The following is a 143,379-nucleotide window of genomic DNA, read 5'->3' as shown; positions in this document are numbered from 1 at the left end:
TATTCCTAAAAAGTGGATTCCTTAAGCAGGTCCTTTGCCCTTACTTTGTCTGATGGCAAAACCAGCTTTAGCAGAATTCAGATATTTTCTTTCTCAAAAAATTCCTCTGCTGTGTTGTCCCATGCCATGACATCATCAATATACTGCAGGTGCTCTGGGGCTTCACCCTGCTCTAATGCAGACTGGATCAGTCCATGGCAGATGGTGGGGCTGTGTTTCCAGCCCTGGGGCAGTCAATCCCAGGTGTCCTGGATTCTCTTCCAACTGAAAGCAAACTGTGGCCTGTATTCTGCTGCCAAAGGAGTTGAGAAAACCACATTTGCAATGTCAGTTGTAGTGTAGCACTTGGCTGCTTTTGACTCCAGTTCATACTGGAGTTCCAGCAGGTCTGGCACTGCAGCACTCAGAGGCAGCGTGACCTCACTCTGGGCACGATAGTCCAGCACCAGCCTCCACTCTGCACTGGGCTTCCTCACTGGCCAGATTGCACTGTTGAAGTGTGAGCAGGTTCTACCAATCACTCCCTGACTCTCCAGTTGATGATCAGTTTCTGAATGGGAATCAGGGAGTCTCTGTTGGGTGTGGTATTGTTGCCTGTGCACCATCATGGTAGCAACTGGTACTCGCTGTTCTTCAACCTTTAGCAGCCCCACAACAGAAGGGTCTTCTGACAGCCCAGGCAGAAGAGACACTTGTTCAATGTCTTCTGTCTCTGCGGCAGCTATTCCAAAAGCCCACTGGTACCCTTTTGGGTCTTGGAAGTGCCCTCTCCAGAGGAAGTCTATGCCCAGTATGCACAGAGCTGCAGATCATCAGGATCACACTAAATCATCTCTCACATGCCTAATCCCCTCAGATAATGGATATCTCTCTCCATGGCCATCCACTGGTCTGGCCAATACACAGCATCTTCAATGAACTGGTACCTTGCCCTTACACTTGATAGAAGTCACCTCCAGAGGCTGAGGGCTTGAGCCTTCCTTCCAATTGCCTTGTTACTGCCTCCTCTCTGGACAGGGATCCCAGCTGCTTGGCCTCCCTGCCTTCTCCCTGCTGCGTGCCCCATTGTCCCAGCATGGCAGTAGCCAGGTGATGATGTGCTCCCCTGGAAGGCGGCTGAAGTCTTTTCTCATGTCTCTCAGCTCAAGGACAAGGATCGGGTTATAACCTCTGGTATTGCCTCTTCAGGGCCTTGCAATGGTCCCAGTTCATCAGCATCTCTCCCGATGAGGACTGATTTCTCCATGTATTTCTTCTTCTGGATAGAGGTGACTGACAGGCGTACTGGTTGGCTGTCTGGATCGGCTCTGGGGTTGGCCTCTGAGGTTTGAGCACCCATGGTGCTTGTTGGGGAGACTGGAGGAGCTGCACTCTCTGAGGCACGGGTAGCTCCAGTGCCTGTTGGAAGGGTTCTTTCTGGCTCAGCTGTGGTGTTGGTTTCTGAGGCCTGGGCAGCCACAGTGCCTCTGGATCTGTTTTTCTTGTCTAGGTATTTCTTCATGCCCTCCCACACCCCATGCCACCCCTGACCCTTCAGCCCAGGGAAGACCTCTTGGCAATATTCTTGGAACAGTTGTTGGTAACACAGAGGTCCAGACAGACATTCAGGAGAGAGAGCAAGACACGTATGCTGGTCTGAACATCCCAGGGATAGTCAACATTCTCAACAGATGCTGTAAAAAGCCTAAAGGGAAAAGGGGAGGAGAAAGCACCCCTCACCTCATCCTCTACCATTGTCACAAACCTTCAGGCTCCACCTTGGGCTCCAAAAAGGGCTGTGGTGGTTCAGCTCCAACCAGTGGCTGAGCAGCACATGCCATTCACTCACTCCCACAGGAGAAACAGACAGAGCCTCCATGGGCTGGCCTAAGGACAGTTTGCTGACCAAATCACCATGAAAGGAGAACAGCCCAGAGTGAATTTCACTTATACCCAGTTATGACCCAGTCACTGCACAACATGATGACCAACCCAATGACTCAGCTGCACTCCTTGCCCTGGAGGAACCAGGAGTGCCCCTCCCCAACAAGCCCCTTTTCTGGGGGAGTGATGTCAAGTGGTGTGGCAAACAGCCTGGGCTAACTCAGCTCACCTCTGCTGCCTGCCTGGGGAGGTTAACTCTTCCCTGGCAAGATCCAGGACAGTTGGGATAGGATGGGGATGGGATTGGGATGATGTAGTCAAGGCACCCATCGATCAGGTGGTGTGTCAGTTTGCCAGGGTTGTTTGCCTGTGCAGCTGTAAAGTCACAGGCTGTAGGAGGTGATAACTGCCCTACGACCTGGCCAAATCCTTCCACAAACTCTGCCAGCCAGGGACTGGCTGCTGAGGGAGGGGGAAATGTTAGAGAGACTGTAAGAATGATCATTAAACTGCTGCCCAGAGGAGCAGACCGGAAGATGCCCAGGAAGAGGCAGAAGTGCAGGAGCTGCAGCTCCCATGGGTTCTGTAAAGGCCAGGAGGAGGAACTGGCTGATGGAGCTGCTGTTGGACATGTGGTGCCTCTGGGTATGGATGGTCCTAACTGTGACCATCTGGTGTCTTGTTATTTGGCCAAAGGAATTCCCCACCAGGCTCAAAAATGCTCCTCATCCCAGGCAGCATTGCTCTATTGGACCTTGAACCGACTCATGTCTCTTGGACCACCTCTGGCCCTTCAGGTGACAACAGGGGTAGGTGTCTGAGCAACTCTCTCCTGGCCTCCACCGTCAGTAATTCCCATGGGCACTGGGACCAGCAGCTCCCAGGCAGCCATGCTCCTTAACCTTTGCAGGGGGTAAGAGACCCCTCCCTGTCCCTGCCTGGGGGTCCTGTCTCATGGGGAGACAAGGAAAGGTGATTGTCCCGCCCAGCTCTGTTTTGATCAGGAGAAAGGAATCTGCTGGACAGAAGGATTTCTCCGCAGCCAGGGGAGGGAAAGTCAGTGAGAACTTCAGTATCTTTCCAAGAAGGTTCCCTGGAGCTCTAGGGAGGAGTCCAGAGGGGATGGAAAATATGATGTCTTCACCTGCTCCTCTGCTGTGAGCTGGGCTGGGCTCCTGGGATGGAGAGTAGGAGCTCAGAAATATTGCAGCACTGCAGAGAGACAGCTCTGGTCAGGAGCAGCTCCTCTGCCAAGCACACAGGGCTGGGGACACTGCCTGTAGGCACCGAGGGGACACCTGTGAGGCTGAGAGAGCTGATGGATGCTGAGAGCTCAAAGGAGGAGAAATATCCTCAGCACTCTACCTGTGAGTATGTCCGTGGTATGTCTGTGGGTGCAGGGCAATGCAGGTTCTGTTCCTGGAGGGATCTCCTAAAGCTGGGACATGGGGCAGTGTGTGGGGTCTGTCAGGAGGACAGGTTCTCTCTAGGAGCAGAAAGTGCTGCCTGGAAGGGATGCCCTTGTGCCCCATCAGAGGGACAGGGCAGGACAGCTGTCTTCTCCTGGTCATGGCTGCAGAGATGTGAAGCAGCGTGTGCACCCAGGAGTGCCCAGTGCTGTCCTTGTGAGCAGGGTCCCTGTGCCCCCGGGGTCTGTGTGCTGGGGCAGGGACTCTGCTGCTGCCAGGGTCAGAACTCAGCCTGCCTGCTGGGCTTTCCACAGCAATAGAGACAGCAGCTGTGGGTTGAAGGAGTGACCCAGGGAAGGGCAGCACAGGTTCCTTCTTCTGTAAGAAAATGCAGGCCGGGTCAGCTTTGCTCCCAACTGCAGCTGATTCTTGACACATTCCAAAGTGACTTGGAAAAAAAAATCAAGGAAGCATTTTCCTGCAAGGCAGTGTCTGCTTTGACTTTTCTTCTCCTGTGGGCTGTGCTGTGGCAGATGAGAACTTATATCTCCCCAAAGAATATGCAATGAAAACTCAAATCTTCTTAAGACTCTGGAGCTTTGCCTGAGCCCTGTGCACACAGAGGTTCCCTGGGGCAGTGCCCTGATGCCAGGAGGGGTCTGCAGAGCAGAGCTGAGTGCAGGGCAGGTTGGATGAGGTCTGTGAGCACAGAGCAGGAGGTGACATGGGCAAAGAGAAGCAGCTGCAGGGAGAGCTGCAGGCAGCAGATACATTGGCAGGGAGGGAGAAGGAGCTGCTCCCATAATGCCCTGTTAGCGGGGTTTTGGTACCTCCCTGACATCACCCACCATGCTGATACTTTCCCACAGCAATACCCTGGTTTCTGCCACCCAACACAGACTCTGAGACAAGACTTGCATGTTTTCAGTCTGAGAAACCTGCGAGTACCTGTCTGTCTGTCCCTGTCCTTGCAGCCCTGGCTGGACTGTTTCTCACTGTTTCCCTTCCTGTCCTTGCTGCCTTTGTCCCACCATTACCAAAGCTCTGCTCTGCCCTAGGATGAAACTGGAGTGACAGTGCTGAAAAGCTCATTCCTATCCACAGGGGCTTTAATCTGAGATCCCACCATCCTTCTGTTTATTGACTGCTGCCAGGCAGGACTGAGTTCTGGAGAGACCACAGCTGACCCTCCTCCCAGCAGTGGCACACTCAAGCCAGCACAAAGCAGACCTCCCAAAAGGGACCTGGCAATGTCTTCCTGAATACAGAGAGTTAATCTGAGGGCATTCCCTAAGAATTAGAAGACGTTTTCCATCACTTCTCACTGTGTCTTTTCCTCTTTTCACAGGTCTCCATAACTGACACCAACAGATGTCCAACAGCAGTAGCTCCATCAGCCAGTTCCTCCTCCTGCCCTTTGCAGACACACAGGAGCTGCAGCTCCTGCACTTCTGCCTCTTCCTGGGCATCTACCTGGCTGCTCTCCTGGGCAATGGCCTCATCATCATCACCATAGCCTGTGACCACCACCTCCACACCCCCATGTACTTCTTCCTCCTCAATCTCTCTGTTACTGACCTTGGCTGCATCTCCACCACTGTTCCCAAATCCATGGCCAATTCCTTGTGGGACACCAGGGCCATTTCCTACACAGGACGTGTGGCTCAAATATTTTTCTTTGTATTTTTGATTGTCACAGAGTACTGTCTTCTCACTGTCATTGCCTATGACCGCTACGTTGCCATCTGCCACCCCCTGCACTACGGGACCCTCCTGGGCAGCAGAGCTTGTGTCCACATGGCAGCAGCTGCCTGGGCCAGTGGGTTTCTCCATGCTGTGCTGCACACAGCCAATACATTTTCAGTGCCCCTCTGCCATGGCAATGCTGTTGACCAGTTCTTCTGTGAAATCCCCCAGATCCTCAAGCTCTCCTGCTCAGATGCCTACCTCAGGGAAACTGGACTCATTGTGGTTGGTGCCTGTTTGGATCTTGGGTGTTTTGTGTTCATTGTGGTGTCCTATGTGCAGATCTTCAGGGCTGTGCTGAGGATCCCCTCGCAGCAGGGACGGCACAAATCCTTTTCCACCTGCCTCCCTCACCTGGCCGTGGTCTCCCTGTTTCTCAGCACTGCCTTCTTTGCCTACCTGAAGCCCCCCTCCATCTCCTCCCTATTTCTGGACCTGGTATTGTCATTTCTTTACTCAGTGTTTCCACCAGCAGTGAACCCCCTCATCTACAGCATGAGGAACCAGGAGTTGAAGGATGCTGTGTGGAAACTGAGCACTGGATGTTTCTAAGCAACAACGAACTGCTCATCTTCTTCTGCTTATCACTGACCATGAGGGCTGTGCTCTCTTTGCATCATGTCTGTCTGAAAAGTTGCACAAATTTTTCTTTCTTAAAATTTCTCCTGACATTTATTAAATATTTATAAGAACATTTTCATCAACTGAATCACTTGACTACTTGTCTGAAATGGCAATGCTTTCCCACCATGACAGAACAGGAATTTCCTTGAAGTGTAACAAACATAAAGTCACAGAATCTTTCACAAAGTCCAACCACAGCCTAACCCTGCCTTGTCCACCTCCACACCATGTCATCAAGCACAACATCTGCACACCTTTGTAATACTTCCAGGGATGGTTACTCCACCATGTCCCTGGGCAGCCTGTTCCAATAGCTGAATACCCTTTCCATAAAGAAATTCTTCCTGATGTCTAACCTAAATCTGCCCTGGTATAATTTCAAGCCATTCCCTGTCATCCTATCGCTTCTTATCTGAGATAAGAGGCCAACCTGCACCTCTCTATATCCTTCTTGCAGGTACTTGTAGAGAGTGATAAGGTCTCCCTCAGTATCCTGAAGACTAAAACGCCCCAGCTCCCTCAGTTGATCCTCACAGGACTTGTGCTGCAAACCTTTCACTGTCTACTCTGCCATTCTCTGGACACGATCCAGCATCTCAACGTCCTTCTTTTAGCAAGGGGCTCAAAACTGGACACAGTACTCAAGGTGTGGCCTCACCAGAGCTGAGTATAATGGAACAATCTCTTCCCTACTCCTGGCAGTCACACTATTCTAACCCAGCGCAGAGTATACCCATCTAATCCATGAACAGATGCTTCAGTAGGGTGCCCTGGGGGAAACTGATGAAGGCTTCACTGAAGTCCATGTAGATCACATCCACAGCCTTCCCCTCATCCACTAAGCAGGTCACCTGGTCATAGAAGGAGATCAGCAGCTTGAAGCACAATGTGCCTTTCCTAAACCCATGCTGACTGGGCCTGATGGCCTGAGTGTGGTGCATGTGTTGCATGATGGTGCTCAAGATGATTTGTTCCATCACCTACCCCAGGAGTGAGGACAGGCTGACAGGCCTGTAGTTCCACAGGACCTCCCTCTGTCCCTTCCTGTGGATGGGTGTCACATGTGCCAGCTTCCACTCAGGTGGAACCACCCCGGTCAGCCAGGACTGCTGGTAACTAAGGGAAAGTGGCTTGGGGAGGAAATCCACCAGCTCCCTCAGTACCTTGGGGTGTTTCCCATCCAGACCCATCAACTCGCATGGATCTAAGTGGCTGAGCAGGTCAGTAACCAGTTCCCCATGGATGGTGGGGACTTCAGTCCTCTTCCCATCCCCATCTTTCCACTCAGGGTCTGGGTATCAGGAGACCAATGGTGTTACTACTAAGGACTTAGGCAAAGTACATCAGCCTTTTCTTCATCCTCCATCACAGTGGTTCCCCCCCAATCCAGTGAAGGTGGGAGATTCTCCCTGGTAGTCCTTTTGGTATTAATTCTATAAATTCATTAATAACAAAAGGATTACCAGGGAGAATCTTCCACCGTTATTGTAGGTCGCAAACAAAAGTTGCAAGGGCTGAAAAAATTTCCTTTCTAGAAACCTCCCCAGGTAGCCCACTTGTAGCCCCAGTATCTTTGGGGGTCAGGGCTTTCCTAGCCAGGGGAACAGTCCTACCATTGCCCCACACAATTTTTGTGGCTCTACTAGGTTCTGCCTTTGAAAATTCTAAACATCAATAGCTCCCAAATACATCTGTGAAGGCTGAAAGATGTTCCTGGGCTGAAACCCTACCAGTTAGCCAACAATCAGCTCTTGTAAACTTTGGGCAAAGGGCATTCCTGGCTATGGGAATTGTCCTATTACACCAGACATCATTTTCCAGCTCTACCAGCGTCCACATTCAAAGACGCTAAATGCCCAGCAATAGATCCACAACAAAAGGTTTGAGGGCTGAAACATCTTGGGAGTCTGAAAACTCCCCAGGATGCCCAAAAGCAGCCCCAGTAACCTTGAGGCTCAGAGCTTTTGTAGCTGAGAGAACGATCTCAACAGTGCCTGATGTCATTTTCAGTCTCTACCAGCAACCAACTCCAAATGAGCTAAATGTCCACCAATAGCACCAAAACAAAAGGAGCGAGTGAGTAAAGTTGTTCCTGGCTTGAAACCTACTCAGATATCCCATTAGCAGCCCCAGTAATCTTGGAGCTCAGGACTGTCCTTGTCAAACGGAACAGTCCTTACAAGTGCCTGACATAATCTTCCGGCTCCAGCAGCGTCAAGTTTCAAGAATGCAAAATGTCCACCAACAGCACCTAAACCTCCCCAGGTTGTGCACTGGGAGCACCAGTAAAGCTGACCCCCTTCGCATGCTGCTTGGCCGTAGCAGCAGCTGAGGAGAGAGATTTCATGGTTATTAAACTGGATCATGTTGAACTGCTGTTTGTTGTCAGAGAAATCTGTCTGTGCCTGTGAGCACAGATGATGGGAAGAAAAGTGTTGGGAGTCCCAGGAGGCCAGTGAGGGACCTGCTGGGCTTGGGGAAGAGCAAGATTCTCCTTTCAGGGTTGGATCTCAAGAGACTGCTTTTCCTGCCTGTCCAGATCTCCTTAGCAGACCCATACCCATCACAGAATGCTGCTGTCACTTCTTCTATAGACTGAGCCATGCCAGAAAATACCTGTGACTGGAAAAAGGTCCTTCATGGGAAATTCCTTTGAAATCTTCATCACTAAGGACCTAACTGAAATCCAATTAGTTGTAGGAGTTTTGAGTTTTTTAAATGAAAGTGACTTGAAGAGCCATGCTTGTAAGGGCTTTCTGGATGTTAATGAGCCCCATGGTGTCTTTTCTTCTGAGTCCACAGACCTCAGATACCAAGTGGAGAATGATGAAATCTCTCAAGAAGTCCAAGTCAGAAGTAATGCCCAAAGTACCTTGAAACACTATCAGGCCCCACTGGGAGCCATTACTAAAAAAGCCTCCCCTAGGGGCTCGTTAGAGCAGACAACTGGAGGCCATGAGGACAAACACAGGCAAAGCGCAAGCAGCTCTGATGCTGAGGACACCCTGGCTTGGTCTGATGAAGCAGAAATGCCAAGTGCTCACCCCTATCCCCTGGGCAGGGAGATCCTGACCCTCACCTGTGTCTCAGGGCTCTTCCTTGGGCAGTGTGACAGGGGTATCACACATGGTGACCTCCCCTGGGGTGTGTGCAAGGAGTCAGCCATGCTCCATGGCCATGAGGACAATGTGTCTTCCCTGAGGCCTCTGTGGCAGGGACATCAGCCACAGCCAGGGGGGCAAATACCTCATTTCTATCAGGCCCTTTCAGCCGGGCTGGCACCCTTGGCCATCTGCACCACCGCCCATCCCACATGGCCTCACCACAGTACCTGGTTCTTTGTAGGCTGCAGGGATGCAACACTCTTTCCCACCTCATTGTCACCTAACAATGTCCCTGCCTGTACTGCTGTCTCTCCGTCCTCGCCAGCTGTTCCCACAAGCACAAAGCCACCAGCTCATCCACACTTCCTCCCAGTGACTGCTTGCACCACAGCACTATCCTCAGAATGACATTTCTTTATCCTCATGTCCACCCTGGCCTTTAGAGCCATCAGTTCACATGGACTTCCTTTCTTCTGTTCTTTTCACATAGCACAACGAGGGCTTCCCCCAGTCTCCCCTTCCCCAGGCTAAAGAAGCCCAGGTCTCTTGGCAGACTTTCCCTGACCACAAACATGTTCCTCCTCATTCCTCCAGACTGGGAAGCCCCACACTGGGACTGACTGCTCCAGAGGTGGCATCACCAGTGCTGAGGCCAGATGGACCAGAAAGGCCCTTGTCTGTGCAGCCACGCTCCTCCCAGTGCAGGCCAATGCGCTCATGGCCACATCCCTGTTCAGCACCTCTGACTGCTATGGCAGCCCCTGCAAGGCCCAAATTCTTCTCCTTGTGGCTGGTTCTCCACCCATCATGTCTGAGCTGCCTTGATGTGGGGGTGTTATGCTGGAACCTTTTCTCATGGTTTCACCCCAGCCCAGAGCCGAGCACCACGCAGCCGCTCTCTCTCTAAGAGGGGGTGTGTGTAGGGGGATTGGGGGTGGGGGGAAAGGATGGGAAAAGGAAACCAAAAAGCCCTAAACCTTGTGGGCTGGGATAAGGACAGTTTACTGGGACAGAAGAGAGAGAAACAACAACAACAGGACTTTGTAGCAAAATACACACAACAGGTGATGCACAGTGCAGTTTGTCACTGAACCCCACAGCTCTGGCCGCACAGCTCACAGCCATCCCGAAAACACGTGTGTCCTAGAACAGAGTTCTCCTGCCCCCACCACACTCCTTTATGCTGATCATGGTGCAATTTGAAAGGAATATGCTCTTTTGGGCAGTTTGGGTCACCTCTCCTGGCTGTGTCCCTTCCCAGCTCCCTGGGTCCCCCCCACCTTCTCATTAGTAGTGGAGTATGAACAACAGAAAAGTCTTTGATTGCTTGGACACAACTAAAGCCTCCCTGTTACCAGCACTGCTCTCATCCGAACACCCACACGTGACACCACACTGACTGCTAGAAAGAAAGTCAAATGTATTCCTCACAAATTTAGGCCACCTTTGTAGACAACAAGTGCAACACAATGGTGGGCTCACTCCTGTGCCCTTCCAGGCACTTGTGCACTCCCAGTTGACTCATTTCTGCAGCAGAACTAGAAAAAAGGCCTTAATGCTGTGCAAGCACTGCTCAGCAAGGAACAAACATATTTATTTAGACTTTATGGCTTACAAATCCAAACACCAGAACTATGGGGGCCACCAACATGAGAATTAATTCCAGCCGCAGAGAAAATATGGGCAGGAGGAGAAGATCTCTTCTGCTTGGAAATCTTCCTGATGTTCCTGTTCATCAAGGTCCATTTGAAGGGAAGGCCCATTTCACTAATGGTTCACATGTGCTTGCTGATGGCTCTCCAACTTATGGTGCTTCTAACAAAATGACAGCAATAGGTGCTAAAGAACCAGGGACTCTATTGCTGATTGTTCAGCATGTTTGAAAGTGAATGATGTTATAGCCTGAAAATGACATTGTTAGGACTGTTCCCATGGCTCGGAATGCCCTGAGCCCCAAGGTTACTGGGGCTGTTAGTGGGCTACCTGGGGAGGTTTCAGGCCAGAAACCTTTTTCTGCCCTCGCACCTTTTGCCATGGAGCTGGTGCTGGACATTGTGCAGTTTCAAAGGTGGACAGTGTTGAATCTGGAAAATTATGTTGAGCAGAGTTACATCCACTCCCATGGCTACAGAAGCCCTCACCCCCATATTTCTGGAGCTGCTATTGGGATACCTGGGGATATGTAAGGCCATGAACATCTTTCATCCCTCACACCTTTAGTTTGGGATGTATTGCTGGGCATTTAGCAGGTTCAAAGGTGGATGCTGGTATAGCCAGAAATGACATCAAGTAATGTTAGGACCCTTCTTTTGTCTCTGAACGCTCTGAGCCCTAAGGTACTGGAGCTGCCGGTGATCTACCTAGGCACGTTTCAGGCCAGGAGAATCTTTCATCTCTCACACTTTTGTAAGGGATCTCTTGCTGTTCATTAAGCAGTTTGACAGTGTATGCAGATATAGCTCCAAAATGGCATCACACTGTTCCCTTTGTAAAGAAAACCTTGAGCCCCAGGGTTACTGGGGCTGCTAGTGGGATACCCAGGCAGGTTGAAGGTCAGAAACATCTTTCACACCTCAAACTTTTTCTTTGGGACTTACAGCTGGACATTGAATGTTTTTGAAGGTGGACACTCTTAGAGCTGGAAAACGACAACAGGCAAATTTCATACCATTGCATTGTCTATGAAAACCCTGTGCCCCAAGGTTAATGGGGTTCTAGTGGGCTACAAGGGGAGTTTTTATAACCTCACATGTTATGTTTGAGGTTACTGCTTTACATTTAGTGTGTTCAATGTTGGATGCTGGGAGAGCCTGTCAGTGCCCACAGGCATGTTAGGATTGTTCCCTTGGAAAGGAAAGCCCTGAGCCCTAAGGTTACTTGGACTGCTACTGGGTACTTAGGAAGGTTTTAGGCCAGGAACATCTTTCAGCACTCAAATCTTTTGCTTTGGAGCCCTACCTGCACATTTAGCACTTCCTAAGGTGGACACTGGTTGAGCCTGAAAATGATAACAGGAGCTTTTAGGATCATTCCATTGTGCAGGTACCACAGAATCATAGAGCCACAGAATGGCCCTGTCCGGACTCTTTCAAAGAGCTCTCTGTCCTTCTTGAACTGAGAAGCCCAGAACTGGACACAACATTCCAGGTGTGGTATCACCAGGGCAAAGGGGAGAAAGACCTGTCTGACCTACTGAACACACCCCTTCTAATACACCCCAGGATGCCATTGGCCTTCTTAGCCAGGAGGGTACATTGCTGGCTCATGCTCATCCTGCAGCATATGAAGGGGTTCAGCTTTCAGAGGAGATTCTCTCCAAACCAACTTTTGTTCAGATAGATAGAAAGGTCACTTATCAACACACTGAACTTCTGAGAGAACCGTTTATTAGACATCTGAAAGACGGGATGTTTTCAAATGTTGTGAAGCTCAAAGAAGACACTGGAAAGATGAACAGCTCCTGAATGACCAAACAGCAAGAAGAGGTGGAAACCTGCTGAGCAAGTGAAGTCCATACATCCCTCTAGGCTAATGAAAATACAAAACAACAACCAAAACCCCTACTAAATACAGACTGGTCCTAATGACAGCTACATGGCCAGTGATATGCCGAAGATGATCAGTTCATGGCTAATTCAAAACATACAGGCCTCAGTTTCCACACGGCTTCCCTCAGCTCCTGGTTCCTCATGCTGTAGATGAGGGGGTTCACTGCTGGTGGAAACACTGAGTAAAGAAATGCTGCTACCAGGTCCAGAAATAGGGAGGAGATGGAGGGGGGCTTCAGGTAGGCAAAGATGGCAGTGCTGACAAAGAGGGAGACCACAGCCAGGTGAGGGAGGCAGGTGGAAAAGGCTTTGTGCCGTCCCTGCTGCGAGGGGATCCTCAGCACAGCCCTGAAGATCTGCACATAGGACACCACAATGAACACAAAACACCCGAAAGCTAAACAGGAACTGACCATAATTAGTCCAGTTTCCCTGAGGTAGGCATCTGAGCAGGAGAGCTTGAGGATCTGGGGGATTTCACAGAAGAACTGGTCAACAGCATTGCCATGGCAGAGGGGGAGGGAAAATGTATTGGCTGTGTGCAGCACAGCACTGAGAAACCCACTGGCCCAGGCAGCTGCTGCCATGTGGACACAAGCTCTGCTGCCCAGGAGGGTCCCGTAGTGCAGGGGGTGGCAGATGGCAACGTAGCGGTCATAGGCCATGATGGTGAGAATATAGTACTCCGTAGAGATAAAAATTAAAAAGAAAAAGAACTGAGCCACACATCCTGTGTAGGAAATGGCCCTGGTGTCCCTCGAGGAATTGGCCATGGATTTGGGAACAGTGGTGGAGATGCAGCCAAGGTCAAGAACAGAGAGGTTGAGGAGGAAGAAGTACATGGGAGTGTGGAGGTGGTGGTCACAGGCTATGGTGATGATGATGAGGCCATTGCCCAGGAGAGCAGCCAGGTAGATGCCCAGGAAGAGGCAGAAGTGCAGGAGCTGCAGCTCCCGTGTGTCTGCAAAGGGCAGGAGGAGGAACTGGCTGATGGAGCTGCTGCTGTTGGACATCTTCTGCTTTCTGTGAGCATGGAGACCTTTCCAATGATTAAAAGGCAAAATGAGAAGTTAGGGAACTCTTCTTTGAGGCAAACATCTTCCAGTTCTAACAGAATCATTTGAGATTGACTTAGTATTCAGGAGGACTTTTGTCAGGTCCCTTTTGGGAGGTCTGCTTTGTGCTGGCTTAAACGTGCCACTGCTGTGAGGAGGGTTGGATGTGGGCTCTGGAGAACTCAGTCCTGCCTGGCAGCAGTCAGTAAATAGAAGGATGGCCTGATCTCAGACTAAATCCCCTGTGAAATGAGCTGAGGACTGTTTCTTCCGTCAGAACTCCCTGACATTGCTGCTGCAGTGCCAGTGAAACCTTACCCTGAATGCAGAGTGGGGAGAGCTGCTCTGTCCATCAGCCCTGCTCTCAGCTGCCCTGTTCTGGACACTCTCTGATCACACCCTGCTGTTCCCTGCAAAAGAAACTGGACCCCAAAGAGAGCTGAGGAATCCAGTCTTGCAGGGGAGAGCTCCAAAGCCCTCCTGCGGTCTCATCCCACCCAATGAGGATCTCAGCTTCTCGCTCCCAGCCAGGGACACACAGGGCACAGTGCAGCTGTCCACACACAGGTGATGAGTGGCATTGCCACGGCCTCTGTGCCGAGATGTGTCCTGGATGGGGCTCCTCTTTGGGGGACAAGAGTCCCTGTGAGAGCGGTGCCATTGTGGGAGGCAGCTGCAGCCCAGCAGGAGCTGCCTGGAAAACCTCATTCCTACAGATGGGGGTCCTGAAGTGAGGGTCAGCTCAGTGCCAGCCCCACCAATGGACGTGCTCAAAGCCCCAGGTAATGGTGGGACAAAGGCAGCAAGGACAGGAGGGGATACAGCAGGAAATGCTGCAGCAAAATCTTTAGGGTCAGGAACAGACAGAAAGGCACTCAGGGGTTTCTCCTCACTGCTGTTTGGGCTGCCGCGAAGACTCAGCCTGAAACCCTGTAACTCTGGTTGCAGAGCCTGTGCTGGGTGGCAGAAACCAGGGGGTGGGTGTTGGAAAGTGTCAGGGAGGTCCCAAATCCCCAGTGCCAGAGCATTTCTGGGAGCAGCTCCTCCCTCCCTGACAGTGTCTCTGCTGCCTGGAGCTGTCCCTGCAGCTCTTTCTCTTTGCCCATCTCACCTCCTTTTCTGTGCTCACAGACCACATCCAACCTGCCCTATGCTCAGCTCTGCTCTGCAGACCCCTCCTGGCATCAGGGCACTGCCCCAGGGAACCTCTGTCTGTGCAGGGCTCAGCCCAGGCTCCAACATCTTCAGGAGAATCAAGTTTTCACTGCATATTCTCAAGGGGAGAAATCAGTTCTCATCTACCACACTCAGCACAGCCCACAGGAGAGGAAAAGTCAAAGCAAAGACTCTGCCTTTGCAGAAATATTCTCTTTGGCATTTCTCAAGGATCAGCTGTGGCTGGGAGCAAAGCTGACCCAGGCAGCACTTTCTTACAGCAGAAGGACCCTACATTGTCCTTCCCTGGGTCACTACTTTAACCCAGAGGTGCTGTCTATATCCCTGTAGAAAGCCCAGAGGGCAGGCTGAGTGCTGACCCTGGCAGAAGCAAAGTCCCTTTCCCAGCACACAGACCCCAGGGTCACAAGGACCCTGCTCACAAGGACAGCCCTGGGAACCCCTCAGCCATGCCCAGGAGAAGACAGCTGTCCTGCCCTGTCCCTCTGATGGGGCAGAAGAGCATCGCTTCCAGGCAGCACTTCCTGGTCCTATGGAGAACCTTTCCTCCTGACAGACCCCACACACTATGCCATGTCCCAGCTTTAGGAGATCCCTCCAGGAACAGAACCTGCATTGCCCTGCACCCACAGACATACCAGGAACATACTCACAGGTAGAGTGCTGATAATATTTCTGCACTAGTGAGCTCTCAGCATCTGTCAGCTCTCTCAGCCTCTCAGGTCTCCCCTTAATGCCTACAGGCAGTGTCCCCAGCCCTGTGTGCTTGGCAGAGGAGCTACTCTGTGGCAGAGCTGTCCCTCATCAGTGCTGTAATGTTGCATCAGCTCCCACTGTCCCAGGAGTCCAGCCCAGCTACAGCAGAGGAGCAGGTGAAGGCGTCACGTACTCCTCGGCTCCTCTGAGGTATTCCTGAAGCTCCAGGGAACCAACTTGGAAAGACACTGAAGTCCTCCCTGCCATCTGCTCTCTAGTCTAGGGAGAAATCCTTCTGTCCAGCGGAGTCCTTTCTCCTCATCAAACACGAGCTGGGCAGAAGAATCACTTTTTCTTGTCTCCACATGAGGCAGGACCCCCAGACAGGGACAGAAAGGGAACTCTTTCCCTTGGGGAGTGTAAAAAGTATGACAAGTGACTAGAGGCACCTCATCCTTCCTTTGCAGCCCTGGGGCTGAAAGGAGATGCAGCTCTGGCACATGGCTGCATCAATCCAACCAAAGCTGGGATTCCTCTTGCCACAGTTCCAGTGGGCACAAAAGAGGCACCTGCTTCCTGGGAGCTGCTGGTCCCAACTCCTATGGGAATTAATGGGGGGGTGGAGGTCAAGAAGGAGGTGTTAAAACACCAACACCTGATGAAACCTGAGGGGCCAGAGGTGCTCCAAGAGACGTGCAGGGAGATCCAAGGTCAAGGAATCACAGAATGTTAGGAGTTGGATGGGACCTCAAAAGGTCATCAAGTCCAACCCCCTGCCAGAGCAGGATCACCCAGACTAAACTGCACAGGAACACATCCAGGTGGGTTTGAATGTCTCCAGAGGAGAAGACTCCACAACCTTCCTGGGCAGTCTGTCCAGGGCTCTGTCACCCTCACAGTGAAAGAGTTTCTTCTGACATTCACATGGAACTTCCTCTGCTCCAGCTTTGACCCATTGACCTGAATAAGGCCACCCCTCAGTCTCCTCTTCTCCAAGGTAACGAGGCCCAGCTCCCTCAGCTCAGAGGAACTGGCCAGCATTGCCCCTCTGCAGAAAGAGGACCAGCTCAGAGGACATTGGGACAGGCTCCTGGAATGGCTGCATGTGAAACGTGGCCAGACAGGATCCAAGGATTCCCACAGGGAGGCACATGCCAGGGGGTGGCCTGTCACTGGGAAGCTTGCCCCACCTGGCTCTGGGCCTGTGAACAATGCTGCCTGCGGTTAGAGCGGCACCCCATGGAAGAGACCCCCCCTCCAGCTGAGAGAGAAAAAGACCCTTTGGGAGGCCTGGCACATCGACTCTATTGGAGCTCTTGGGAAGGTGGAGGGGAAACAAGAGTATTAGTGGGAGTGGAAATCATTTCTGGCCTAGTCCCAGCCCAGGCATTTCCAGGAGCAGCAGGAGAACATCCAGGGCGGGCCCTGACAAACTGGTTTCGCTTTCTGCCAACCCCCAGTCTGTTCAGTCAGCCCAGGGCAGTCATTTCACTGCTGCCAAGGGGCAGGAGTGTGCCAAGGAAGGAGGAGTGAGGAGGGGATTTCACAGCCCGTGTTACCCCCAAGCTAATGGGATAGTGGGGAGAACTAATGGGCTTTTGAAAGGGTTTTTAAAAGCTCACAAGCCACACTGGGCAGAACGACTCTGGGATGCAGTTCCCCAAGTCAGTGATTGCTGGGGAATAATTGGATGTCCCGACTCAATGCCTTTTGACCCAAACCCCAAACTTAATCCCCAAACCCCACACTCCCAGCACCCCAGAAAAGCCATTTTCTCTCCTGGTCTGCCAGTCTTGGTAGAAATGCCGACCATTGGGACCGTTCCCCTTGTACAGGCTGAGCCCCTCAACAAATACGCTTGGAAAGCAAAAGATGCCCATGGGAAGGAACACAAAGTCAATACAAGGTGGATTATTCCATCCTTCTAATAACAATCTATGACCAGTCCCTTAATACAAACTGAGTCTGGGTTTTTCTCTTTTCCATATGGAATCTCTGACACCTGCTTGAAGGAATAGATGAAGCTGTTAATTGTCTGTATAGTTTAGTTAATAACTGCTTTGTTAATATTTATAGGACGTTTATCAGAGTATCACAAACATTGTTTTGGTCAACCATTATCACCACCTTTAATATCTGGGGAAATGTTTGTGCCCCCCTCTTCAGCCTGGGGTGGCAAAATGGATTTATAACTTTAGGCCAGCAGGTGCCCAACGCTTTTAACCTGACAAATTGTTGGGGATGTGGGAGCCCTTCAGGATTTAAAGACTGGCCATGGACGTTGAAACAATATCCCCAAAATGGCTCCTGAGTGATCTAAGTGACATAACCATTGGTCATGATTCATTCTATTGGAATGAGGAAACAAAACCATGGAAAACCCCAGTTCCAGAAAAGGAGGAATATTGTCTGAATTGGAAGGACAACAATGGAGGTTTTGTTGGTCATGTTGTGTGAAATTGGACTTTCAGGTCTGGGAATCCTTGTATCTTCCCTGGGTGTCGACCCATTAATTGTTCAACTGTCCAGGATCTGGCCAGGCCAGGGTTAACCTCCCCAGTCGGCCATCACAGGTGATCTGAGTTAGCCCAGGTGAGCTGAGTTAGCCCAGGCTGTTTTCCACAGCCCCTGACACCACTTCCCCATAAATGCAGCTGGTTGTGGGGGAGCTGGCTGGCTGCCTCCAGGACAGTCTGAGTGTGGCTGGGATGGTGGCTCTGTTGTTCTGTCCTTGCTGTCAGGCAGCTTTCTGTTATCCTTGTGTCAGTAAGGTACTGTGTGTTAGCACTGGGTGTGAGTGTAACTAACCATTATTGTTCCACATTCATGGTGATTTTTGGCATTAAACTGTCCTTATCCCCACCCATGGGTGCCAGAGAGAGAGATTCCCCTGCAGCCCATGGTGAAGACCATGGTGGAGTGGATGTCCCCTCACAGCCCGTGGATAAGGACGAGGAGCAGAGACCATCTATGGCCTGTGCAGAGACTGACCCACCCTGCAGCAGGTTTGCCAGGGGAGTTGTGACTCTGTGGGGGACCAGGTCAGGGGAGTCTGGGCCCGAACATCAGCACCCATGGAAGGGAGTCCTTCTGAGAGGCCTGTGCTTCTCATTACCCGACTGGTTCACTCAGTGTGTAGTTGTAGTAGTAATAAATCACTTTTCTTTCTTTCTTTTATTCTGTCTTGAGTCTGTTTTGCTCAGGCTCTACCATAATCGACCTTTGAAGATGCTACATATCCAGCAATAGAGTCCCAGGTTCTTTGACACCTCTTGCTGTCATTTATTTTAATGCACCACAACTTTGAAGAGCCACCTGCAAGGAGATGTATACTGCTAAGAAAATGGCACTTCACTTCAAACAGACCTTGACAAACTCTGGGAATTTGATGAACAGGAATATTGAGAATGTATTAAACCAGGAAAGATCTTCTTCTCCTGACCATATTTTGGCTGGACTGGAATGAATTCTCATGCTGGCAGCCACTAGAGTTCTGTGGTTTGGATTTGTAAGCAAAAAAAGTCTGAATAAACCTGTTTGTTGCTTGCTGAGCAGGGCTTGCACAGCATCAAGGGCTTTTGTCTAATTCTGCCTCAGAAACGAGTCAACTGGGAGTGCACAAGTACCTGGAAGGGGACAGAACAGCCCCAGCTGACCATAACTGACCAACAGGCTTATCCATACTGTGTGACTACAGGAGTGACCCCACCATTGTGTTTCACTTGTTGTCTGCAAAGGTGGCCTGGTTCTGACCGAGATAAAGTTAATTTTCTTTGTAGGGGCCGGTGGAGTGCTGAGGGAAGCCATCTTTGTGCTATGTAGAAATAAGAAAGGAAGTCCATGTGAAACCACAGCTTTGGAGGTCAGAGAGTGGACATGAAGATAAAGAAATGTCATTCTGACCCTCTGGTAGTGCTGTGGTGCAAGAAATCCCTTGGAGGAAGCCTGGCTGAGCTGGTGGCTTTGTGTTTGTGAGAACAGCTGGCGGGAAGGGAGAGACAGCAGTACGGGCAGGGACATGGTGGGGTGAGAATGAGGTGAGGAAGAGCATTGGGTTCCTACAGCGTGCAGGGAAACAGGCACAGGTGTGGGGCAGGGTGGGATGGGCTGTGGTGAAGATGGCAAAGGGTGGTGGCCAGTTTGAAATGCCCCGATAGAAACCAGGTCTTTACCCATTGGTTATGGCTGATGTCCCTGACACAAAGGCTTCAGAGGAGACATATTGTCCTCACAGGCATGGAGAATCATTGCCTCCTTGCACCCACTGCAGGGGAGGCCACAGGTCTCATAGCCCTGTCCTTCCTTTGGCATCACACACCTAAGGAGGGTGACACAGGTGAGGGTCAGGATCTCTCTGCCCAGGGGCTGGGGTCAGCACTTGGCATTTCTGTTTCATCAGACCAAGCCAGGGTGTCCTCAGCATCAGAGCTGCCTGTGCTTTGCCTGTGTTTGTCTGTAGTTGTCTATTCTAATGAGCCCATGGGGAGGTTTTGTCAGCAATGGCTCCCAGTGAGGCCTCTTAATGTTTCAAGGCACTTTGGGCTTTACACCTGACTTCAACTTCTGGAGACCTTCCTTCACTCTCCTCTTGGTGTCTGAGGTCTGTGGACTCAGAAGAAAAGACACCATGGGGCTCATTAACATCCAGAAAGCCCTTACAAGCATGGCTCTTCAAGTCACTTTCATTAAAAAACTCAGGACTTATACAACTACTTGGATTTTTGTTGGGTCCTTAGTAATTCCTTAGATTTCAAAGGAATTTCCTCTGGAGGACCTTTTTTCAGCCTGTCCAAGTCACCCTGCAGAGCCTTCCTGCCTTCCAGCAGATCAACACTCACACACTTTTGTGCCATCTGCAAATTTACTGAGGGTCCAATTGATCCCCTCAGCCAGATCATTAATGAAGATACTAAAGAGAACTGGCCCCAGCACTGAGCCCTGGGGAAACCATGTGTGACCTGCTGCCAACTGGATTTAACTCCCTTCACCACAACTGTTTCAGTCTGGCTGTACAGCCAGTTTCTAACCCAGCACAGAGTATACACATCTAATCCATGGGCAGCTAGTTCTTCCAGCAGGATGCTGTGGGAGACAGTGATGAAGGTGTCACTGAAGTCCAGGTAGATCACATCCACAGCCTTCCCCACATCCAAAGAGCAGGTCACCTTGTCACAGAAAAACATCAGTTTGGTCAAGCACAATCTGCCTTTCCTAAACCCAGTCTGACTGGGCCTGATCCCCTGGGTGCCTGCATGTGCTGCATGATGGCACTCAAGATGATTTGTTCCATCACCTTCCCCAGCACCGAGGTCAGTCTGACAGGCATTTTGTTCCCTGGGAACCTCCTATCGGCCCTTCTTGCAGATGGGTGTCCCATGTGCAGCTTCCAGTCAGGCGGAACCACCCTGGTCAGCCAGGACAGCTGGTAAATAAGGGAAAGTGGCTTGGAGAGCACTTCTGCCAGCTCCCTCAGTACCCTCAGGTGTATCCCATCTGGAACCATTGACTTGTGCAGATCAAGGTGGCTGAGTAGGTCACTTACCAATTCCCCTGGGATTATGGGAGCTTTGGGCCAATTCACATCTCCATTTTTCCACACAGGGGTCTGGGTATCAGGACACAACTGGTCTTACTGCTAAAGACTGAGGCAAAAAAGGCACTAAGTTCCTCAGCCTTTTCTTCACCCTCTATTACATTGATCCCTCTGGGTCGAATAAACGTTGGAGATTCTCCCTGTCCCTCCCTTTGTCATTAATATATTTATATAATCATTATTAATTATCAAAAGCACAAAATATTAATATTACTCTTAATATTACTTAATATTTAAAGAACTATTATTTATACCAGTAACATTGTTATTAATATATTTATAGAATTATTAAGGAAAGGAGGGACAGGGAGAATCCAAAACCTTTACTGTTGGTCAAAAAAAAAAAATTTGCAAGGGCTGAAAATGTTTCCCATCCAGAAACTCTCCTAGGTATCCCACTAGCAGCCCCAGTAACCTTGGGGGTCAGGGCTTTCCTAACCACTGGAATGGTCTGAAGAGTCCCTGGTGTCATTTTGTGGCTCTACTAGTGTCCCCCTTTAAAAATTCTAAACATACAGCAATAGCTCCCAAATAAATCTATGAAGGATGAATGATGTTCCTGGGCTGAAACCTCCCCAGGTAGCCCACACGCAGCCCTGGTAGCCTTGGGGCAAAGAGCATTCGTAGCCAAGACAATGGTCCTATAATATCAGACATCATTTTCTGTCTCTACCCATGTCCCCAGTCAAAAATGCCAAATGTCCAGCAATAGGTCCCAAACAAAAGGTTTGAGAGCCTGAAAGCTCCCTGGGTAACCCAAAAGCAGTGCCAGTAACTTTGGGGCCTAGAGCTTTCATAGCTGAGGGAACGGTCCTATGGGTCCCTGATGTAATTTTCAGGCTCTACCAGAGTCCAACTTTGGAAATTCTAAATGTCCAGTAATAGCTCCCAAACAAAATGTGCATGGGCTGAGAGATGTTTCTGGCATGAAACCTCCCCAGGTAGCCCACTAGCAGCCCCAGTAACCTTGGGGCTCAGGGCTTTCCTAGGAGAGGGAGCAGTTCTAAGATTGCCTGACTTCATTTTTGAGCTCTAGAAGAGCCCACCTTTGAAACTGAGAAACATCCAGGAATAGCTCCCAAACCCATTGGTGTCAGGGCTGAGAAAGATTTGTGGCCTGAAGCCTCCCCAGGTAGTAGAGTAGCAGTACAGGAAACCTTGAGGCTCAGGGCATTCCTAGCCAAGGCAACAGCCTTTAGAGTGCCTGACGTCATTTTTCCATCTACCAGCAATCACCTTCGCAAGTGCTAAACCTCCAGCAACAGGTCTCTAACAAGAGGAGCGAGGGTTGAAAGATATTCTTGGCATGAACCCTCATCAGTGTTCAGACGTGAAGCACAAGGAACCTTGGTGCTCAGGTCGTTCCTTGCCAAGGGAACTCTCCTAATATTGCCTGATGCCTCCTCAGGCTCTACCAGCATCCATCTTTGAAATTTCTAAACTTCCAGCAACAGCTCCCAAACAAAAGAGCGAGAGTTTAAAGATATTATTGCCCTGACTGCTCCTCAGGGAGTGGACAAGCAGCCCCAGTAACCTTTAGGATCAGGGCATTCCTAACAAAGGGAGAGGTCCTAAGATTGCCTGATGTTGTTTTTGGGCTCTACCAGCATCCACAGTTGAAACTCCTAAATGCCCAGCAATAGTTCCTAAGGAAAAGGGGTGAGGGCTGAAAGATGTTCCTGGCTTGAAATCGCCGTGGTTAGCCCACTAGCAGCCCCAGAAATCTTGGGGCTCAGGTCTCTCCTTACCAAGACAATGTTCTAACAGTGCCTGACGTCATTTTCAGGCTCTCCCAGCTTCCAACTTTGAATCATAGAATCAAAGAATCATAGAATTGTAGGGGTTGGAAGGGACCTCAAGAGATCATCGGGTCCAACCCCCTTGTCAAAGCAGGTTCCCTAGGACATATCACTCAGATAGGCGTCCAGACGGGTCTTGAATATCTCCAGAGAAGGAGACTCCACCACCTCCCTGGGCAGCCTGTCCCAGGGCTCTGTCACCCTCACTGTGAAAAAGTTCTTCCGCTTGTTGGTGCGGAACTTCCAGTGCTCCAACTTGCAGCCATTGCCCCTTGTCCTATCCCCACAGACACTGAAAAGGGGCTGGCTGATTCCTCCTGCATCCCCTGCTTAAAATAATTATAAACTTTAATTAGGTCACCCCTTAGTCTTCTCTTCTCAAGGCTGAAGAGTCCCAACTTACTTAGCCTGTCCTCATAGGGAAGATCCTCCAGGCCATTAATCATTTTGTAGCCCTTCTCTGGATTGTCTCCAGGAGGTCCCTGTCCTTTTTGAACCGAGGAGCCCAGAATTGGACACAATACTCCAGGTGGGGCCTGACCAGGGCAGAGTAGAGGGGGAGGATCACCTCCTTTGACCTACTGGCTACACTCCTCCGGATGCACCCCAGGATCCCATTGGCTCTCTTAGCCACCAGGGCACACTGCTGGCTCATGGCCAACTTGTCATCCACTTGGACCCCCAGGTCCTTCTCCACTGAGCTCTTCTCCAGCAGGTACTGATACAAATGTTTGTTCCTTCCCAGGTGCAAGACTTTACACTTGCTTTGGTTGAACTTCATCTGTTTTCTCCCTGCCCAGCTCTCCAGCCTGTCTAGGTCTCTCTGGATGGCAGCACAGTGTTCCTGCATGTCAGCCACTCCTCCCAGCTTTGTATCATCGGGTACTTGCTGATGCTATTCCCTCATCAAGGTCGTCAATGAAGATATTAAACAAGACTGGACCCAACACCAAGCCCTGGGAAACACGGCTAGTCACAGGCCTCCAGTCTGATTCTGCTCCTCGAATCACAACCCTCTGCACTTGGTCTGACAGCCAATTCTCAACCCACCTCACTGTCCACTCATCTATCCCATGCTCTCTCAGATTTGCTATCAGGGTGTCATGGGAGACAGTATCAAAGGCCTTGCTGAAGTCAAGGTAGATGACATCCACTGCTCTCTCTCCATCTACCCAGCCGGTCATGAGATCATAGAAGGCTATGAGATTGGTCAAGCACGATTTCCCCTTGGTGAATCCATGCTGACTACTCCTTGTGACCTTCTCCTCTTCCTATTGGTTGGAGATGGCATCCAGAACAAGCTGTTCCATCACCTTTCCGGGGACAGAGGTGAGGCTGACTGGCCTGTAGTTACTAGGTTCCTCTTTCTTGCCCTTTTTAAAGACTGGAGTGACATTGGCTATCCTCCAGTCTTCAGGCACTTCTCCTGTCCTCCAAGACCTGTTGAAGATGATAGAGAGCGGCTCAGCAATCACCTCCGCCAGCTCCCTCAGCACACGTGGATGAAACCCATCAGGGCCCATGGATTTGTGTGCATTAATCCCTTTGAGCCACTCCTGGACCTCCCCTACCTCAACCAGAGGGAAGCTCTTCATTTCCCCAAACACTCCTACTTTCATCCAGGATCTGTGGGTCCTAAGGGGCCTTTGGAGTGAACACCAAGGCAAATAAGGCATTCAGTATCTCCACCTTCTCAGCATCCCCCATTACCAGGACACCCTCCTCATTCAGCAAGGGACCTACATTATCCCTGGTCATCCTCTTACTATTCACGTATCTAAAAAAACCCTTTTTATTACCCTTTATGTCCCTTGCCAGCTTCATTTCCAAGTGGCCTTTCGCCTTCCTAGTCACGTCCCTACAGGCCCTGACCACATTCCTGTATTCTCCCCAGGTGCTCAGACCCTGTTTCAACAGTTCATAATCCTTCTGCTTCCCTTTGAGTTTACTCATTAGCTCCCTGCTCATCCACACAGGTCTTCTGCCTCTCTTTCCTGATTTCTTACTCAAAGGGATGCACCTATCCTGAGCTTGGAAGAAGCTCTGTTTGGATGCTACCCAGTTCTCACAGGCTCCCTTCCCTTCTAACAGCATAGCCCACAGGACAGCTCATACTAGACTTTGGAGGAGATCAAAGTTAGCTCTTCCAAAATTCAGGGTAGCTATCCTACTTTTTGGCTTTCTTCTTCCACCCAGGATCTCGAACTCTCACATTTTGTGGTTGCTTTGTCCTAAACTGCCCCTGACCTTCACCTCCCTAACGAACAAGGTCCAGCACCCACCCTCCCTTTGTAGGTTCCTGCACCATCTGTAGCAGGAAATTGTCTTCAACATACTGCAGAAATTGTCTGGACTGCATACGACTGGCCGTGTTGCTAATGCATAACATTGACTGCCGTATTTTTGGGCTCAACCACAGACCATTTTCAAGACCGCTAATTGTCCACAATAGCACCCCCCAAAAAAGGTGCGAGTGCCAAAAGATGTTCCTGGCATCAAACCTCCTCAGGTATCCCACAAAACATCCCAAAACTAAACAGGTACGGAATACAAGAAGACCAGTCTCCCAGGGGTAGGCATCTGAGCATGTGAGGCTGAGGATCTAGGGGATTTCAGAGAAGAACTGGTCACCAGCATTGCCCTTGCAGAGGGGTAGGGAACATGTCTTGGTCGTGTGCAGCACAGCACTGAGAAACCCGCTGCAGCTCCTGTGTGTCTGCCAAGGGCAGGAGGAGGAAGTGGGGAATGAAGCTGCCCTTGGGCATTCTCTGCCTCTTTGCATGAATCCCTCTGCAAGGAGAACAAGGCAGTGAGAACATGGGACACTCTTCTCTGAGCAAAACATTCTCATTGCAGACCCAAGGTCTGCCTCTCCCTGTTCTATAAGATATTGGAAAGGTCCTTTCTGGGAAATCCATTTCCTGCCGTCTGAGGGTGCCTCTGGCTGTCTGGAGCTCTGATGTGGGCTCTCCAGGTGTCAGCTTGTCCTTGCAGAACATGGCACGAAACCATGACAAACACCCACACATCAAGTCAGGCTCCAACATGACGGGTGGAGAACCAGCTGCAAGGAGAATAATTTGGGCGTTGCAGGGGATGCCATAGCAGTCAGAGGTGCTGAACAGGAATCTGGCCATGAGCACATTGGGCTGCACTGGGAGGAATCTGACCACGCAGACAAGGGCCCTTCTTGTGCATGCGGACTCAGATCAGGTGAGGCCATGTCTGGAGTAGTCAGTCCCAGTGCTGGTATCCCCGGTCTGGAGGAATGGGCAGAAACTGTCACATAGGCAGAGAAAGTCTGCCAAGATACAGTTAGGGGTCTTGTGTGGAGAGGCTGAGAGACCTGGGGTGAGCCTGGTGAAGGAGATGCTGAGGGAATCCATCTTTGTGCTACAGGGAAAGAACATAAGAAAGGAAGTCAAACTGAAACTGCAGCTTTGAAGATCAGAGTGTACGTGAGGATAAAGAAATGCCATTCTGAGGGCAGTGCTGTGGTGCAAAAACTCAGAGGAAGTGTGGATGAGCTGGTGGCTTTGTGTCTGTGGGAAAAGCAGATGTGGAGGGAGAGACAGCAGAACAGGCAGGGATATCGTGGGCTGAGAACAAGGTGGGGAAGGGTGTTGGGTGCCTGCAGACTTCAGGGAAACAGGCACAGGTGTGGAGCAGTGTGGGATGATCTGTGATGCAGATGGCCAAGGGTACCAGCCAGGCTGAAACTGCCTGATAGAAACGAGGTCTGTGCCCACTTGGCTATTGCTGATGTCCCTGCCACAGAGGCCTCAGAGGTAACACATTGTCCTCATGGCCACAGAGCACTGTTGTCCCATTGTACCCACCCCAGGGAAGGCCTCTATGTTTCATGCCCCAGTGTCCTTCCCTTGGAAACACACTCCCCACTTCCCAAGGAAAAGCCATGAGACACAAGTGAGGGTCAGGATCTCCCTGCCCAGGGGCTGGGGCTCAGCGCTTGGCATTCCTGCTTCATCAGACCAAGCCAGGGTGTCCTCAGCATCAGAGCTGCCTGTGCTTTGCCTGTGTTTGTCCTTATGGCCTCTAGTTGTCTGCTCTAAGGAGCCCATGGGGAGGCTTTGTCAGTAAGGTTCACGTTCTTTGGTCATTATTCCTGACAACTTGTGGAGAGGTTTCTTCACTCTCCACTTGGAATCTGAGGTCTGTGGACTCAGAAGAAAACACACTATGGGGCTTATTAATATCCAGAAAGCCCTTACCACTATAGCTCTTCATGCAATTTTCTCTAAAAAAAAAAAAAAAAAATAAGCCATGCCAACTCCTTGGAGAGATTTTATTTGAGTGATGAAAATTTCAAAGGAGTTTGACAATGGAGGATTTTTTCATAGGAAAAAATGTTTCTGTCATATCTCAGATGATGGAAGAAATTTCAGCAGCATGCTGCAATGGGGGCTGGTCCAGAGGTCTCCTAAAGAGATCTGGACAGTCAGGAAAAGCAGTCTCTTGAGGTCCAACCCTGTTTGGAGAGTCTTGCTATCCAAAGCCCAGAAGGTCGCTTCCCTGGTCTCCTGGGACTCCCAACACTTTTCCTGGCATCATCTGTGCTCTCAGGCAGGGACAGATTTCTCTGACAAAAAAACAGCAGTTAAACATGACACAGTTTAATAACCATGAAATCTCTCTCCTCAGCTGCCTGCTATGGCCAAGCAGCGTGTGAAGGAGGTCAGCTTTCAGGGGAGATTCTCTCCCAGAACAGATTTAATCAGATGCATAGAAAGGTCACTTATCACCAGGTGAGCTGATGGGAGGTAAATAACCAAAGAGCAAACGCAGGTGGAAACCGTTGAGCAAAGTGAAGGCCATTGGTATGCAGACAAAGATAAGTATTTTGTTGCTACTTAGAAACATCCAGTCAACAGTTTCAATATGAAATCTTTGAGCTCCTGGTTCCTCATGCTGTAGATGAGGGGGTTCACTGCTGGTGGAATCACTGAGTAAAGAAATGCCAATACCAGGTTTAAAGACAGGGAGGAGATGGAGAGAGGCTTCAAGCTGGCAAACACAGCAGTGCTGACAAAAAGGGAGACAACGGCCAGGTGAGGGAGGCAGGTGGAAAAGGCTTTGTGCCGCCCCTGCTGCCAGGGGATCCTCAGCACAGCCCTGAAGATCTGCACATAGGACACCACGATGAACACAAAACAACCAAAAGTTAAACAGGCACTGACCACAATGACTCCAATTTCCCTGAGGTAGGTATCTGAGCAGGAGAGCTTGAGGATCCCGGGTATTTCACAGAAGAACTGGTCTATAGTATTGCCCTTGCAGAGGGGAAGTGAAAAGGTACTGGCTGTGTGCAGCACAGCATGGAGAAACCCACTGCCCCAGGCAGCTGCTGCCATGTGGACACAAGCTCTGCTGCCCAGCAGGGTCCCGTAGTGCAGGGGGTGGCAGATGGCAACGTAGCGGTCATAGGCCATGACAGTGAGGAGACAGTACTCTGATGAGAACAAAAAGAAAAAGAAAAAGATTTGAGCCAGACATCCCGTGTAGGAAATGGCCCTGGTGTCCCACAGGGAATTGGCCATGGATTTGGGAACAGTGGTGGAGATGCAGCCAAGGTCAGTAACAGAGAGATTGAGGAGGAAGAAGTACATGGGGGTGTGGAGGTGGTGGTCACAGGCTATGGTGATGATGATGAGGCCATTGCCCAGGAGAGCAGCCAGGTAGATGCCCAGGAAGAGGCAGAAGTGCAGGAGCTGCAGCTCCCGTGTGTCTGCAAAGGGCAGGAGGAGGAACTGGCTGATGGAGCTGCTGTTGGACATCTGCTACCATCAACTGTGGAGACCTGTCCAAGGAGGAAAAGGCACAGTGAGAATTCAGGGAACTCTTCTCTGAGGAAAACCTCTTCCAGTTCTTAGGGAATCAGATCGATTCTCTGCATTCAGGAAGACTTTTGTCATGCCCGTTATGGGAAGTCTGTTTTGTGCTGGCTTGATTGCACCACTGCTGGGAGGAGGGTCAGCTGTGGGCTCTTGAGAACTCAACCTGTTGGAGCTTTGCTCTCCTGACTGCAACTGGGGAGTGTTTCTTCTGTCAGGACTCCCTGACATTGCTGCTGCAGTGCCAGTGAAACCTTCCCCTGAGTGCAGAGTGGGGAGAGCTGCTCTGTCCATCAGCCCTGCTCTCAGCTGCCCTGTGCTGGACGCTCTCTGATCACAACCTCGTGTTCCCCATAGAAGATACTGGACCCCACAGAGAGCTGAGGAATCCAATCTCCCAGGGCAGAACTCCAAAGCCCTCCTGTGGTCTCATCTTACCCAAGGAGGATCTCAGCTCCCTGCTCCCAGCCAAGGACACACAGGGCTCAGTGCAGCTGCCCACACACAGGAGATAAAGGGCATTACAATTGCCTCAATCCTGAGATGTCTCCTGCATGGGACTCCTCTCTGGGGCACAAGAGTCCCTAGGACAGCGCTGCCATTGTGAGAGGCAGCCTGCAGCCCAGCAGGAGCCCCCACGAAGTCCTCAGTCCTACAGATGGGGGTACTGAAGTCAGGGTCAACTCAGTGCCTGTCCCAGTAATGGACATGATCAGAGTCCCAGGTAATGGTGGCACAAAGACAGGAAGGACAGGAGATGAAAAAAATGGTTCAGCTTAGGCGGGAAGGTAGGGACAGACAGACAGGAACTCACGGGTTTCTCCTCACTAGAGGGTTGTGCTGCCAAGGTGAAGACTCAGCCTGAAACCCTTGAACTCTGAATGCAGAATCTTAGCTGGTTGACAGAAACCAGGTGGTCACCGTGGGAGAAAGTCAGCACTCTGGGGGATGTCAAGGAGGTACCAAATCCCCACTGCCAGGGCATTTCTGGGAGCTGCTTCTCTTCAACCATGTGACCTCCTACTCTGTGCAGACCCCTCCTGGCATCAGGGCACTGCCCCAGGGAACCTCTGTGTGCACAGGGCTCAGGCAAAGCTCTGACGTCTTAATGAGAATTGAATTATCATTGCATATTACTGAGGGGAGAAATAAGTTCTAATATACCACAGTCAGCCCAGCCCACAAGAGAGGAAAAGTCAAAGCTAAGACTTAGCCTGGCAGGAAAATGCTTCCTTGATATTGTTCTTCAAAGATCCTTCGCAATTTCTCATAGATCAGATGGAACTGGGAGTAAACTTGACCCATGCAGCCATTTCTTGCAGCAGAAGGACCTTACGCAGCCCTTCCCTGGGTCTCTCCTACAACCCACAACTGCTGTCACTATCTCTGTCTAAAGCCCAACAAGCAGGCTGAGTGCTGACCCTGGCAGCAGCAAAGCCCCTGCCCCAACACACAGCCACAAGGTGTTGGGACCCTGCTCACAAGGACAGCCCTGGGCACCCATGGGTGCACACACTGCTTCACACCTCTGCAGCCATGACCAGGAGAAGACAGCTGTCCTGCCCTGTCCCTCTGCTGGGGCAGAAGGGCATCCCTGCCAGGCAGCACTTTCTGGTCCCATAGAGAACCTGTCCTTCTGACAGACCCCACACACTGCCCCATGTCCCAGCTTTAGGAGATCCCTCCAGGAACAGAACCTGCATTGCCCTGCACCCACAGACATACCAGGCAGAGTGCTGTGGAGATTTCTCGTCCAGTGAGCTCTCAGCATCCATCAGCTCTCTCAGCCTCACAGGTCTTCCCTCGGTGCCTACAGGCAGTGTCCCCAGCCCTGTGTGCTTGGCAGAGGAGCTGCTCCTGGGCAGAGCTGTCTCTCTGCAGTGCTCTTGGGTTTTCATGAGCTCCCACTGTCCCAGGGGCCCAGCCCAGCTCACAGCAGAGGAGCAGGTGAAGGCGTCACATACTCCATCCCCTCTGGGCTCCTTCAAAGCGTCTCTGGAGCTCCAGGGAACCAACTTGGAAAGACACTGAAGTCCTCACTAAAGTTACCTCCGTCATCTGTGGAGAAATCTTTCTGTCATTTCTCCTGATCAGAGCTGGGCAGGAGAATCACCTTTCCTTGTCTCTGCATGAGACAGAAGACACAGTCAGGGACAGTGAGGGGACTCTTTTCCCCTGTGGAAGGAAGGGAGTCAGGTGACTCTCTCCAGAGCCCTCATCCTTGCTCTCAGCCATGGGGCTGGAAGGACCTTGTAGTGTCATTACCTAGTGTTTCCACCAGCAGTGAACCCCCTCATCTACAGCATGAGGAACCAGGAGCTCAAGGATGCCCTGTGGAAACTGATGACTGGATGTTTTTAGCAGTAATAAACTGCTCATAATAATAATAATAAACACCAAAACTGTAACTCATGTTACGACCACTCCCTGTTTTTTTTAGATTATTCAGATCGGGTTTTTGGCTTTTACCTTCCAGTTTTTCTAAGCTGCAATAACATGCTCCACGTTCATCCTTTGCTAATACAGTATCTCCAGTTCCAGTCTCACCCACACACTGCGTAATGACGAGCTCTGCTCTCTTTGCATTAGGTCTGCAAGCCAAGGCCATTTTTTTCCTTCTTTTTACCTTTTCCCTTACATTTTTAAACATGTTTACAAGCTCTTTTTCAATAGCTGAATCTCTTGACTAGTCTGAAATGGCAATGCTTTCCCACCATGTCAGAATGGGAATTTCCAGCATCGGTATCAAAGGCAGACAAAGAAATGCTCTTCATCCCCTGTACCTGCATTACCAGAAAACCACAAACCCTGTGGTTTGGGATAAGGACAGTTTACTGGGACAGCAGAGAGACAGAGACAGAAACACCAACAATAGGACTTTGTAGCAGAATATACACAACTGGTAATGCACAATGCAGTTTCCCACTGAACTGCACAGCTCAGGCCGTACAGCTCAGAGCTGTCCTGAGGCTGGACACTCCACTAAGCTGCGCATCCTGGATCTGTATGATCCTCCCCAAACAACCCTCTATCTTCACATGAGCTCAGTGTAATTGAATGGAATATGCTCTTTGGCCAGTTTGGGTCACCTGTCTTGGCTGTGTCCCCTCCCAGCTCCTGGGTGCCCCCCGCCTTATAATGAACAAGGCTGTATGAACAATGGAAAAGTCCCTGACTGCTTGTACACAACTAAATCATCCTTGTGTTATCAGCACTGTTCTCATCCAAACTCCCAAATCCACATGCTGCTAGAAAGAAAATTAACCCTATCCTGGCCAAAACCAGGCCACCATTCTAGTTCAATATACAAGGGCTCAACCACTCCAGAAGGATTCTGGAGGATAGCAATGATATCAATAGAATCAACACAGACTATTAGGTATGATGGGATCATTTGGTCCACCTTTATTCAGCTAATGCTCAGTCTCAATAAAATCACCACATAGACCAGTGTCCCCACACCCCATCCCACTGAATGTTATAAACATCTGATGTTGGGGAATCCATCACTTCCCATGAGAGATTATGCCAAAGGCTGATTGTTCTCAGGATAAAAGGTTTTCCCTGTGTCCTCCTCTCCAGGGGGAACTTGCACCCATTATTCTTCAGCTATTTCATGTGATTCCTTCTAAAACCAGGAGTCTCTCCCTTCTTTGTAGACAGCTTTTCAGTACTGGGATCTGTTGGTGAGGTCTCCCCTAAGCCTTTTTGTTCTGCAGGCTGAAATAAACCAGCTCCCTCAGCCTTTCCTCAGATGGCAGGCTGCCCAGGCCTTGGGTCATCTTTGTAGCCCTTCTCTGGACCCTTCTCCAGCCTGGACATAACTTATTTATTTTAGAGCAGTGACCAAAACTGCACCCAGTATTCCAAGTATGGGCTGACAAGTGCTGAGTAGAGTGGGACAGTGACTTCCTTATGTCTGCTGGTGATCCCCATGCTGATGCCCCTTGGAGTTGTTTGCTGCAGCAGCACTCTGTTTATTCCTAGTGAGCTGCTTGTTCACAGGAACCCCCAGGTCCCTTTCCACAGAGCTCTTCTCCAGCCAGGTGGATCCCAGTCAGTGCTGCGCTCCTGGATTATGCTTTCCCAGCTCCTAGTCCCCACACTTGACCTTTCCCACTCTTCCAGCCTGTCCATATCTTCCTGCCAGATAACAATCCCTTCCCAAGTTCCTACATTCCCCACTGAGTTCTGTATAACCCACAAACTTCATCAGGGTTAACTTCATTTGGGTCAAAGTTCAGGAATCTTCTTCCAGCTCCCCAGTGCACCACAGCAGGCCAGGACTGTGATTGCCTCATGAATTTTTTGTATATTTGGAGTTGTTCTTGACACTACTACTTGCAGGGAGAAGTTTATGAGATTTGACAAGGGCAAGTGTAGGGTCTTGCAGCAGGGGAAGAAGATCCCCAAGAATATCCATTAGTATAGGTAGGGGACTGGCCTGTTAGAGAGATCCATAGGTGAGAGGGACCTGGGGGTCCTGGTGGACAGCAGGATGACCATGAGCCCTCAATGTGCCCTCCTGGCTAAGAAGGCCAGTGGCATCCTGGGGTGTATGAGAATGGATGTGGTTAGTAGGTCAAGAGATGTCCTTCTCCCTCTCTCCTCTGCCTTGGTGAGACTGCACCTGGTATGTTGGGTCCAGCTCTCAGCCCCTCAGTTCAATAAGGACAGAGAACCCCTTGAAAGAGCCCAGCTCAACGACCCCAAAAGTAGAAAACCTTCCTTATGAGGCAAGGCTGAGGGAGCTGGGCCTCTTTAGCTTGGAGAAGAGGAAACTGAGGGCTGACCTCGTTCAGGTTTATATATATATAAAGGGTGAGTGTCAGTAGGAGGAATCCAGGCTCTTCTCAGTGATGGTCAGCGATAGGACAAAGGACAAGAGGTGCAAGCTGGAGCGGAGGAAGTTGAATGTGAATGTAAGGAGAAACTATTTCACTGTAATGGTGACAGAGCCCTGGGACAGGCTGCCCAGAGAGGTTGGGGAGTCTCCTCCTCGGGAGACATTCAAACCTGTCTGGATGTGTTCCTGTGTGATTTAGTCTGGGTGATCCCGCTCTGGCAGGGGTTTGGACTAGATGATCTTTCAAGGTCCGTTCCAACTCTGGATATTCAGTGATTCTGTGATTCTGTGACAGTACTTCCTTCATCTGTTGCAAAGTCTTCATTACCTTCAGAAGTGCTATTCCCATTTCCTTGCTTTATTGGGGGGTGGGGCCGGTGTTGGGCTTTTTACAGTGTAGGACAAAAGCATTTTCTCCTCATCCCCTTTCCTCTGTGTGTGGCTGCTATTCCAAACACACCTGCTTTATGTCTATCCATGCCAGTCCCTTCCCTGTCTGCAGATACCCAGGCTCAGGAGCAACAGCTCATTTCCAGGAGCAAAACAAGTCGGTGTAAGAAGGATGAGGCAAAGCAAGACGGCCAATACGATTCTGAACAGGGCTGATCTCAGCCCTGACATTAAAGAGACCCTTCTCTCCCACTCACTTGCATACCCTCAGCACCATATTACCTCCCTCACTACAGTGGGATTTGGGGCGGGATAATATGGTGTTTAGGGGTATAAAAGCTTTTGGGGGGAGTTAAAAAGAGACTGGGGACAGAGTGGGATCACTTAATTGTTCTGGGGGGCTTGTAGGGGTTTTAGGGGTTGTTGTGGGTGGATATGTTGGGATTTGGGGGGTAAAAGGAGAGGGTTTGGGGGAGTAATATGGGGTATAGATGGTGCTGAGGAGTTAAGGTTTGGTTGAGGGGTCTTAAGTAGTTGTAGGGAAACCCTTTGTTTCTGGGGGGGCATGGGGGCATACAGGAATGATAGGGTGAGATATCGAGGGATTTGAGGGGTAAAGAGTAGGTTGTGGGGTTTATGAGGGTTGTTGGGGGCCACCAGGGAGTGCTGGGGTGCATAAAGGAGGGCTAGAGAGGGAGGGGTGGCACCTCCAGCATGGCACATAGCATTCCAGCATATGTGCTGCAATGGCATGGAGGTGGCGTAGGATGTGCTGGGGGGGTATGGTGAGATTTCTTAGGGGAAGGGGGGTTTGAAAAGGATACAGGGGAGTGGGGGGCCACCAAGGGTTCTGGGTGGGGTTAAGGGTAGGCTGACATGAGGGTCAAGGCATGGAGGGGTACCCGTGATTGATGAAGGAGGGGGGTGTATGGGAGCACTTGCATGAGATATGCAGGGATGTGGAAATGAAAAAGGGAGGGTTTAGGGAGGGTAATATGGTGCTGGGAGGTATAAAAGATGGGCTAGGTGAGTTAACGTGGGGATGAGGAGGGGAGGAACCACTTGGTGCTGAGATGGCATGTGGGGTTTGTAGGGGGGTGCTGGGGGGATTTGGGGACTTTTTGGGGGTGAAAAATGGGGAGGTTGGGGGACAATGGGGTGCTGGGGGACTACCAGGAGTTTGGGGGGAGGTGTGCTGAGGGAGCTGGACTTGCATTTAAGGGGTGACAGGGGAACTCATGGGTGCTGGGAGGGGGTGTGGGGATGTTTTAGTGGGTTCTGGGACTGGATATGGGGGCATTTGGGGAGGGAAAGGGGAGGTTTAGGGCAGTAATATGGTGCTGCACTTTCCGGCTACACCAGCGACCACCTTTCAACCTGTTAAATGTCCAGCAGTACATCCCAAGCAAAAGGTATGAGGGATGAAGGATATTCTTGCCCTGAAGCCTTCCCAGGGAGGGGACAGGAAGCTGCAGATTCCTGTTGGGAAAAGGACAGTTTACTGGGACAGCAGCGAGAGAGAAACATCAATAGGACTTTGTAACAAAATGTACAAATCTGGTGATACACAGTATGGTTTCTCACCCAACTGGAAAGCTCAGAACATACAGCTCAGTGCCAGCCCAAAAATGGACTGTCCCCAAAACTGTACATCCTGGAGCTGCGTTCTCCTTCCCCCACCAATTTCCCATTTATGCTGAGCATGACACAACTGAATGGAATCCCCTCTTTGGCCAGTTTGTGTCACCTGTCCTGCTGTGTCCACTCCCTTGTCATTAGCAAGGAAATAGGAACAGCTGAAAATTCCTTGATTGCCTGGCAATAACCAGAAACATCAGAGTGCTATAAGCACGGCTCTCATCCCAACTCCCAAACACTGCATTCCACTGGCTGCTAGAGAGAAAGTTAACTCTATCCTGGCCAAAACCAGGACATAACAGAGCACTTCATAAGACTTCTGAAAGATGTAAAGTTTTCTAACTCTCTGAAGGTTAAAGCAGAAATCAGGCAGCTGAGCGGCATCTGAATGACAACAGAGCAAACAGAGGTAGAAAGCTGTGAGGAATTGAGGTTCATACATCCAGCCAGTCTTCTGAAAAGATGTCCTTAGGCATGGACATCTTAGGAGAGGTGGAAACACCTGAATGATGAGGGAGATGAAAGAGACAGACTGGCAGTAATGCAGGTACAGGGCAAGGTGAGTATTTCTTCTGCTACCATCAGTACCAATCCTAGAAAATCCAAAGTAGTCAAGTGATTCAAGTAGTCAAGTGATTCAGCTTAAGTAAACTGTTTTCAAATATAAGTACAAAATAAATGAATAAATGTGCCCCTTGCAGGCAGACATGATGGAAAGCAAGCACAGCTCATCGTTAGGCAGTATCTGGGTCACACAAGACCAGATGTTATTTAATTCGGAATGGGGTGGATGTTGATCATGTTATTATAGTTTAGACAAAACAGAATAAAAGAGAAACCAACAACAAAGCCCACACTAGATCAGTTTTGTCCTAACATGATTTACATTGCCAATGATATTCAGAAGAATATGAGCACTTTATTCTTGCTTAGAAACATCCAGTCATTAGTTTCCACATGGCATCCTTGAGCTCCTTGTTCCTCATGCTGTAGATGAGGGGATTCACTGCTGGTGGCAACACCGAGTAAAGAAATGCGAATACCAGATCCAAAACCAGGGAAGAGAAGGAGGGGGGCTTCAAGTGGGCAAACGTAGCAGTACTGACAAAGACAGAAACAACAGCCAAGTGAGGGAGGCAGGTGGAAAAGGCTTTGTGCCGTCCCTGCTGTGAGGGGATCCTCAGCACAGCCCTGAAGATCTGCACATAGGACACCACAATGAACACAAAACACCCAAAACCAAGACAGACACTGACGACAAGGACACCAATTTCCCTCAGGTAGGCATCTGAGCAGGAGAGCTTGAGGATCTGGGGGATTTCACAGAAGAACTGGTCAACAGCATTGCCATGGCAGAGGGGCAGTGAAAATGTACTGGCTGTGTGCAGCACAGCACTGAGAAACCCACCACCCCAGGCAGCTGCTACCATGTGGACACAAGCTCTGCTGCCCAGGAGGGTCCCGTAGTGCAGGGGGTGGCAGATGGCAACGTAGCGGTCATAGGCCATGACAGTGAGGAGATAGTACTCTGTGATGATCAAAAATACAAAGAAAAAAAGTTGACCCACACATCCTGTGTAGGAAATGGCCGTGGTATCCCTCAAGGAATTGGCCATGGACTTGGGAATAGTGGTGGAGATGTAGCCAATGTCAGTAACAGAGAGGTTGAGGAGGAAGAAGTACATGGGGGTGTGGAGGTGGTGGTCATAGGCTATGGTGATGATGATGAGGCCATTGCCCAGGAGAGCAGCCAGGTAGATGCCCAGGAAGAGGCAGAAGTGCAGGAGCTGCAGCTCCCTTGTGTCTGCAAAGGGCAGGAGGAGGAACTGGCTGATGGAGCTGCTGTTGGACACCTGCTGCTGACAAATGTGGAGACCTGTCCAAGGAGGAAAATGCACAGTGAGAAGTTAGGGAAGTCTAATTTGAGGAAAACCTCTTCCAATTCACATTGACTCTCTGGATTCAGGAAGACTTTTGTCAGGTCCCTTTTGGGAGGTCTGCTTTGTGCTGGCTTGAGCGTGCCACTGCTGGGAGGAGGCTCAGCTGTGGCTCTCGAGAACTCAGTCCTGCCTGGCAGCAGTCAGTAAATAGAAGGATGGTGTGATCTCAGACTAAATCCCCTGTGGATAGGAATGAGCTTTTCAGCACTGTCACTCCAGTTTCACCCAGGGGCGGAGCAGAGCTTTAGAGCTTTGGTTTTCTCCTCACTGCAACTGGGGAGTGTTTCTTCTGTCAGGACTCCCTGACATTGCTGCTGCAGTGCCAGTGAAACCTTCCCCTGAGTGCAGAGTGGGGAGAGCTGCTCTGTCCATCAGCCCTGCTCTCAGCTGCCCTGTGCTGGACGCTCTCTGATCACAACCTCGTGTTCCCCATAGAAGAAATTGGACCCCACAGAGAGCTGAGGAATCCAGTCTCACAGGGCAGAACTCCAAAGCCCTCCTGTGGTCTCATCTTACCCAAGGAGGATCTCAGCTCCCTGCTCCCAGCCAGAGACACACAGGGCTCAGTGCAGCTGCCCACACACAGGAGATAAAGGGCATTACCATTGCCTCAATCCTGAGATGTCTCCTGCATGGGACTCCTCTCTGGGGCACAAGAGTCCCTGGGAGAGCGGTGCCATTGTCAGAGGCAGCTGCAGCCCAGCAGGAACCCTCCTGGTAATGGTGGGACAAAAGCAACAAGGACGGGAGGAGAAACAGCAACAAATGTTCCAGCCAACGCTGGAAGGACAGGGACAGACAGACAGGCACTCAGGGGTTTCTCCTCACAGGGTGTTTGTCTGCTAAGGAGAAGACTCAGTCTAAAATCCTGGAACTCCAGGCTCTGATTCTGAGCTGGGTGGCACAAACCAGGGGGTCACTGTATGAAAGGGTCTGCACTGAGGGGGATGTCGGGGAGGTACCAAATCCCCACTAACAGGACATTACTGGGAGAAGCTCCTTCTAAACTCCCTGACCATGTCTCTGCTGCCTGGAGATGTCCCTGCAGCTGCTGCTCTTTGCTTACGTCACCTCCACCTCTGTGCTAACAACCTCATCCAACCTATCCTGCACTGAGGTCTTCTCTGCAGACCTCTTTGGGAGAAATAAATTCTTATTTACCACAGCCAGAAAGTCCACAAGACAGGAATTGTCATAGTAAAGACTCTGACAGGAAGGCAAATGCTTCCTTCATGTCATTCTTCATAGTCCCTTCAGAACTGAAGAGATCAGCTGGAGCTGGGAGCAAAGCTGACCCATGCAGCACTGTCTTACAGCAGAAGGACCCTACACTGCACAATTTACACCCACAGCTTCTTTCTGCAGCGATGCTTATGGAAGCCCACCAGGTAGGCTGAGTGCTGACCCTGGTAGCAGCAGAGTAACTGCCCCAGCACACAGTCCCTGGGCTGCAGGGACCTTGCTCATGATGTCAGCCCTGGGCATCCCTTGGTGCACACGCTGCTTCACAACTCTGCAGCTATGCCCAGGAGAAGACAGTTGTCCTGCCCTGTCCCTCTGATGGGGCAGAAGGGCATCCCTTCCAAGCAGCACTTTCTGGTCATAGAGAGAACCTGTTCTCCTGACAGACCCCCCATGTCCCAGCTTTAGGACATCCCTCCAGGAATAGGACCTGCATTGCCCTGCACCCACAGACATACCAGGGAGAGGCTGTGGAGATTTCTCCTCCAGTGAGCTCTCAGCATCCATCAGCTCTCTCAGCCTCACAGGTCTCCCCTCGGTGCCTACAGGCAGTGTCCCCAGCCCTGTGTGCTTGGCAGAGGAGCTGCTCCTGGGCAGAGCTGCCTCTCTGCAGCGCTGTAATGTTTCATGAGCTCCCACAGTCCCAGGAGCCCAGCCCAGCTCACAGCAGAGGAGCAGGTGAAGGTGTTACATATTCCATCCCCTTGGGCTCCTTCAAGGTGTCTCTGGAGCTCCAAGGAACCAACTTTGAAAGACACTGAATTCCTCACTAAAGTTACCTCCCTCATCTGGAGAGAATCATAGAATCATAGAATTGTAGGGGTTGGAAGGGACCTCAAGAGATCATCGGGTCCAACCCCCCTGCCAAAGCAGCTCCCTAGGACATATCACTCAGACAGGCGTCCAGACGGGTCTTGAATATCTCCTTCTGTCATTTCTCCTGATCAGAGCTGGGCAGGAGAATCTCCTTTCCTTGTCTCTGCATGAGACAGGAGACACAGACAGGGACAATGAGGGGTCTCTTTTCCCCTGTGGAAGGAAGGAGTCAGGTGACTCTCTCCAAAACCCTCATCCTTGCTTTGCAGCCCTGGGGCTGGAAGGGGACACAGCTCTGCCCTATGGCTTCCTCAAACCCCACCTCAGTTCCAGTGGGCACAAAAGAGGCACCTGCTGCCTGGGAGCTGATTGTCCCAGCTCACATGGGCATTACTTGGGGTGAAGGCTGGGAGGGAGGTGTTTAGACTGAGGTGCTAGATGTGTTCCAAGAGGCATGCAGGGAGACCCAATGTCCAATGGAGCACTGCTGAAAGAGGGCAGTGCCTGGGAGCAGCATTTTTGAACCTGCTGGGGAATTCCTTTGGCCACATGATTTGACAGCAGATGATCATGGTTAGGACTATGAAACACTCTCTCCTCAGCATGTTCTTGGCCTGTTATAGAGGGAGATCCGGTTGGTCAAATAGGAACCCTTATGAACCCAAGCTGACTGGGCCTGATCACTTGGGGCTTCTTCATGAACTGGATAATGCTGCTCAGGATGATCTGCTCCATCAGCTTCTCTAGGACTGAAGTCAAACTATCAGGCCTGTAAATACCTTGATCATCCTTCTGTCCCTTCTTATATAGGGGGTTACATTGACTGATCCAGTCAGCCAGGACTGATGGAAAGTGGCTTGGTGAACCCCCTTTGCATCTCTTTCAGCACCCTTGGCTGCATCCCATTCAGCCCCACAGATCTGTGCACACCTCTTTGGTGAACCAGTACCATCTCCTCCTGGATTGAGGGGGTCTCATTCTCCTCCCTGTCCCTGTCTCCGAGCTCAGGGAATTGGATTCTCTCTGTACAACTGCTCCTATTACTGAAGACAGTGGCAAAGATTTCATTAAGCACCTCAGCCTTGTTGTTCTTGTCTGAGTGTTATACACCCCACGCTGCCCCGGGAAGAGCCTGAGCAATGCCTGAGGGGCAGGACCTGTCTTCCCTGGGGCTGGGGGTAAGGGCTTGGCCTTTCTGCTTCATCAAACCAACTCAGGGCTTTCTCAGCATTTCAGCTGCTTGTACATTGCCTTTGCCTACCAGCCAACATGGCCTCCAATTACCTGCTCTAACGAGTCCCTGGGGAGGCTCTGCCAGCAATGGCTCTCAGCGGGACTCATTAATACTTCAGGGTACTTTGGCTTCTGCTTTTGACATGGAATTTCTTGTGTAATTTCCTCTCAGTACCTGAGCTTCAAGGACTCAGCACCAAATGCACCCCAGAGCTAATTAAAAATAAAAAAGCAAGCCCTAATGAGCGGTGTCTCTTCATGTAATTATATTCAAGTTTTCAAGAGATGTACAGATCATTGAAGCTGTTTCAAAGGGAGCTCAGAGTAAAATTGATTTCTTTTTAAGGTTGTAGGTTATTATTTTCACTGTAGAGGAGAGGTGACAACCTCTGACTGAGATTGATCCAGGGTGCCTCCTAAGGACCTCTGGACTGGTCTGAAAAAGGGTCCCTTGACACAGTGGGGACAACCTTGCTGCACATCTCCACAAGCCCACCATGACTCTCACCAGCCAACTGGGACTTGCATCCCTTGTCCTTACATCAGGTCTCTCTGCTGCACTCCACAGTGGGGCATTACAGCCCCTCTGTACCAGCTCCCCTGCTTTCCTTAGAGAACTGGCTGCACACAGCCAGCACAGAGGGAGGTATTTTCCCTTCAACAGAAGAAACTTGACAAGATTCATCATTACATTCAACACTCCTCACTCTATGCCAAGTGCAATCTGCCACCAGTGAGACTCACCTTCCACAAAGCTTAACCCTGTGAGAGATGTTCTAGTGAGGAAGGAGACTGTGAAATCACCGCAACTCAAGAGCTGGCTAAAGACAGAATGAGTCAGACAACTGCCAGAAAGGCAAGGGTTTAACTCCCTGAAACTCAGAGCAGCAGCTGGATGGTTGAGAGGTGTCTGAATGGTCCAAGGGGAAGTAGAAGGGAAATCTAGAGAGCAACCAGAAGCACTGTTGTGTAGATCCACTGTTGGAACTGTAATTTAAGACATGGACAATTGACTTTGGAAAGGTAGAAATATGTGACAGACAGGGGAGATTAAATGCACAGCTGTCCTGCTTCTGGCCAGGCAAGAGTTCACCTCCCCAATTAGCCAGCAGTGGTGACTTGAGTTAGTACACTTGAGCTGAGTGTGCCCAGGCTGTTTTCCTCACCACCTCACATCATTCCCCCATAAAAGGGGCTGGTTGGGGAGCGGCACTCCTGGGTTCCTTAAGGGCAGTCTGAGTGTGGCTGTGGCATTTGGTTTGTCCTTGCATTGTGCAGCACCTTGTGATCCTTTGGTCAATAAAGTACTCTCTGTTATCACTGGATGTGAGTGTAGTTTGCAATGTGCTGTTATCATTTTTTCACCGTGATTTTGTCAGTAAACTGTCTTCCTCCAAACCCACAGAGGGTCTGTCTGTTTCTCCTCCAGGAGTGAGCATTATAACCTGATCCTTGTACATGAGGGAGCTGGGAGAAATGAGAAAAGGTTTCAGCTGCCTTCCAGGGGAGCACATCATCACCTGGCTTCTCCGATGCTGAGACAATGGGGCAGGCAGCCTGGAATTAGAAGGCAGGGAGGCCAAGCAGCTGGGATCCCTGTCCAGAAAATGAGTCATTCACAAGGTGATTGGAAAGAAGTCTCAAGCCCTCAGGATCTGGAGGCAACTTCTGTCAAGTCTGGGGGAAAGGTACCTGTTCAGTGAGTATGTCATGTGTTGGCCAGGCAAGTGGATGACCACAGAGCAGAGTATGCAGTGTTTGAGGGGATTAACCGTGTGAGAGATGAATTACTATGATCCTGATGATCTGCAGCTACCCACCAATCCTGATGAAGTCCAATGTTCCTCACCCATGTGGTGTAAGTCTGTGTGGAGTGCACCAGCATCATATGCCAACTGACTGGCAGTAATGGATTGGGGAAAGGGAGAAGCACCGAGAGTGGCTGAGGTGTCTGGCCAACTCCATCTATTTAAAGAAAGTCTTTGTTCCTCCCTTATCTCAGCCATCTGAAGTAAGCCTTCCCCTGTTCCAGTAAAAAGTACACGCCAAGAGGTATCCATTCTCTCTGCATGACCATGGTGAAGACATGAGGAGGTGAGATGGGAAACCCACCTCCAATCCTGAGTGAAGAAGCTGCAAGGGAAAAGTTACAAAAAGAGATTTCTCCAGGAAAAATGCTGCACCAGCTTCCAGTAGTCAGCCCACCAGTCTGTCATTGTGCTTGTGATCCTCTTGAAGGGACTGCTCAGCCTTTTTTTGCAAGAAGTGAACAGCTAATATGATGAACAAGATTAGAGGGCAAGTTTGCAGAGGTAAAAGCCATCCAGCTGGCTTTAAACATTGCCAGATGAGAAAAGTGGCCAAAATTCTACCCCTATCCTCACTCCTGGATGGTGGCCAATGCCCTGTGGGAGTGGTTGCAGCAATGGAAACAAAGCAACTGGGAGTGCAGAGGCAAACCCATCTGGCTATGATGTAGATGATGTGCAAAAAGGGGTGGATAGTGTCCTGGTTCTGGTCAGGCCACAGTTATCTCACCTGTGCTGACTGCTGGGGAGGTTGAGTTAGCCCTGGCTGTTTTCCACACCACCTGACATCACTTCTCCATAAAGGAGCTGGTTTGGGCACCACTCCTGGGTGCCTCCAGGGCAGTCTGAGTGCAGCTGGGGTGTTGGGTTGGTCCTCCTGTCCTGCAGCACTCTGTAATCCTCAGGTGGGTAAGGTACTCTGTGGTCTCACCGGGTATGAGTGTCATGGGCTGTTTATTGTTCTAGTTTCATGGTGCTTTTTTCAGTGATCTCTCCTTATCCCAACCAACAGAGGCTCTGTCTCTTTCTCCTCTGGGAGTGAGCCTGTGGTGTGTGGTGCTGAGACACTGTTTGGGGCTGAACCACCACAAGCATTTACAGCACTCTCTCCTCTTTTTATTGATTTTCTATCATGTCCTGTAATGCCTCTTGCTGAGGCACCACAAGTCAGCTGAGGCTTCTACACGCACACATTAACCACTGACACATCGGAGCTTCACTTCCAGCAGATCCTGGCAAAAACATCTGTGGTTTTACAAAGAGAAACCTCAAGAACTTTTCCAACCAGAGCTGATGTGCTCCTTCTGATCTTGTGATGTTCTGCATCAGGGGATAACCACAACAGGGGTAGAACCAACACATCATCCTGTTTTGTGACCAATCCAGCATTGGTGACACATGATAATTTATTCATTGCTGCCCAGTGCTTGCACAGCATCAAGGCCCTTCCTGATTCACATGCTGTTCACCAGAATGTAAGCTCGGGGAGCACTGGTTGGTGTGAGGGAGGACTGCCTGGGCAGCTGGAATCAGCCAATTCTGCCAAGATAGGGTTAGGGGTCTTGTGTGGAGAGGCTGTGAGACCCGGGCTTCTTTAGCCTGGGGAAGGGGAGTCTGAGGAGAGTGTAGGGGTAGCTCAGAGAGCTTGAAAATTCCTTTTCAAATGAATGGCAATTAAAACTAGAGGTGCAGATGGGTAATAAGCATGGAGAAATGCCATTCTGAGGGTAATGCTGTGATGCTTGGAGTTACTTGGAGGACGTGTGGATGAGCTGGCTGCTTGGTTTATTTGGGAACAGCTGGTGAGGAGGGGGAGACAGCAGTAGAGGCAAGGACATGGTGAGGTGAGAACAAGGTGGGGAAAGGGGTTGGGAACCTGCAGAGAAACCGGCACAGGTGTGGGGCAGTGTCACATGGGCTGTGGTGCAGAAGGTCAGGGGTGTTGGCCAGGCTGAAAGCATCTGATAGAAATGAGATCTTTGCCCCCTTGGCTGTGGCTGATGTCCCTGCAGAGGCCTCAGAGGAGACACATTGTCCTCACAGCCATGGAGCATTGTTGTCTCTTTGAACTCAACCTAGGGAGGCATCCATGTGTCATACCCCTGTCCTACCCTTGGCATCACACTCCCCACATCCAATGTAAGAGTCTTGAGACACAGGTCAGGGTCAGGATCTCCCTTCCAAGGGGATGGGGCTCAGCACTTGGCATTTCTGCTTCATCAGACCAAACCAGGGTGTCCTCAGCATCAGAGCTGCCTGCGCTGTGTCTGGGTTTGTCCTCATGGCCTCCGCTTGTGAGGTGTAAGATGTTCATGGGGAGGTTTTGTCAGTAATGGCTCACAGTATGGCCCATGAACGCTTCGAGGTTCTTTGGGCATTAGGTCTGACTGACATTTTAAGAGGTTTCTTCACTCTCCTCTTACTATCTGGGGTCTGTGGACTCAGAAATAAATGTACAATAGGGCTCATGGAAATACAGAAAGCCTTAAAAAGCATATCTGTTCAAGTCCTTTTCATTAAAAAAATCCAGACTTCTACAAATAATTGGATTACAGTTAGGTATTTAATGATGAAAAGTTCAAAGCAATATTACAATGGAGGATATTTTCTCCTCACGGGTATTTCCTGTCATGGCTCAGTTGATAGAAGCAATGACAGCCACATTATGCAATGGGTGTCAGTCTCCTAAGGAGATCTGGACAGGCAGGAAAAGCAGTCTCTGGAGATCCAACCCTGCATAAAGAATCTTGCTCTTCCTCAAGCCCAGCAGTTCCCTCACTGGCCACCTGGGACTCCCAACACCTTTCCTCACATCATCTGTGCTCACAGGCACAGACAGATTTCTCTGACAACAAACAGCAGTTCAACATGATCCAGTTTAATACCCATGAAATCTCTCTCCTCAGCTGCTGCTACAACCAAGCAGCGTGTGCAGGGGGTCAGCTTTCAGAGGAGATTCTCTCCCAGAACAGTTTGAATCAGATCCATAGAAAGGTCACTTTTCAACACACTGACCTTCTCACAGAACAGTTCATTAGACTGCTGAAAGATGGGATGTTTTCCAGCTCTCTGAAGCTCAAAGCAGGTACGAGAGAGCTGAACGGCATCTGAACGATGAACAAGCAGAGGTGAAAACCTGTGAGCAAAGTGAAGTGCATAAAACCAGCAAGACTGCTGAAAAGATGTCCTTAGGCATGGCCATAACATCAGTATGGGTGGAAACACCTGAATGCCAATGGAGATGATAGAGGCAGACTGGTGGTGATGCAGGTACAGGGGAAGGGGAGTGTTTCTCCTGCTGCCATGTCTGAGTCAAACAAGACCTGGAGACACTGCATGAGGAATGGGATGAAGGTGTTATTACATCAGAGACAAAACAGAAGGAAAAAGCCCACAGAAACGAAAAGTCCCTACTAAATACAGACTGGTCCTAATGTGAGTTACATGACCAGCGATATGAAGAAGGAGATCAGCAGTTTATTGCTGCTTAGAAGCATCCAGTCACCAGTTTCCACAGGGCATCCTTGAGCTCCTGGTTCCTCATGCTGTAGATGAGGGGGTTCACTGCTGGTGGAAACACACAGTAAAGGAATGCCACTAACAGGTCCAGAAATAAGGAGGAGATGGAGGGGGGCTTCAGGTAGGCAAAGAAGGAAGTGCTGACAAACAGGGACACCACAGCCAAGTGAGGGAGGCAGGTGGAAAAGGCTTTGTGCCGTCCCTGCTGCGAGGGGATCCTCAGCACAGCCCTGAAGATCTGCACATAGGACACCACAATGAACACAAAACAACCAAAATACAAACAGGCACTGACCGCAAGGACTCCAGTTTCCCTGAGGTAGGCATCTGAGCAGGAGAGCTTGAGGATCTGGGGGATTTCACAGAAGAACTGGTCAACAGCATTGCCATGGCAGAGGGGCAGTGAAAATGTATTGACTGTGTGCAGCACAGCATGGAGAAACCCAGTGGCCCAGGCAGCTGCTGCCATGTGGACACAAGCTCTGCTGCCCAGGAGGGTCCCATAGTGCAGGGGGTGGCAGATGGCAACGTAGCGGTCATAGGCCATGATGGTGAGAACAAAGTACTCTGTTGAGAACAAAAATGTAAAGAAAAATATTTGAGCCAGACATGCTGTGTAGGAAATGGCCCTGGTGTCCCACAAGGAATTGGCCATGGCTTTGGGAACAGTGGTGGAGATGCAGCCAAGGTCAGTAAGAGAGAGGTTGAGGAGGAAGAAGTACATGGGGGTGTGGAGGTGGTGGTCACAGGCTATGGTGATGATGATGAGGCCATTGCCCAGGAGAGCAGCCAGGTAGATGCCCTGGAAGAGCCAGAAGTGCAGGAGCTGCAGCTCCCGTGTGTCTGCAAAGGGCAGGAGGAGGAACTGGCTGATGGAGCTGCTGCTGTTGGACATCTGCTGCCATCAAGTGTGGAGACCTGGGCAAAGAGGAAAAGCACAGTGAGACATTAGGGAACTCTTCTCTGAGAAAAGCCTCTTCCACTTCATAGAGAATATCATGAGATTGGCTCTCTGGATTCAGGAGGACTTTGGGAACGTCCCTTTTGGGAGGTATATTTGCTGCTGGCTTGAGCGTGCCACTGCTGGGAGGAGGGTCAGCTGTGGCTCTGGAGATCTCAGTCCTGCCTGGCAGCAGTCAGTAAATAGAAGGATGGAGTGATCTCAGACTAAATCCCCTGTGGATAGGAAGGAGCTTTTCAGCACTGTCACTCCAGTGTCACCCGAGGGCAGAGCAGAGCTTTGGTAATGGTGGGACAAAGGCAGCAAGGACAGGAAGGGAAACAGTGAGAAACAGTCCAGCCAGGGCTGCAAGGACAGGGACAGACAGACAGGTACTCGCAGGTTTCTCAGACTGAAAACGTGGAAGTCTGGGTGCAGAGTCTGTGCTGGGTGGCAGAAACCAGGGGGTTGCTGTGGGAAAGTATCAGCACAGTGGGTGATGTCAGGGAGGTACCAAATCCCCACTGCCAGGGCATTGCTGGGAGCAGCTCACTCTTCCTCCTCGCCAATGTCTCTGCTGCCTGGAGCTGTCCCTGCAGCTGCTTCTCTTTGCCCATGTCACCTCCCAGTCTCTGCTCACAGACCTCATCCAACCTGCCCTGTGCTCAGCTCTGCTCTGCAGACCCCTCCTGGCATCAGGGCACTGCCGCAGGGAACCTCTGTGTGTGCAGGGCTCAGGAGAAGCTACAAAGTCTTAATAAGATTTGAGTTTTCATTGCATATTCTTTGGGGAGAAATAAGTTCTCATCTACCACAGCACAGCCCACAGGAGAGGAACAGTCAAAGCAGACACTGCCTTGCAGGAAAATGCTTCCTTGATTTTTTTTTTCAAAGTCCCTTTGGAATGTCTCAAGAATCAGCTGGAGCTGGGAGCAAAGCTGACCCAGGCAGCACTATCTTACTGAAGAAGGAACTTGTGCTGCTCTTCCCTTGGTCACTCCTTCAACCCACAGGTCCTTCTCTATCCCTGTGGAAAGCCCAGCAGGCAGGCTGAGTGCTGACCCTGGCAGTGGCAGAGTCCCTGCCCCAGCACACAGACCCCAGGGTGCAGGGACCCTGCTCACAAGGACAACCCTGGGCACCCCTGGGTGCACACGCTGCTTCACACCTCTGCAGCCATGCCCAGGAGAAGACAGCTGTCCTGCCCTGTCCCTCTGATGGGGCAGAAGGGCATCCCTTCCAGTCAGCACTTTCTGGTCCTATACAGAACCTGTCCTCCTGACACACCCCACACACTGCCCCATGTCCCAGCCTTAGGAAATCACTCCAGGAACAGAACCTGCATTGCCCTGCACCCACAGACATACCAGGCAGAGGCTGTGCAGATTTCTCCTCCAGTGAGCTCTCAGCATCCATCAGCACTCTCAGCCTCACAGGTCTCCCCTCGGTGCCTACAGGCAGTGTCCCCAGCCCTGTGTGCTTGGCAGAGGAGCTGCTCCTGGGCAGAGCTGACTCTCTGCAGCGCTGCCGGGTTGCCATGAGCTCTTTCCATCCTAGTTCCTGTAGGCTCCCTCCTGGTGTCTCAGACCTCAAGGGGATCATTCTATGACCTCATCATCAGGACAGGGTGAAATCATGCAGGGAGAAAGCACAGGGGGAGGTCATGCAGCTGTTACTCTCATTGGCAATACAGACTTGACACCAACAATAAAATCAATATATTGCATCACTCAATCCAAAGAGAGCAGAGGAATGAGAAAAGAACCTAGAGAAATGAAATTTTTAAACACCCACCGATGACTCTCCCTTCATATCCCAGGGTCCACTTCACTCTTTAACTCTCTACTGTCTCCAGCTGAGTGGCACTGGGGGACGGGGAATGGGGGTTGGGGTCTGTTCATCGCACATCGTCTCAGCTGCTCCTTCCTGGTCAGGGGGAGGGCTCCTCACTGTCTCCCCTTGCTCCAGCATTGGGTCCCACCCACAGGAGACAGTCCTGCATGAAAGTGAGTCTTTCCCACATAACTTCAGATAATTACAGGCTGCTCCAGCGTCGGTCCTCCACAGCCCTACCAGCAAACCTGCTCCAGCACAGGCTTCCTATGAGGTCACAGCCTCCTTCAGTGTCCTCACATGCTCAACCTTGGGGACCTCTATCAGCTGCAGGTAGAATCACTGTTCCACATCATCCAACATGGGCTGCAGAGAACAGCCTCATTCACCATGGTGTTCTCCACGGGCTGCAGGGGAATCTCTGCTATGAGGCTTGGAGGACCTTGTCCCCCTACTTCACTGACCTTGTTGTCTGCAAAATCCCTTACACTTTCTCACTCCTTTCTCTGGTGGCAAAAAGCAGCTGCTGGTTATTATTTCCCTTCTTAAAAATACTGTCACAGCGTTGTGATTCACAGTGCTCTGCTTCCCACGGCCAATGCATTGTCACTGCCCCTCTGCAAGGGCAGTGCCTGTGACCAGTTCTTCTGAGATATTTCCCAGATCCTCAAGCTCTCTCACTCATGGTCCTACCTCAGTGAAATTGTAATCAGAGCATGTCTAGCTTTTGGGTGTTTTGTGTTCATTGTGGTGTCCTATGTGCAGATCTTCAGGGCTGTGCTGAGGATCCCCTCGCAGCAGGGACGGCACAAAGCCTTTTCCACCTGCCTCCCTCACCTGGCCATGGTCTCCCTGTTCCTCATCGCTGCTGTGTACACCTACCTGAAGCTTCTCTCCATCATTTGCACCTGGTAGTGACAATTTTTAGTCAGTGGTTCCTCCAGAATTAAAATTTCCCATCTACAGCATGAGGAACCAGGAGCTCAATGATGCCGTTTGGAAAGTGATGACTGGATGTCTCAAAGCAGCAACAAACTGCTCATTCTGCATATCACTGGCCATGTAACTCATGTTAGGACCAGTCTGTATTTAGTAGGGTTTTTAGCTGTTGGGTTGGGTTTTTTTTCCCCTCCTAGTTTGTCTCAGCTTCAATAACACAGACCAGCTTCATCCCATTGCTAATGCAGTATCTCCTGGTCTTGTGTGATCCAGACACTGTGTAATGATGAGCTGTGCTCTCTTTCCATCATGTCTGCCTGGAAAGGTGCACAACTTTTTCTTCCTTTTATTTCCCCTGACATTTATAAAAATTTTACAAGCACAGTTCCAACAGCAGAACCACTCAACTATGTTTCTGAATGACAGTGCTTTCCCACCATGACAGAACAGGGATTTCCTGGAACTGTACCACAGAATCATAGAATCACTTAGGTTGACAAGAGGCCTTTACGGTCATTGAGTCCAACCAAAGCCTACCCCTGCCTAGTCCACCTCTAGGCCATGTCCTCAAGCACAACATCTATAGGAACCTTTTAAATCCCTCCAGGGATGATGACTCCACCACTTCCCTGGGCAGCCTGTTCCAATACTTGACTAATGTTTCAGTAATGAAATTCTTCCTGATATCCAACATAAATCTCCCCTGGTGCAATTTGAAACCATTCCCTCTCATCTTGTCACTTGTTCCCTGAGAGAAGACACTGGCTCTCACCTCTCTACATTCCTCCTCGCAGGTAGTTGTAGAGAGCGGCAAGGTCTCCCCCTCAGCCTCCTTTTCTCAAGGCTAAAATGCCCCAGTTGCCTCAGCTGCTCTTCAGAGGACTTGTCCTTCAAGTCCTTCATCAGCTTTGTTGCCCTTCTCTGGACACACTCCAGCTTCACAGTGTCCTTCTTGTAGTGCAAGGCCCAAAACCGGACACAGCACTCGAGGTGCAGCCTCACCAGAGCTGAGGGTAATGGAACAATCACTTCCTACTCCTGCTGGTCACACTGTTCCTGATCCAGGCCAGGATGCTGTTGCCCTTCTTGCCCTTCTTCTGGACACAGTGCTGGCTCATGTTCAGCCAAGGTATCCACGGACACCCCCAGATCCTTTTCCTCCAGGGAGCTCTCCAACCACTCTGACCCAGGCCTGTAGCGTTGCCTGGGGTTATTCTGATCAAAATGCAGGACCTGGCACTTGGCCACAAGAACCCAAGAACCTCATACAATTGGCCTCTGCCCATTGATCCTGCCTGTCCAGATCACTCTTCAGAGCCTACGTGTCATCCAGACAATTAATGCTCCCACACAATTTGGTGTCATCTGCAAACCTACTGAGGGTGCACTCGATCCCCTCGTCCAGATCATAAATAAAGATGTTAAAGTGGACAGGCCCCAGCACTGAGTCCTGGAGAACACACCTTGTGACCTGCCACCAGCTGGATTTAACTCAGTTCACCACATCCCTTTGGGACTGGCTGCCCAGACAGTTTCTAACCCAGCACAGAGTGTACCCATCTAATCCATGAGAGGCTAGTTTCTGCAGAGGGGGAAATGCTTTGGCAGATAGCTTTTAAGGCTTCACTGAAATCTAGATAGACCACATCCACAGCCTTCCCCTCATCTCCTGAGCAGCAGGTCACCTTGTCATAGAAAGAGATCAGGTTGGTCCATCACGATCTGCCTCTCCTAAACCCATGCTGACTGTGCCTGATCATCTGAGTGTCCTGCATGTGCTGCATGATGGGACTCACGATGATTTGTTCTATCACCTTCCCCAGCACTGAGGTCAGGCTGACAGGCCTGCAGTTCCCTGGGACCTCCCTCTGGCCACTCTTCACGATGGGCGTTGCAGCTGCTTCTGGTTTTTTTCTCCTCTGTGTGATTCCCAGAGGCTCTGTGACCATCGCAGATTCGCTCGGCCCAGGTCAGCAGCACCTATGGCCTTGAATTGGCTGATGTTTACTCTTCAGGACCTGCAGAGGGCTCTAGCTGTTCCTTACATGAGACATTTTCTGCAGCCCCAGTTCTCTCCCAGCACCCAGCTACACAAAACTGCGACAGTCACAAAATCCTTACCTCACAATGCACTTAACTCACAGTCTGTCAAATTCCTTACCTCACAAACTATCTCTCAGTCAATCTCCTGACCTCACAATCTATTTCTCAGTCAATCTCTCTACCTGAAAGTCTATCTATGAATCAATCTCCTTACCTCAAAAACTCCTTAACTCAAAATCCCCTTTCCTCACAATCCGATTAGCTCATAATCTATGTATCAGTAAATCTCCTTACTTCATAACCAATATTCAGTCAATCTGCTTACCTTGTATCTATCAGTCAATCCGTTACCTCAGAATCCCCTTACCTCACATTCCCCTTACCTCATAATCCCTTTACCTCAAAATCCCCTTACCTCACAATCTGTCTGTCAATCAATCCTGTGACTTCATAATCCCCCTAACTCTTAGTCATCATACCTCACAATCCCCTTATGTCACAATCTCTCTATCAGTCCCCTTACCTCACATCTATCTATCAGTGAATCACCTTGCCTCACAATCTATTTATGTCTATCAGCTTACCTCAGTATCTATATATCAGTCAAACTCTTTACCTCACATCTCCCCTGACCTCATCTTTCAACGTATCAGTTAATCCCCTTGCCTCACAATCCATCAGTCACAGAGTCACAGAATCATAGGGGTTGGAGGGACCTCAAGAGATCATTGGGTCCAACCCCCTGCCAAAGTGGGTTCCCTAGGACAGGTCGCACATGTCAGTGTCCAGAGGGGTCTTCAATATCGCCAGAGAAGGACACTTCACAGCCCCCTTGGGCAGCCTGTCCCAGGGCTCTGACACTCTTACTGGGAAAAAGTCTTTCCGCATGTTGGTGCAGAACTTCCTGTGCTCCAACTTGAAACCATTGCCCCTTGTTCTGCCCCTACAGACCATTGATAAGAGGCTGGCCATTTCACCCAGTGTCCAACACTTCAGACACTTACAAACATTAATAGGATCACCTCTTAACCTTCTTTTCTCAAGGCTGAATAGTCCCAGCTCAATCATCCTTTCCTCATAGGGCAGATGCTCCGGCCCTTAATTGTCTTTGTAGCCCTTCTCTGGACTCTCTCCAGGAGATCCCTGGCTTTTTTGTCCTGGGGAGCCTAGAACTAGACACAGTACTCCAAGTGGGGCCTGCCCAGGGCAGAGCAGAGGGGGAGGATCACCTCCTTTGACCTGCTGGCCACATTCCTCTTGATGCCCCGCAGGATCCCATTGACTCTCTTAGCCACCTGGGCACACTGCTGGCTCATTGCCAACCTGTCATCAACCAGGACCCCCAGGTCCTTCTCTGCAGACCTCCTCTCCAACAGGTCACCCCCAGCCTGTACTGATTCCAGGAGTTATTCCTTCCCAGGTGATGATGTCAGGCACTGTTAGGAACGATCCCTTGGTAGGGACAGACATGAGTCCCAAGGGTACTGGGGCTGCTACTGGGCTGTGTGGGATGATCTCAGGACAGGAACATATTTCTGCCCTCAATCCTCTTGTTTGAGATTTACTGCTGGACCTTTATCAGTTTGAAATATGGACACTGTTAGCACACGGAATGACAGAGGCATCGTTAGGAACATTCCCTTGCCAAGGAAAGACCTGAGGGTCGTGGTTTTATCCCGGCTGAGAGCCGAGATCCATGCAGCTGCCTGCTCCTTAAAGGAAAAGAGCATGGGGAGAAGTGTGTGGTGGGTGTGAAGGAAGAGAAGGCAAAAGGAAGGGGCAAATAACAACCCCAAAAGGAAGAAACCAAAAGCCCTTGGGTTGGGATAAGTATAGTTTACTAGAATAGCAGAAAGATAAAATATAACAATGCTGACAGGACTTGAGAGCAAAAAACATATGAAGCTGTTGATACACAATGCAGTTTCTCACTGAACCCACAGCTCAGGCCGTGCCACCCAGAGCCATCCTGGAACCCGACTGTCCCCCAAAAACCACGCGTCCCGGAGCTGTCCTGCTCCTCCTCCCGTAAGCCCCTCTTTACACTGAGCATGACGTAATTGGCATGGAATACTCTCTTTGGCCCATTTGGTTACCTGTCCTGGCTTCACCCCACCTTTCTCATGAAGAGCTAAGAAAGTCCTTGACTATCTGACAGCAACTGAAAACATCAGGGTGTTACCAGCACTGCTTTCATTTTAACTCTCAAACACAGCATTCCATCTGCTGCTACGAAAAAAGTTAACTCCATCCTGACCAAAACCAGGACAAAGAGACAGAGTGTGTAGGCACTCTGTGAGCTTCCACCCTCATGGTGACTAGAGAGTAACCTCAGCTGGTGATGACCAAAAGCCTCCCCATTTCACTGGGCATTGGACTACCACTGGGCCCTGTGGTGTGACAGGACACATCCAAGTGGCTCCATGACACAGAATGTCTGTATCTTCTCATTTTGTCATCCTGAAATTGCTCACTCTGATTTCCTGGCCCTTCACACTCAGTGACTTTCCCCTGGAAGCTTGTCAGTGTGCAGCCACTATCATCAGCTTGTTCTTGCCTCTCAACTTCTGTACAGTTGCAGGGGCACTTTAAGGAGACACTGTCTTCTAGAAAGAGTTTTACTAATGTGATGATGTCAGCTAGCACAGGATACAGCACAAATCCATTTCTTTCTCAGTCGTGACTCACTAATATTTTCAGCTTCAAAAAACATTTTCATTTGACTGTAAAATGTTGCCCCAAACCCCTCCAATTTCATTTTCTAAAGATGGGCCTGGGGTCAGGGGACACAGCCAAGTAGAAGTGACCATAGGAGGCTGGGCAGGGTTTTCACTAGGGACAGGAGTTGGTGACAAGGCTCTGGGCAGGCAATTTATACAGGAATAAGGCCAAAGTGGGAGCTGGAGCTCTGCCAGAAAAGCCTGAGAAATTTATTCACATTTAAAAAGATACAAGCACATTTTCACTGACTGAATATTTCCAACCAATCAACTGTTGTTTTCCACAATCAGACTAAATTAAGAACTCTGGGGATAAGTATGAAACATAGTAGGAAAAACACACATCCTCCTGAGTCCTTGGGGTGTCAGGACACTGTCACACTGTGCACTGAAACTTGCCTTTCGGGTATTTCCACCTGCCCTGAGGATACCGACTGTGTCTCAGGGCCCCTTCTAAGCAGACTCTCTGGCCATGTACCCTGTCCTTTGCTTTTGGGATTTACTCCACACACTTACAGATTTTTAGTCATAGTTGGGGAATATGTTTTATGTTTTTTTATCATTTTTTTCAAAATGAGGAAGAATTCTGTTTCTATTCCCAGCCAGTCCTCAGGGTAAACGGGGTGGGAATTGTGGCAAAGAGGCTGCAACATTCAGCTGCAGACTCAGAGCAGAAGCCTGATGGAGGAAAAGAGTCCAACTCCCAAGCATCCCTTGGAGACATGGTTGGGTTGGGGAGGTGTAAAGGAGGGTCATCTAAGCAGTGTGGGAACTCAGAAAGACAGCTGTTGTGAGCTTTCCACACCTTCTTAGGAGGTTCACTATCAATTGGAGAAAGATGCTGTCACTTCTGTAAATTGAAAAACTAAAAAGCCTGAAAATATTAAAACTTCTTTTTTATTTTTTTAATTAAGTGCTCATTGAAATCTTCCACTTTAAATCGAGTCCTGAAACCTCTCCAATTAGCTGTACAAGCCAGGAAACTCTGAAGAAAAGACACAAAACTCGTTAGGGCTTTTTCAATTTTAATGAGCCCCATGGTGTATTTGGTGCTGATTCCATGAACTGCAGATCCTGTGAGGAGATGGAAGCAGTCTCTCCAAGAGTTAAGGTCAGAAGAAAAAGCTGAACTGCTGTAGAGTGTTAATTGGCCCCACTGAGGCCCATTACTGAGAAAGCCTCTCTCCTCATGAATGGGTTAGAGCAGAAAATTGGAGTCTGTGATTTAAGGTAGACTAGGGCAGTGTGCAGGTGGATGTGATGCTGAGTAAAGCCTTGATGTATTTTATCAAGCAGAAGAGCCAGCCCCACAGAAGTGGGATTCTGCCCCCTGCACTGCCTCAGGGCTCTTCCTGGGCATGTGTCACATGGGGTGTGTGATGCAGCGTGTGGTACAAGGGTACCACAGCTCCCAGCATCCTGAGGGGGTGCAAGGAAGCAGTGAGGCCCCAGTTCTGTGAGATTAGTATGTATGGTGGTTTAGGCCTGGCTGGAGGCCAGATGCCCACCAAAGTCGGTCTATCACTCCCCTTATTTTGGACAGGGGAGAAAATATCTATTGAGAGGCTCAGGAGTCAAGATAAGCACAGGGAGAGATCATCCTGTAGTCAACGACACGGCAAAACAGACTCAACACAGAGTGAAGGAAAGAAAACTCTCTGATTGATGACACTGCACTACACAGACAGTGACACCAGAGTCGAGTCAGAAGCGTGACCAGATCTCAAAGCACCTTCCCCCACCCCTCCCTTCTTAGCAGACTTTAGTCAGGATTTTGCTCCCTTCTCTGGTGGCAAATGCAGCTGCTTGTGTTTCTCTTTCTCCTGTATGTGATTCCCAGAGGCGCTGTGACCATCGCCAATTGGCTCGGCCTTAGTCAGCAGCAGCTCTGGCCTTGAATCAGCCAATGTTTACTCTCTGGGGTCTTCAGAGAGTTTCTGGCTGCTTCTTACAGCACCCGTTTTCTGCAGCCCCCATTCCCTCAAACAGCCTCACCTCTAATTTTCCCCAAAATTCTCTTAAATTTTCCTGAAATTCTCATAATTATTCCACAAATTCCTTAATTATCTTTTAAATTTCCTTAATTTGCCCCAAAATTCCCTCATATTTTCCACAAATTCCTTCATTTCCCTCAAAAATCCTTTATATTCCTCCAAAAACCTCTAATTTTTCCAGCTGGGACAGTGGTGGAGTCCAGAGGGGCTTCAAGACACCCGGGGGGTCCCTGCGCCTCCTCTGCAAGGCCTCTGGCTTTGACTTCAGCAGCACCCACATGTTCTGGGCTCGCCAGGCCCCCGGTAAGGGGCTGGAGTGGGTCACACACATTAGCAACGATGGTAGCAGCACCGACTACGGGTCATCGGTCAAGGGCCGGTTCACCATCTCCAAGGACAACTCCCAGAGCACGGTGATGCTGCAGATGAACAGCCTCAGGGATGGTGACACGGCCACCTACTACTGAGCCAGAGCTCCTGGTGGTGCTCCTGGTGGTGCTGGTGGTGGCCTTGACCCCATCCCTGTATCCCCACCTCCCTGGAGAACCATTTTGTCCCATTCTCAATCTCTTTTAAGTCAACTTGGAGTGTTTCTGGCCAAAATCTCCCCCAGTTTCCTTCAGAACCCAACTGTGGGGCCAACCGACTCCTTGAAGGAAAACTTGGCGGCACAAGAACAGGCTGTCCCAGGCTGTGGGAAGAGGAGTCGGCCAGGAAGGAAGCCAGCTTGCCTGAGGAGAGAGATCCAAGAAGTCGTCTCCACGTCCGTGTCCTCATCCTTCAAGGGGAGCAAGTCTGGGCTGAGCCTTTGCCATGGCTCCAGGGGTCAAGGTTTGGGTTGGGGTTTGGGGCAAACACGGCCGAGCCATGAGGGGAATGGTCAAAGGACCCAGCCATGACCATTCCACCCCAACCCTCCACTGGTCACGCCAGCCATCTGCCCTTGGAGCGACGCGTGGCCCAGCTTTGTCGTCCCGCCCCCAGCTCGGCGTCCTCCAGCTCTGTCCCAGTTCTGGGTCGCTGGGTGCTGGGAGAGAAGAGGGGCTGCTCAGACCAAGTGCTGTGCTTGGGGGGGGCTTTGACCCAGAGGTTCACTCCCTTTCCCATCTTCTTACCGTGGCTTTTACATGGCCTCTGGGAAACTGGCAGGCTTGGGGACTCATCCTGAATCCTGGAAAAGCTGGAATCAAAGCCTCAGCAGGCCCCCAGCTGACCCTCACCCCCCGGGCAAAGGGCTGGGGGCATTTGGGGGGCCAGGGCCAGCTCCTCTTGGTCTCCCAGGCGACGCCAGGCACTGACTTTGCCCAGGTGGTGGCACGTGGTTGGCTGCCCCTTGCACCGTCACCTCTCGGCACTGTGATGTCATCACACGTCACACTCACCCTCCACTATAACTTGGGGTGTGGCGGCTGTGGGGCTGCCAGAAGGCCAGGAGCAGCCGTGGCAGCAGGAGCCATGGCTGGGTACCGCTGCAGCCACAGCTGGAGCAGCCGCCGGCAGAGACCCCGCTCCAGGCGCACCCGGCAGACACACAGCCGGAGAAGGGGAAGGCAGCCAGCTGCCAGCCACAGGCAGCAACGCCAAGGGAGGCGATGGAAATGGGGGCCTGTCCCCAGGCGTTGTGGGATGTCCTGGGGCTGCGGGCGGTGGGCGACGCAAGGGTGGCCGGGCAGCAAGGAGCGAGGCAGGGGACTCACAGATTCCCTTTTTACCCAGGGCGCCGCTCTGTCCTGTGCCGCTGCACCCCCATGCAGAGGAGGAGGAGGAGGAGGAGGAAGGCACTGTAAGTGCAGCGCCCGCAGTCTCCTGCAAATAATTTGACTAGTAAAGGCTGAGGGAAAGAAGGAATTCAGGACCTCAGCCTTGTCCTCATCCCTTGTCACTCCTGTTCCCCCTGTGTCCAGTCAGGGCTGGAGATTCCCCTTGACCCTCCTGTTCCTGTTCATCTCCCTAGAGAAGGACTTTGATTCTCTGGTACAGAACTGGCCAGGCTGAGTCCCAGTTGGGCTTCAGCCCTTCTGACTTTCTCCCCATGTGATCTCCCCACATACGGCCGGTCAGGTAAGGCCCAGTCAGCAAGGCGGCTGGTCAGGCAAGGAGACCGGTCAACATGGCGGCCAGTAAGGCAAGGAGACCGGTCTACATGGTGGCTGGTCAGGCAAGGTATCAGGTCAGGTAGGCAGCTGGTCAGGCAGGGAGGCCGGTAACCAAGGTAGTTGGTCAGGCAGGTGTATGATCAGGCAAGGTGGCCAGTGAGGCAGGGAGGCCGGTCAAACAAGGTGTCTGGTCAGGCAGACGGCAGGTCAGGCAAGGCGATCGGTCGCTGAGGCGGCCGGTCAGTGACGGTGGCCAGTGAGGCAGGTGGCCGGTCAGTGAGGCAGCCAGTCACTAAGGCAGCAGGTCACTCAGGTGGCCGGTTGGGCAAGGCGGCCGGTCAGGCCAGGAAGCCAGTGTGCATGGTGGCCACCTGACCCGCCACCTGACGTGACCTGTCACCTCCCCTGACCCACCGTGAACAGCACCTATGGAGACAGCTCAAAGGTTTTCTGGCAAACTAAAGCCCTCAGAGCCACAATGCTAGGGGCTGCTTGTGGGCTGCCTGGGGAGGTTTCAGGCCAGCTATGTCTTTCAGTCCTGGCTCCTTTGGTTTGGGAGTTATTGCTGGACGTTCGGCATGTTTTCAAGGGAGCACTTCTGAGGCCGTGAACAGCAACTACAGAGAGAGCTCGAAGGTTTCCTGGCAAACAAAAGCCCTAAGAGCCGCCTACCTGACCTGAACGGCAGCCTTGCCTGACCAGCCGCGTAACCTGACTGGGCACCTTCGCTGACCTGACCAGCCGCCTTGCCTGACCTGACCAGCTGCCTTGACCGACTGGCCGCCTGACCTGACCTGCATGGCCGCCTGAACCGACCGGCCGCCTTGTCCAACTTGATAGGCCGCCTGCCCGACCGGCCGCCTGAACTGACCGGCTGCCTTACCCGACCTGACCAGCTGTGCGATCTGACTGGTCCCCCTGTCCTACGGGCCGCCTGACCTGACCTGACTGGCCGCCTGAGCTGACCGGCCACCTTGCCCAACTGGCCACTTGATCTTAGCTGACAGGCCTCCTAACCTGACCAGCCGCCATGCCCGACCAGCCTCCTTGACCGACCTGACAGGCCAACTGACCATCCGCCTCTCCCAACCTGACCGGCCGCCTGCCCGACCTGCCCGGCCGCCCGACCCACCAGACTGTCCACTGCCCGACCAGCCTCCTGACCTGACCGGGCTCCTTGCCCGACCTGACCGGCCGCGTACCCGACCGGCCACCCTACCTGACCAGCCACCTCGCCCGACCTGACCGGCCGCCTGACCTGACCTGACCCAACTGGCGGCCTGACCTGACCGGCCGTCTTGCCTGACCTGACCGGCTACGCGATCTGACCGGCCACCTGCCCGAACTGACTGGCCGTGTGACCCGACCGTCCACCTGAACTGATTGGCTGCCTTGCACGACGTGACCGGCTGCCTCCCTGACTGGCTGCCTGGCCTGAACTGACCAGCCACCTGACCTAACCACCCGCCTCGCCCGACCTGACCACCCGCCTGCCCGACCGGGCCGCCTGACCTCACCTGACCGGCCACCTGACCTGACCGCCCGCCCGAACTGACTGGCCGCCTGCCCCACCTTACCGGACGCCTGCCTGACCTGACCAGCCTACTTGCCCAACATTACCGTCCGCCTGACCAACCCGCTGCCTTCCCGACCTGATCGTCCGCCTGAGTGACCGGCTGCCTGTCCTGACCGGCCACCTGACCTGACTGGCTGCCTTGCTCTTCTTACTGGCCTCCTACCCGACTGGCTACCTGACCTGACCTGACCAGCCGCCTGACCTGACAGGCCTCCTTGCCCGCCTTGCCAGACCAGCCACCTGACGTGACCGGCCGCCATGCCTGACTCGATGCCTGACCTGACCTGACCGGCCTCCTGACCTGACAGGCCGCCTGCCTGACCAACGGCCCGACCTGTCCGGCCATCTTGCCCAACCTGACTGGCTGCCTGCCCGACCTGCTGCCTGACCTGACAGGACTCCTTGCCTGACCTGACTGGCCGCGTGATCTGGCCTGCCGCCTGCCAGAATTGACCGGCTGCCTTGCCCGACCAGCCGCCTGACCTGACCGGCCACCTCGCCCGACCTGACCTTCCACCTGACCTGACCAGACGCCTGACCTGACCTGATCTGACTGGCCACCTTACCCGAATTGACCAGACGCCTGCCCGACCTGACGCCTTGCCCGACCTGACCGGCCACCTGCCCGACTGGCATCCTGACCTCACCGGTCGCCTTGCCCGACCTGACATGCCGCCTGCCCAACCAGCTGACTCACCTGAGCGGCTGCCTTGCCCGACTGGCCGCCTGACCTGACCTGACTTTCCACGTGACCTAGCAGTCCGCCTTGCCTGACCGGCCACATGACCTGACATGACCAGACACCTGACCTGACTGTCCGCCTTGCCCGACCGGCCGCCTTGCCTGACCTGACCGGCCGCCTGACCAGCTGCCTTGCCCAACCTGATCGGCTGCCTACCTGACCGGACGCCTAACCTGACCTGACCTGACCGGCCGCCTGACCTGACCTGACCTGACTGGCTGCCTGACCTGACCGGCTGCCTCACCTGACCTGTCCGGACCGGCCACCTTGCCCGAACGGACCAGCTGCCTGACCTGACCTGACCAGCTGCTTGACCTGACCGGCCACCTTGCCTGACAGGCTGCCTCCCCGACTAGCCGCCTGCCTGATCTGACCGGTCGTCTTCCTTTACCTGACTGGCCACCTGACCGACCGACCACCTGACCTGACCTGACCTGACTGGCCCACTCCCTGACTGGCCACCTGACATGACCTGACCTGACCTGCCGCCTGACCTGTCCAGATGCCTGACCTGAACTGACGTGACCGGCCGCCTGACCTGATAGGCTGCCTTGCCAGACTTGAATGGCCGACTACCTGACTGGCCGCCCGACGTGACTGGCCGCCTTCCCAGACTTGTCTGGTCGCCTGCCTGACCGGCTGCACTACCTGACCGGCTGCCTTGCCGGACCGACCAGCTGGCCTGACCAGCCGTCTTCTCTGACCTGACTGGCCACCTGTCCAACAGACGGCCCAACCTGACCAGCCACCTAGCTCGACGTGACCGGCCTCCTGCCCGATCGGCCCCACGACGTGACGAGCCTCCTTCCTGATTGGCTGCCTGACCTGACCAGCTGCCTTTCCTGACTGGCCGCCTTGCCCGACACAACCGGCTGCATATCCAACTGTCCGCATTCCCCGACCGGCCGCCTGCCTGACCGGCAGCCTGACCTGACCGAATGCCTAACCTGACCTGGCCAGAATGGCCACCTGACCTGACCGTCTGCCTTGCCTGACCTGACCGGTCGCATGCCCGACCAGCCTCCTTGACCGACCTGACAGGCCAACTGACCATCCGCCTCTCCCAACCTGACCGGCCGCCTGCCCAACCTGACCTTCCACCTGACCTGACCAGCCGCCTGACCTGACCAGCCGCCTGACCTGACCTGATCTGACCTGCCACCTTACCCGAATTGACCAGACGCCTGCCCGACCTGACGCCTTGCCCGACCTGACCGGCCACCTGACCTGACTGGCTGCCTTGCTCTTCTTACTGGCCTCCTACCCGACTGGCTACCTGACCTGACCTGACCAGCCGCCTGACCTGACAGGCCTCCTTGCCCGCCTTGCCAGACCAGCCACCTGACGTGACCGGCCGCCATGCCTGACTCGATGCCTGACCTGACCTGACCGGCCTCCTGACCTGACAGGCCGCCTGCCTGACCAACGGCCCGACCTGTCCGGCCATCTTGCCCAACCTGACTGGCTGCCTGCCCGACCTGCTGCCTGACCTGACAGGACTCCTTGCCTGACCTGACTGGCCGCGTGATCTGGCCTGCCGCCTGCCAGAATTGACCGGCTGCCTTGCCCGACCAGCCGCCTGACCTGACCGGCCACCTCGCCCGACCTGACCTTCCACCTGACCTGACCAGCCGCCTGACCTGACCTGATCTGACTGGCCACCTTACCCGAATTGACCAGACGCCTGCCCGACCTGACGCCTTGCCCGACCTGACCGGCCACCTGCCCGACCGGCATCCTGACCTCACCGGTCGCCTTGCCCGACCTGACATGCCGCCTGCCCAACCAGCTGACTCACCTGAGCGGCTGCCTTGCCCGACTGGCCGCCTGACCTGACCTGACTTTCCACGTGACCTAGCAGTCCGCCTTGCCTGACCGGCCACATGACCTGACATGACCAGACACCTGACCTGACTGGCCGCCTTGCCCGACCGGCCAACTTGCCTGACCTGACCGGCCGCCTGACCAGCCGCCTTGCCCAACCTGATCGGCTGCCTACCTGACCGGACGCCTAACCCGACCTGACCTGACCGGCCGCCTGACCTGACCTGATCTGACCAGCCACCTTACCCGAATTGATCAGATGCCTGCCCGACCAGCCGCCACACGTGACCGTACAACTCTCCCGACCTGACTGGCCACCTGACCTGACCGGCCGCCTGACCTGACCTGACCTGACTGGCTGCCTGACCTGACCGGCTGCCTCACCTGACCTGTCCGGACCGGCCACCTTGCCCGAACGGACCAGCTGCCTGACCTGACCTGACCTAACCTGACCGGACGCCTGACCTGCCCATCCGCTTGACCTGACCGGCCGCCTGACCTGACTTGACTTGACCGGCCGCTTGACCTTTCCGGCCACCTTGCTGGACCAGCCGCCCCACCTGACCGGCCGCCTTCCTGACCTGAACGGCCGCCTGACCTGACTGGCCTCTCTGACCGGCTGCCTTTCCCGAACAGCCGCCTGACCTGACCTGACCAGCTGCTTGACCTGACCGGCCACCTTGCCTGACAGGCTGCCTCCCCGACTAGCCGCCTGCCTGATCTGACCGGTTGTCTTCCTTTACCTGACTGGCCACCTGACCGACCGACCACCTGACCTGACCTGACCTGACTGGCCCACTCCCTGACTGGCCACCTGACATGACCTGACCTGACCTGCCGCCTGACCTGTCCAGATGCCTGACCTGAACTGACGTGACCGGCCGCCTGACCTGATAGGCTGCCTTGCCAGACTTGAATGGCCGACTACCTGACTGGCCGCCCGACGTGACTGGCCGCCTTCCCAGACTTGTCTGGTCGCCTGCCTGACCGGCTGCACTACCTGACCGGCTGCCTTGCCGGACCGACCAGCTGGCCTGACCAGCCGTCTTCTCTGGCCTGACTGGCCACCTGTCCAACAGACGGCCCAACCTGACCAGCCACCTAGCTCGACGTGACCGGCCTCCTGCCCGATCGGCCCCACGACGTGACGAGCCTCCTTCCTGATTGGCTGCCTGACCTGACCAGCTGCCTTTCCTGACTGGCCGCCTTGCCCGACACAACCGGCTGCATATCCAACTGTCCGCATTCCCCGACCGGCCGCCTGCCTGACCGGCAGCCTGACCTGACCGGATGCCTAACCTGACCTGACCGGTCGCATGCCCGACCAGCCTCCTTGACCGACCTGACAGGCCAACTGACCATCCGCCTCTCCCAACCTGACCGGCCGCCTGCCCGACCTGCCCGGCCGCCCGACCCACCAGACTGTCCACTGCCCGACCAGCCTCCTGACCTGACCGGGCTCCTTGCCCGACCTGACCGGCCGCGTACCCGACCGGCCACCCTACCTGACCAGCCACCTCGCCGACCTGACCGGCCGCCTGACCTGACCTGACCCAACTGGCGGCCTGACCTGACCGGCCGTCTTGCCTGACCTGACCGGCTACGCGATCTGACCGGCCACCTGCCCGAACTGACTGGCCGTGTGATCCGACCGTCCACCTGAACTGATTGGCTGCCTTGCACGACGTGACCGGCTGCCTCCCTGACTGGCTGCCTGGCCTGAACTGACCAGCCACCTGACCTAACCACCCGCCTCGCCCGACCTGACCACCCGCCCGCCCGACCGGGCTGCCTGACCTCACCTGACCGGCCACCTGACCTGACCGCCCGCCCGAACTGACTGGCCGCCTGCCCCACCTTACCGGACGCCTGCCTGACCTGACCAGCCTACTTGCCCAACATTACCGTCCGCCTGACCAACCCGCTGCCTTCCCGACCTGATCGTCCGCCTGAGTGACCGGCTGCCTGTCCTGACCGGCCACCTGACCTGACTGGCTGCCTTGCTCTTCTTACTGGCCTCCTACCCGACTGGCTACCTGACCTGACCTGACCAGCCGCCTGACCTGACAGGCCTCCTTGCCCGCCTTGCCAGACCAGCCACCTGACGTGACCGGCCGCCATGCCTGACTCGATGCCTGACCTGACCTGACCGGCCTCCTGACCTGACAGGCCGCCTGCCTGACCAACGGCCCGACCTGTCCGGCCATCTTGCCCAACCTGACTGGCTGCCTGCCCGACCTGCTGCCTGACCTGACAGGACTCCTTGCCTGACCTGACTGGCCGCGTGATCTGGCCTGCCGCCTGCCAGAATTGACCGGCTGCCTTGCCCGACCAGCCGCCTGACCTGACCGGCCACCTCGCCCGACCTGACCTTCCACCTGACCTGACCAGACGCCTGACCTGACCTGATCTGACTGGCCACCTTACCCGAATTGACCAGACGCCTGCCCGACCTGACGCCTTGCCCGACCTGACCGGCCACCTGCCCGACCGGCATCCTGACCTCACCGGTCGCCTTGCCCGACCTGACATGCCGCCTGCCCAACCAGCTGACTCACCTGAGCGGCTGCCTTGCCTGACTGGCCGCCTGACCTGACCTGACTTTCCACGTGACCTAGCAGTCCGCCTTGCCTGACCGGCCACATGACCTGACATGACCAGACACCTGACCTGACTGTCCGCCTTGCCCGACCGGCCGCCTTGCCTGACCTGACCGGCCGCCTGACCAGCCGCCTTGCCCAACCTGATCGGCTGCCTACCTGACCGGGCGCCTAACCTGACCTGACCTGACCGGCCGCCTGACCTGACCTGACCTGACCTGACTGGCTGCCTGACCTGACCGGCTGCCTCACCTGACCTGTCCGGACCGGCCACCTTGCCCGAACGGACCAGCTGCCTGACCTGACCTGACCTAACCTGACCGGACGCCTGACCTGCCCATCCGCTTGACCTGACCGGCCGCCTGACCTGACTTGACTTGACCGGCCGCTTGACCTTTCCGGCCACCTTGCTGGACCAGCCGCCCCACCTGACCGGCCGCCTTCCTGACCTGAACGGCCGCCTGACCAGACTGGCCTCTCTGACCGGCTGCCTTTCCCGAACAGCCGCCTGACCTGACCTGACCAGCTGCTTGACCTGACCGGCCACCTTGCCTGACAGGCTGCCTCCCCGACTAGCCGCCTGCCTGATCTGACCGGTCGTCTTCCTTTACCTGACTGGCCACCTGACCGACCGACCACCTGACCTGACCTGACCTGACTGGCCCACTCCCTGACTGGCCACCTGACATGACCTGACCTGACCTGCCGCCTGACCTGTCCAGATGCCTGACCTGAACTGACGTGACCGGCCGCCTGACCTGATAGGCTGCCTTGCCAGACTTGAATGGCCGACTACCTGACTGGCCGCCCGACGTGACTGGCCGCCTTCCCAGACTTGTCTGGTCGCCTGCCTGACCGGCTGCACTACCTGACCGGCTGCCTTGCCGGACCGACCAGCTGGCCTGACCAGCCGTCTTCTCTGACCTGACTGGCCACCTGTCCAACAGACGGCCCAACCTGACCAGCCACCTAGCTCGACGTGACCGGCCTCCTGCCCGATCGGCCCCACGACGTGACGAGCCTCCTTCCTGATTGGCTGCCTGACCTGACCAGCTGCCTTTCCTGACTGGCCGCCTTGCCCGACACAACCGGCTGCATATCCAACTGTCCGCATTCCCCGACCGGCCGCCTGCCTGACCGGCAGCCTGACCTGACCGAATGCCTAACCTGACCTGGCCAGAATGGCCACCTGACCTGACCGTCTGCCTTGCCTGACCTGACCGGTCGCATGCCCGACCAGCCTCCTTGACCGACCTGACAGGCCAACTGACCATCCGCCTCTCCCAACCTGACCGGCCGCCTGCCCAACCTGACCTTCCACCTGACCTGACCAGCCGCCTGACCTGACCAGCCGCCTGACCTGACCTGATCTGACTGGCCACCTTACCCGAATTGACCAGACGCCTGCCCGACCTGACGCCTTGCCCGACCTGACCGGCCACCTGACCTGACTGGCTGCCTTGCTCTTCTTACTGGCCTCCTACCCGACTGGCTACCTGACCTGACCTGACCAGCCGCCTGACCTGACAGGCCTCCTTGCCCGCCTTGCCAGACCAGCCACCTGACGTGACCGGCCGCCATGCCTGACTCGATGCCTGACCTGACCTGACCGGCCTCCTGACCTGACAGGCCGCCTGCCTGACCAACGGCCCGACCTGTCCGGCCATCTTGCCCAACCTGACTGGCTGCCTGCCCGACCTGCTGCCTGACCTGACAGGACTCCTTGCCTGACCTGACTGGCCGCGTGATCTGGCCTGCCGCCTGCCAGAATTGACCGGCTGCCTTGCCCGACCAGCCGCCTGACCTGACCGGCCACCTCGCCCGACCTGACCTTCCACCTGACCTGACCAGCCGCCTGACCTGACCTGATCTGACTGGCCACCTTACCCGAATTGACCAGACGCCTGCCCGACCTGACGCCTTGCCCGACCTGACCGGCCACCTGCCCGACCGGCATCCTGACCTCACCGGTCGCCTTGCCCGACCTGACATGCCGCCTGCCCAACCAGCTGACTCACCTGAGCGGCTGCCTTGCCCGACTGGCCGCCTGACCTGACCTGACTTTCCACGTGACCTAGCAGTCCGCCTTGCCTGACCGGCCACATGACCTGACATGACCAGACACCTGACCTGACTGTCCGCCTTGCCCGACCGGCCGCCTTGCCTGACCTGACCGGCCGCCTGACCAGCCGCCTTGCCCAACCTGATCGGCTGCCTACCTGACCGGACGCCTAACCCGACCTGACCTGACCGGCCGCCTGACCTGACCTGATCTGACCAGCCACCTTACCCGAATTGATCAGATGCCTGCCCGACCAGCCGCCACACGTGACCGTACAACTCTCCCGACCTGACTGGCCACCTGACCTGACCGGCCGCCTGACCTGACCTGACCTGACTGGCTGCCTGACCTGACCGGCTGCCTCACCTGACCTGTCCGGACCGGCCACCTTGCCCGAACGGACCAGCTGCCTGACCTGACCTGACCTAACCTGACCGGACGCCTGACCTGCCCATCCGCTTGACCTGACCGGCCGCCTGACCTGACTTGACTTGACCGGCCGCTTGACCTTTCCGGCCACCTTGCTGGACCAGCCGCCCCACCTGACCGGCCGCCTTCCTGACCTGAACGGCCGCCTGACCTGACTGGCCTCTCTGACCGGCTGCCTTTCCCGAACAGCCGCCTGACCTGACCTGACCAGCTGCTTGACCTGACCGGCCACCTTGCCTGACAGGCTGCCTCCCCGACTAGCCGCCTGCCTGATCTGACCGGTCGTCTTCCTTTACCTGACTGGCCACCTGACCGACCGACCACCTGACCTGACCTGACCTGACTGGCCCACTCCCTGACTGGCCACCTGACATGACCTGACCTGACCTGCCGCCTGACCTGTCCAGATGCCTGACCTGAACTGACGTGACCGGCCGCCTGACCTGATAGGCTGCCTTGCCAGACTTGAATGGCCGACTACCTGACTGGCCGCCCGACGTGACTGGCCGCCTTCCCAGACTTGTCTGGTCGCCTGCCTGACCGGCTGCACTACCTGACCGGCTGCCTTGCCGGACCGACCAGCTGGCCTGACCAGCCGTCTTCTCTGGCCTGACTGGCCACCTGTCCAACAGACGGCCCAACCTGACCAGCCACCTAGCTCGACGTGACCGGCCTCCTGCCCGATCGGCCCCACGACGTGACGAGCCTCCTTCCTGATTGGCTGCCTGACCTGACCAGCTGCCTTTCCTGACTGGCCGCCTTGCCCGACACAACCGGCTGCATATCCAACTGTCCGCATTCCCCGACCGGCCGCCTGCCTGACCGGCAGCCTGACCTGACCGGATGCCTAACCTGACCTGACCGGTCGCATGCCCGACCAGCCTCCTTGACCGACCTGACAGGCCAACTGACCATCCGCCTCTCCCAACCTGACCGGCCGCCTGCCCGACCTGCCCGGCCGCCCGACCCACCAGACTGTCCACTGCCCGACCAGCCTCCTGACCTGACCGGGCTCCTTGCCCGACCTGACCGGCCGCGTACCCGACCGGCCACCCTACCTGACCAGCCACCTCGCCGACCTGACCGGCCGCCTGACCTGACCTGACCCAACTGGCGGCCTGACCTGACCGGCCGTCTTGCCTGACCTGACCGGCTACGCGATCTGACCGGCCACCTGCCCGAACTGACTGGCCGTGTGATCCGACCGTCCACCTGAACTGATTGGCTGCCTTGCACGACGTGACCGGCTGCCTCCCTGACTGGCTGCCTGGCCTGAACTGACCAGCCACCTGACCTAACCACCCGCCTCGCCCGACCTGACCACCCGCCCGCCCGACCGGGCTGCCTGACCTCACCTGACCGGCCACCTGACCTGACCGCCCGCCCGAACTGACTGGCCGCCTGCCCCACCTTACCGGACGCCTGCCTGACCTGACCAGCCTACTTGCCCAACATTACCGTCCGCCTGACCAACCCGCTGCCTTCCCGACCTGATCGTCCGCCTGAGTGACCGGCTGCCTGTCCTGACCGGCCACCTGACCTGACTGGCTGCCTTGCTCTTCTTACTGGCCTCCTACCCGACTGGCTACCTGACCTGACCTGACCAGCCGCCTGACCTGACAGGCCTCCTTGCCCGCCTTGCCAGACCAGCCACCTGACGTGACCGGCCGCCATGCCTGACTCGATGCCTGACCTGACCTGACCGGCCTCCTGACCTGACAGGCCGCCTGCCTGACCAACGGCCCGACCTGTCCGGCCATCTTGCCCAACCTGACTGGCTGCCTGCCCGACCTGCTGCCTGACCTGACAGGACTCCTTGCCTGACCTGACTGGCCGCGTGATCTGGCCTGCCGCCTGCCAGAATTGACCGGCTGCCTTGCCCGACCAGCCGCCTGACCTGACCGGCCACCTCGCCCGACCTGACCTTCCACCTGACCTGACCAGACGCCTGACCTGACCTGATCTGACTGGCCACCTTACCCGAATTGACCAGACGCCTGCCCGACCTGACGCCTTGCCCGACCTGACCGGCCACCTGCCCGACCGGCATCCTGACCTCACCGGTCGCCTTGCCCGACCTGACATGCCGCCTGCCCAACCAGCTGACTCACCTGAGCGGCTGCCTTGCCTGACTGGCCGCCTGACCTGACCTGACTTTCCACGTGACCTAGCAGTCCGCCTTGCCTGACCGGCCACATGACCTGACATGACCAGACACCTGACCTGACTGTCCGCCTTGCCCGACCGGCCGCCTTGCCTGACCTGACCGGCCGCCTGACCAGCCGCCTTGCCCAACCTGATCGGCTGCCTACCTGACCGGGCGCCTAACCTGACCTGACCTGACCGGCCGCCTGACCTGACCTGACCTGACTGGCTGCCTGACCTGACCGGCTGCCTCACCTGACCTGTCCGGACCGGCCACCTTGCCCGAACGGACCAGCTGCCTGACCTGACCTGACCTAACCTGACCGGACGCCTGACCTGCCCATCCGCTTGACCTGACCGGCCGCCTGACCTGACTTGACTTGACCGGCCGCTTGACCTTTCCGGCCACCTTGCTGGACCAGCCGCCCCACCTGACCGGCCGCCTTCCTGACCTGAACGGCCGCCTGACCAGACTGGCCTCTCTGACCGGCTGCCTTTCCCGAACAGCCGCCTGACCTGACCTGACCAGCTGCTTGACCTGACCGGCCACCTTGCCTGACAGGCTGCCTCCCCGACTAGCCGCCTGCCTGATCTGACCGGTCGTCTTCCTTTACCTGACTGGCCACCTGACCGACCGACCACCTGACCTGACCTGACCTGACTGGCCCACTCCCTGACTGGCCACCTGACATGACCTGACCTGACCTGCCGCCTGACCTGTCCAGATGCCTGACCTGAACTGACGTGACCGGCCGCCTGACCTGATAGGCTGCCTTGCCAGACTTGAATGGCCGACTACCTGACTGGCCGCCCGACGTGACTGGCCGCCTTCCCAGACTTGTCTGGTCGCCTGCCTGACCGGCTGCACTACCTGACCGGCTGCCTTGCCGGACCGACCAGCTGGCCTGACCAGCCGTCTTCTCTGGCCTGACTGGCCACCTGTCCAACAGACGGCCCAACCTGACCAGCCACCTAGCTCGACGTGACCGGCCTCCTGCCCGATCGGCCCCACGACGTGACGAGCCTCCTTCCTGATTGGCTGCCTGACCTGACCAGCTGCCTTTCCTGACTGGCCGCCTTGCCCGACACAACCGGCTGCATATCCAACTGTCCGCATTCCCCGACCGGCCGCCTGCCTGACCGGCAGCCTGACCTGACCGGATGCCTAACCTGACCTGACCGGTCGCATGCCCGACCAGCCTCCTTGACCGACCTGACAGGCCAACTGACCATCCGCCTCTCCCAACCTGACCGGCCGCCTGCCCGACCTGCCCGGCCGCCCGACCCACCAGACTGTCCACTGCCCGACCAGCCTCCTGACCTGACCGGGCTCCTTGCCCGACCTGACCGGCCGCGTACCCGACCGGCCACCCTACCTGACCAGCCACCTCGCCGACCTGACCGGCCGCCTGACCTGACCTGACCCAACTGGCGGCCTGACCTGACCGGCCGTCTTGCCTGACCTGACCGGCTACGCGATCTGACCGGCCACCTGCCCGAACTGACTGGCCGTGTGATCCGACCGTCCACCTGAACTGATTGGCTGCCTTGCACGACGTGACCGGCTGCCTCCCTGACTGGCTGCCTGGCCTGAACTGACCAGCCACCTGACCTAACCACCCGCCTCGCCCGACCTGACCACCCGCCCGCCCGACCGGGCTGCCTGACCTCACCTGACCGGCCACCTGACCTGACCGCCCGCCCGAACTGACTGGCCGCCTGCCCCACCTTACCGGACGCCTGCCTGACCTGACCAGCCTACTTGCCCAACATTACCGTCCGCCTGACCAACCCGCTGCCTTCCCGACCTGATCGTCCGCCTGAGTGACCGGCTGCCTGTCCTGACCGGCCACCTGACCTGACTGGCTGCCTTGCTCTTCTTACTGGCCTCCTACCCGACTGGCTACCTGACCTGACCTGACCAGCCGCCTGACCTGACAGGCCTCCTTGCCCGCCTTGCCAGACCAGCCACCTGACGTGACCGGCCGCCATGCCTGACTCGATGCCTGACCTGACCTGACCGGCCTCCTGACCTGACAGGCCGCCTGCCTGACCAACGGCCCGACCTGTCCGGCCATCTTGCCCAACCTGACTGGCTGCCTGCCCGACCTGCTGCCTGACCTGACAGGACTCCTTGCCTGACCTGACTGGCCGCGTGATCTGGCCTGCCGCCTGCCAGAATTGACCGGCTGCCTTGCCCGACCAGCCGCCTGACCTGACCGGCCACCTCGCCCGACCTGACCTTCCACCTGACCTGACCAGACGCCTGACCTGACCTGATCTGACTGGCCACCTTACCCGAATTGACCAGACGCCTGCCCGACCTGACGCCTTGCCTGACCTGACCGGCCACCTGCCCGACCGGCATCCTGACCTCACCGGTCGCCTTGCCCGACCTGACATGCCGCCTGCCCAACCAGCTGACTCACCTGAGCGGCTGCCTTGCCTGACTGGCCGCCTGACCTGACCTGACTTTCCACGTGACCTAGCAGTCCGCCTTGCCTGACCGGCCACATGACCTGACATGACCAGACACCTGACCTGACTGTCCGCCTTGCCCGACCGGCCGCCTTGCCTGACCTGACCGGCCGCCTGACCAGCCGCCTTGCCCAACCTGATCGGCTGCCTACCTGACCGGGCGCCTAACCTGACCTGACCTGACCGGCCGCCTGACCTGACCTGACCTGACTGGCTGCCTGACCTGACCGGCTGCCTCACCTGACCTGTCCGGACCGGCCACCTTGCCCGAACGGACCAGCTGCCTGACCTGACCTGACCTAACCTGACCGGACGCCTGACCTGCCCATCCGCTTGACCTGACCGGCCGCCTGACCTGACTTGACTTGACCGGCCGCTTGACCTTTCCGGCCACCTTGCTGGACCAGCCGCCCCACCTGACCGGCCGCCTTCCTGACCTGAACGGCCGCCTGACCAGACTGGCCTCTCTGACCGGCTGCCTTTCCCGAACAGCCGCCTGACCTGACCTGACCAGCTGCTTGACCTGACCGGCCACCTTGCCTGACAGGCTGCCTCCCCGACTAGCCGCCTGCCTGATCTGACCGGTCGTCTTCCTTTACCTGACTGGCCACCTGACCGACCGACCACCTGACCTGACCTGACCTGACTGGCCCACTCCCTGACTGGCCACCTGACATGACCTGACCTGACCTGCCGCCTGACCTGTCCAGATGCCTGACCTGAACTGACGTGACCGGCCGCCTGACCTGATAGGCTGCCTTGCCAGACTTGAATGGCCGACTACCTGACTGGCCGCCCGACGTGACTGGCCGCCTTCCCAGACTTGTCTGGTCGCCTGCCTGACCGGCTGCACTACCTGACCGGCTGCCTTGCCGGACCGACCAGCTGGCCTGACCAGCCGTCTTCTCTGACCTGACTGGCCACCTGTCCAACAGACGGCCCAACCTGACCAGCCACCTAGCTCGACGTGACCGGCCTCCTGCCCGATCGGCCCCACGACGTGACGAGCCTCCTTCCTGATTGGCTGCCTGACCTGACCAGCTGCCTTTCCTGACTGGCCGCCTTGCCCGACACAACCGGCTGCATATCCAACTGTCCGCATTCCCCGACCGGCCGCCTGCCTGACCGGCAGCCTGACCTGACCGAATGCCTAACCTGACCTGGCCAGAATGGCCACCTGACCTGACCGTCTGCCTTGCCTGACCTGACCGGTCGCATGCCCGACCAGCCTCCTTGACCGACCTGACAGGCCAACTGACCATCCGCCTCTCCCAACCTGACCGGCCGCCTGCCCAACCTGACCTTCCACCTGACCTGACCAGCCGCCTGACCTGACCAGCCGCCTGACCTGACCTGATCTGACTGGCCACCTTACCCGAATTGACCAGACGCCTGCCCGACCTGACGCCTTGCCCGACCTGACCGGCCACCTGACCTGACTGGCTGCCTTGCTCTTCTTACTGGCCTCCTACCCGACTGGCTACCTGACCTGACCTGACCAGCCGCCTGACCTGACAGGCCTCCTTGCCCGCCTTGCCAGACCAGCCACCTGACGTGACCGGCCGCCATGCCTGACTCGATGCCTGACCTGACCTGACCGGCCTCCTGACCTGACAGGCCGCCTGCCTGACCAACGGCCCGACCTGTCCGGCCATCTTGCCCAACCTGACTGGCTGCCTGCCCGACCTGCTGCCTGACCTGACAGGACTCCTTGCCTGACCTGACTGGCCGCGTGATCTGGCCTGCCGCCTGCCAGAATTGACCGGCTGCCTTGCCCGACCAGCCGCCTGACCTGACCGGCCACCTCGCCCGACCTGACCTTCCACCTGACCTGACCAGCCGCCTGACCTGACCTGATCTGACTGGCCACCTTACCCGAATTGACCAGACGCCTGCCCGACCTGACGCCTTGCCCGACCTGACCGGCCACCTGCCCGACCGGCATCCTGACCTCACCGGTCGCCTTGCCCGACCTGACATGCCGCCTGCCCAACCAGCTGACTCACCTGAGCGGCTGCCTTGCCCGACTGGCCGCCTGACCTGACCTGACTTTCCACGTGACCTAGCAGTCCGCCTTGCCTGACCGGCCACATGACCTGACATGACCAGACACCTGACCTGACTGGCCGCCTTGCCCGACCGGCCAACTTGCCTGACCTGACCGGCCGCCTGACCAGCCGCCTTGCCCAACCTGATCGGCTGCCTACCTGACCGGACGCCTAACCCGACCTGACCTGACCGGCCGCCTGACCTGACCTGATCTGACCAGCCACCTTACCCGAATTGATCAGATGCCTGCCCGACCAGCCGCCACACGTGACCGTACAACTCTCCCGACCTGACTGGCCACCTGACCTGACCGGCCGCCTGACCTGACCTGACCTGACTGGCTGCCTGACCTGACCGGCTGCCTCACCTGACCTGTCCGGACCGGCCACCTTGCCCGAACGGACCAGCTGCCTGACCTGACCTGACCTAACCTGACCGGACGCCTGACCTGCCCATCCGCTTGACCTGACCGGCCGCCTGACCTGACTTGACTTGACCGGCCGCTTGACCTTTCCGGCCACCTTGCTGGACCAGCCGCCCCACCTGACCGGCCGCCTTCCTGACCTGAACGGCCGCCTGACCTGACTGGCCTCTCTGACCGGCTGCCTTTCCCGAACAGCCGCCTGACCTGACCTGACCAGCTGCTTGACCTGACCGGCCACCTTGCCTGACAGGCTGCCTCCCCGACTAGCCGCCTGCCTGATCTGACCGGTCGTCTTCCTTTACCTGACTGGCCACCTGACCGACCGACCACCTGACCTGACCTGACCTGACTGGCCCACTCCCTGACTGGCCACCTGACATGACCTGACCTGACCTGCCGCCTGACCTGTCCAGATGCCTGACCTGAACTGACGTGACCGGCCGCCTGACCTGATAGGCTGCCTTGCCAGACTTGAATGGCCGACTACCTGACTGGCCGCCCGACGTGACTGGCCGCCTTCCCAGACTTGTCTGGTCGCCTGCCTGACCGGCTGCACTACCTGACCGGCTGCCTTGCCGGACCGACCAGCTGGCCTGACCAGCCGTCTTCTCTGGCCTGACTGGCCACCTGTCCAACAGACGGCCCAACCTGACCAGCCACCTAGCTCGACGTGACCGGCCTCCTGCCCGATCGGCCCCACGACGTGACGAGCCTCCTTCCTGATTGGCTGCCTGACCTGACCAGCTGCCTTTCCTGACTGGCCGCCTTGCCCGACACAACCGGCTGCATATCCAACTGTCCGCATTCCCCGACCGGCCGCCTGCCTGACCGGCAGCCTGACCTGACCGGATGCCTAACCTGACCTGACCGGTCGCATGCCCGACCAGCCTCCTTGACCGACCTGACAGGCCAACTGACCATCCGCCTCTCCCAACCTGACCGGCCGCCTGCCCGACCTGCCCGGCCGCCCGACCCACCAGACTGTCCACTGCCCGACCAGCCTCCTGACCTGACCGGGCTCCTTGCCCGACCTGACCGGCCGCGTACCCGACCGGCCACCCTACCTGACCAGCCACCTCGCCGACCTGACCGGCCGCCTGACCTGACCTGACCCAACTGGCGGCCTGACCTGACCGGCCGTCTTGCCTGACCTGACCGGCTACGCGATCTGACCGGCCACCTGCCCGAACTGACTGGCCGTGTGACCCGACCGTCCACCTGAACTGATTGGCTGCCTTGCACGACGTGACCGGCTGCCTCCCTGACTGGCTGCCTGGCCTGAACTGACCAGCCACCTGACCTAACCACCCGCCTCGCCCGACCTGACCACCCGCCCGCCCGACCGGGCTGCCTGACCTCACCTGACCGGCCACCTGACCTGACCGCCCGCCCGAACTGACTGGCCGCCTGCCCCACCTTACCGGACGCCTGCCTGACCTGACCAGCCTACTTGCCCAACATTACCGTCCGCCTGACCAACCCGCTGCCTTCCCGACCTGATCGTCCGCCTGAGTGACCGGCTGCCTGTCCTGACCGGCCACCTGACCTGACTGGCTGCCTTGCTCTTCTTACTGGCCTCCTACCCGACTGGCTACCTGACCTGACCTGACCAGCCGCCTGACCTGACAGGCCTCCTTGCCCGCCTTGCCAGACCAGCCACCTGACGTGACCGGCCGCCATGCCTGACTCGATGCCTGACCTGACCTGACCGGCCTCCTGACCTGACAGGCCGCCTGCCTGACCAACGGCCCGACCTGTCCGGCCATCTTGCCCAACCTGACTGGCTGCCTGCCCGACCTGCTGCCTGACCTGACAGGACTCCTTGCCTGACCTGACTGGCCGCGTGATCTGGCCTGCCGCCTGCCAGAATTGACCGGCTGCCTTGCCCGACCAGCCGCCTGACCTGACCGGCCACCTCGCCCGACCTGACCTTCCACCTGACCTGACCAGACGCCTGACCTGACCTGATCTGACTGGCCACCTTACCCGAATTGACCAGACGCCTGCCCGACCTGACGCCTTGCCCGACCTGACCGGCCACCTGCCCGACCGGCATCCTGACCTCACCGGTCGCCTTGCCCGACCTGACATGCCGCCTGCCCAACCAGCTGACTCACCTGAGCGGCTGCCTTGCCTGACTGGCCGCCTGACCTGACCTGACTTTCCACGTGACCTAGCAGTCCGCCTTGCCTGACCGGCCACATGACCTGACATGACCAGACACCTGACCTGACTGTCCGCCTTGCCCGACCGGCCGCCTTGCCTGACCTGACCGGCCGCCTGACCAGCCGCCTTGCCCAACCTGATCGGCTGCCTACCTGACCGGGCGCCTAACCTGACCTGACCTGACCGGCCGCCTGACCTGACCTGACCTGACTGGCTGCCTGACCTGACCGGCTGCCTCACCTGACCTGTCCGGACCGGCCACCTTGCCCGAACGGACCAGCTGCCTGACCTGACCTGACCTAACCTGACCGGACGCCTGACCTGCCCATCCGCTTGACCTGACCGGCCGCCTGACCTGACTTGACTTGACCGGCCGCTTGACCTTTCCGGCCACCTTGCTGGACCAGCCGCCCCACCTGACCGGCCGCCTTCCTGACCTGAACGGCCGCCTGACCAGACTGGCCTCTCTGACCGGCTGCCTTTCCCGAACAGCCGCCTGACCTGACCTGACCAGCTGCTTGACCTGACCGGCCACCTTGCCTGACAGGCTGCCTCCCCGACTAGCCGCCTGCCTGATCTGACCGGTCGTCTTCCTTTACCTGACTGGCCACCTGACCGACCGACCACCTGACCTGACCTGACCTGACTGGCCCACTCCCTGACTGGCCACCTGACATGACCTGACCTGACCTGCCGCCTGACCTGTCCAGATGCCTGACCTGAACTGACGTGACCGGCCGCCTGACCTGATAGGCTGCCTTGCCAGACTTGAATGGCCGACTACCTGACTGGCCGCCCGACGTGACTGGCCGCCTTCCCAGACTTGTCTGGTCGCCTGCCTGACCGGCTGCACTACCTGACCGGCTGCCTTGCCGGACCGACCAGCTGGCCTGACCAGCCGTCTTCTCTGGCCTGACTGGCCACCTGTCCAACAGACGGCCCAACCTGACCAGCCACCTAGCTCGACGTGACCGGCCTCCTGCCCGATCGGCCCCACGACGTGACGAGCCTCCTTCCTGATTGGCTGCCTGACCTGACCAGCTGCCTTTCCTGACTGGCCGCCTTGCCCGACACAACCGGCTGCATATCCAACTGTCCGCATTCCCCGACCAGCCGCCTGCCTGACCGGCAGCCTGACCTGACCGGATGCCTAACCTGACCTGGCCAGAATGGCCACCTGACCTGACCGTCTGCCTTGCCTGACCTGACTGGTCGCATGCCCGACCAGCCTCCTTGACCGACCTGACAGGCCAACTGACCATCCGCCTCTCCCAACCTGACCGGCCGCCTGCCCGACCTGCCCGGCCGCCCGACCCACCAGACTGTCCACTGCCCGACCAGCCTCCTGACCTGACCGGGCTCCTTGCCCGACCTGACCGGCCGCGTACCCGACCGGCCACCCTACCTGACCAGCCACCTCGCCCGACCTGACCGGCCGCCTGACCTGACCTGACCCAACTGGCGGCCTGACCTGACCGGCCGTCTTGCCTGACCTGACTGGCTACGCGATCTGACCGGCCACCTGCCCGAACTGACTGGCCGTGTGACCCGACCGTCCACCTGAACTGATTGGCTGCCTTGCACGACGTGACCGGCTGCCTCCCTGACTGGCTGCCTGGCCTGAACTGACCAGCCACCTGACCTAACCACCCGCCTCGCCCGACCTGACCACCCGCCTGCCCGACCGGGCCGCCTGACCTCACCTGACCGGCCACCTGACCTGACCGCCCGCCCGAACTGACTGGCCGCCTGCCCCACCTTACCGGACGCCTGCCTGACCTGACCAGCCTCCTTGCCCAACATTACCGTCCGCCTGACCAACCCGCTGCCTTCCCGACCTGATCGTCCGCCTGAGTGACCGGCTGCCTGTCCTGACCGGCCACCTGACCTGACTGGCTGCCTTGCTCTTCTTACTGGCCTCCTACCCGACTGGCTACCTGACCTGACCTGACCAGCCGCCTGACCTGACAGGCCTCCTTGCCCGCCTTGCCAGACCAGCCACCTGACGTGACCGGCCGCCATGCCTGACTCGATGCCTGACCTGACCTGACCGGCCTCCTGACCTGAGAGGCCGCCTGCCTGACCAACGGCCCGACCTGTCCGGCCATCTTGCCCAACCTGACTGGCTGCCTGCCCGACCTGCTGCCTGACCTGACAGGACTCCTTGCCTGACCTGACTGGCCGCGTGATCTGGCCTGCCGCCTGCCAGAATTGACCGGCTGCCTTGCCCGACCAGCCGCCTGACCTGACCGGCCACCTCGCCCGACCTGACCTTCCACCTGACCTGACCAGACGCCTGACCTGACCTGATCTGACTGGCCACCTTACCCGAATTGACCAGACGCCTGCCCGACCTGACGCCTTGCCCGACCTGACCGGCCACCTGCCCGACCGGCATCCTGACCTCACCGGTCGCCTTGCCCGACCTGACATGCCGCCTGCCCGACCAGCTGACTCACCTGAGCGGCTGCCTTGCCCGACTGGCCGCCTGACCTGACCTGACTTTCCACGTGACCTAGCAGTCCGCCTTGCCTGACCGGCCACATGACCTGACATGACCAGACACCTGACCTGACTGGCCGCCTTGCCCGACCGGCCACCTTGCCTGACCTGACCGGCCGCCTGACCAGCCGCCTTGCCCAACCTGATCGGCTGCCTACCTGACCGGACGCCTAACCTGACCTGACCTGACCGGCCGCCTGACCTGACCTGATCTGACCAGCCACCTTACCCGAATTGACCAGATGCCTGCCCGACCAGCCGCCACACGTGACCGTACAACTCTCCCGACCTGACTGGCCACCTGACCTGACCGGCCGCCTGACCTGACCTGACCTGACTGGCTGCCTGACCTGACCGGCTGCCTCACCTGACCTGTCCGGACCGGCCACCTTGCCCGAACGGACCAGCTGCCTGACCTGACCTGACCTAACCTGACCGGACGCCTGACCTGCCCATCCGCTTGACCTGACCGGCCGCCTGACCTGACTTGACTTGACCGGCCGCTTGACCTTTCCGGCCACCTTGCTGGACCAGCCGCCCCACCTGACCGGCCGCCTTCCTGACCTGAACGGCCGCCTGACCTGACTGGCCTCTCTGACCGGCTGCCTTTCCCGAACAGCCGCCTGACCTGACCTGACCAGCTGCTTGACCTGACCGGCCACCTTGCCTGACAGGCTGCCTCCCCGACTAGCCGCCTGCCTGATCTGACCGGTCGTCTTCCTTTACCTGACTGGCCACCTGACCGACCGACCGACCACCTGACCTGACCTGACCTGACTGGCCCACTCCCTGACTGGCCACCTGACATGACCTGACCTGACCTGCCGCCTGACCTGTCCAGATGCCTGACCTGAACTGACGTGACCGGCCGCCTGACCTGATAGGCTGCCTTGCCAGACTTGAATGGCCGACTACCTGACTGGCCGCCCGACGTGACTGGCCGCCTTCCCAGACTTGTCTGGTCGCCTGCCTGACCGGCTGCACTACCTGACCGGCTGCCTTGCCGGACCGACCAGCTGACCTGACCAGCTGTCTTCTCTGACCTGACTGGCCACCTGTCCAACAGACGGCCCAACCTGACCAGCCACCTAGCTCGACGTGACCGGCCTCCTGCCCGATCGGCCCCACGACGTGACGAGCCTCCTTCCTGATTGGCTGCCTGACCTGACCAGCTGCCTTTCCTGACTGGCCGCCTTGCCCGACACAACCGGCTGCATATCCAACTGTCCGCATTCCCCGACCAGCCGCCTGCCTGACCGGCAGCCTGACCTGACCGGATGCCTAACCTGACCTGGCCAGAATGGCCACCTGACCTGACCGTCTGCCTTGCCTGACCTGACCGGTCGCATGCCCGAGCAGTCGCCTGACCTGACCGGCCACCTGACGTGACCAGACCGGCCGCCTGACTTCACCGGCCGCCTTGCCTGACCGGCCAGCTTATCTGACCGGCCGCCTGATGTGACCTTACCTGACCGTCCGCGTGACCTGACCAACCGCCTTCCCAGAGTTGACTGGTTGCCTGCCTGACCGGCCAGCTGATCTGACCGGCTGCTTTGTCCGACGGGACCGGCAGCCTGTCTGACCAACGGCCCAACCTGACTGGCCCCCTTGCTCGATGTGACCGGCCTCTTGCCCAATCAGCCCACCGACGTGACCGGCCTCCTACCCGATTGGACGCCCGACCTGACCGGCCACCTTGCCCAAATGGCTGCCTTGCCCAACCAGACTGGCCACCTACCCGACCGGCCACCTTGTCCAACAGGCCGCCTGCCTGACAGGCCACCTACCTGACAGGCTGCCTGACCTGACCGGCCACCTTGCCCAACCTCACTGGCCACATGACCTGACTGGCCACCTTGCACAACCTGACAGGCCACCTGACCTGACTGCCCACCTTGCTTGACTGGCCACCTGCCTGACCTGACTGGCCACCTGACCTTACCTGACTGGCCGCCTGACCTGACCTTACCTGACTGGCTGCCTGACCTGACCTGACCATCCGCCTGCCTGAATGGTCGCCTTGCCAGACTTGACGAGCAACCTGCCTGACCGGCCGCCAGCCCTGACCGGCCACCTCACATCACCGGCCAACTTACCTGACCGGCCATCTTGTCAGACTTGACCGGTCGCCTGCCCGACCAGGCACCCGACCTGACTGACTGCCTGACTGGCCGCACTACCTGACCAATCGCCTGACCTGACCGGCAGCCTGCCCGACCTTATCGGTCACCTTCCCAACCGGCCGCCTAACCTGACCGGCTGACTTGCCCAACTTGACAGGCTGCCTGTCCGACCAGCTGCCTGAACTGAGTGGTGGCCTTGCCCGACATGACCGGCCGCCAGCTCGACCGGCCGCCTGCCCGAACGACCGCCTGACCTTTCCGGCCGCCTGACCTGACCTGAGTGGCCGCATGACGGTCAGGTCGGGCAAGGCGTCCGGTCAGGACAGGTGGCCAGTCAGGTCAGGTAAGGCGGCTGGTCAGATCAGGTCAGGCGGCCAGTCGGGCAATGCGATCGGTCAAGTCAGGACGCTGGTTGGGCAAGGTGGCCGGTCAGATCGGGCAGGCGGCACGTCAGGCCGGGTAAGGAGGCCATTCGGGCACACGGCCAGTCAGGTCGGGCAAGGCGGCTGGTCATGTCGGGCGGCCGGTTGGGCAGGCTTCCAGTCAGGTCGGGCAAGGCGGTCGGTCATGTCAGACGGCTGGTCAAGCAGGCGGCCGGTCGGGCAAGGGGGCCAATCAGGATGGCAGACGGTCTGGTCAGGTCAGACGGCCAGTCAGGTCAGGTCAGGTGGCCAGTCGGGCAGACGGCTGGTCAGGTTGGGCATGGCAGCCCGTCAGGTCAGGAATCCGGTCAGGTCAGGTCAAGTCACTCAGCCAGTCAGGTCAGGTGGCCGGTTGGGCAAGGCGGCCTGTCAGGTCAGGTTGCCAGTCAGTTCAGGCAAGGCGGCCGGTCAGGTCAGGTCATGCGGCCAGAAGGGAGAGTCGACCAGTCAGGTCAGGTGACCAGTCGGGCAAGGCGACTGGTCAGGTCAGGCTGCAGGTCGGGAAGGCCAAATGTCCAGCGACTGCTCCCAAAGCGAAGAAGCCAAGACCCAGAGACCTAGCTGGCCTGAAGGGGCCCCAGGGGGCCCCCAAGCAGCCCCTCTCCATTTGGGTCTGGGGGCTTTCGTTGGGCCGGGAACCTGGGAGGTACCTGCCAGGTGGCAGGTCGCGGCCAGAGAAGCACTCTCCGGCCAACATTCCCAACGTGCAGCGACTGCTCCCAAAGCGAAGGAGCCAGGACCCAAAGACCTAGCTGGCCTGAAGGGGCCCCAGGGGGCCCCCAAGCAGCCCCTCTCCATTTGGGTCTGGGGGCTTTCGTTGGGCCGGGAACCTGGGAGGTACCTGCCAGGTTGCAGGTCGAGGCCCGAGAAGCACTCTCCGGCCAACATGCCCAACGTCCAGCGACTGCTCCCAAAGCGAAGGAGCCAGGACCCAAAGACCTAGCTGGCCTGAAGGGGCCCCAGGGGGCCCCCAAGCAGCCCCTCTCCATTTGGGTCTGGGGGCTTTCTTTGGGCCGGGAACCTGGGAGGTACCTGCCAGTTTGAAGGTCACGGCCCAAGAAGCACTCTCCGGCCAACATGCCCAACGTCCAGCGACTGCTCCCAAAGCGAAGGAGCCAGGACCCAAAGGCCTAGCTGGCCTGAAGGGGCCCCAGGGGGCCCCCAAGCAGCCCCTCTCCATTTGGGTCTAGGGGCTTTCGTTGGGCCGGGAACCTGGGAGGTACCTGCCAGTTTGCAGGCCGCGGCCCGAGAAGCACTCTCCGGCCAACATGTACAAACGTCCAGCGACTGCTCCCAAAGCGAAGGAGCCAGGACCCAAAGACCTAGCTGGACTGAAGGGGCCCCAGGGGGCCCCCAAGCAGCCCCTCTCCATTTGGGTCTGGGGGCTTTCGTTGGGCTGGGAGCCAGGGAGGTACCTGCCAGGTTGCAGGTCGCGGCCCGAGAAGCACTCTCCGGCCAACATGCCCAACGTCCAGCGACTGCTCCCAAAGTGAAGGAGCGAGGACCCAAAGACCTAGCTGGCCTGAAGGGGCCCCAGGGGGCCCCCAAGCAGCCCCTCTCCATTTGGGTCTGGGGGCTTTCGTTGGGCCGGGAACCTGGGAGGTACCTGCCAGCTTGCAGGCCGCGGCCCGAGAAGCACTCTCCGGCCAACATGCCCAATGTCCAGCGACTGCTCCCAAAGCGAAGGAGCCAGGACCCAGAGACCTAGCTGGCCTGAAGGGGCCCCAGGGGGCCCCCAAGCAGCCCCTCTCCATTTGGGTCTGGGGTCTTTCCTTGGGCCGGGAACCTGGGAGGTACCTGCCAGGTTGCAGTCCGCGGCCCGAGAAGCACTCTCCAGCCAAAATGCCAAACGTCCAGCGACTGCTCCCAAAGCGAAGGAGCCAGGACCCAAAGACCTAGCTGGCCTGAAGGGGCCCCAGGGGGCCCCCAAGCAGCCCCTCTCCATTTGGGTCTGGGGGCTTTCGTTGGGCCGGGAACCTGGGAGGTACCTGCCAGGTTGCAGGTCGCGGCCCGAGAAGCACTCTCTGGCCAACATGCCCAACGTCCAGCGACTGCTCCCAAAGCGAAGGAGCCAGGACCCAAAGGCCTAGCTGGCCTGAAGGGGCCCCAGGGGGCCCCCAAGCAGCCCCTCTCCATTTGGGTCTGGGGGCTTTCGTTGGGCCGGGAACCTGGGAGGTACCTGCCAGGTTGAAGGCCGCGGCTCGAGAAGCACTCTCCGGCCAACGTGCCAAACGTCCAGCGACTGCTCCCAAAGCGAAGGAGCCAGGACCCAAAGACCTAGCTGGCCTGAAGGGGCCCCAGGGGGCCCCCAAGCAGCCCCTCTCCATTTGGGTCTGGGGGCTTTCGTTGGGCCGGGAACCTGGGAGGTACCTGCCAGGTTGCAGGCCGCGGCCCGAGAAGCACTCTCCAGCCAACATGCCCAACGTCCAGCGACTGCTCCCAAAGCGAAGGAGCCAGGACCCAAAGACCCAGCTGTCCTGAAGGGGCCCCAGGGGGCCCCCAAGCAGCCCCTCTCCATTTGGGTCTGGGGGCTTTCGTTGGGCCGGGAACCTGGGAGGTACCTGCCAGGTTGCAGGCTGCGGCCCGAGAAGCACTCTCCGGCCAACATGCCCAATGTCCAGCGACTGCTCCCAAAGCGAAGGAGCCAGGACCCAGAGACCTAGCTGGCCTGAAGGGGCCCCAGGGGGCCCCCAAGCAGCCCCTCTCCATTTGGGTCTGGGGGCTTTCCTTGGGCCGGGAACCTGGGAGGTACCTGCCAGGTTGCAGGCCGCGGCCCGAGAAGCACTCTCCAGCCAAAATGCAAAACGTCCAGCGACTGCTCCCAAAGCGAAGGAGCCAGGACCCAAAGACCTAGCTGGCCTGAAGGGGCCCCAGGGGGCCCCCAAGCAGCCCCTCTCCATTTGGGTCTGGGGGCTTTCGTTGGGCTGGGAACCTGGGAGGTACCTGCCAGGTTGCAGGTCGCGGCCCGAGAAGCACTCTCTGGCCAACATGCCCAACGTCCAGCGACTGCTCCCAAAGCCTAGAAGCCAGGACCCAAAGGCCTAGCTGGCCTGAAGGGGCCCCAGGGTGCCCCCAAGCAGCCCCTCTCCATTTGGGTCTGGGGGCTTTCTTTGGGCCGGGAACCTGGGAGGTACCTGCCAGGTTGAAGGCCGCGGCTCGAGAAGCACTCTCTCACCAACGTGCCAAACGTCCAGCGACTGCTCCCAAAGCGAAGGAGCCAGGACCCAAAGACCTAGCTGGCCTGAAGGGGCCCCAGGGGGCCCCCAAGCAGCCCCTCTCCATTTGGGTCTGGGGGCTTTCGTTGGGCCGGGAACCTGGGAGGTACCTGCCAGGTTGCAGGTCGCGGCCCGAGAAGCACTCTCCAGCCAACATGCCCAACGTCCAGCGACTGCTCCCAAAGCGAAGGAGCCAGGACCCAAAGACCCAGCTGTCCTGAAGGGGCCCCAGGTGGCCCCCAAGCAGCCCCTCTCCATTTGGGTCTGGGGGCTTTCGTTGGGCCGGTAACCTGGGAGATTCCTGCCAGTTTGCAGGCCGCGGCCCGAGAAGCACTCTCCGGCCAACATGCCCAACGTCCAGCGACTGCTCCCAAAGCGAAGGAGCCAGGACCCAAAGACCTAGCTGGCCTGAAGGGGCCCCAGGGGGCCCCCAAGCAGCCCCTCTCCATTTGGGTCTGGGGGCTTTCGTTGGGCCGGGAACCTGGGAGGTACCTGCCAGGTTGGAGACCGCGGCCCGAGAAGCACTCTCCGGCCAACATGCCAAACGTCCAGGGAGAGCTCCCACAGCGAAGGAGCCAGGACGCAAAGACCCAGCTGGCCTGAAGGGGCCCCAGGGGGCCCCCAAGCAGCCCCTCTCCATTTGGGTCTGGGGGCTTTCGTTGGGCCGGGAACCTGGGAGGTACCTGCCAGGTTGCAGGTCGCGGCCCGAGAAGCACTCTCCGGCCAACATGCCCAACGTGCAGCGACTGCTCCCAAAGCGAAGGAGCCAGGACCCAAAGACCTAGCTGGCCTGAAGGGGCCCCAGTGGGCCCCCAAGCAGCCCCTCTCCATTTGGGTCTGGGGGCTTTCGTTGGGCCGGGAACCTGGGAGGTACCTGCCAGGTTGCAGGTCGCGGCCCGAGAAGCACTCTCCGGCCAACATGCCCAACGTCCAGCGACTGCTCCCAAAGCGAAGGAGCCAGGACCCAAAGACCTAGCTGGCCTGAAGGGGCCCCAGGGGGCCCCCAAGCAGCCCCTCTCCATTTGGGTCTGGGGGCTTTCGTTGGGCCGGGAACCTGGGAGGTACCTGCCAGGTTGCAGGTTGCGGCCCGAGAAGCACTCTCCGGCCAACATGCCCAACGTCCAGCGACTGCTCCCAAAGCGAAGGAGCCAGGACCCAAAGACCTAGCTGGCCTGAAGGAGCCCCAGGGGGCCCCCAAGCAGCCCCTCTCCATTTGGGTCTGGGGGCTTTCGTTGGGCCGGGAACCTGGGAGGTACCTGCCAGGTGGCAGGCCGCGGCCCGAGAAGCACTCTCCGGCCAACATGCCCAACGTCCAGCGACTGCTCCCAAAGCGAAGGAGCCAGGACCCAAAGACCTAGCTGGCCTGAAGGGGCCCCAGGGGGCCCCCAAGCAGCCCCTCTCCATTTGGGTCTGGGGGCTTTCTTTGGGCCGGGAACCTGGGAGGTACCTGCCAGGTTGAAGGCCGCGGCCCGAGAAGCACTCTCCGGCCAACGTGCCAAACGTCCAGCGACTGCTCCCAAAGCGAAGGAGCCAGGATCCAAAGACCTAGCTGGCCTGAAGGGGCCCCAGGGGGCCCCCAAGCAGCCCCTCTCCATTTGGGTCTGGGGGCTTTCGTTGGGCCGGGAACCTGGGAGGTACCTGCCAGGTTGCAGGCTGCGGCCCGAGAAGCACTCTCCGGCCAACATGCCCAACGTCCAGCGACTGCTCCCAAAGTGAAGGAGCCAGGACCCAAAGACCTAGCTGGCCTGAAGGGGCCCCAGGGGGCCCCCAAGCAGCCCCTCTGTGGGAAAAGCAGACGATGATTCTGCAGCTGCGAAATTGCACAGTGGAGCAAGCGACCAAGATCTGATAGCCTTGGTTGGACGAAAGTTGTGGGAGGCCTGATAGCCTTGGTCGGACGAAGGCTGTGAAGGCTGTGGGAGACCCGAAGAACGGGGCGTCTCAAAACATCATGAAGCGAGGAGCATTCCATTGTGTTGACGGTGTAACTGCAGCTGCGGTGTGAAGATAACCTTTAACCCTGATGACATCAGTAACCTGTAAAAAGCCTTCTGACGGTTTTATATTATCCAATCAATTTAAAGCTCGCTAAGCTTGACGCACTTAGAAAATATATAAGCTGCTGTATGTGTGCAATAAACCGGTCACTTGCTTACATTAAGCGGTGTCCCGTCTCTCAGTTGCGGCAAATGGTGACCCCGACGTTATTCAATCCAAAACGGACCGGACGACGTGATTCGATCCTAAGCGGACCGGAGGACGTGATTCGATCCGAAGCGGACCGGACGACTCGGCACTCCAAGGAACTGGAGAACTGCCTATCTGGCAGCTGGTCGCAACTCCCGCAGAACTACAGAGTACGCTGCTGAAAGGAAGCAGGAGCCGGCAAACAATCCCTCGGGGAAGAGAGGTGAGCTACGGGTAATCCAGATGGGAGGGCAAGTTTCAACATGATAAGACTATTTCGGGTCACGATCTTAAATGCACCTTGAAGTGGGTCCAGGTTAAAATCCCCACTAACGGCACTAACGGATATATGGGACTCCGTGGGTGTTAAACTTTGGGACGGAGCCACAAAGGGTGACCCCCAGGCGCAAAAACTGCTCCCTTGGTGGAGAATTATATTTGAAACTTTAAAAGAGCAAGAGCGCTCTAATAGAGCGAATCAATCGCCTGGAAAAGACTCTGACGGGGACGATTCCCCTGTCGCTCCTTCAGCCCCACCGGAACTGCCTCCCTCCTCTGAAACCGACCCTTCATTAGTGCCAAAGCCATCCTCAAATAAAGGGGGATTAGTAAATTACCCTCCTGAAGACGACCCCTTTGATCCTGGTCCTTCGGACCCAGAGGATGAGCCTGATTTGTTCCCCCCTGACCCGCACAACGTATGGACCAAAATCAAACGGCAAGCGTTACGGGAAGGGGACTTGGAAATGGCACAAAAAATCGTAGCACCGGTCATGTATCAAGGGCTCGGGCGCGGGGCTCAGTGGGAACCTCTGTTGTTCAACAGAACGGGGGAGATGTGGGAAAAGCAGACAATGATTCTGCAGCTGCGAAATTGCACAGTGGAGCAAGCGACCAAGATCTGATAGCCTTGGTCGGACGAAAGTTGTGAAGGCTGTGAAGGCTGTGGGAGACCCGAAGAACGGGACGTCTCAAAACATCATGAAGCGAGGAGCATTCCATTGTGTTGACGGTGTAACTGCAGCTGCGGTGTGAAGATAACCTTTAACCCTGACGACATCAGTAACCTGTAAAAAGCCTTCTGACGGTTTTATATTATCCAATCAATTTAAAGCTCGCTAAGCTTGACGCATTTTCTGCTCCTGTGCACTGGGTGGGAAGTGGGAGCTGAGCTTTTCTTGATAACTTTGCAGCAGGCAGTGCAAACTCATTTGTCATTAGGACTTGTTAGAGCATCTCCTGAGCCCTGCACACACAGAGGTTCCCCAGGGCAATGATCTGATGCCAGGAGGGGTCTGCAGAGCAGAGCAGAGCACTAGGCAGTTTGGATGAGGTCTGTGAGCACAGAGCAGGAGGTGACATGGGCAAAGAGCATCAGCTCCAGGGACAGCTCCAGGCAGCAGAGACATTGTCAGGTAGGGAGAAGGAGCTCCCTAACAGGTATCCGTCAGGTACGTCCCTGACATCTCCTGTTGTGCTGCAACTTTCCCGAAGCAACCGCCTGGTTTCTGTCTCCAAGCACAAACTGCACCCAGAGTTCAAGGATTTCATACTGAGTCTTCTCCTTGGCAGCCCAACCCCAGTGAGTAGAAACCCCTGAGTGTCTCTCTGTCTGTCCCTGTCCTTACAGCCTTGGCTGCAGCATTTCTTGCTGTTCCTCCTCACGTCCTTGCTGCTTTTGTCCCACCATACCTGGGACTCTGGGCACATCCATTGGTGGTGCTGGCACTGAGCTTCCCCTCACTTCAGGACTCCCATTTGTAGCTTCAAAGCTCTGCTCTGGGGTTAAATTGGAGTGACAGTGCTGAAAAGCTCATTCCTATCCACAGGGGATTTAGTCTGAGATCACTCCAGCCTTCTATTTCCTTACTGCTGACTGTCAGGACTGAGTTCTCGAGAGCCAAAGCTGACCCTCCTTTCAGCAGTGGCACGCTCAAGTCAGCACAAAGCAGAGCTCCCAAAAGGGACTTGACAAAACTTGTCCTTAATGCAGAGTCAATCTGAGGGTATTCTATTAGAATTGAAGAGGTTTTCAAGAAGGAAGAGTTCCCTCAACTAGCTGCCTTTTCCTCCTTGGACAGGTCTCCACACTTGATGGAAGCAGCAGATGTCCAACAGCAGCTCCATCAGCCAGTTCCTCCTCCTGCCCTTTGCAGACACACGGGAGCTGCAGCTCCTGCACTTCTGCCTCTTCCTGGGCATCTACCTGGCTGCTCTCCTGGGCAATGGCCTCATCATCAGCACCATAGCCTGTGACCACCACCTCCACACCCCCATGTACTTCTTCCTCCTCAACCTCTCTGTTCTTGACAGTGGCTTCATCTCCACCACTGTTCCCAAATCCATGGCCAATTCCTTGTGGGACACCAGGGCCATTTCCTACACAGGATGTGTGGCTCAACTCTTCTTCTTTGTATTGTTTATCTCTACAGAGTACTGTCTTCTCACTGTCATGGCCTATGACCGCTACGTTGCCATCTGCCACCCCCTGAACTACGGGACCCTCCTGGGCAGCAGAGCTTGTGTCCACATGGCAGCAGCTGCCTGGGGCAGTGGGTTTCTCTATTCTGTGCTGCACACAGCCAATACATTTTCACTGCCCCTCTGCCATGGCAATGCCCTTGACCAGTTCTTCTGTGAAATCCCCCAGATCCTCAAGCTCTCCTGCTCAGATGCCTACCTCGGGGAAATTGGAGTCATTGTGTTTGGTATCTGTTTAGGTATTGGGTGTTTTGTGTTCATTGTGGTGTCCTATGTGCAGATCTTCAGGGCTGTGCTGAGGATCCCCTTAGGACAGGGACAGCACAAAGCCTTTTCCACCTGCATCCCTCACCTGGCTGTGGTCTCCCTGTTTGTCAGTTCTGGTATGTTTGCCCACCTGAAGCCCCCCTCCATCTCCTCCCTTGTTCTGGACCTGGTGTTGGCATTTCTTTACTCAGTGTTTCCACCAGCAATGAACCCCCTCATCTACAGCATGAGGAACCAGGAGCTCAAGGATGCCATGTGGAAACTGATGACTGGTTGTTTCTAAGAAACAATAAACTGCTCATCTTCCGCATATTGCTGCCCACGGAACTCATTATGACCAGCCTTTATTCTGTAGTGGTTTTAGTTGTTGGGGTTTTTTCCTTCTATTTTGACTGTCATGTAATTGCATGTTTCATGTTCATCCCATTTCAAACGTAGCACCTTCTGGTCTTGTGTGACCCAGATGATGAGTAATGACGAGCTGTGCTCTCCTTGCATCATATCTGCCTCCAAAGGGCTACAGTTTTTTCTTTCTTTTATTTCCCCATAAATTTTTAAATAATTTACCTCACATTTCCATCAGCTGAATCACTTGTCTGGAATGGCTTTCCCACTATGACAGAATGGGAATTTCCAGGATTGGGACCCATGGCAGCAGAAGAAATGTTCACCTGTCCCTGTACCTGCATTACCTCCAGGGTGTTTCTTTCATCTCCCCCATAATTCAGGTGTTTCCACCTGTCCTGATGATACAGCCATGACTAAGAACATCTTTTCCACAGATGGGCTGGACATGTGCACTTTACTTTGATCACAGGTTTCCACCTCCACTTGCTATTTGGTTACTCAAATGCTACTCATCTCTCTGGTTTCTGCTTTGAGCTCCAGAGAGTTGGAAAATGAGACCAATATCCATCCCAGAATGCTGCTGTCACTCCTTCCATCAACTGAGCCATGACAGGAAATACCTGTGAAAGGGAAAATATCCTCCATTGTAATATTCCTTTGAAATATTCATCATTAAATACCTAACTGTAATCCAATTATTTGTAGAACTCTGGATTATTTTTATGAAAAGCACTTGAAGAGATATGCTTTTTAAGGCTTTCTGTATTTTCATTTGCTCCATGGTGTCTTTTCTTCTGAGTCCACACACCACAGATACTACGTGGCGAGTGAAGAAACCTCTCAAAATGTCAAAGTCAGAACGAATGCCCAAAGTACCTTGAAGTATTCATGGGCCCTACTGTGAGCCATTGCTGACAAAGCCTCCCCATGAACATCTTACACCTCACAAGTGGAGGCCATGAGGACAAACACAGGCACAGGGCAGGCAGCTCTGATGCTGAGGACACCCTGGCTTGGTCTGAGGAAGCAGAAATGCCAAGCGCTGACCCCCAGCCCCTGGGCAAGGAGATCCTGACCCTCACCTCTGTCTCAGGGCTCTTCCTTGGGATGTGGGCAGTGTGATGCCAAGGGAAGGACAGGGGTATGACACATGGATGCCTCCCTAGGTTGAGTTCAAGGAGGCAATGATATTCCATGGCCATGAGGACAATGTGTCTCCTCTGAGGCCTCTGCAGGGACATCAACCATTGCCAAGGGGGAAAAGACCTCGTTTCTGTCAGTTGCTTTCAGCCTGGCCAACACCCCCGACCTTCTGCACCGCAGCCCATCTCACTCTGCCCCACACCTGTGCCTGTTTCCCTGCAGGCACCCAACCCCTTCCCCCGCTTTGTTCTCACCCCACGATGTCCCTGCCTGTACTGCTGTCTCTCCCTCCTTGCCAGCTGTTCCCAGATAAACCAAGCTACCAGGTCATCCACACTTCCTCCAAGTAACTCCAAGCATCACAGCATTACCCTCAGAATGGCATTTCTCCATGCTTATTACCCATCTGCACCTCTAGTTTTAATTGCCATTAATTTGAAAAGGAATTTTCAAGCTCTCTGAGCTACCCCTACACTCTCCTCAGACTCCCCTTCCCCAGGCTAAAGAAGCCCAGATCTCACAGCCTCTCCACACAAGACTCCTAACCCTATCTTGGCAGAATTTCTCTCAACCTTGTGACAGTTCCTCCACACTCGTCCTGACCACCCCCCCCACACACACACAGACACACACAGACACTCCTGGACTCTCTGCTGGTGTCCTCCAGTACTGAGTCAAACTGTAAGTGCCTTTGCCTGGGTGGCCATACTGCTCCCAGTGCTGCCCAATGTGCTCATGGCCAGGTTGCTGTGTAGCAGCCCTGGCTGCTATGGCATCCCTCAGAATGCCCAAAGCCTCCTCCTTGACACTGCTGCTCCACCAGTCATGTCTGAATTCCCTTGATGAGGTTTAACCCTGCTCACTGATGATGTCATCATGCATGGGAGATGCTTTTGGGCAGCTGGCATCAGCTGCCCTGGCAGTCCTCCCTCACAACAACCAGTGCTCCCTGAGCTTCCTTTCTAGTGGAGCAGCATGTGAATCAGGAAGGGCCTTGATGCTGTGCAAGCACTGGGCAGCAATGGATAAATTATCATAGGTCACCAATGCTGGATTGGTCACAAAACAGGACGATGTGTTGGTTCTACCCCCTGTTGTGGTTATCCCCTGATGCAGAACATCACAAGGTCAGAAGGAGCAGGTCAGCTCAGGTTGGAAAATGTTCTTGAGGTTTCTCTTTGTAAAACCACGGAGGGTTTTTGCCAGGATCTGCTGGGAGTGAAGCTCCGATGTGTCAGTGGTTAATGTGTGAGTGTAGAAGCCTCAGCTGACTTGTGGTGCCTCAGCAAGAGGCATTACAGGACATGATAGAAAATCAATAAAAAGAGGAGAGAGTGCTGTAAATGCTTGTGGTGGTTCAGCCCCAAACAGTGTCTCAGCACCACACACCACAGGCTCACTCCCAGAGGAGAAAGAGACAGAGCCTCTGTTGGTTGGGATAAGGAGAGATCACTGAAAAAAGCACCATGAAACTAGAACAATAAACAGCCCATGACACTCATACCCGGTGAGACCACAGAGTACCTTACCCACCTGAGGATTACAGAGTGCTGCGGGACAGGAGGACCAACCCAACACCCCAGCTGCACTCAGACTGCCCTGGAGGCACCCAGGAGTGGTGCCCAAACCAGCTCCTTTATGGAGAAGTGATGTCAGGTGGTGTGGAAAACAGCCAGGGCTAACTCAACCTCCCCAGCAGTCAGCACAGGTGAGATAACTGTGGCCTGACCAGAACCAGGACAATATCCACCCCTTTTTGCTCACTATCTACATCATGGCCAGATGGGTTTGCCTCTGCACTCCTGGTTGCTTTGTTTCTGTTGCTGCAACCACCCCCACAGGGCACCCCCACAGGAGTTGGCCAGACACCTCAGCCACTGTCGGTGCTTCTTCCTTTCCCCAATCTATTACTGCCTGTCAGTTGGCATATGATGCTGGTGCACTCCACACAAACTTATGCCACATGGGTGAGGAACAATGGACTTCATCAAGACTGGTGGGTAGCTGCAGATCATCAGGATCATAGTAATTCATCTCTCACATGGGTAATCCCCTCAAATACTGCACATTCTGCTCTATGTTCATCCACTTGCCTGGCCAACACATGACATCTTCACTGAACGGGTACCTTTCCCCCACACTTGACAGAAGTCACCTCCAGAGGCTGAGGGCTTGAGACTTCCTTCCAATCACCTTGTCAATGACTCCGTTTCTGAACAGGGATCCCAGCTGCTTGGCCTCCTTACCTTCTAATTCCAGGCTGCGTGCCCCATTGTCTCAGCATCGGAGAAGCCAGGTGATGATGTGCTCCCCTGGAAGGCAGCAGAAATCTTTTCTCATTTCTTCCAGCTCACTCATGTACAAGGGTCAGGTTATAATGCTCACTCCTGGAGGAGAAACAGACAGACCCTCTGTGGGCTAGAAGGACAGTTACTGACAAAATCACTGTGAAAAAATGATAACAGCACATCACAAACTACACTCACATTGAGTGATAACAGAGAGTACTTTACTGACCAAAGGATCACAAGGTGCTGCACAATGCAAGGATCAACCAAATGCCCCAGCCACTCTCAGACTGCCCTTAAGGAACCCAGGAGTGCCCCTCCCCAACCAGCCTCTTTTATGGGGGAGTGATGTCAGGTGGTGTGGAAAACAGCCTGGGCACACTCAGCTCAGCTATGCTAACTCAAGTCACCACTGCTGGCTGCTTGGGGAAGTTAACTCTTGCCTGGCCTGAAACAGGACAGCTGTGCATTTAATCTCCCCTGTCTGTCACATATTTCTACCTGTCCAAGATCAATTGTCCGTGTATGAAATCATTCCGACAGTGGATCTGCACACCATTGCTTCTGGTTGCTCCCTAGATTTCTCTTCCCCTTCCCCTCGGACCATTCAGACAGCTCTCAACCATCCAGCTGCTGCTCTTTCAGGGAGTTAAACCCTTGCCTTTCTGGCAGTTGTCTGACTCATTCTGTCTTTAGCCAGCTCTTGAGTTGCGGTGATTTCACAGTCTCCTTCCTCACTAGAACATCTCTCACAGGGTTAAGCTTTGTGACAGGTGAACCTCACTGGTGGGAGATTGCACTTGGCACAGAGTGAGGAGTGTTGAATTTAATGGTGAATCTTGTCAGGTTTCTTCTGTTGGTGGGAAAATAACTCCCTCTGCACTGCCTGTGTGCAGCCAGTTCTCTAAGGAAAGCAGGGGAGCTGGTACAGAGGGGCTGTAATGCCCCACTGTGGAGTGCAGCAGAGAGACCTGATGTAAGGACAAGGGATGCAAGTCCCAGGTGGCTGGTGAGAGTCATGGTGGGCTTGTGGAGATGTGCAGCAAGGTTGTCCCCACTGCCTCAAGGGACCCTTTTTCAGACCAGTCCAGAGGTCCTTAGGAGGCACCCTGGATCAATCTCAGTCAGTTTATCACCTCTCATCTACAGTGAAAATAATAACCTACACCCTTAAAAAGAAATCAATTTTACTCTGAGCTCTTCTTGAAACAGCTTCAGTGATCTGTACATCTCTTGAAGATTTGAAGATAATTACACAGAGAGACACAGCTCATTAGGGCTTGCTTTTTAATTTTAATGAGCTCTGGGGTGCGTTTGGTGCTGAGTCCTTGAAGCTCAGGTACTGAGAGGAAATTACACAAAAAAATCCATGTCAAAAGCAGAAGCCAAAGTACCCTGAAGTATTAATGAGTCCCGCTGAGAGCCATTGCTGGCTGAGCCTCCCCAGGGACTCGTTAGAACAGGTAATTGGAGGACATGTTGGCTGGTAGGCAAAGGCAATGTACAAGCAGCTGAGATGCTGAGCAAGCCCTGGAAGGGTTTGATGAAGCAGAAAGGTCAAGCCCTGACCCCCAGGCAAGGGAAAACAGGTCCTGTCCCTCAGGCATTTCTCAGGGCTCCTCCTGGTGCAGTGTGGGGTGTGTAATGTTGAGGGAAGTACAACAGGATGAGGGTTTCTCCTTGTTGTCTGTCCCAAGCCCATCTAGAAATTCATCTGTCCTCCATTTAAATAAAAGGAAGACCAGGGAGACCCTCCATCCCCTATCAGATTCAGGAGGAAACATTTTGGAAAGATGAGGCCAAGACTGAGGTGCTTAATGAAATCTTTGCCACTGTCTTTAGTAATAGGAGCAGTTGTACAGAGAGAATCCAATTCCCAGAGCTTGGAGACAGGGACAGGGAGCACAATGACCCCACCTCAATCCAGGAGGAGATGGTCCTGCTGCACCACAGAGATTTGCACAGATCTGTGGGGCTGGATGGGATGCAGCCAAAGGTGCTGAAAGAGCTGGCAAGGGGTTTCACCAAGCCACTTTCCATCAGTCCTGGCTGACTGCGGAGGTACCAACAGACTGGAAATCAGTCAACGTAACCCCCTATATAAGAAGGGACAGAAGGATGATCAGGGAAATTACAGGCCTGATAGTTTGACTTCAGTCCCAGAGAAGCTGATGGAGCAGATTATCCTGAGCAGTATTATCCAGTTCTTGAAGAACCCCCAGGTGATCAGGCCCAGTCAGCTTGGGTTCATAAGGGCAGGTCCTGTTTGACCCACTGAATCTCCCTCTATGACAGAGTGACCTGCTTCTTGGACAAGGGAAGGGCTCTGGATGTTGTCTACCTTGATTTTAACAAGGCCTTGGACACAGTTTCCCACCACCTTCTCCTAGAGAAGCTCACTGCTTCTGGCTTGGAAATTGTGGTTGTTCAGCCTCAAACAATGGCTGAGCACCACATGCTGCTTGCTCACTCCCGGAAGAGAAACAGACAGAGCCTCTGTGGGTTGGGATAAGGACAGTTTACTGACAAAGGCACCATAAAAGGGGAAAAATAACAGCCCCAATTGCACTCACACAGAGAGTACCTTGCAAACTCAACAATAACAGAGTGCTGCACCATAGTACGATCACCCCTCCCTAACCAGCCCCTTTGATGGGGAAGTGATGTCAGGTGGTGTGGAAAACAGCCCAGGCAAACTCATCTCACCTGTGCTGGCTGCTTGGGGAGGTGAGCTCTGGCCTGGCCAGAACCAGGACATTATCCACCCCTGTTTCCACAACATCTACACCATGCCCAGATCTCACGTTTTCAGTGTATTGGGGAGGTTCATAACATCATTTATCTATTATTTAGACCATCTGCCATGGACTGATTTTGTTATACACCGACAATTTAGTGGCTGTCCTCACCTAGAACTAAAACGCCTCAGCGTACACACTGGACTTCCCCATCCTTTCTCATCACCCACCAAGTGCAGATCCCAGTTCTAGAGGGTTCCACCACCCATTGCTTTTGCCGCAGTCTTTCACAGCTCATTGTACCTCTCAATTTTCCCGGGGGCTGGTGCACGGTGGGGATATGATATCCCCATTCGATGGTGTATTCCTGGGCCCAGGTGTCTATGAGATTATTCCAGAAACGAGTCCCATTTTCTTCTTTCTGGAGGGCCATGTCGCCAGAGGGCTTGCTTCTCAAGACCCAGGATGGTGTTCTAGGTGGTGGCATGGGGCACATACTATGTTCCTAGCCAGCCTTTGGTTGCTTCTACCACTGTGAGCACACGCCACTTGCCTTGGCGTGTCTGTGGGAGAGTGATGGAATCCATCTGCCAGGCCTCTCCATACTTGTATTTCAGCCTCCATACCACAGAGGTTTGGTTTGCTTGATTGAGGCACATGTTTCACATTCATGGATGACCTGTGGGATAGCGTCCATGGTCAAATCCACCACGCGTTCACGAGCCCATCTGTATGTGGCATCTCTTCCTTGATGGCCTGAGGTGTCATGGGCACAGCGAGCTATAAAGAATTTGCCCTTACATTGCCAGTCAAGGTCTACTTGAGTCACTTCAATCTTAGCAGCCTGGTTGATCTGCTGGTTGTTTTGATGTTCTTCATTAGCTCGGATCTTGGGTATCTGGGCATCTACATGACGTACTTTTACAGTCAGGCTCTCTAACTGGACAGAGATGTCTTGCCACAATGAAGCAGCACAGATGGGTTTGCCTCCACACTGCCAGTTGTTTTGTTTCCATTGCTGCAACCACCCCCACAGGGCATTGGCCACCATCCAGGAGTCAGTATAGAGGTAGAGCTTTGGCCTTTTTTCTCTTTCAGCAATGTTCAGGTCTAACTGGCTGGATTCACCTTTTCCTTCAGTGGCTTCTGCTACTCATCTTATGCTACTCCATACAGCAGCTTTCCATCTCCGATGCTTTCCCACAATGCAACAGAACCCATCGGTGAACAGGGCATGTTTATTTTTCATTTTCTGGCAGTTCACTGTACAGTGAGGCCTCATCAGCACATGTCACCTGCTCCTCTGGTGATATTCCACAATCTTTGCCTTCTGGCCAGTCTGTGATCACTTTCAGGGCTCCTGGGTGATTGGGGTTTCCTATTCAAGCCTGCTGTGTAATAAATGTGACCCACTTGCTCCACGTAGCATAAGAAGTGGCATGTTGTGTAGAAGGGGGCCTTCCCTTTGAACATCCAGCACAGTACTGGCAGTCGGGGTGCCAAGAGGAGCTGGGCTTCAGTCCCAGTCACTTCCTAAGTGGCTTGAACCCCTTCACAGGTGGCCAGTATTTCCTTTTCTGTTAGAGTGCACAGATCCTCTGTAGCCCCAACTCCAAAATCCCAGAGACTGACCTTGAGCCTCCCCTGGTGCTTTCTCCCAGAGTCTCCTGGTAGGGCCATTCTCCCTGGCTGCGGTGTAGAACATATTCTTTACATCTGGCCCTGTCCGGATGGACCCAAGGACTACTGCATGGACTGTCTCCTGTTTCATCTCTTCAAAGGCTTCTCATTGCTCAGGGCCCCATTGGAAATCATTCTCTTACCAGGTTATATGACAGAGAGGGCTGGCATTGAGACTGTGGTTTGGGATATGCATTCTCCAGAAACCCACAGTGCCTAGGAAAGCTTGTGTCTCCTTTGTGTTTGTTGATAGAGACATAGCTGCTGTTGTATTGATAACATCCACTGGGATCTGATGACACCCATCCTGCTACTTTATTCCTAAAAAATGGATTTCTTAAGCAGGTCCTTTGCCTTTACTTTGTCTCATGGCAAAACCAGCTTTTAGCAGAATTAAGATAATTTTTTTCTTTCTCAAAAAATTCCTCAGCTGTCTGTCCCATACAACGATGTATGGGATATCACTGTATGGGACTCATCAGGCTTCACCATGTCCCAGCATAGTCTGGATCAGTCCATGGCAGATGGTGGGGCTGTGTTTCCAGCCCTGGGGCAGTCAATCCAGGTGTACTGCTTTCCCTTCCAAATGAAGACAAACTGTGTCCTGCACTCTGCCACCAAAGGAGTCAAGAAGAAAGCATTTTCAGTGTTGATTGTGGAGTATCACTTGGCTGGTTTTAACTTCAGTTCATACTGGAGTTCCACCATGTCTGGCACTGCAGCACTCAGAGGCAGCGAGACCTCATTCAGGGCACGATAGTCCAGAATCAGCCTCCACTCTGCATTGGACTTCTGCACAGGCAAGATTGCACTGTTGAAGTGTGAGCAGGTTCTACCAATCACTCCCTGACTCTCCAGTTGATGATCAGTTTCTGAATGGGAATCAGGGAGTCTCTGTTGGGTGTGGTATTGTTGCCTGTGCACCATCATGGTAACAATTGGTACTCAACCTTTAGCAGCCTCACAACAGCAGGGTCTTCTGACAGTCCAGGCAGAAGAGACACTCGTTCAATTTCTTCTATCTCTGAGGCAGCTATTCCAAAAGCCCACTGGTACCCTTTTGGGTCTTGGAAGCGCCCTCTCCAGAGGAGGTCTATGCCCAGGATGCACAGAGCTGCAAATTGTCAGGATCACACTAAATCATCTCTCACATGCCTAATTCCCTCAAATAATGGATATCTCGCTCCATGGTCATCCACTTGTCCGGCCAATACACAACATCTTCAATGAACTGGTACCTTGCCCTTACCCTTGATAGAAGTCACCTCCAGAGGCTGAGAACTTGAGCCTGCCTTCCAATTGCCTTGCTACTGCCTCCTTCTCTGGACAGGGATCCCAGCTGCTTGGCCTCCCTGCCTTCTCCCTGCTGCCTGCCCCATTGTCCCAGCATCAGAGTAGCCAGGTGATGATGTTCTCCCCTGGAAGGCGGCTGAAGTCTTTTCTCATGTCTCTCAGCTCAAGGACAAGTGTAGCGTTATAACCTCTGGTATTGCCTCTTCAGATCCTTGCAATGGTCCGAGTTCATCATCATCTCTCACGATGAGGACTGATTTCTCCATGTATTTCTCCTTCTGGATAGAGGTGACTGACAGTCGTACTGGTTGGCTGTCTGGATCAGCTCTGGGGTTGGCCTCTGAGGTTTGAGCACCCATGGTGCTTCTTGGGGAGACTGGAGGAACTGCACTCTCTGAGTCATGGGTAGCTCCAGTGCCTGTTGTAAGGGTTCTTTCTGGCTCAGCTGTGGTGTTGGTTTCTGAGGCTTGGGGAGCCACAATGCCTCTGGATCTGTTTTTCTTGTCTAGGTATTTTTTCATGCCCTCCCACACCCCATGCCACCCCTGAACCTTCAGCCCAGAGAAGACCTCTTGGCAATATTCTTGGAGCAGTTGTTGGTAACACATAGGTCCAGACAGACATTCAGGAGAGAGAGCAAGACACATATGCTGGTCTGAACATCCCAGGGATAGTCAACATTCTCAACAGATGCTGTAAAAAGCCTAAAGGGTAAAGGGGAGGAGAAAGCACCCCTCACCTCTTCCTCTACTATTATCAAAACCTTCAGGGTAACCTTGTGCTTTAAAAAGGTGTGTGGTGATTCAGCTCCAACCAGTGGCTGAGCAGCATATGCCGGTTCCTATCTCCCACAAGAGAAAAAGACAGAGCTTCTATGGGCTGGCCTAAGGACAGTTTACTGACCAAATCACCATGAAAGGAGAACAAAAACCGCTCACAGTGAATTTCACTTATACCCAGTCATGACCCAATAACTGCACAAAATGAGGACCAACCTGATGACTTGGCTGCACTTGCACTGCCCTGGAGGCACCAGGAGTGCCCCTCCCCAACAAGCCCCTTTTATAGGGGAGTGATGTCAAGTGGTGTGGCAAACAGCCTGGGCTAACACAGCTCTCCTGTGCTGCCAGCCTGGGGAGGTTAATTCTGCCCTGCCAAGATCCAGGACAGATGGGATGGGATTGGGATGGGATTGGGATTGGATTGATGTAGTCAAGGCACCCATCGATCAGGTGGCGTGTCAGTTTGCCAGGGTTGTTTGCCTGTGCAGCTGTAAAGTCACAGGCTGTAGGAGGTGATAACTGCTCTATGACCTGCCCAAATTCTTCCACAAACCCTGCCAGCCAGGGACTGGCTGCTGAGGGAGGGGGAAATGTTGGAGAGACTATAACAATGATCATTAAACTGTTGCCCAGAGGAGCAGCCCATGAAGAGCCAGAAGTGCAGGAGCTGGAGCTCCCCTGTGTCTGTAAAGGCCGGGAGGAGGAACTGGCTGATGGAGCTGCTGTTGGACATGTGGTGCCTCTGGGTATGGATGGTACTATCTGCTGCCATGTTATTTGCCAAAGCAATTCCCCACCAGGCTCAAAAGTGCTGCTCCCAGGAACCACTCTCATTCAGCATTGCTCCATTGGCCCTTGAACCTACTCATGTCTCTTGGACCACCTCTGGTCCTTAAGGTGGCAGCAGGGGTTGGTGTCTGAGCTCCTCCCTCCTGGCCTCCACCCTCAGTAATTCCCATGGGCACTGGGACCAGCAGCTCCCAGGAAGCAGGTGCCTCTTTTGTGCCAACTGGAATTGGGGAAAGGGGAATCCCAGCTCTGGTGGCTTTGAGAGAGTCACAGTCGACAGCTGTGTCTCCTATCAGCCCCAGGGCTGCAAAGAAAGCATGCGGTGCCTGGTGGGTGCTGCCATACTCCTTAACCTCTGCAGGGGCAAAGAGTCCCCTCCCTGTCCTGTCTGGGGGTCCTGTCCCATGGGGAGACATGGAAAGGTGATTGTCCTGCCCAGCTCTGGTTTGGTCAGGAGAAAGGACTCTGCTGGAGAGAAGGATTTCTCCCTAGCTCAGGGAGAGAACGTCAGAGATGAGATCATTGAGTGATCCCCATGAGGCCTGAGACACCAGGAGGGAGATAGAAGAACTGGTCTTCTCCTGCTGATCTGGGATGGTCTCCTGGGGTGGAGGAAGCTCATGGTAATCCAGCAGCACTGCAGAGAGACAGCTCTGGCCAGGAGTAGCTCCTCTGCCAAGCACACAGGGCTGGGGACACTGCCTGTAGGCACCGAGGGGAGACGTGTGAGGCTGAGAGAGCTGATGGATGCTGAGAGCTCACTGGAGGAGAAATCTCCACAGCACTCTCCATGGTATGTCTGTGGGTACAGGGCAATGCAGGTTCTGCTCCTGGAGGGATTTCCTAAAGCTGGGACATGGGGCAGTGTGTGGGGTCTGTCAGGAGGACAGGTTCTCTCTAGGACCTGAAAGTGCTGCCTGGAAGGGATGCCCTTCTGCCCCATCAGAGGGACAGGGCAGGAAATTTCCTCCTGGGCATGTCTGCAGAGGTGTGAGGCAGTGATTGCATCCAGGTGTGCCCAGGGGTGTCCTTGTGAGCAGGGTCCCTGCGCCCCGGGGACTGTGTGCTGGGGCAGTGAATCTGCTGCTGCCAGGATCAGCACTCAGCCTGGCTTGTTGGATTTCCACAGGGATAGAGAAGGACCTCTGGGTTGGAGAGTGTGATCCATGGTAGGACAGTGTAGGGTCCTTCTCCTGTCAGTGAGCTGCGCAGGACAGGTTTGCTCCAAGCTCCATCTCATCCCTGGCAACTTCCCAGGGTATTTTCAAGAACACCAGAGATGCATTTTGCACTCAGGTAAAGAGACTTTGCATTGAGTTTTCTGCTCCTGTGCACTGGGTGGGAAGTGGGAGCTGAGCTTTTCTCAATCACTTTGCGGAAGGCAGTGCAAACTCATTGGTCATTAGGACTTCTCAGAACTTCTCCTGAGCCCTGCACACACAGAGGTTCCCCGGGGCAGTGCCCTGATGCCAGGAGGGGTCTGCAGAGCAGAGCTCAGTGCAGGGCAGGTTGGATGAGGTCTGTGATCAAAGAGCAGGATGTGACATGGGAAAAGAGAATCAGCCTCAGGGACATCTACAGGCAGGAGAAACAGAAGTAGCTGCTCCCAGAAATGCCCTGGCAGTGGGGATTTGGTAATTCCCTGACACCCCCACAGTGCTGATACTTTCCTACCACAACCCTCTGCTTTCTGCTACCCAGCACAGACTCTATACCCAGAGTTCCAGGGTTTCAGGCTGAGTCTTCTCATTAATACCAAACCCAAAGTAAGGAGAAACTCCTCAGTGTCTGTCATTCTTTCTCTGTCCTTCTGGTCTTGGCGGGAGTATTTCTTGCTGTTTCAACTCCTGTCCTTGCTGCCTTGGTCCCAACATTACCAAAGCTCCAAAGCTCTGATCTGCCATCAGGAGAAACTGGAGTGACAGTGCTGAAAAGCTCATTCCTAGCCACAGGGGATTTAGTCTGAGATCACACCATCCTTCTATTTACTGACTACTGCCAGGCAGGACTGAGTTCTCGAGAGCCACAGCTGACCCTCCTCCTCCCAGCAGTGGCATGCTCAAGTCAGCACAGAACAGACCTCCCAAAAGGGACTCGCCAAAAGTCTTCCTGAATACAGAGAGTCAATGTGAGGGTATTCCCTAAGAGTTGCAAGAAATTTTCCTCAAAGAAGAGTTGCCTAAATTCTCACTGCCTTTTCCTCCTCGAACAGGTCTCCATGCCCTCAGAAAGCAAATGTTCAACAGCAGCTCCATCAGCCAGTTCGTCCTCCTGCCCTTTGCAGACACACAGGAGCTGCAGCTCCTGCACTTCTGCCTCTTCCTGGGCATCTACATGGCTGCTCTGATGGGCAACGGCCTCATCATCATCACCATAGCCTGTGACCACCACCTCCACACCCCCATGTACTTCTTCCTCCTCAACCTCTCTGTTCTCGACCTTGGCTGCATCTCTACCACTGTTCCCAAATCCATGGCCAATTCCCTGTGGGACACCAGGGCCATTTCCTACACAGGATGTGTGGCTCAACTCTTTTTCTTTGTATTTTTGATCATTACAGAGTACTATCTCCTCACTGTCATGGCCTATGACCGCTACGTTGCCATCTGCCACCCCCTGCACTACGGGACCCTCCTGGGCAGCAGAGCTTGTGTCCACATGGCAGCAGCTGCCTGGGCCAGTGGGTTTCTCTATTCTGTGCTGCACACAGCCAATACATTTTCCCTGCCCCTCTGCAATGGAAATGTCATTGACCAGTTCTTCTGTGAAATCCCCCAGATCCTCAAGCTCTCCTGCTCAAGTGCCTACCTCAGGGAAACTGTAGTCCTTGTTGTCAGTGTCTGTTTGGATTTTGGCTGTTTTGTGTTCATCATGGTGTCCTATGTGCAGATCTTCAGGGCTGTGCTGAGGATCCCCTCACAGCAGGGACGGCACAAAGCCTTTTCCACCTGCCTCCCTCACCTGGCCGTGGTCTCTCTGTTTGTCATTACTGGTGTGTTTGCTTACCTGAAACCTCCCTCCATGTCCTCCTTTTTTTCAGATGTTGTGGTGGCATTTCTTTACTCAGTGTTTCCACCAGCAGTGAACCCCCTCATCTACAGCATGAGGAACCAGGAGCTCAAGGATTCCATGTGGAAAATAATGACTGGATGTTTCTAAGCAGCAATAAACTGCTCATCTTCTTCTACATTCATCTGGCCAAGTATCACATGTTAGGACTAGTCTGTATTTTGTAAGGAGTTTAGGTTTTTATTTATCCTTCTGTGTTTTCTAAGCCTTAATAACATGGTCCACATTTATCCCATTCCTAATGCAGTATCTAGTGGTCTTGTGTTCCAGGTCTAAGGACATATTTTCAGCAGACTACCTGGATGTATACACTTTGATCACAGGTTTCCACCTTCACTTGCTCTTAGGTTATTCAGATACCGCTCAGCTCTCTGACTTCTGCTTCGGGCTTCATAGAGTTGGAAATGTCCCATCTTTCAGGAGTCCATCAGGCCCTTGTATCGTGGCCAGCACCCTTGGCCATCTGCACCACAGCCCATCCAATAGTTCCCAACGCCTGTGCCTGTTTCCCTGCAGGCTGCAGGCACCAAACGCCCTTTCTCACTATGTTCACAGCACACCATGTCCCTGCCTGTACTGCTGTCTCTCCCTTTTCAACACCTTTGTCATGGTTTTACCTTGGCTGAGAGCTGAGATCCACGCAGCTGCCTGCATTTAAAGGAAAAGTGCAGGGGAAGAAGGTGTGTGGGGGGGGGGGGGGGGGGGGGGGGGGGAGGGGTAAGGCAAGGGAAGGGAAAAGGAAGGGGCAAATAACCCTAAAACCAAGAAACCAAAAGCCCATGGGTTGGGATAAGGATAGTTTACTAGAATAGTAGAAAGATACAATATAACAATGCTGACAGGACTTGAGAGCAAAAATTATATGAAACTATTGATACACAATGCAGTTTCTCACCTAACCCACAGCTCAGGCCGTGCCACCCAGAGCCGTCCCGGAACCCGATCGTCCCCCAAAAAACGCACGTCCCGGAGCTGCCCCCTCCTCCTCCCATCAGCCCCCCTTTATAATGAGCATGAAGTGATTGACATGCAATACTCTCTTTGGCCCATTTGGGCACCTGTCCTGGCTTTGCCCCTCCTTTCTCGTGAATAGAGAAATATGAAGAAACGAGAAAGTCCTTGATTGTCTGACAGCAACTAACAACATCAGGGTGTTACCAGCACTGCTTTCATTTTAACTCTCAAACACAGCATTCCATCCGCTGCTACAAAAGACGTTAACTCCATCCTGACTGAGACCAGGACATTATCCACCCCTTATTCCATACCATTTATGTCATGACCAGATCCAACCATTTCTTTTGGGTATAACCAGTTTCTTGTTTCAGACACACATATATGTATGTACACATGTATACGCACACATGTGCATACAGGTAATATTCCCTTAGTCTATAGACCATTCCTCTGAGTTTGTTGAGTAAATAAATATTTAGTCCATGATTTTCAGGCTTCATTCGCCGTAACAGTCTCTCATGGTGTCAGTATGCGCCATTGGATCGTTGCATTCTGCATCTTGGGCTCTCGACCGATACAGCTGGCATGGTCCATGTTTATAGTCTGTGAATCAAAGATGTTCATTTTCAAAGGGAAGGAGGAAAAAAGTCCTTGGTCCCGTCATCGTGGCACTCTTCCTTCACTGACTTGTATGACTCCGGCTGTAACTCCATTGATACAACATACAGCAACATACAGCAATTATAGTAATACTGAATGTACAATAATGGGTTATTTAGCAATTATTATAATACAATTTCTATTAATTACATTCGCTATTCTCACCTAAAATCAAATCCCTCTGAGGTACACATCGAACTTCTCCATCCTTCTGCATTACCCACCAAGTATAACTAGGCCCTTGAGCAAAAAGAATCCGAGACATGGGTTTACCTTTGCCTGAAGCAGGGATGACCCAAACCGTCTTTCCTAATATACTCTTCATATGCATCACTGGGATTCTTTCTCCTTCTACAGTACATGGAAATTTTGACTGGGCAGGACCAGCTTGATTGGTGGATCCTCTAGAGTTAACTAACCACGTGACTTTGGCTAAATGTGTATCCCAATGTTTGAATGTTCCACCACCCATCGCTTTCAGGGTAGTCTTTAAGAGCCCATTATATCGTTCAATTTTCCCAGAGGCTGGTGCATGGTAAGGAATGTGGTACACCCACTCAATGCCATGCTCTTTTGCCCAGGTGTCTATGAGAGCGTTTCGGAAATGAGTCCCGTTGTCTGACTCGATTCTTTCTGGGGTGCCGTGTCGCCATAGGACTTGCCTTTCCAGGCCCAGGATTGTATTCCGGGCAGTGGCATGGGGTACAGGATATGTTTCTAGCCAGCCGGTGGTTGCCTCCACCGTCGTAAGCACGTAACACTTGCCATGGCGGGTTCGTGGGAGGGTGATGTAATCAATCTGTCAGGCCTCCCCATATTTATATTTCATCCACCGTCCTCCATACCAAAGGGGCTTCAACCGCTTCGCTTGCTTGATTGCAGCACACGTCTCACACTCATGGATAACTTGTGCAATAGCATCCATGGTCTAGTCCACCCCTCAATCTCGAGCCCATCTAATGTTGCATCTCTCCCTTGATGACCTGAGGAATCATGAGCCCATCAAGCTATGAACAATTCACCCTTACGTTGCCAGTCCAGATCTACCTGAACCACTTCAATCCTAGCAGCCTTATCTACCTGGTGGTTGTTTTGATGTTCCTCCATGGCCCGGCTCTTAGGTACATGGGCATCAACATGACGTACCTTTACAACAAGCTTCTCTAACTGGGCAGCAATATCTTGCCATAAGTCAGCAGCCCATATGGGTTTGCCTCTACGCTGCCAGTTGTTCTTATTCCACTGCTGCAACCACCCCCACAGGGCATTAGCCACCATCCATGAATCAGTATAAAGGTAGAGCATTGGCCACTTTTCTCTCTCGGCAATGTCCAGGGCTAACTGGATGGCTTTTACCTCAGCGAACTGGCTTGATTCACCTTTTCCTTCAGTGGCTTCTGCTACTCGTCTTGTAGGACTCCATACAGCAGCTTTCCATCTTCGATGCTTTCCCATAAGGCGACAGGAGCCATCAGTGAAAAGGGCATATTGCTTCTCATTCTCTGGCAGTTTGTTGTAAGGTGGGGCTTCCTCAGCGCGTGTCACCTCCTCATCCTCTGGTGACATCCCAAAATCTTTGCCTTCAGGCCAGTCTGTGATCACTTCCACAATTCCTGGGCGATTAGGGTTTCCTATTCGAGCCCGCTGAGTAATCAGTGCAACCCACTTGCTCCACGTAGTATCAGTGGCATGGTGTGTGGAAGGGACCTTCCCTTTGAACATCCAGCCCAGCACTGGCAGTCAGGGTGCCAGGAGGAGCTGGGCTTCAGTTCCAATCACTTCTGAAGCAGCTCGAACCCCTTCATAGGCGGCCAGTATTTCCTTTTCTGTTGGAGTATAATTGGCCTCAGATCCTTTGTAGGGCCGACTCCAAAACCTCAACGGTGGACCTCGAGTCTCCCCTTGTGTTTTCTGCCAGAGACTCCAGGTGGGGCCATTCTCCTCGGCTGCAGTGTAAAGCTCATTTTTAACATCTGTCCATGTCCGGACAGGCCCAAGGGCCACTGCATGGACTATCTCGCGTTTGATCTGCTCAAAGGCTTGTTGCTGCTCAGGGCCCCATTGGAAATCATTCTTCTTCCGAGTTACGTGGTAAAGTGGGCTCACAATGCGACTGTAGTTTGGGATATGCATTCGCCAGAAACCTATAACACCCAAGAAAGCTTGTGTTTCCTTTTTGTTGCTTGGTGGAGACATAGCTGCTATTTTATTGATAATGTCCATTGGGATCTGACGATGCCCATCCTGCCATTTTATTCCTAAAAACTGGATTTCTTGCGTAGGCCCCTTGATTTTATTTTGCTTTATAGCAAAACCAGCTTCTAGAAGGATTTCAATTATCCTTTTTCCTTTCTCAAATACTTCCTCTGCTGTATTTCCCCATACAATGATGTCATCAATATACTGCAGGTGTTCTGGGGCTTCACCCTTTTCCAGTGTAGTCTGAATTAGTCCATGGCAGATGGTGGGGCTGTGTTTCCACCCCTGGGGCAGACGATTCCACGTGTATTGGATGCCCCTCCAGGTGAAAGCAAACTGTGGCCTGCACTCTGGCGCCAGTGGTATTGAGAAGAAAGCATTTGCAATGTCGATTGTGGCATACCACTTGGCTGTCTTTGACTCCAGTTCATACTGCAGTTCCAGCATGTCCGGTACAGCAGCACTCATACCTGGAGTGACTTCATTTAGGCCACGATAGTCCACTGTCAGCCTCCACTCTCCATCAGACTTCCGCACTGGCCATATGGGACTGTTAAAGGGTGAGCGAGTTCGGCTGATCACCCCTTGACTCTCCAGTTGACGAATCAGTTTATGGATGGGGATCAGGGAATCCCGGTTAGTACGGTATTGTCTTCTGTGCACAGTTGTTGTAGCAATTGGCACTTGCTGTTCTTCGACCTTCAACAACCCCACAACAGAAGGATTGTCTGAGAGTCCAGGCAATGCACGCAATTGCTCAATTTCTTCTGTCTCCAAAGCAGCTATTCCAAAAGCCCACCGGTACCCTTTTGGGTCTTTAAAATACCCTCTACGGAGATAATCCATACCTAAAATGCATGGAGCTTCTGGGCCAGTCACAATTGGGTGTTTCTCCCAGTCCTTCCCAGTTAAGCTCATTTCAGCCTCTAACACAGTCAATTGTTGGGATCCCCCTGTCACTCCAAAAATGCTGACAGGTTCAGTCCCAACATGGTTCGATGGCATTATCGTACACTGGGCACCAGTATCCACCAGAGCCTTGTACTCTTGTGGGTCTGACGAGCCAGGCCATCGGATTCGCACAGTCCAATAAACACTGTTATCCCTCTCCTCCACCTGGCTGGAGGCAGGGTCCCTCTATTGTTGCTGATTGTATTTGCAGCGTTCTTCCTGGCAGAATCTCATTGTGCAATTGTTTTACCCCGCAGCTCATTTACTTGTGTCTCACGATCTGCACCTAGATAGACTGCTTTGGCAGATGTTAAACCCCCTTGCGTTCAAACCGACCTCAGATTGCTCTGGGTGGCCTGGGGCAGCTGGGCTTAACCCCTGAGTGATGTCCAATTAGGTGCTTTATCGTGAGGAGGTCTTCACAATTCTCGGGAACAGAATTAAGACTCAAAATGGAGTCAAGGTTTAAGTTACTTTACTTAGCCTGCAACAAGTGTGCAGGAGAAGGGGGGGAATAGGGAAGAGAAAGAGAAAAGAGTGAGAAAGAGAGTGAGAGAGAGAGAGATTGCAATATCTACCACCACGGAGCTGAGATGTCCCATCAGTCTGAATTGACTTCACGTCAGACGGGGGTGGGGTTTCATTAGTTGCTACTTGTCATGGTTCAGCGCTGGGTGCATGGGGCATTGCTCCACTGCAGACATAGAATCACAGAATCACAGAATCTTAGGGGTTGGAAGGGACCTCAAGAGATCATCGGGTCCAACCCCCCTGCCAAAGCAGGCTCCCTATCTCATATTACACAGACAGGCATCCAGACGAGACTTGAATATCTCCAGAGAAGGAGACTCAACCACCTCCCTGGGCAGCCTATTCCACTGCTCCGTCACCCTCACTGTGAAAAAGTTCTTCCGCATGTTGGTGCGGAACTTCCTATGCTCCAGCTTACAGCCATTGCCCCTAGTCCTGTCCCCACAGACCACTGAAAAGGGGCTGGCCAAATCCCCCTGCGTCCCAAGTCTAAGATATTTATAAACACTAATTAGGTCTCCCCTAAGCCTTCTTTTCTCCAGGCTGAACAGACCCAGCTCACTCAGCCTTTCCTCATATGGGAGATGTTCCAGGCCCCTAATCATCTTCGTGGCCCTTCTCTGGACTCTCTCCAGGAGATCCCTGTCTTTTTTATACCATGGAGCCCAGAACTGGACACAGTACTCCAGGTGGGGCCTGACCAACGCAGAGTAGAGGGGGAGGATCACTTCCTTCGACCTGCTGGACATACTCTTCCTGATGCATCCCAGGATCCCATTGGCTCTCTTCGCCACCAGTGCGCACTGCTGGCTCATAGCCAACCTGTCATCAACCAGGACCCCCAGGTCCTTCTCCACAGAGCTCCTTTTCAGCAGGTCATCCCCCAGCCTGTACTGATACAGTCGGTTGTTCCTCCCCAGGTGCAAGACTTTACACTTGCTCTTGTTGAACCTCATCTGGTTTCTCCCAGCCCAGCTCTCCAGCCTGTCAAGGTCTCGCTGGATGGCAGCGCAGTGTTCCTGCGTGTCAGCCAATCCTCCCAGCTTTGTATCATCGGCGTACTTGCTGAGGGTGGATGCTATACCCTCATCAAGATCGTCAATGAAGATATTAAACAGGACTGGACCCAACACCGAGCCCATGCACACTAACGTGGTAGTTCTTGGTTATATACAGTTCAGTGATACTTATTCATTAGGTTACCTCATACCCCTGTACATATTCATAACCTGTCCTGTTTCGTATTAAAATGAGTTCCAAGAGGTGATTTCCATCAACTCCTCCCCATTGCGCCTGTGCACTGCTGTTGGGTGGTGGTCACTGAGGGTCATGGGGATGAAGTCAGATGGCTCCTCTTCATCACCGCAAGTAACCTTCTGTCTTGTGCAGACTCAGTTACCCCTTGACTCGGATCCAAACTACAAGTTTGGTTTCAGCAGGTTTTGTGTACCTTCAAGGACAAGGGGGAGCTTGAACTAGTTACAATGAAATGCTTTGCCTGCATTTGTGACCAATTAGAGACAAGCAAGGAATTCATGAACAGATAAGGAGGAGGGGGGGTACTGGAACTTGTCAAAGAAGTCATTTTATTTCCACAGAGCACATAGTGCTTGAGTATGTAATTTACTTAAAATATGGTGTTAGACTCAAACTTATGTCCCTTTTGATGTTTCTTCTTTATCAGTGAGGCAAAGTCGTTCAAGCCAGGCATTGTTTATGGGAGGTCACCGCTATGGCACTTCAAGCCATCCTGTTAGCAAGTCTTCCTTAACCCTTTACAAGCGTCTTAATGCAATATCTCAGCAATGTTGAGACATAAATCCACTGGTACAGGCATTTGCTGAGGGACACGGTACATCACACCACCCCGTAGCCGAACATTGCCATCTTAGAGATGGTACTTCGTGGTAGATAGAGGATAGAGATAAAGTAAGGAAGAAGGAAAAGAAAAGTGTGTGCACAAGAGCTCAATAGCTACAATCAAAACATTCAAACAATTAACAATTTTCAAATTGCATTTGCAATAGTCAGTAAGAACTGTTAAAATTTGATAGACATTAATTAACAATTTGAATTTGTCCAATTGGAAAAATCCAAATCACATCATATTGCTGTCCCTTGTAGTTCAGGGGCTGGAGGAAAACAAAATGATGATACTTTAAATGAACATTTACGAGGCATATCACCCTCTCGATCTTTGGGCTCAGCAGGCTTATCACTGTCTGGGGACTGCAACGTTTGTGTGGCCGCCCCAATTCCCAATTTTGCGGTGACCAACAAACATTCTTTTGCCGCCCATCAAGTGTCCTGCTCTTGTATCGCTTTTCGGAGTGCCTGCACGACCCTCCCCCACGATTTCAGATTTTTCCCACTACCTGAGGACATAGTTTCCTTGGCCAAAGCTTATCCCACACCTCAGGGTGGAGAATATCAACTGGCTGGTCAATGACCTCGATTTCTAAAAGTCTCACAACGACGAGAGTAATATCTTTAGCGTTAAACTCAATACCCCACTGCGTACGCAATCCCAATACGACCTTCACAAGGGCTTCCATCCTCCTTGCGGGTCTGAGGCTGTCCCCTCCAGGGGGCTGGTCCCGCCGCTCTGGCCGCCGTTCACCTGACGCAGGCGAGTATCCCGGGTTTTGGCACCACTTTGTTTAGGCACGGTGACCTGGTTCAGGAACGGCAACGGCGCCACACTCTGGCAGCACGGTCCATCAGCTCACAGACACCAATGTGGTGGACGGCAAATGGCGTTTATTAGAGAGGGGCACAGGGCTTTATACCTTAGGGATAGGATGTCACTTCCCTTCACTTACCTCACCAGCTACCTACTATTGGCTACCTAAGGAGAGAGGGGGTCCAAACTTTCCATACAGCCCGAAATCTTCCGACCGCGAGACCCTATCTACCGACAGGTAAAAGGATTGAGAGGTAAGGAGAATGTGAGTTAAGGGGATTGTGAGGTAAAGTGATTTTTAGGCAAGGGGATTGTGAGGTAAGGGGATCGTGAGGGAAGGGGATTGTGAGTTAAGGGGATTGTGAGATAAAGGGATTCTGAGGTAAAGGGATTGTGAGGTGAGGGGATTGTGAGGTAAGGGGATTGAGAGGTAAAGGGATTGTTAGATAAAGGGATTGTGAGGTAAAGGCACTGTAAGGTGAGGGGATTGTGAGTTAAAGGGATTGTGAGGCAAGGGGATTGTGAGTTAAAGGGATTGTGAGGCAAGGGAATTGTGAATTAAAGGGATTGTGAGGCAATGGGATTGTGAGATAAAGGGAATGTGAGGTAATGGGATTGTGAGGTAAAGGGGATTGTGAGTTAAGGGGATTGTGAGGTAAAGGGATTGTGAGGTAAAAGGATTGTGAGGTAAGGGGATTATGATGTAAAGGGATTGGGAGTAAGGGCATTGTAAGGTAAGGGGATTGTGAGGTAAAGGGATTGAGAGGTAAGGGGATTATGAGGTAAAGGGATTGAGAGGTAAGTGGATTCTGATGTAAAAGGATTGTGAGTTAAGGGGATTTTTGAGGGAAGGGGATTGTGAGGTAAAGGGATTTTGCGGTAAATGTATTGTAAGGTATGATGATTGTGAGTTAAGGGGATTATTAAATCACAGAATTGATTGACGGATTTATTGTGAGGTAAAGGGATTGTGAGGTGAGGGGATTGTGAGGTAGGGGGATTGTGAGGTAGGGGGATTGTGAGGCAAGGGGATTGTGAGGTAAGGGGATTGTGAGGTGTGGCATGCACCTTGAGAAACAAAGGCTCAAGCACTGCCAGGTTAACAGATAACGGGATGGAGCCTTTAGGCCATGAACCTCGGGAAACTAAACAAGGTGGCAGCATCGTTGCCGGCCCCCTGCTGGGACAGGCTCCAGGAAAAAGTATCCTCTATTGTTAAGGTCTATCTGCTGTCTGACGAGGTTTTAGAAGTTCTATTAGCATGATAAGATAGAGATGCTGCTGGGACAGCAAAACGTTGACCAATCAGATGTAGCCCAGGAACAGGGCATGTTTGACAGAAAGCAGCCGTCTGCAGAGCACATAAACAGGAATGGTTCTTTGCATTGAATCGACTCTTGCTGCATCAAGCTCTGTCCCATCTCTCTCCGTCGCGGCAAATTGGTGCCCCGTGTGAGGACTTTGAACCACGCCGAGCTGTGCGGCACGCTGTGACTCCCACAGAACGTTGGATGAGCCACTGAAAGGAAGTGGGAAGCCTGGCCAGGAATCATCCCTCTGGAAGAGGGGTGAGCTGTGGGTAATATGGGGAATCAAGTGTCTTCCCCGAGAGAGACGTATATATGGCGTTATGAAAGGTCTTCTTAAAAATCTCGACATCGATCGCATTGATCCAAGTTGGGCCCGTTATTCCGACTCCAAGGGGACCCCAAGCAGGGACCCCTCTCTCTTGTCGCCAGGATCCCGAACGAGGATATAGCGCGACTGAAATAGGAGAGCGTGAGTTTTGGAAATGGCACAAGATGGTCATACCGGCTGCCCCAGCCTGGCGTCCCCTGAGACGTGTTCCCTGACACCGGAGTCCTCTGAGACAAGTCAGGCGGTGCGAGGAATTTAAAGGGATCTCACCGTAAAAAAGTCTCAGGACCAACTGCCCTCCCAACCGAAGACTACGGAGACAAAAGTGTTGCCTCCACGGACAAGGAACCTGTGGACATGGACAAGAAACCTAAGGACAGGAACAAGAATCCAACGGAGATGAACAAGAATCCGCCTTGCCTACCATCACATCAGGGATCCTTTTTGTCTCAGTACCCACTGCTGACACCCACATCACCCAGCGAACTCAGCGACACATCGGTGTCTCTTGACGACCCAGAAACTCCAGAGAGACTGCTCGCCAGAGCCTGGGCACGTAAGGTTGCTTCAGAACTGGGAAAAAGTTTCTGTGGGAACGAGTGTGTGGTGGAAAGAGTTAATAACGGACCCCTGGCATGCGAGCAGAACAGGACCCTAGCGCTCAGCTGGGCCCTAGTGCTCACAGGCGGGGTCGCGCTGTGGTTCGCATTGGGGTCAGGGCAGAAGTGGTGGCGCAGCTCCGGGAGTCGCAGAACCACCGCAGAAGTCGGAGAACCGCCCCCCCCTCACCCCATCCACCCATCCATGTGGCGTGGATGTGACGATTCGCGTCTTGCAGTGTTATTTGTCTGATAGATTGGTTTGCAGCATTCATTTGTATGTGATATCATTACATGGTTGAAATACTGATTGCAGGAAAAAAATTAGACGTTGAAAGTTTGATTCATGAGTTAACTGCATTGGAAAAGCAAGGGGTTCCAGAGAAAATTCAAAGGAAGCCAGTGTGAAAATATTTGGATGTTCAAAAGTTGCATGAATTGTTTCATCAATCTGCTAAGGTGCTTTAGCTACAATACCACTTCTTTGTTTACTGAGGCTAAAGGGATTGCCCAGTCACCTGGACTGTCAGCAGTTCACCAGCGGCCTTGCCCCTGGCGTGAAACCTTGTGGCACAGGCACATGAGAGGTTTTGGACTGCACAAACCCGGGAATCTAGTAAACATGTCCAATGCCATGTACCCCGTGGAATCAAAATGAACAACAGCCCAGGATATATAGCACAAACAATACAAACCTCTTTCCAATTGGGGGACATTACCTATGTTACAGGGACACCACATTGGCCTGCAGGTCAGGCCATGGTGGAATGTATGAATCAAACTCTCAAGTGTTTTTGCTTCACAAACAAAAAGGAGGAGAGAAGGACATCTCTCCAGCTGATTGATTAGACAAAGCTCTGTATGTTTTGAGTTGTTTATGTCTGCCACAGAACAGCTTGGTACCTCCAATGGTGAAATATGCAGGAGGTTTAAAAGGAGGTTTGAAAAAAAAAATGAAAAGGAAAAAAAAGTAAATGTCAAGTGTTAGTAAAAAATTAAATTACAGGTACTAACTTGGGGAAAGGAGAGCTGGCTGTGTCATTACAGATGCCATGGATCCAGAAAAAAGCAAGCCTGTGTGAACCAGGCGGAGATCCTGATCCCAGTAACTTATGTCAAGTGTTCCAACTGCAGCCACAATGGACTATGAGTTTTGGTGCGGGACATATTGAACTAATTAACAGTCTTTGAAATATGTATGTATTTGTGGTAAATGAAAATTAGGGAAATAGTGATTTCTGCACAGCCTAAGAACACAGACTGCAATGGGTGGTGCCTGCACGAAAAGGTGAGGCTGATGTTATCTGACTCCTGAAACTCTCAAGACACTCAGCTACAGATGTGGATTCTGTAAGACTTTACAGAATCAAGCAGCAACTGATTTTTGTTGCTGGCTCACAGACATGGTTGTGAAAATTTTGAAAGGCATGTGCTGCATGAATGTGTCCACTCTCAGTCAATTCATGTGAGCATTCAGAAATTAATAGATCAAACACAAAAGATACAAGAAAATGGATTCTTTGGATTGGACAATTGGTTTCAGGAGTGGGGAATTTCAGGATGGATATTGTCAATGGTCAAATTTGGATTACATAGTCCCTGACAATATCCTTGAATTTCCTATGAAACAGCAAAGTTATTCACACTGAGAAGTATTTGGTGATCACATCTTCAAAACACTACGGCCTTGAAGGCAGAGGTAGGGACTGCCTTACACCAAGGAGGAGTTGTGGGAAGGTATTTGGAAGTAAGTGAACATGTCATTATTATCCATAATAAATGGTCAACACAGAAGGTGTGCAGATAACTTTTAGACATAAAAGATAAATTAACAATGCAAACAGTGTGTGTAGCCAATTAGTAGTTTTTAGCTTGCTACATTTTACAGTGTGGTTTTTCGTTTATGGGATGTTTTTTAGATTTAGTTAAATAAGGACTTAGGGGTTTTTTATAGTTATTTTTGCCTTAGTGTTATTTTTGACAAGTCTTGCAAAAGAAAATATCACGCTCAGTGAAGGAGGTTCTATTTGCTTAACAGGAAGGGGGAGATGTGGCCAGCATCTTGAGAAACAGAGCCTGAAGCACTGCCAGGTTAACAATAACGGGATGGAGCCTTTAGGCCATGAACCTCGGGGAAACTAAACAAGGTGGCAGCATCGTTGCCGGCCCCCTGCTGGGAAAGGCTCCAGGAAAAAGTGTCCTCTATTGTTAAGGTACATCTGCTGTCTGTCCAGGTTTTAGAAGTTCTATTAGCATGATAAGATAGAGATGCTGCTGTGACAGCAAAACGTTGACCAATCAGATGTAGCCCAGGAACAGGGTATGTTTGAAAGAAAGCAGCCGTCTGCAGAGCACATAAACAGGAATGGTTCTGTGCAATAAACCGACTCTTGCTGCATCAAGCTGTGTCCCATCTCTCTCCATCACGGCACTTTCTGGATGTTAATGAGCCTCATGGTGTCTCTGGTGAGTCCAGAGACTTCAGCTACAAAGAGGAGAGTGAAAAAACCTCTCCAGAAGTTCAAGTCAGGAGTAATGCCCAAAGTACCTTGAAGCACTAACAGGCCCCACTGGGAGCCATTCCTGACAAAGCCTCCCCATGGGCTCCTTAGAGCAGACAACTGGAGGCCATGAGGACAAACACAGGCAAAGCACAGGCAGCTCTGATGCTGAGGACACCCTGGCTTGGTCTGATGAAGCAAAAATGTCAGTGCTGACCCCCAGCCCCTGGGCAGGGAGATCCTGAGAATGTCAGAGATGAGATCATGGAACAATCCCCATGAGGCCTGAGACACCAGGAGGGAGCCTACAAGAACTGGTCTTCTCCTGCTGAGCTGGCCCAGGCTCCTGGAATGTGGGGAGCTCATGGCAACCCGGCAGCGCTGCAGAGAGACAGCTCTGCCCAGGAGCAGCTCCTCTGCCAAGCACACAGGGCTGGGGACACTGCCTCTAGGCACTGAGGGGAGACCTGTGAGGCTGAGAGAGCTGATGGATGCTGAGAGCTCACTGGAGGAGAAATCTGCACAGCCTCTCCCTGGTATGTCTGTGGGTGCAGGGCAATGCAGGTTCTGTTCCTGGAGGGATCTCCTAAAGCTGGGACATGGGGCAGCGTGTGGGGTCTGTCAGGAGGACAGGTTCTCTGTAGGACCTGAAAGTGCTGCCAGGAAAGGATGCCCTTCTGCCCCATGAGAGGGACAGGGCAGGACAGCTGTCTTCTCCTGGGCATGGTTGCATTCACACTGTGGAAAGAAGTGGTGGATGTAAAGAGTGACACATGGAAATGTTGTGCAGGGTCCTTGTCCCAGAGAGAAGAAACCTCCAAGTGCCTGTCCTTCCAGCCTTTTGTGGAATGTTTCTTGCTGTTTCCCCTCCTGTTCTTGCTGCCTTTGTCCCACCATTACCTGGGCCTTTGAGCACGTCCATTGGTGGGGCTGGCACTGAGCTGACCCTCACTTCAGGACCCCCATCTTTAGGACTGAGGTTTTCCAGGCAGCTCCTGCTGGGCTGCAGCTGCCCCCCACAATGGCACCGCTCTCCCTGGGACTCTTGTGCCCCAGAGAGGAGCCCCATGCAGGACACATCTCGGAACAGAGGCCGTGGCAATGCCACTCATTAGCTGTGTGTGGGCAGCTGCACTGAGCCCTGTGTGTCCCTGGCCTGGATCGGGGAGCTGAGATCCTCCTTGGGTAGGATGAGACTGCAGAAGGGCTTTGGTGCTATGCCCTGCGAGACTGGATTCCTCAGCTCTCTGTGTGGTCCAGTTTCTGTTGGGAACAGCAGGGTGTGATCACAAAGAGTCCAGCACAGGGCAGCTGAGACCAGGGCTGATGGACAGAGCAGCTCTCCCCACTCTGAAATCAGGGGAAGGTTTCGCTGGCACTGCAGCAGCAATGTCAGGGAGTTCTGACAGAAGAAACACTCCTCAGGTACAGTGAGGAGAAAACCAAAGCTCCAAAGCTCTGCTCTGCTGTCGGGTGAAACTGGAATGACAGTGCTGAAAAGCTCATTCCTATCCACAGGGGATTTAGTCTGAGATCACACCATTCTGCTATTTGCTGACTGCTGCCAGGCAGGACTGAGTACTACAGAGCCCACAGCCAATCCTCCTCCCAGTAGTGGCACACTCAAGCCAGCACAAAGCAGACCTCCCAAAAGGGACCTGACAAAAGGCTTCCTGAATACAGAGAGTCAATCTGAGTGTATTCCATTATAATTGGAAGAGGTTTTTGTCAAAAAAGAGTTCCCTAACTTCTCATTTTGCCTTTTCCTCCTTGGACAGGTCTCCACACTTGACAGCAGCAGATGTCCAACAGCAGCAGCTCAGCAGCTCCATCAGCCAGTTCGTCCTCCTGGCCTTTGCACACACAAGGGAGCTGCAGCTCTTGCACTTCTGCCTCTTCCTGGGCATCTACCTGGCTGCTGTCCTGGGCAATGGCCTCATCATCATCACCATAGCCTGTGACCACCACCTCCACACTCCCATGTATTTCTTCCTCCTCAACCTCTCTGTTACTGACCTTGCCTACATCTCCACTACCATTCCCAAATCCTTGTCCAATTCCTTGTGGAACACCAGGGCCATTTCCTATACAGGATGTGTGGCTCAACTCTTTTTCTTTGTATTTTTGATTGTCACAGAGTACTTTCTTCTCACTGTCATGGCCTATGACCGCTACGTTGCCATCTGCCACCCCCTGCACTACGGGACCCTCCTGGGCAGCAGAGCTTGTGTCCATATGGCAGCAGCTGCCTGGGGCAGTGGGTTTCTCAGTGCTGTGCTGCACACAGCCAATACATTTTCACTGCCCCTCTGCCATGGCAATGCCCTTGACCAGTTCTTCTGTGAAATTCCCCAGATCCTCAAGCTCTCCTGCTCAGATGCCTACCTCAGGGAAATTGGGGTCATTGTGGTCAGTGCCTGTTTAGATTTTGGGTGTTTTGTGTTCATTGTGGTGTCCTATGTGCAGATCTTCAGGGCTGTGCTGAGGATCCCCTCACAGCAGGGACAGTACAAAGCCTTTTCCACCTGCCTCCCTCACCTGGCCGTTGTCTCCCTGTTTCTCAGCACTGTTCTTTTTGCCTACCTGAAGCCCCCCTCTATCTCCTCTCTATTTCTGGACCTGGTAGTGTCATTTCTTTACTCGGTGTTTACACCAGCAGTGAACCCCCTCATCTACAGCATGAGGAACCAGGAGCTCAAGGATGCTCTGTGGAAACTTAGGACTGGATGTTTCTAAGCAGTGACAAACTGCTCATCTGTTTCTGCTGTCACTGGCCATATAACTCACGTAAGAATCAGCCTGTATTTTGGAGGGTTTGTTTCTTTCTATTTTCTCTGTGCTGTAATGATATGGTGCATGTTCATCCCATTCCTAATGTAGTACCCCCTGGTCTTTTGTGACACAGCCACTTTATGATGTTGAGCTGTGCTTTCTGTGCATCATGTGTGTCTGGAAGGCTGCACATTTTTTTCTTTAGTGTTCTCCTGGAATTTGTAAAAAAATAATTAGAACATTTTCATTGGCTTAATCACTTGTCTACTTGTCCGTAATGGCAATGCTTTGCCACCATGACAGAAACAGAATTTCCTGGAGGTCATCCACAGAACCATAGAATCACTTAGGTTGGTAGAGATCTTTAATATATTCAAGTCCACAACCATAGCCTAATCCGGTCTAGACCATGCCCTCAAGCACAACATCTATACACCTTTTAAATACCTCTAGGGATGGTGAGTCCACCACTTCCCCGGGCAGCCTCTTCCAACACTTGACTACCCTTTCAGTAAAGAAATTCTTCCTTATATCTAACCAAAATCTCCCCTGGTGCAATCTGACACCATTTTTTCTTATTCCATCCCTGTCTATTGAGATAAGAAACTGAACCCCAACACCCTACACCCTCCTTGCAGGTAGTTGTAGAGAGCGATAAGGTCTCTGCTCAGCCTCCTTTTCTTAACAGTAAAAAGCCCCAGTTCCCTCAGCTGACCCTCACAGGACTTTGTCACCCTTCTCTGGACACAGCCCAGCATCTCAACGTTCTTCTTGCACTGAGGTGCCCAAAATTGGACACTATACTCGAGGTGAAGCCTCACCAGAGCTGAGGACAACAGAACTATCACTGTCCTACTCCTGCTAGTCACACTACTCCTTATACAGGCCAGGATGCCGTTGGCCTTCTTGGTCACTGGGGCACAGTGCTGGCTCATGTTCATCTGCCTGTCCACTAACACCCCAGATCCTTTTCCTCCAGGCAGCTCTCCAGCCTCTCTGCCACAGGCCTGTAGCATTGCCTGGGGTTATTGTGACCAAAGTGCATTTGGCATTGTCGAACTCCTTAAAACTCTCCTCTGCCCATCGATCCAGTCTGTCCAGGTCTCTCTGCAGAGCCTCTCTGCCTTACAGCAGGGTGACCTGCCACCAGCTGGATTCAACTCTGTTCCCCACAACTCTCCGGCCTTCAGCCAGCTTCTAACCCAGCACAGAGTAAACCCATCTAATCCATGAGTGGCCAGTTTCTCCTGCAGGAAGCTGTGGCAAACAGTGATAAACACTTCACTGAAGTCCCGGTAGATCACATCCACAGCCTTCCCCTCCTCCACTAAGCAGGTCACCTTGTTATAGAAGGAGATCAGCAGCTTCAAGCACAATCTGTCTTTCCTAAAGCCATGCTTACATGACCTCACCCCTGAGTGTCCTGCATGTGCTGCATGATGGTACTCAAGATGATTAGTTGCATCCCCTTCTCAGCACAAAGGTCAGTGTGACAGGCCTGTAATTCCTCAGGACCTCCCTCTGTCCCTTCTTGCAGATGGGTGTCACATGTGCAGCTTCCAGTCAGGTGGAACCACCCCGCTCAGCCAGGACTGCTGGTAAATAAGGGAAAGTGGCTTGGGGAGCACTTCTGCCAGCTCCCTCAGTGCCCTTGGGTGTATCCCACCCTGACCCATCGACCTGTGTGGATCTGAGCTGCTGAGCAGGTGTCCTGCTTTTGTTAGCGGTCACAATCGTGAAGAACCATCTACACAGAGCAGAGAAGCAGGCATTTCTTTTTATTCCAGCGATGGCGAATACAGGGGATGGCTCCACCAAAGACCTGTTCACCCAAAGGTACAAAGCACAACATTTATTCAATTCTTAGATAAAATCATTGCCCATCATGCTCACTTCTTAGCTTGACCTTTGCAATGATTGGCTTTTGATTGCTTCACTTTATCTGTATTCTTATTCTATAAAAATCATTGTTTAGCTGTGCTGACTGTTTTAAATACATGGAGGGGAGGGTAATGATTAGCATATTCATGTTATTTCCTGGAAATCATTATCATACATAAATGTCCTCCCCACATGCATAGTTATGTTGAGCAGGGTCCTCTGGTGGCCATCGATCATCTTCCTCACTGTGTCCGCGAGTGAACCCCATCCTTGTGCTTTTGATTCCATTCTGGTTTTTGACCTAATTCACTTTTCAAACAATAATACACCAAACCAAGCACAAAGAATGTCACAGTTAAAATGAATAAAGTTTCAGTTAATGGCTTTACCCCAGAATTCAGATTCAACCCTAAGCCTGTAAAAATTTTATCTATCCAACTTTCTGACACAGCTTTTATTTTATGTGTTTCTCCTTCAATTTTACCTAACAATTCCCAGTCATGTTCTACATCTTCAGCTACATTTGGGATGTTTATACAACAGTGATTTATTTTGTCTCTCAAAAATTCACATACTCCATGTTCCTTCAACAACAGCATATCTAGTGCCATTCTACTCTGTATGGCCATTCCTGATGTGGCTTGTAACTGTACATTTATTTGTCTGAATCCTTACATGTTACATTGGCCAGATGTTCAACCTGTCCAGTCAATCGGTATAACCATGCCCTATTTCTGTATGATGCCATGGGATTTAGAAGAGATTCTAGTGCCCAACCAACTTCTACTCCAGCTTCTGGCCCATTCCAATTCTCCTCATCTAACATTGATCTTTTCACTCGTAGCAAATGTAATTTTTCTTGACCTCCTTTAGAGGGAGAATTTTTCCAAATCGGGCATAATGTGGGTTGTCCCAAAGTAATTTGTTTGAGTTTTCCATCTATTGGTAGATGAGATGTCCAAGTACCATCACTTGTTGCCCAAATTAAATATGCAGGACTTGGAATGAAGCTCCAGCAGCTAACTTTCCAATAGGTTGTTACATTTAAAGGGCTTTTCAGTCCTCGACATAAATAGCCACATTTTAAAGTTGCTGCTAATGGGGGGGGTCAGGTTGGGTTGCTTGAATTACTGCACTACAATTATATCTCTGCTCAAATTGCCAGCAGGGGACTATTTTCTCCTTTTCTCATGTACTGGCACTTTTATCTGTTACTGTAGGATCTACTGTAAATTCCAACCCATCCCATCTAAAACACCATGGGGTCTTTGCCATATATTGAAACCTTAGAAGTATGCTCATGGACCAAATGTTGGTGCATTCTCCTTTGTTTTTGGAAGTTTGTTCAGTCTGCCCACATTCCCATTCCACAGTTATTTGGGATACGTTTTGTTTTACAGGCTCATCGTATCTGCACCATCCAACATTTTTAACTCTGCCTATATGAGGGAATTGATAATTCAACAGTTTTTCGTAGTCGGCTCTGCTCCCTGGGGATTTCCACTGTTTTCTAATATACTCTCTTCTTTCTTGCCACCCTGGTATTGGCTCCTGTTCTCAATGGGCATTTTCATTTCTTCTTTCTACAGTAGTCAGGTTCATTGTCAGAATTCCCCATGAGATAGATTCTCCAGCTGCTCGGGGTATTGGAAGGCAGGAAGTAATTTGTGACACATTTTGCATATTTGCAAACTCTTTCATCAAACCTACCATTAGATTTTCTTCCTGAGTTGTACCTGGCACTGATATTGCTTGTCCTGTGTCTATGTTTTGACCTATGTCTCGTTTCTTTTTCACTAAGATTTCATTTCTTATTTGAGTTTGTTTTTTTACATTTACCTGCCTATCATTTCAGTGACAGGTTTGTATCTGAGTACTGTTTCTTACCTGTGCTTGGTTTGGGCATGGTTTTTCTTTTATCCATGTTTCCACCACCATAGACTGCAGAGCAAACAACAAAAAATAAGTCTGTTAATCACAGAATCATAGAATGGTCTGGGTTGGAAGGGACCCCAAGGATCATAGAGTTCCAACCCCACTGCCACAAGACATACACCCAGTAGTGACAAATCCTTACACAGTGTTGATTGCTCTGAAGGAAAATTATCAATTTTTACAGTGCTTGATTGAAAACATGCTTTCTTTACATACCTCTGGAAAAGAGTCGTAAATTATTTGCTTTTGAGGGGGAGGGTCCACAAACAGGATGCAAGGTACAGCTGACATGGACACGGCTACAGCAAGGGTTTAAAAACAGCCTGACCAACTTTGGCAGCCAACCAGCAAAGGAACTGGAGATCTGGACAAACGAGGAGACAGTGACTCTGCGACCAGAACAGCTGCTCTTGTAATACCTGGATGGTGTTCTAATAGCTATCAAAGTCAGCCTGGATACAGGGAACCACTGAACTTTAAAATTTTTGGGGACTTAATGAGTACAAGGAATCCAAGAAGAAAGCTCAAATAGCAAGCCAAACTGTAATATATTTGGGCTTGGAAGTTTCACAAGGACAGCAAAGACTGGGGACAGACCTAAAAGAGGTAATTTGTGCTATTCCAGAGACTTGGACTGTGTGTGAACTGAGAGCATTTCTGGGAATGGCAGGTTGATGTCGGCTTTGGATCATGGATTATGGTCTAACAGCCAAACCATTGTATGAAGCTCAGAAGTCCATTCCTTTGATATGGACTAAACAGCAACAAAAGGCTTTTCAAAAACTGAAATTAGTCTTGATGACAGCATCAGCCTTTGGATTACCTGATTTAAATAAAGACTTCCAATTGTTTGTCCATGAACGACAAAATCTTGCTTTGGGGGTCCTAAGCCAGAGAATGGGAAGCTGGAAAAGACCAGTGAGATACTTTTCCAAACAAGTGGACTCAGTAAGCAAAGGATGGCCTTCTTGCCTGAGAGCAGCAGCAGCAGCAACAGTAATATCGATACAAGTTAACTCTGAAATATGATTGTGGGCCCGGGTGAACCTAATGAGGTTCAACACTGCCAAGTGTCAGGTGTTGCACTTGGGCCAGAGGAATCCCAGACACAGATACAGACTGGGAGAAGAGCTCCTAGAGAGCAGCCCTGCTGAGAAGGACTTGGGGATTCTGATGGCTGAGAAACTTAACAGGAGGACCCAGTGTGCTCTTGCAGCTCAGAAGGGCGATGGGATCCTGGGCTCCATCAGAAGAGGGGTGGCCAGCAGGGACAGGGAGGGGATTGTCCCCCTCTTGTGAGGCCCCAGATCTGGAGTCCTGTGTCCAGGTCTGGGGCCACCAATAAAAGAAAGATGTAGAATTGTTGGAGAGGGTTCAGAGGAGGCCACGAAGATGATTAGAGGGCTGGAGCACCTGCCCTACAGAGAGAGGCTGAAGGAGCTGGGCTTGTTCAGCCTGGAGAAGAGAAGGCTGTGGGGGGACCTCATTGCAGCCTCCCAGTCCCTGAAGGGAGCAGAGGAACAGGAGGGGAATCAACTTTTTGGATTAAAGCTAAAGGAAAGAAGGTTTCAATTGGATACTAGGGGGAAGTTTTTTCCAGAGAGAGTGGTGAGGGGCTGGAACAGGCTGCCCAGAGAGGTGGTGGATGCTCCATACCTGGAGGTGTTAAAGGCCAGGTTGGATGGGGCCCTGGGCAACCTTGTGTAGATCCAGTCCTGGAGGTTGGTGTCCTTGTCTGTGGCAGGGGGTTGGAGCTCTGTGATCCTTGGGGTCCCTTCCAACCCATGCCATTCTATGATTCTATGATTCTATGATTAGTTACATCCCCTTCCCCAGCACCGAAGTCAGTCTGGCAGGGCTGTAGTTCCCTGGGTCCTCCTTCTGGCCCTTCTTGTAGATGAAGAAAAGCTGAGAGAGCATGGGATAGATGAATGGACAGTGAGGTGGGTTGAGAACTGGCTGTCAGACCGGGCTCAGAGGTTCATGATCAGTGGAGCAGAGTCTGACTGGAGACCTGTGACTAGCGGTGTTCTCCAGGGCTCAGTGTTGGGTCCAGTCCTGTTTAGTATCTTTTTTGATGACCTTGTTGAGCATCCACCTTCAGCAAGTACCCGATGATACAAAGCTGGGAGGAGTGGCTGACACGCAGGAACACTGCGCTGCCATCCAGAGAGACCTGGACGGGCTGGAGAGCTGGGCAGGGAGAAACCAGATGAGATTCAACCAAAGCAAGTGTAAAGTCTTGCACCTGGGAAGGAACAACCATTTGTATCAGTACCTGCTGGAGAAGAGCTCAGTGGAGAAGGACCTGGGGGTCCAAGTGGATGACAAGTTGGCCATGAGCCAGCAGTGTGCCCTGGTGGCTAAGAGAGCCAATGGGATCCTGGGGTGCATTAGGAAGAGTGTGTCCAGCAGGTCAAGGGAAGTGATCTTCACCCTCTACTCTGCCCTGTTCAGGCCCCACCTGGAGTATTGTGTCCAGTTCTGGGCTCCCTGCTATGAAAAAGATGGGGACCTCCTTGAGAGAGTCCAGAGAAGGGCTACGGAGATGATTAAGGGCCTGGAGCATCTCCCCTATGAGGAAAGGCTGAGTGAGCTGGGTCTGTTCAGCCTGGAGAAAAGAAGACTGAGTGGGGACCTAATCAATATTTATAAATATTTTAAGTATGGGATGCAGGGGGAATCAGCCAGCCCCTTTTCAGTGGTCTGTGGAGACAGGACAAGGGGCAATGGCTGCAAGTTGGACCATAGGAAGTTCCACACCAACATGGGGAAGAAGTTTTACACAGTGAGGGTGACAGAGCCCTGGGACAGGCTGCCCAGGGAGGTGGTGGAGTCTCCTTCTCTGGAGATATTCAAGACTTGTCTGGATGCCGACTTGTGCAATATGAGCTGGGGAGCTGCTCTGGCAGGGGGGGTTGGACCCAATGATCTCTCAAGGTCCCTTCCAACCCCTACGATTCTGTGATTCGGTGATTCTGTGATAATCCCTTTATGACACAATCCCCTGCCCTCACTATCCCCTGGACTCACAATCCATCTGGGACACAAAACCCTGGCCAGACAATCCCCTGACCTTACAATCCCCTGGTCTCAAAATCCCTATATGACAAAATCCCCTGGCCCTCTATGAAACATTCCGCTGGCCTCATAATCCATCTATGACACAATCCCCTTGTGGAAGAGTGGCTACGTGAGAAGCAAGGCCATGGCTCTATGGAGCAATTGTTCAAGCAGCCTCCTGAGTAACTTAATAGTACTAGTAGGCGTTGCACCATCCCGACGCAAATGATAGAGAGGAAGGTCAGTATGTTCTTGATAGCAATGTTATACAGTGACAAGATGGGTGGTGTTACACAGTAACAAGGTGTAGAAACAAGATGTATGTTTCAAGGATCTGCTGTTCCTGAGAATGAAGCACCATTCCCAGACCACAAGATGGGTGATGCAACCTTTAACCAAGAACCAATCAGGTTGTGATAACTATAATAAGCATTAGTAACAATTATAATATGTATTAACAATAGTATAAAAGAAAGCCGTTAGCCATAGTAAATAGAAGCTTGCTGATCACTCATATTGAGAGTATCCTTGTCTTCCCTCCGTCGTGACAAATGGCGCCCGAACAGGGACCTGAAAGACGGCGAGACCGGACCTGATAGCAGGCGACTGCGGCCACGGCACGACGGAGACTGAGGTACTGGTCCTGTGCAGCCCAGGAGGTGAAAATAGGTAGCTTTGTATCTTCGGGGCTGATCAACTACCTTCATGCTCAGGCGACCGTTTAGACGGATCCTGCTGGCCACGCACCGCCGGTGTCTGTGGAAAAGGCTGCTACAGTGCACTGAGTTAAAGGGCTGACAGACAAGCGGTGTATGATTTACTTGTATGCTTTTTAGAAAAGCGAAAACTTAAAAAATAGATTGTAAGAAGGAGCTTCCGTGACTCTTGGCGTATGGGGTAGCAAAGGGATGTTTTAGCAATCACAATGAGGTTACTGAGGTGCTTTTTAGAAAAGCGTAATACTCTCGGTATAGATTGTAAGAAGGAGCTCAAGAAAAAAAAAAACAAACAAACACATAGCAGCCATAGTGTCTGCTCAATTAGAAAATCAAGGGGGTAAGCCCGGAAAGTTAGTCTTGGAAAGTGATTATGTACCTACCGCCCCAACTGGACTACCGGTAACATCTGAACCCCTTAAAACATCAGGGGCTTGTGAGGCACCAGTACCCTTTGCCCCACCACTGACTGAGGTATGGGGAATACACGCTCAATAAAAAAGGCAAAGTGGTACTGAAACTCCTCCACAATCTGCTCTCTACGAGAGTGATTAAAAATTATGAAAAGTCTTTAAAACCCCTCCTTTTTGTGGAGCGAAGAACGAAAACTGATAACAAGCCTTGACAGCGCATTTGATTTACCTACTTGGGAAGCTATTGGAGCTCAAATACTTGATGAACCGTCAGTTCGGGCAAAAGAAACTAAGTCATTAATAACTCTCTGGAAATTAAATAAAAGGACTTTAACCAAAATGGAGGTGGAACGCGTAGCTGCTACTTCAGCCTTTGCAGCTTTAGCACCAGTTCTGGATTCTAGAGAACCGACTTAAAAAGGGGAAAAATCTACTATGAAGAATGTGGTTTTGTTTCTGGGTGCTCTTTTGCCTACCCCAGTTACTATGCTAAGTAATAATGCCGTGTTATCAGAGCAAAGTGATAAATCTGTCAGAACTGACCGGGAAGGGGAGTGAGTAGTGCGCGTAAATCTGCCACCACGGCCTACACCCCACCCCACTACTATTATACCTTTGGAAGGAAAAATGTGGAAACAAACGTACAACCGACTGCCTTTAATATCTGCTTACCTCTAACTTTTACTGAACCTAAAAACACCCCATGACGCAGTCGAAAATTTTAACTGGCATCAACAACTTCAGCCTGTCCTTGAAAAGCTGGAGAAAAGCAGAGCGGGCGATGGCATGCCCTGCTGGGAAAGGGTTTGCAGAACTGTCCACCCAGCCACCCGAAAATTACTGAGATAAAAACTACCCACATGAAGAATCACCAACTAAGGCACAGAGCAGTGTTGCCCCCATGGACAAAGAACCTAAGCACAGGGACAAGAATCCTACGGAGATGGACACATCACCCACACCTCCCGACGAACTCATCAATACATCACTGTCTCCTGACACCCGAGAGACTCTGCAGAGACTGCTCGTCCCAGCCTGGACACGTAAGATGCCGTCAAAATGGGATAAAGGGTTACATCAGGGTATTTGGATTCCTACTCAGTTGCGGAACTTACTGGGGAAAAGTTTACGTGGGACTGAGCGGGTGGTGGAGAGAGTTAATAGTGGGCTGGTGGGAGGTGGATGGAAAAGGGAGACCGTGAGGCGGGTCCTTGCGCTCCGCCAGGTCCTAAGTGCTCACCCAGGGCTCGGCCCCGGTGATCGTCGGGGTCGTGCTGTGGTTCACAGTACGGGGAGGAGGATGCTGCGGGCAGCAGCCGAGACCAGTGAGAGCATGCTGTGCAGCCCAGTGCCTTGGCATAATTGCCATAGAAGTGGGAGAACTCACTCGCATCTTGCAATGTCGCTTATCTGATGGGTTGGTTTGCAGCGTTCACGGATTTAGCCAACTGAGAGCAAGGCTGGTTACGTAGCAAAGAAAATGGAAAATAACTGGAATTGGTATTAGAGGAAATACAAGCCTCAACTCAGCAGCTGGAGTTACAGGCAGTTGTAAAAGTGTTTGCAAAGTGAAAAGCCATAGTATGTGATTAATTGTATGTGGTAGGAGCAGTTACCCGAATGAAACGAGCATTATCAAAAGGAATTTTAGATAAGAGATTATATAAGGGTGTGTTTGTTGTTTTTTTTTTTAAGCAATTGTGGCTGGATTGTACAGTCATGCCTGGACTGTCGACAGTTTGTTAATGGCCTTGTCCCTGGCGCGAGTCCTCGTGGCATAGGCCCACTAGAAGTTTGGCAAACGGACGTTACACACATCCCCGAATTTGGTTGGCAAGAATATGTCTATGTTTGTATAGAGTAGGTATAAAAGGAAATTAAAAGGATCATATAACCCTATCCCTTCTATGCTTGCTATAAAGTTATTAGTCACGTGGTGTAACAACTTTCTCCCCCTGAGGTCTAATAGAGACACAGATAGAAATTCTTGATTAACTGAACAAAGCTAAACTTTATTCGTGGACTAATGGCATGGGAACAATACACCACTAGAGCCATAGCAAGGACATTGTCCCTACTGCCTGGCTATAGTGCAGTAGAAAGGAAAATTTGCCACTCGTGGAGTTGTAGACGCATCCTGTGATTCAGGCAGGGGATTTGGGGTCTCAGCCTCACCAGTGCCGGCCATCTTGTGCTGCTCTGCTGCTCAGCTGCATGTTCAGCTAACTGTGTGCTCTCGGAAATGCGCATGCACAGTTTTCCCTCACCACCTCCCCACAGAAAGTACTAGAAAAGGAAGCTCACGCATGCGTGAACCCAGTGAACCCGGTATTTCCGCCATGATGATGGCACATGACAAAAAGAAGACTCCAGCTGGTTTTGACCAGGCCTGGAGACCCACTTAAAGCTTAATTTGCTAAGTAGTGGGTGACAGGGTGGGAAAACTGTGGACTGGCTGCATTGCACATTCCAAAACTGATCAGTTTTGCATTTCCAAAATCACAACAAACAAGGAAAAGACAACTTGCCAATTTCTACTTCTGTCCCAACCAGTTCCCTACCAGCTAAATGAATGGTCTCCTTAGGCAAACCGATCACACACTCTCCCTCAAAGGGGAAAAAGAGAGAAAAGTTTGGTAATTATGGTACTTGTCTTACATTTACTGTCATGTTTATTGAGCTTTCTGCAAAGGGCCCTTGCAGAGAACTCAAAAAGCAGTTTTTGTAACACAGATACTAAAAGGGAAAAATTGGCAAGGTGGTCAGCAGGCGTGCCGGCGGCCTGGCTCTCCTCACAGAACACAGAGGCCCTGACAAGATCCCTCAATTCCCAACAACCAGGAAAATTACTCATGCTGAGGTATTTGGTAAATATATTTTCACAACACAGCAGCCTTGAAGGCAGAGGTACAGACTGCCTCAACCCAAGAAGGAGTTGTAGGAAGGTATTTGGAAGTAAGTGAACATGTCATGAACCAGCCATGACCAGATGGCAAAACCACAGCAGGTGTGCAGAGAACTTTTAGACATCAAAGGTAAACTGACAACATTTAGCTATAAGATACACTTATCAGAACTCGTTATAATTACTAATTAATCACTTTGGTGAGAGCAGTGTGTGTAGCCAATCAGTAGTTTTAGCTTGCCATGTTCTACAGTATGGCTTTCTGTTTATGGGATGGCTTTTAGATTTAGTTCAATAAGGATTTACGTTTTTGTCAGTTATTTTTGCCTCAGTGTTCTCTTTGCCGTGTGTGTCACGGTGCTTCTCTTGCAGGATGGATAATGCTCTGCGCAAACATCTGGCTGGTCCGTAAACAAGAAAGGGGAATTGTAGCAATGCATTGTGAGAAGGATGGGTTTTGTGGCCCATCCAGATTTATTCCTGACCCCAAATAATCAGGCCTGGGGCAGGCAGCAGAGACATGTCAGGATGCAGCAACAGGAGGGCAGATGTCCGTGGGAACACGAGCTTGCGACAAAACCCACGAGATCACAAACTGCAAGAACGTTCACAACTGCCTTAAAGAGGAACAAAGAGACTGTGCAGCCTCAACCAATTATTAGCAATAGTGAGACGCCTGTAAGGTGGGTGAACAGAGCATATAGCCAAAAGCAGTGTAATGTAACTCATGGTGCTGATATAGAAACCTATATAAGCTCTGTGTGTGTGTTTCAATAAACAAGCTCAGCACTGATCACATGGATCCAAGCTGAGCAAAACATCGGCTCAGGCAGAGGGCAGCCCTTTTGGTGCTATGTGGGCAGAAAATAAGAAAGGAAGTCCAGTGAAACTGCGGCTTTGAAGGTCAGAGTGGACGTGAGGATAAAGAAATGTCATTCTGAGACTACTGCTGTGGTGCTAAAAGTAACTTGGAGGAATTGTGGATGGGCTGGTGGCTTTGTGTTTGTGGGAACACCTGTGAGGACAGAGAGACAACTATACAGGCAGGGACACCCAGAGGTAAGAATGAGGTGGGGAAAGGCGTTGGGTGAGTTACACAGCACAAGATATGCAGAAGATGAGCAGTTTATTGCTGCTTAGAAACATCCAGTCATCAGTTTCCACACAGCATCCTTGAGATCCTGGTTCCTCATGCTGTAGATGAGGGGGTTCAGAGCTTGTGGAACTACTGAGTAAAGAAATGCCACTACCAGGTCCAGAAGTAGGGAGGAGATGTAGGGGGGCTTCAGGTAGGCAATCATGCCAGTGCTGACAAACAGGGAGACCACAGCCAGGTGAGGGAGGCAGGTGGAAAAGGCTTTGTGCCGTCCCTGCTGTGAGGGGATCCTCAGCACGGCCCTGAAGATCTGCACATAGGACACCACAATGAACACAAAACACCCCAAAACTAAACAGACACCGACCACAAGGACTCCAGTTTCCCTGAGGTAGGCATCTGAGCAGGAGAGCTTGAGGATCTGGGGGATTTCACAGAAGAACTGGTCAACAGCATTGCCATGGCAGAGGGGGAGTGAAAATGTATTGGCTGTGTGCAGCAGAGAATAGAGAAACCCACTGGCCCAGGCAGCTGCTGCCATGTGGACACAAGCTCTGCTGCCCAGGAGGGTCCCGTAGTGCAGGGGGTGGCAGATGGCAACGTAGCGGTCATAGGCCATGACAGTGAGAAGAAAATACTCTGCTGAGAGGAAAAAGAAAAAGAAAAAGAGCTGAGCCACACATCCTGTGTAGGAAATGGCCCTGGTGTCCCACAGGGAATTGGCCATGGACTTTGGGATTGTGGTGGAGATGCAGCCAAGGTCAGTAAGAGAGAGGTTGAGGAGGAAGAAGTACATGGGGGTGTGGAGGTGGTGGTCACAGGCTATGGTGATGATGATGAGGCCATTGCCCAGGAGAGCAGCCAGGTACATGCCCAGGAAGAGGCAGAAGTGCAGGAGCTGCAGCTCCCGTGTGTCTGCAAAGGGCAGGAGGAGGAACTGGCTGATGGAGCTGCTGTTGGACATCTGCTGCCATCCAGTGTGGAGACCTGTCCAAGGAGGAAAATGCACAGTGAGAAGTTAGGGAACTCTTCTTTGAGGAAAATCTCTTCTAAGTCTTAGGGAATACCCTCAGATTGACTCTCTGTATTCAGGAAGATTTTTGTCAGGTCCCTTTTGGGAGGTCTGCTTTGTGCTGGCTCCAGCGTGCCACTGCTGGGAGGAGGGTCAGCTGTGGCTCTCAAGAACTCAGTCCTGCCTGGCAGCAGTCAGTAAATAGAAGGATGGTGTGATCTCAGACTAAATCCCCTGTGGATAGGAATGAGCTTTTGAGCACTGTCACTCCAATTTCACCTGAGGGCAGAGCAGAGCTTTGGAGCTTTGGTTTTCTCCTGCCTGTACCTGAGGAGAGTTTCTCCTGTCAGAACTCCCTGACATTGCTGTTGCAGTGCCAGTGAAACCTTCCCCTGAGTGCAGCGTGGGGAGATCTGCTCTGTCTATCAGCCCTGCTCTCATCTACCCTCTGCTGGACTCTCTGAGATCATCCCCTGGTGTTCCCTGTAGAAGAAATTGTATCCCACAGAGAGATGAGGAATTCTGTCCTCAGTCCTACAGATGGGGATCCTGAATTGAAGGTCTGCTCAGTGCCATCCCTACCTATGTGTATGCCCAGAGCCCCAGGTAACGGGGGGACAAAGGCAGCAAGGACAGGAGGGGAAACAGGGAGAAATGCTCTAGCCAGGCCTGGAAAGAGAGGGATGGACAGACAGGCACTCCGGGATTTGTCCTCTACATGGGTTGGGCTGCCAGTGAGATGGCTCAGTCTGAAACCCTGGACTTCCAGGCACAGAGTCTGTGCTGTGTGGCAGAAACCAGGGGGTCTGTGTGGGAAAGTGTCTGCACTGCAGAGGATGTCTGGGAGGTACCAAATCCCCACTAGCACAGCATTTCTGGGAGCAGCTCCTTCTCCCTCCCTGACAATGTCTCTGCTGCCTGGAGCTGTCCCTTCAGCTGCTTCTCTCTGCCCATGTCACCTCCTGCTCTGTGCTCACAGACCTCATCCAACCTGCCCTGCGCTGAGCTCTGCTCTGCAGACCCCTCCTGGCATCAGGGCTCTGCCCCAGGGAACCTCAGTGTGTGCAGGGCTCAGATGGTCTGACAAATCCTAATGACAAATGAGTTTGCACTGCCTGCTGCAAAGTTATCAAGAAAACATCAGCTCTCATTTCCCACCCAGTCCACAAGAGCAGAAAATTCAAAGCAAAGTCTTTTTCCCTGGAGTGGAAAATGCATCCTTGGTGTTCTTGAAAAGTCCCTCAAAGTTAACGTGGATCTGCTGGACCTGGGAGCAAATCAGGGCTGCGCAGCACCATTTCTTGGAGCAAAAGGACCCTCCACTGTCCTCCTATGTGTCACACTTTACACCCACAGCATCTTTCTGCAGCAATGCTGATGGAAGCCCATGAGGCAGGCTGAGTTCTGACCCTGGCAGCAGCAGTCTCTGCCCCAGCACACAGACCCCCAGGGCACAGGGACCCTGCTCTCAAGGACAGCCCTGGGCACCCCTGGGTGCACACGCTGCCTCACACCTCTGCAGCCATGCCCAGGAGAAGATGCATGTCCCATCCTGTGGGAAGAGTGGTATCCCTTCCAGGCAGCACTTCCTGGATCCGTAGGGAACCTGTCTTCCTGACAGACCCCACACACTGCCCCATGTCCCAGCTTTAGGAGATCCCTCCAGGAACAGAACCTGCATTGCCCTGCACCCACAGACATACCAGGCAGAGTGCTGTGGAGATTTCACCTCCAGTGAGCTCTCAGCATCCATCAGCTCTCTCAGCCTCACAGGTCTCCCCTCGGTGCCTACGGGCAGTGTCCCCAGCCCTGTGTGCTTGGCAGAGGAGCTGCTCCTGGCCAGAGCTGTCTCTTGTCAGGGCTGCTGGGTTGCAGTGAGCTCCCTCCATCCCAGGAGCTCAGCCCAGCTCACAGCAGAGGAGCAGGCGAATACGTCACATACTCCATTCCCCAGAGTGTCCTGTGAGGTGTCCCTGGAGCTCCAAGGAACTAACTTGGAAAGACACTAAGTCTTTACTGCCTTTCCCTCCCTTGGTTGGGGAGAAACCCTTGTGTCCAGCAGAGTCCTTTCTCCTGATCAAACCAGAGCTGGGCAGAAAAATCACCTTTCCATGTCTCCCCATCAGACAGAACCCCCTGGTAGCGACAGGAGGTGACTCTTTCCCCCTGTGAGAGTCATTCCAGACCCCTCATCCTTGCTTTGCAGCCCTGGGGCTGGAAGGGGATGCAGCTGTGACCTATGACTGCCACAAACCCATTGCAGCTGGGATTCCTCTTGCCCCAGTTTCTGTGGCACAAAACTCAAAACCTTCTGCCATGGAGCTGCTGGTCCCAGCTCCCATGGGAATTACTGGGGGCAGAGGCAAGTTTCCAAGATCCCCTTCTCCATGAGAGTGGACTTGATCTGATGGAAACTGTGTGTCACCCCCATTTGAGCGTACCCAAAACTGAAGACCAGGAGTGACTCTTTGGGAGCCCATGCCAGAGGCTTCTGCTCCTCATGCACACCTGGGAGTTTGAGAGACAAATCAAGATTGTAGTTTTCCTTGTTATAAATCTCTCTCTATTGCTCCCCTTCCTCTGCTGCATAGGGGAAAGAAGATGTAACAAAATGTCAGGATAAGGACAGGGAGAGATCATGCAGAGGTCGCTCTCCTGAGTTACTCTCAATTATCCAATTGTCGTGGTTTCACCCCAGCTGAGAGCCGAGATCCACGCAGCTGCCTGCTCCTTAAAGGAAAAGAGCAGGGAAAAGGAAATGTTAACAAATGAGGTTAACTCTATCCTGACCAAAACCATAATATTATCCACCCCTTATTCCATACCATTTATGTCATGACCCGATCCAACCATTTCTTTTGGGTACAACCAGTTTCTTGTTTCAGACACACATATATGTATGTACACATGTAAACGCACACATGTGCATACAGGCATTATTCCCTTAGTCCATTGACCTTTCCTCTGAGTTCGTTGAGTGAATGAACGTTTAGTCCATGATGATTTTCAGGCTTCATTTGTCATAACAGTCTCTCATGGTGTCAGTATGCGCCACTGATCGTTGCATGCTGCATCTTGGGCTCTCGGCCGATATACCTGACATGGTCCATGACCTTGTTCTGTGAATCAAAGATGTTCATTTTCAAATGGAAGGAGGAAAAAGTTCTTGGAACACCAGGTCTTGGTCCCGTCATCGTGGCACTCTTCCTTCACTGACTTGTATGACTCCGGCTGTAACTCCATTGGTACAAAATACAACAACATACAGCAATAATAGAAATAATGAATCTACAGTAATGGGTTATTTAGCAATTACTATAATACAATTTCTACCTTATTAATTATATTGGCTATTCTCACCTAAAATCAAATCCCTCCGAGGTACACATTGAACTTCTCCATCCCTCTGCATTACCCACCAAGTACAACCAGGTCCTTGAGCAAAAACAATCCCAGACATGGGTTTACCTTTGCCTGAAGCAGGGATGACCCAAACTGTCTTCCCTAATATAATCTTCATATGCACCACTGGGACTCTGTCTCCTTCTACAGTACGTGGAAATTTTGACTGGGCAGGACCAGCTTGATTGGTGGATCCCCTAGAGTTAACTAACCACGTGGCTTTGGCTAAATGTGTATCCCAGTGTTTGAATGTTCCACCACCCATCGCTTTCAGGGTAGTCTTTAAGAACCCATTATATCGTTCAATTTTCCCAGAGGCTGGTGCATGATAAGGAATGTGGTACACCCACTCAATGCCATGCTCTTTGGCCCAGGTGTCTATGAGAGCATTTCGGAAATGAGTCCCGTTGTCCGACTCGATTCTTTCTGGGGTGCCGTGTCGCCATAGGACCTGCCTTTCCAGACCCAGGATTGTATTCCGAGCAGTGGCATGGGGTACAGGATATGTTTCTAGCCAGCCGGTGGTTGCCTCCACCATGGTAAGCACATCAAATTTACCATGGCGGGTTCGTGGGAGGGTGATGTAATCAATCTGCCAGGCCTCCCCATATTTACATTTCATCCACCGGCCTCCATACCAAAGGGACTTCAACTGCTTCGCTTACTTGATTGCAGCACACGTCTCACACTCATGGATAACTTGTGCAATAGCATCTATTGTTAAGTCCACCCCTCGATCTCGAGCCCATCTATATGTTGCATCTCTCCCTTGATGACCTGAGGAATCATGAGCCCATCGAGCTAGGAATAATTCACCCTTACGCTGTCAGTCTAGATCTACCTGAGCCACTTCAATCCTAGCAGCCTTATCTACCTGATGGTTGTTTTGATGTTCCTCCATGGCCCGACTCGTAGGTACATGGGCATCAACATGACGTACCTTTACAACGAGCTTCTCTAACCGGGTAGCAATATCTTGCCACAAGTCAGCAGCCCATATGGGTTTGCCTCTACGCTGCCAGTTGTTCTTTTTCCACTGCTGCAACCAACCCCACAGGGCATTGGCTACCATCCATGAATCAGTATAAAGGTAGAGCATTGACCACTTTTCTCTCTCAGCAATGTCCAGGGCTAACTGGATGGCCTTCACCTCAGCAAACTGGCTTGATTTGCCTTGTTCTTCAGTGGCTTCTGCTACTCGTCTTGTAGGACTCCATACAGCAGCTTTCCATCTTTGATGCTTTCCCACAAGGCGACAGGAGCCATCAGTGAAAAGGGCATATGGCTTCTCATTCTCTGGCAGTTTGTTGTAAGGTGGGGCTTCTTCAGCCCATGTTACCTCCTCATCCTCTGGTGACATCCCAAAATCTTTGCCTTCAGGCCAGTCTGTGATCACTTCCACAATTCCTGGGTGATTGGGGTTTCCTATTCGAACCCGCTGAGTAATCAGTGCAACCCACTTGCTCCAAGTAGCATCAGTGGCATGGTGTGTGGAAGGGACCTTCCCTTTGAACATCCAGCCCAGCACCGGCAGTCGGGGTGCCAGGAGGAGCTGGGCTTCAGTTCCAATCACTTCTGAAGTGGCTCGAACCCCTTCATAGGTGGCCAGTATTTCCTTTTCTGTTGGAGTATAATTGACCTCAGATCCTTTGTAGGCCCAACTCCAAAACCCCAGCGGTCGACCTCGAGTCTCCCCTTGTGCTTTCTGCCAGAGACTCCAGGTAGGGCCATTCTCCCCGGCTGCAGTGTAAAGCTCATTTTTAACATCTGTCCCTGTCCGGACAGGCCCAAGGGCCACTGCATGGGCTATCTCGCGTTTGATCTGCTCAAAGGCTTGTTGCTGCTCAGGGCCCCATTGGAAATCATTCTTCTCCCGTGTTATGTGGTAAAGTGGGCTCACAATGTGACTGTATTTTGGGACATGCATTCACCAAAACCTATAACACCTAAGAAAGCTTGTGTTTCCTTTTTGTTGCTTGGTGGAGACCTAGCTGCTATTTTATTGATAATGTCCATTGGGATCTGACGATGCCCATCCTGCCATTTTATTCCTAAAAACTGGATTTCTCGAGTGGGCCCCTTGACTTTAATTTCTTTTATAGCAAAACCAGCTTCTAGAAGGATTTGAATTATCCTTTTTCCTTTCTCAAATACTTCCTCTGCTGTATTGCCCCATACAATGATGTCATCAATATACTGCAGGTGTTCTGGGGCTTCACCCTTTTCCAGTGTAGTCTGAATTAGTCCATGGCAGATGGTGGGGCTGTGTTTCCACCCCTGGGGCAGACGATTCCATGTGTATTGGATGCCCCTACAAGTGAAAGCAAACTGTGTCCTGCACTCTGGTGCCAGTGGTATTGAGAAGAAAGCATTTGCAATGTCAATTGTGGCATACCACTTGGCTGCCTTTGATTCCAGTTCATACTGCAGTTCCAGCATGTCCAGTACAGCAGCACCCATACCTTGAGTGACTTCTTTCAGGCCACAATAATCTACTGTCAGCCTCCACTCTCCATCAGACTTCCGCACTGGCCATATGGGACTGTTAAAGGGTGAGCGGGTTCGGCTGATCACTCCTTGACTCTCCAGTTGACGAATCAGCTTATGGATGGGGATCAGGGAATCCCGGTTAGTACGGTATTGTCTTCTGTGCAGCGTCGTCGTAACAATTGGCACTTGCTGTTCTTTGACCTTCAACAACCCCACAACAGAAGGATCCTCCGAGAGTCCAGGCAATGCACGCAATTGTTCAATGTCTTCTGTCTCCAAAGCAGCTATTCCAAAAGCCCACCGGTAGCCTTTTGGGATTTTAAAATACCCTCTACAGTGATAATCCATACCTAAAATACATGGAGCTTCTGGGCCAGTCACAATTGGGTGTTTCTCCCAGTCCTTCCCAGTTAAGCTCACTTCAGCCTCTAACACAGTCAATTGTTGGGATCCCCCTGTCACTCCAGAAATGCTAACAGGTTCTGTCCCAACATGATTCGATGGCATTATCGTACACTGGGCACCAGTATCCACCAGAGCCTTGTACTCTTGTGGGTCTGACGTGCCAGGCCATCGGATCCACACAGTCCAATAAACACGGTTATCCCTCTCCTCCACCTGGCTGGAGGCAGGGCACCTCTATTGTTGCTGACTGTGTTGGCTGTTCACTGGTGCAGCGTTCTTCCTGGCAGAATTGCGTTGTGCGATTCTTTTACCTCACAGCTCATTTACTCGTGCTTGAAGGGCTGAGGTGGGCTGCATACCCCACTTCATCATGTCCTCACCATGGTCACGCAGGTAAAACCACAGCGTCTCTCACAGTGTGTACCTTCTCTATCCTCCCTTCTGGGACAATGGACGCTTTCTCCAAGTAGCTGCAACATCACTCCATACGGGTTTTGAGTTGGACACATTTTCGTCAAATCGTTTGACCAGTTTCTCTACTGCTGCGATCACAGAGAGGAAACATTGTCCTGATAACTTTGTAGTCGACAGGACACCTCATCTACGGTTGGTGGATCTGCATCATTCCAGTCCATTGTTGCCAATGAATTGGTGTGCCCTGCTGGTGCACTTTGTACAACCTTACGCCACATATCTGGGGTGCATAGGACGTCATCAGGATCAGAGGGAAGCTGTGAGTTTTCCAGATCATAATAAATTACCTCCCGTACAGCTAATTCTCTCAGATGCTGGGTAACTGCCTCAATGTTGTTACACTTGGGTGATTCACATATGATGTATTCCTTTATGGGATACCTTTCCCTCACACTTGACAATAGTCGCCTCCAGAGGCTGAGGATTTCAGGCTTTTCTCCAATTGCCTTGTCAATGCCTCCTTCTCTAGCTAGGGATCCCAACTGCTTGGCCTCCCTGCCATCTAATTCCAGACTACGGGCTCCATGATCCCAGCATCGGAGCAACCAAGTGATGATGTGCTCACCTGGGCGGCGGCTGAAATCTTTTCGAATCTCACGCAGCTCACTCAGAGACAGGGATCGTGTGACAACAACCTCATCCTGAGATGGTTGAGATGGCCCTGCCTTATCCTGAGATGGTTTGGATGGCCCTGCCTTATCCTGACATTCATCAGATGACCCTGCTTCATCCTGACCTTCATCAGATGACCCCGCTTTATCCTGACATTCATTAGGTGACCCTGATTCAATTTCATCCTCATCCTTCACTACAGGAACAACTCTCTTTGTGTATTTCCTCTTTCGTACGGGAGCAACAGACACTGATGTGGGTTGATTTTTTGTTTTATTGACAGTATCTGCTGTAGGGGCAGCAGTAGCTGTAGCATCAGTTGGGCAGGTTGCAGTAGCCACAGTGCTAGTCACAGAACTTACAGTGGCCTCAGTGTTAGTCCCAGTGGTTACAGTAGCTGCAGTTTCTGCTGGTCTGTTTTCCTTCCTTTCCCTCTGACAGTGCTGACTGCTATCAAGCAGTGTTTGGTAAATAGTGGCCAGGGCCCAGCACAGTGCAGTAAGCTCTGCATCTCTGGGAAACTTGCGGCAATTTCTTTTCAGATATGCAGTCACTTTCTCAGGGTCCTATAACTGTTCGGGAGTGAAACTCCAAAACATCGGACGTGAGAAAGTGCCTAGGTAGTTGCCCATACTCTGCCACGTACCCTGCCACTCGTGATTATCTGGCCTCGCTGAACACTCTTGAGTGGTATTCATAAACCTTTGCTTAATATTTAACAAAAGCAGAACCATATTCACCAAACATAACAACAGCAAAATGCTACTTTGAATATCCCAGGGATATTGGAAGTTTTCAAAAACCGTTCCCAGAGCTGTTGTATTAAGCCCAAAGGAAGAGAAAGCAGCATGGATATTTCTTTCTGTACTCCCACGATACCAGCTGCAGTTATTAACTCCTCCCTGTCCAAAGAATGGTCAGGGCAGCAAAATCTCATGCACATACCAGCACAAGTTCACGATCAACGATATCACTGTATCATAGACTGTTGTCATGAAGTACACCAAAATGAGGTACAGGAACGAAAACAGGAGCCGCAGCCCCAGGATGTTAAAGGATCCTGCTAGGATTGCATACAACGGACGGTGCTTGTGCTGCCACAGCTGTGAGCACAGCCTTGTAAGTAAATACCAGAGCATCGTGACCAGAGACTGCTTAAACCAAAGTGCTTATCACAACTTTGTCTTAATTACAATCGGGTCAGGGTCAGATCTACCGTTATCCCAACCTTTCGGGCCCCACGTTGGGCGCCAAAAAGACTGTCGTGGTTTCACCCCGGCTGAGAGCCGAGATCCACGCAGCTGCCTGCTCCTTAGAGGAAAAGAGCAGGTTAAAGGGAAGGGGGGGGGGGGGGAGAAGTAAGGGAAGGGAAAAGGAAGAGGAAGGGGCAAATAACCCCAAAATCAAGAAATTAAGAGGCCCGTGGGTTGGGATAAGGATAATTTACTAAGATAACAGAAAGATACAATGTAACAATGCTAACAGGACTTTAAAGCAAAAATATATGAAGCTGTTGATACACAAGGCAGTTTCTCACCAAACCACACAACTCAGGCTGTGCCACCCAGAGCCGTCCCAGAACCCGACCGTTCCCCCAAGCACCGCGCGTCCCGGAGCCGCCCTCAGCCTTCCTCCCGTCAGCACCTGATATCCTGGGCAGGACGTAATTGGCGTGGAATACTCTCTTTGGTCAGTTGGGTCACCTCTCCTGGCTTCGCCCCTCCTTTCTCATGAAGAGCTGAGAAAGTCCTTGACTGTCTGACAGCAACTAGAAACATCAGGGTCTTATCAGCACTACTCCCATTTTACTCTGAAACACAGCATTCCATCCGCTGTTACAAATGAAATTAACTCCATCCTGACCAAAACCAGGACATTCTTCTTAAAAATATTGTCACAGAGTTGCTCTTAAAAATCCTCTGCTCCACATTGCCAATACATTGTCTCTGCCCCTCTGCCATGGCAATGCTGTTGTCCAGTTCTTCTGTGAAATCCCCAGATCCTCAAGCTCTCCTGCTCAGATGACTACCTCAGGGAAAATGTAGTCAGAGCTTGTCTAGCTTTTGGGTGTTTTGTGCTCATCGTGGTGTCCTATGTGCAGATCTTCAGGGCTGTGCTGAGGATCCCATCGGAGCATGGACAGGACAAAGCTTTTGCACCTGCCTCCCTCAACCTGGCTGTGGTCTCTTTGTTTGTGAGCACTGGTGTGTTTGCCAATCTGAAGCCCCCCTCCACGTCCTTCATATTTCTGCACCTGGTAGTGGCATTTCTTCACTTAGTGGTTCCACCAGCAGTGAACCACATCATTGACAGCTTGATATCCTAAGGATCTCTTTTCAGCAGACTGCCTGGACGTATGCACTTCACTTGGCATACAGGTTTCCACCTCTGCTTGCTCTTAGGTCTTTCAGATGATGCTCAGCCTCCGGTGTCTGCTTTGAGCTTCAGAGAGTTGGAAAACATCCCATCTTTCAGTACTCTTATGAACTGTTGTGGCAGGAGGTCAGTGTGTTTGTAAGTGACCTTTCTATGTATCTGATTTAAACTGTTCTGGGAGAGACTGTGAGGAAAAGTGTTGGGAGTCCCAGGAGGCCAGCTGGAGAACTGTTGGTCTCCAGGAAGAGCAAGGTTCTCCATAAAAGGTTGGATCTTAAGAAACTGCCTTTCCTGCCTGTCCAGATCTCCTTAGGAGACCGATATCCATCACAGAATGCTGCTGTCACTCCTTATATCAACTGAGCCATGGCAGAAAATACCTGTGACTGGAAAAAGCTCCTTCATGGGAAATTCCTTTGAAATCTTCATCACTAAAGACCTAACTAAAGTCCAAGTAGTTGTAGAAGTCTTGAGTTCTTTAATTTGTTTTTTTTTTAAATTTCGAGACATTCTTGTAAGGGCTTTCTGGATGTTAATGAGCCCCATGGTGTCTTTTCTTCTGAGTCCACAGACCTCAGATACCAAGTGGAGAGTGAAGAAACCTCTCAAGAAGTTCAGTCAGGAGTAATGCCCAAAGTACCTTGAAGCATTAACAGGCCCCACTGGGAGCCGTTACTGACAAAGCCTCCCCATGGGCTCCTTAGAGCAGAGAACTGGAGGCCATGAGGACAAACCCAGGCAAAGCACAGGCAGCTCTGATGCTGAGGACACCCTGGCTTGGTCTGATGAAGCAGAAATGGCAAGTGCTGATCCCCAGCCCCTGA

The 143,379-nt window shown here is 53.0% G+C and overlaps 6 protein-coding genes across 6 annotated transcripts; 2 read left to right on the top strand and 4 right to left on the bottom strand.

Moving 5' to 3' along the window:
* Positions 1–12,365: 12,365 nt before the first annotated feature.
* Positions 12,366–13,307, bottom strand: LOC311200825 (olfactory receptor 14A16-like; the record flags this gene model as incomplete). The annotated part of the gene is made up of 1 exon (XM_084275130.1): positions 12,366–13,307. The coding sequence occupies one exon, from the start codon at positions 13,305–13,307 to the stop codon at positions 12,366–12,368; it is 942 nt and encodes a 313-aa protein (XP_084131256.1).
* Positions 13,308–27,484: 14,177 nt separating this feature from the next.
* LOC311200824 (olfactory receptor 14A16-like) lies at positions 27,485–28,408 on the bottom strand (the record flags this gene model as incomplete). Its single annotated transcript, XM_084275129.1, has 1 exon — positions 27,485–28,408. One exon carries the CDS (start codon positions 28,406–28,408, stop codon positions 27,485–27,487), a length of 924 nt encoding a protein of 307 aa, XP_084131255.1.
* Positions 28,409–36,268: 7,860 nt separating this feature from the next.
* LOC311200823 (olfactory receptor 14C36-like) lies at positions 36,269–81,789 on the bottom strand (the record flags this gene model as incomplete). Its single annotated transcript, XM_084275128.1, has 2 exons — positions 36,269–37,215; positions 81,711–81,789. The coding sequence occupies 2 exons, from the start codon at positions 81,787–81,789 to the stop codon at positions 36,269–36,271; spliced, it is 1,026 nt and encodes a 341-aa protein (XP_084131254.1).
* A 7,724-nt stretch (positions 81,790–89,513) lies between these two features.
* On the top strand, positions 89,514–90,437 carry LOC311200822 (olfactory receptor 14C36-like; the record flags this gene model as incomplete). The annotated part of the gene is made up of 1 exon (XM_084275127.1): positions 89,514–90,437. One exon carries the CDS (start codon positions 89,514–89,516, stop codon positions 90,435–90,437), a length of 924 nt encoding a protein of 307 aa, XP_084131253.1.
* A 13,013-nt stretch (positions 90,438–103,450) lies between these two features.
* Positions 103,451–104,374, top strand: LOC311200821 (olfactory receptor 14A16-like; the record flags this gene model as incomplete). Its single annotated transcript, XM_084275126.1, has 1 exon — positions 103,451–104,374. One exon carries the CDS (start codon positions 103,451–103,453, stop codon positions 104,372–104,374), a length of 924 nt encoding a protein of 307 aa, XP_084131252.1.
* Positions 104,375–131,824: 27,450 nt separating this feature from the next.
* LOC311200795 (olfactory receptor 14A16-like) lies at positions 131,825–132,748 on the bottom strand (the record flags this gene model as incomplete). The annotated part of the gene is made up of 1 exon (XM_084275101.1): positions 131,825–132,748. The coding sequence occupies one exon, from the start codon at positions 132,746–132,748 to the stop codon at positions 131,825–131,827; it is 924 nt and encodes a 307-aa protein (XP_084131227.1).
* Positions 132,749–143,379: the final 10,631 nt, after the last annotated feature.

This window comes from Gallinula chloropus (genome assembly GCF_964237585.1).
Source record: "Gallinula chloropus genome assembly, chromosome: 25".
Taxonomy (NCBI): domain Eukaryota; kingdom Metazoa; phylum Chordata; class Aves; order Gruiformes; family Rallidae; genus Gallinula; species Gallinula chloropus.
This window is presented reverse-complemented; position numbering and strand designations above follow the sequence as displayed.